The sequence below is a fragment of the Pogonomyrmex barbatus genome, unplaced genomic scaffold (genome assembly GCF_055798465.1).
Source record: "Pogonomyrmex barbatus isolate J1 unplaced genomic scaffold, ASM5579846v1 scaffold3, whole genome shotgun sequence".
Lineage (NCBI taxonomy): Eukaryota > Metazoa > Arthropoda > Insecta > Hymenoptera > Formicidae > Pogonomyrmex > Pogonomyrmex barbatus.
Genome location: NW_028297127.1, coordinates 6,441,636 through 6,585,814, shown reverse-complemented (window position 1 = coordinate 6,585,814; position 144,179 = coordinate 6,441,636). Strand labels below are relative to the sequence as shown.

General features: G+C 36.3%; 5 protein-coding genes, 3 long non-coding RNA genes and 1 pseudogene across 19 annotated transcripts in view; 4 read left to right on the top strand and 5 right to left on the bottom strand.

Annotated features, from left to right (window-relative positions):
* Positions 1 to 21,514: 21,514 nt before the first annotated feature.
* Positions 21,515 to 36,995, bottom strand: LOC105429208 (uncharacterized). Its single transcript, XM_089079761.1, has 2 exons — positions 31,577 to 36,995; positions 21,515 to 24,031 (listed from the first exon to the last, which is right to left on the bottom strand). Exons 1-2 carry the CDS (start codon positions 34,616 to 34,618, stop codon positions 23,999 to 24,001), a joined length of 3,075 nt encoding a protein of 1,024 aa, XP_088935887.1. The 5' UTR covers positions 34,619 to 36,995; the 3' UTR covers positions 21,515 to 23,998.
* Positions 36,996 to 56,989: 19,994 nt separating this feature from the next.
* On the bottom strand, positions 56,990 to 63,580 carry LOC148935970 (uncharacterized). 2 transcript variants are annotated; one of them, XR_016139882.1, is made up of 3 exons: positions 62,157 to 63,580; positions 61,675 to 61,741; positions 56,990 to 61,585 (listed from the first exon to the last, which is right to left on the bottom strand). It is a non-coding gene; the product is annotated as an uncharacterized LOC148935970 (long non-coding RNA). The 2 variants fall into 2 exon arrangements; XR_016139883.1 differs by having other exon boundaries at positions 62,163 to 63,580.
* A 22,089-nt stretch (positions 63,581 to 85,669) lies between these two features.
* LOC148935969 (uncharacterized) lies at positions 85,670 to 86,587 on the bottom strand. 2 transcript variants are annotated; one of them, XR_016139886.1, is made up of 3 exons: positions 86,517 to 86,587; positions 86,233 to 86,422; positions 85,670 to 85,853 (listed from the first exon to the last, which is right to left on the bottom strand). It is a non-coding gene; the product is annotated as an uncharacterized LOC148935969 (long non-coding RNA). The 2 variants fall into 2 exon arrangements; XR_016139885.1 differs by lacking the exon at positions 86,517 to 86,587 and having other exon boundaries at positions 86,233 to 86,468.
* A 4,889-nt stretch (positions 86,588 to 91,476) lies between these two features.
* On the top strand, positions 91,477 to 95,293 carry LOC105429210 (cytochrome P450 6k1-like). Of its 2 annotated transcripts, none has more exons than XM_011642035.3 (6): positions 91,477 to 92,063; positions 92,146 to 92,708; positions 93,529 to 93,900; positions 94,120 to 94,304; positions 94,521 to 94,809; positions 94,991 to 95,293. In XM_011642035.3, the coding sequence occupies exons 2-6, from the start codon at positions 92,189 to 92,191 to the stop codon at positions 95,164 to 95,166; spliced, it is 1,542 nt and encodes a 513-aa protein (XP_011640337.2). In that variant the 5' UTR covers positions 91,477 to 92,063; positions 92,146 to 92,188; the 3' UTR covers positions 95,167 to 95,293. The 2 variants fall into 2 exon arrangements, with proteins under 2 accessions (XP_011640337.2, XP_011640336.2); XM_011642034.3 differs by having other exon boundaries at positions 91,479 to 92,063; positions 92,176 to 92,708.
* A 1,491-nt stretch (positions 95,294 to 96,784) lies between these two features.
* LOC105429277 (cytochrome P450 6k1-like) lies at positions 96,785 to 100,776 on the top strand. 2 transcript variants are annotated; one of them, XM_089079765.1, is made up of 6 exons: positions 96,785 to 96,927; positions 97,330 to 97,862; positions 98,701 to 99,072; positions 99,293 to 99,477; positions 99,696 to 99,984; positions 100,172 to 100,776. In XM_089079765.1, the coding sequence occupies exons 2-6, from the start codon at positions 97,343 to 97,345 to the stop codon at positions 100,342 to 100,344; spliced, it is 1,539 nt and encodes a 512-aa protein (XP_088935891.1). In that variant the 5' UTR covers positions 96,785 to 96,927; positions 97,330 to 97,342; the 3' UTR covers positions 100,345 to 100,776. The 2 variants fall into 2 exon arrangements, with proteins under 2 accessions (XP_088935891.1, XP_025074567.2); XM_025218782.2 differs by having other exon boundaries at positions 96,808 to 97,217.
* A 1,514-nt stretch (positions 100,777 to 102,290) lies between these two features.
* On the top strand, positions 102,291 to 107,829 carry LOC112552780 (cytochrome P450 6k1-like). 3 transcript variants are annotated; one of them, XM_089079764.1, is made up of 7 exons: positions 102,291 to 102,726; positions 102,815 to 102,935; positions 103,599 to 104,129; positions 104,527 to 104,895; positions 105,080 to 105,264; positions 105,557 to 105,845; positions 106,164 to 107,829. In XM_089079764.1, the coding sequence occupies exons 3-7, from the start codon at positions 103,610 to 103,612 to the stop codon at positions 106,343 to 106,345; spliced, it is 1,545 nt and encodes a 514-aa protein (XP_088935890.1). In that variant the 5' UTR covers positions 102,291 to 102,726; positions 102,815 to 102,935; positions 103,599 to 103,609; the 3' UTR covers positions 106,346 to 107,829. The 3 variants fall into 3 exon arrangements, with proteins under 3 accessions (XP_088935890.1, XP_088935889.1, XP_088935888.1); XM_089079763.1 differs by lacking the exon at positions 102,815 to 102,935 and having other exon boundaries at positions 102,292 to 102,726; XM_089079762.1 differs by lacking the exon at positions 102,815 to 102,935 and having other exon boundaries at positions 102,293 to 102,755.
* Positions 107,830 to 108,041: 212 nt separating this feature from the next.
* LOC105426904 (cytochrome P450 6k1-like) lies at positions 108,042 to 111,253 on the top strand (annotated as a pseudogene). Its single transcript, XR_016139884.1, has 5 exons — positions 108,042 to 108,561; positions 108,806 to 109,167; positions 109,812 to 109,996; positions 110,173 to 110,461; positions 110,928 to 111,253. The product of XR_016139884.1 is annotated as a cytochrome P450 6k1-like (transcript).
* Positions 111,254 to 114,285: 3,032 nt separating this feature from the next.
* Positions 114,286 to 144,179, bottom strand: part of Pde9 (phosphodiesterase 9) — a 127,681-nt gene continuing 97,787 nt past the window's right edge. For 3 of the 5 annotated variants that reach the window (XM_011642036.3, XM_011642037.3, XM_089079758.1), the window contains 6 exons: positions 134,269 to 134,476; positions 131,952 to 132,066; positions 119,514 to 119,751; positions 118,754 to 119,140; positions 118,411 to 118,662; positions 114,286 to 118,296 (listed from right to left, as the gene is read on the bottom strand). In XM_011642036.3, coding sequence (XP_011640338.2) covers positions 116,515 to 118,296; positions 118,411 to 118,662; positions 118,754 to 119,140; positions 119,514 to 119,751; positions 131,952 to 132,066; positions 134,269 to 134,476 — 2,982 coding nt within the window. In that variant the 3' untranslated portion in view covers positions 114,286 to 116,514. Of the gene's footprint in view, positions 118,297 to 118,410; positions 118,663 to 118,753; positions 119,141 to 119,513; positions 119,752 to 131,951; positions 132,067 to 134,268; positions 134,477 to 135,421; positions 135,547 to 135,625; positions 136,165 to 144,179 lie in introns of those variants that run through there. The other 2 variants (XM_089079760.1, XM_089079759.1) reach the window with 2 other exon arrangements.
* Positions 138,292 to 144,179, bottom strand: part of LOC148935968 (uncharacterized) — an 11,781-nt gene continuing 5,893 nt past the window's right edge. The window contains exons 1-2 of the long non-coding RNA XR_016139887.1: positions 141,344 to 144,179; positions 138,292 to 139,377 (exon numbers count right to left, since the gene is read on the bottom strand). The exon at positions 141,344 to 144,179 is cut by the window's right edge and continues 5,893 nt beyond it. This is a non-coding gene — a long non-coding RNA (uncharacterized LOC148935968). The remainder of the gene's footprint in view (positions 139,378 to 141,343) is intronic.

Here is a 144,179-nt window from a genome sequence, read left to right as displayed (position 1 = left end):
ATGTAAAATAATAATCATAAGAATCAGGAGGATACTTTATTATTTCAACAAAAATGTTCAAATACTTTTATATTTTATATAAATCTTTTTACAAATTCCTCTGTCTTTTATATAAAAAATATTGCGTGTAATTCGCTAATGAATGCAAATCCAGTGAAGGTAAAAACATAAAAAGCACGGCGTGTTGGTGCAATTAATATAAACGCACAAAATTTCAAAGCTTGAAAGGTGAAACGACGTGAAGAACTAAACTATGCAGTTTGCTGGAAAAAGACTATCCATTTTTTGAAATCTTATGTGAGAAAGGAATAATCTAAGTCTTATGAAAAGATTCCACGCGTAACTAAAACGTACGATACGAAAATTCGTATTTACGTGAAGTCAAGATGAATATAAAACGCGAAAAGAACGCATCGCTAACTGAATGCAGTCGTGCATTTGGATAGATTTCGGCTGAGACCGCGATTTCCTTGTGATTGTCACTGCGAACGGTTGGACAAGTCGATCCATTGTCCAACATGAAAAAAAAACGCAGCGGGTGGCGAAAATTCGCTTAGGGGCAACGGAAAACGAAAAGGGAAAAGAGAGAGAAAATGAGCGAGGAAGAAGGATCGAATTCAGAAAAGGACGGCAAGAGGCTTGGCCGAAGTATTTTTTCCAAGAAACCAAGAATAACGACTATAACGCATGACATTCATATATATTAACGTTCTGTCTCTTTTCTTCTTTTTGAATTTTCGAATATTTTTCGCTCTTTATTTGATGGTTTTCTTAGCAATTTGTATCTTATGTTTATGTTTTCTTTTAAGTGAAACGATGAATAATTGACGATGAGATAACTATCCTGTACATACAATTTGAAAATTTAACATAAAAGAGAAGCTGTAAATATATTAAATTACTCTACAAATTGAAAATATTATTTCAAAATGTTAATTAATATATAAAAGTTTAAATTAAAGTTTCTAACAATATATCGAGTTGAACCGATTGAATTTTGTCTTCTATGTAAAATAAATGAATAAAAGGAGTACATTAATCACACACAATTATCTCTTTCTCTCTCTCTCTCTCTCTCTCTCTCTCTCTCTCTCTCTCTCTCTCTCTCTCTCTCTCTCTCTCTCCTTTATATTTCCCGCATTCCTCAATTCTTCAGAGAGATAACCGAGAGATAAAAGATGACGAGTACATTGAAAAAAATCGTTAGAAAAAAATATCGAAAGAGAATAAGACGATCCGAAAGATTGGTTTTGTCACCGATGTCTTCCAATCTTTCCCACGTCACCAGTGGAGAGGATTAATGTTAATTGAGACACACGCGAAAAAGTAATGTCACATCAAGCGGACTCGCGTGTCTACTTTACATACGGCGCGCCGCATCGAGCACACGGAGGAAGCATGCATCATAAAGCCTAACGACATCGTCGCGTAGACGATAGCGTGTCATCCTCCCTATCCTTCTCGTTTCTTCATTTCTGTCTCTCTCCGTATCCCCCCCTCCCCTCCCCCTCCCCTCTCCTAAGCCTTCCACCCTCTCATCAAGCCACACGCTGGTGTGGCACTCGGCTTTGTATTAGTTTCGGTGCGCGCGAGCGCGTGTCAATGGCCCCGCGCCAAAATTACAGAAACACGCCGGCCGTGGCCGCTGTGATGGCTTTTCGGTTCTTCTTGCTTGATTTTTGGTAATTACGCCGCGCGGCGCGGAGATGGCTAGCAATCTCGTAGCCGGCACTCCGAGCACTGCCTCCGCGAAACTTCGCCCGATGATCGCTCGGCAAATAACAGAGACCGGCGAAGCAATGCGGCCGAGTGCTCGCAGGAGACGCTTCTTCGCTCCTTCGCCGCGGCTCTGTCTGTCCTCCACTCTCTCGGTCTCCTCCCTACGCTCGCCCCCCCCCCCCCCTCTTCGTACGATTGTTTCGCAGGCGTTTCGCGATGATCGCGCAATTAGACTCACGCGAGGAAATCGCGCCGATTTCGGGAATGAAATGTTGACGTAACGTATATTTCTTAACACTACTCGAGACCGTAAGTAATATTTGTTCCATTAATTTGGAACAACACTTTTCAACTTTTTTAATTATCCAAGGCAATTGAAAACTGCCATTACACCTTCCATTACTTCCATTACTGCCATTGTTGCTAATCATGCTAATACAATTATTATTGAAATTGTAAGTGTGTGCAATCTTTTTTATTGAATAGTATATTAATAATTTATCTGTAATTCCTCTTTCTTCGTCTTTCAAATAATAAGAGAACAATATGATTAAATCTATATATATATATGTATCATTCATCTTGCTTTGTAAATTCTCCAAAAATGTCTTGTAATACTATAAATCTCGTTTAATTCTCAGTGATATTTGACGATTTATTTGAATGATTTATTTGAATTTAACAAAGAAAAGTTCTCGATACTCAATAAAGATATCAATATTATTCATCACTAATTAATATACAAAGCCATATCCATATCATGCCATAAATGCTTGAATCATTAATAAAATTAATTTTATCAATCAAAAAAATAATTGTATTTACAAGTTGAATCACTTTTTCCAAAAAAAATTTATTTTTTTTAATTCAATAATACATATATATGTAACATTGACGAATGTGTTATAATAAATTTATAAAACTAAGAGATATGAATTATAATCATTAAAATAAACGTTGTAATCCATATTTATTATTATTAATATTTATTTATCTAATCATAATAGAGATAGAAGTAATTTAATCAGACAGTAAAAATTAAGTTATTAGTAGAAATTAGTAGAAATTTTACAAAATTATTTTTAGAAATTACATAGAAAGAACGGTTTTGTTAAAATATTTAAAAATTTGGTTAAACACAGATCTGAAAATAATTTTATCGTGCCATTAAAATAATTATATAGAACGTTTAAGCAATAATAGTAATACTACTAAAAAATTTGAATGTTCTACATGACAAACTTAAGAAACTGATATACATTACATTTATTTTTCGTTAAACTTATTTGCGTAGTGAATATAAATTTAAATCAGTGGCTCAATGTTACAATACAGAAAATATTATAAATTTGCGTCGCGACATTGGCGCACGCCTCTTTAGAATTTGTCGCGCAAGTCGCGGGAGGTTTCTAACTTACGCGAGAACATTTAGGGATAGTTTTCATCCCGCCGCGGTAAAATTTCCCGGGAGAGTGTCCTGTCGCGCACACACAGGATCACGCAATCCTCGAGTCGTCGCCGCCGTCGACTCTCTGGAAGGTGCCGCGCGTGAGAGTATCCATCAACGTTATCTCGAGATCTCCACATGGCCTCGGAATGGATTCATTAAGGGTGAGCTTTATTAGCATCCCGAGGGAGATTGCTACTCATTGAGATTTCGCTCGCCATGCCTCCGCGTTTCTTCCGTATACCTTTTCGTGGCCGTCCCGCCCAGTTTTTCTTCCGTCATCGTCATGTAGCTTGCTGAAACGTGCGAGATGCGAAATAACCGCAGATGATCTCGCCGCGTTACTATCAGTTGTCTCTTCTTTTATTTTTTTTCCTTTCTCTCTCTCTTTCTCTCTCTCTCTCTCTCTCTCTCTCTCTCTCTCTCTCTCTCTCTCTCTCTTTGTCTCTTTTGTGAAAGGTCGTAAAATATTTTAAAAGCTGGACACTTTTTTTATTCCGTTCCGCCAAGGTTTTTGTCGTCGCAGGAGCTCTACTTTAAACCTTCAATTTTTTTCAATTTAATCCTTTTCTCGTCTTTGTTAAAATACTATTTATACGTGTGGTCCTTGAGAATAAAGAGCAAACGTTCAAAATCAATTAATTTTTTTTTTAGATTTTGACTTTTACGTCGTGTGACGAATCTTGAAACATTTTTGAATATAAAAATTTCAGAATTCTGAACTTTTTACTGCTAAAAATTTAATTCTACACTTTGATATATAAGGTGACTAGACTTTTTTGAAGAATACTCCTTTTAAGTTAGAAAAGAGAGCACGTATTGCCCTTTTTTACTTTTTCCATGAAAACATACTTTTTGTACACTTTTTCTGTCTTTGTAATTCAAGCAAATTTGAATGCAATAGAATCATGTGTCAAAAGGATTGTCTATTTTTCTCTCTACAGAAACAGCACCAATTACATTGATTTATGAAAGACTCAAAAGACTTGTCCTATGTATGTGTTTGACATTAAATTAGTTACATTGAATATGTAAATGTAATTTCATTTTATATTTTATAAAATGTTTTGATGCAAAAATAAATATCGTCAAGTTTTGCAGGATTATCCGTATGTTAATGACAGAAACGTATAAAACTTTGATCTTCGAATTTCCTTTCCCCCCCCCCCTTCCCCGTCGCTTGACTGATCTCTTCTGTACTCTTTTTCTGATCAAGCGACTTATTCATGTAGCCATATATCTTAAAATAACTGAATATTTTAAAATATATTCCGCATCATCGAATAGTTGATATGTTTTTTTTTCCAATTTTATTGCATTCTTCAAAAAATCAAACGTTAAGATTTTTCGGAAAAATCTTTCTTTCTTGCACGATTCGCGATGTATTCGTGGCGGCCCTCGTGGCCTCCAGATGGGCCGCGCTTAATCCTTTGGATGACACAATGTCCGCGTAACCAACAGAAGGACAGACCTGCAGGGAGGAGGAAGCGCACGGAGAGAAAAAGACCTGGAGGACTGCCGCCTCGTCATTCCGGCTTCCCATAATCCTCCGGGAGCATTCGCGATCAGACAGGACACACACACACACACGCGCGTCTGCTTGCTCGCACGAGCTCGCAAGAGAAGCCCGAGGAAGGAGAAAACGAGTCACGCGACCTGAATAACTCCGTCCGGATGTTTCTAATGCGTGGCTTAGCGGGCTCACGAGTTCGTGAAGAGGACCGATGAACTTCGGATAATCATGAAACCTTTTTTCCCTTCCCTCAAGTTCGTAGAATATCCGCGGCGAAGACACATTCTCAATTTATCATGGGTTCATCAGGTGCAACCGAGTAAATGTTATTGCTGGAAATGGACACATCTATGACATACGATTAGTCGAGGAATATCGAATAAGCAATTTGTCAATTTGTAATTTGTTCGCTTACAAAAAAATTTTATTTTCAAAGTCAAGTAAAATTCAAAATCCTTGCACGTTAACTTTATGCGAATTGCAAATTAATTATAAAACATGTTAATTAATATTATGTAAGGAATTAAAGACGGTATTAATTGATATGCGCCACTTAATAACAAATTGTTTTAAATTCTTTTATTTATCTATTGGTATCTATTGGTAAATAAATAGACACGCGCCCATTGTTTTAGTTCTTTTATCATATTAACTTTTATCATATTAACATATTAACTATTTTTTAAATGAAAATGTTTGAAATGTTCAATATGAATATCTCTTAAGTACAAAATATTGCTCGCTTAGATTTGTCATCAATCTATCGATATATATATATATATATATATATATATATATATATATATATATAGTATATGTTTGGAAACATCAATGTTTCGTATTAGAAACTTAGCGATCGATCTTTCAATTATAATTACAATTAAAATTCCATATTGACATAAAATTTGCAAATATCGTTTATGTTTATTAAATTGATACATTTGTATGCCTTTCTAGAAGATTTTTTTATTACTCTGATTATTTTAAGCTTAATTTCCTATCTCTATGAACAAATTTCAAAACAAAACATGACAGACTTTATTAACATGACAGAATATAAGTAACGCATGCCTTTGGTAATTTATTTCTGTTCATCTGTCCAAACTGTTCGATATCGTTAGGTAATTTTTCTTGTGGGGGAATGAAAAAGCTCGTTATCGCAGCACGTACTACGGAGGCTTGTAAATCGATCAAATTCCATCCGTTGGAATGTTCGACGAGGGCGCGACCGCCATACGTGAAATCTAAAGGGTTCAAGACAAAGAGGGAGAAAGTAAGAAGGAAGGAAAGTGAAGGAGGGAAGACCAATTCTGTCTAACCGCGTCGTTTTACTTCGATAAATATGATGCGGAACCCCTTTTCGATGGGGGAGATGCAAAACACCCCATCGCTCGGTAGGCGGGGTGCAACGGAACCTGCGTAATCCGCCATACGTTTCCCATGAATATGCATCTGCGAGGCTAATGCGATTTGATTCACGATTGGCCTAAGCGACGCGGGAAGGGCAGACCTCTCGAAAGCCCGCAATAATTCGATATATCGACCGTGAGGCGCAAATTAATGTTTGTTAGCGTAACGTTTCCCAGCAAAGACGGGGAGATCGTCTGAGCGTCTGAGATGAAAATAAATTACTGCACGTTGCACGATCTAATTCGACGAGGATTGATTAACATGTTCGGCAATCTCATAGAAATGAGATATTATGAAATATTTCAATTATCATAATTTGTTTTAACTTAAGGATGTATATTGTATTTTATTTAAAAAATTATGAAAAAATTATGAAAAAAATTATAAATTATTTTAAATCGCATTTAAAAGTAATACAAAACATTATGCGATTTAGAATCTGGATCAAAATTTATTTAAATTTATTTAAATAAATAAATAGAAGTGTACTCTAATGGAAATTTAAGAAATAATGAAAAGAATTACGACTTTTGTATAAAATGATTTTTTTATTAAAGCACTTCTATTTATTTATTTATTTAAATAATTTTCAAGTCAGGTTTTAAACCGCTGCAAAACATTTTTATATTATTTTTAAGTGCAATTTAAAATAATTTGTCAATTTTTTATAATTTTTTTTATTTTAAATAAATTAAAAATAATAAAAATTGATATAATACATCCTTAATATAATCTGTGCTGTTATCAGTTTAAATATGTATACACAATTTTATCAATAATTATATTTTTTATTTAGTCAAATAATTCTTTTTATCTCCAATTGATTTTATCTTATCTTTTTTTTTTCTAAATACATAAAGATTTTTCAAACATATTTTATAGACAATTATCCCAGCAGGATATCAAAATATTACATTATTACTATGGAAACATCTACTTGTGTAACTAGTTTTTATTAGTTAAGGCACGATATTACAAAAAACATAGGTCGGTTTACGATCCTTTACCGTTTCCCATTTAAGACTCGAAATTGCAGTCGCCGCGAGGACACAAAGCCGCAAAAGTACGGGGATGTAACTCGAATTTAATTGCTTTACTGCCCGGCACTTCCGGCAAATGCAGCGCGAAGCCAATAAAGGCCGATTTTATTCCAACCCCTTGTAAACTTTATGTCGGGAGCAACAACGTGGTAGCAGACACCGTGCGACGGATGAAAACGGAAAGCAAGAGTAACGCTTTTTGCACGAAAATAAAAGATTTTTACGACACACGGAAAAACGTTTACTACGAAAAAATATTGTTGGATGGCATTTAGCAATAATTTCCATCAACTTTTCGGAACCTGTTTGTACATCGCGTACGAATATAACATAAATTCACAATTCCGGTTTTCTCCTCGTGCTTCGCAAAAAAAAACGATACATGGTCTCGAGTAATAATTACCGAAGAAATGCTTAATGAGACATGTTCATGGCCGAGCGATCGTTGTCTCGTACGTTATATTGGCAATTTAGATACCAGCGATAAATATTGTACGATAAGAGAGAATCATTCGACACCCTCTTTTCGAAATTTATCTTTTAAATAAATTTGATTTGATGCAAAATTTTATCCAATTTAATTAAATAAGAATATTGCACCATGTCGCGTTTATCTCTTGACATTTTTAAAAAAAATTCGAATGCTAGATTTGAAAGTAAATATAAAAGACGAGAATTAGGAATAATGCGTTTATTTATTGATGGCAATAAAAAAATAACAATTGTTCACTAAAACTATGTTTTAAAGTTGAAAGAACAAAAAGATAGAAAGATATTCTAAAAATATATTATTTTTGTATATATTTTGCCATATTAAATAAAAGAAAGATTGTATTTTAGAAGGAGAGAGAGATGCAAAATATGTATCTCATATCTTCCATATATTCGGCAATATAAAAAAATTGGATGTGAATTTCAACAGAAATATTGGAAAATACGGGCGTATTTCGTTCCGAAATATTTTATGCCGCGAGGTGTTGCAACGGATAAATAGAAAATCACGATCGCGAAATCTTACTCATATCTCTTCATAGTCATAGAAATAGAATATCATATTTGAATTCCGACGAAATCGGCAACATTGAAACTAATCAAAAATTCATGAACGTGAAGGTAAACGAAATTTACTTGAAATTGGAATTTTAATTAAAATTTATTTAATGCTAAATTCTTTACTACTACTCTTTTGTTGTACATTAAATATATCCTCTTTTAATAATGTGAAATTTTTTTTTCAACGCCGACAGATCTGTCGTAAATAGTAAACCGAAGAGATAAATGGCACGTATGCGTTCCGATTTCATCCGTAAAGGATGCGCCCGCACGCTCATCAAATTACGTGTGTCATAAAAAATGAGCCATCGCGGGCCGATTCATTCAACGACACGTGGTGTCCCTATTTCATGGAAAACCAGAGGGCACCTGCGATTGCCGGACACTTCCTGTATCAGCCCCGGGGTAACCAGGTTAATTCTCGATTGACCCTCATACGTACAGGTTGGGTTTCTCCTCCCGAAGAAAGAGAAAGAGAGAAAAGTATGAAGAGGGGAGGGCACGAGGGAGAAAAAGGAAGAGAGAAAGAGAGAGAGAGAGAGGGATTCCGGTCCGGCACGCGACCAGACCGCAGAGAGCAGTGACAAAAAGGTCGCTCATCACACATACAGAGGCGTGCGCACGTAGTGCGCGTGTGAGCGAGTTGGACGGCTTCTTAACATAACTTCCTTCGAAGAGTAGGAGATGCCTTCCGCAAGGGCCTGTTCGTGAGAGATGGGCGAGTCTTCCTTGGCCCTTTAACTGAGGCCAAGTCCTGAGGCCCCTGGAACGACAGGTTGTCGATAGCCCGTTACGAGCTGTCGACCTCCCCGCGTCGATTCACGCGGCTGTCGGATCGCTCGATATGATAACGACGTTATCGAAATTATATCTAATCCAGAACGCAAACCTGTAATAAAGAAGCGCTTGCCGTACAGGAATACCTACGCAATCAAACCAGAATCCAGGAGCGGAAGTGGTTACCTGGTTATCCAGATAGAACTTACCTATCTCGTTTAAATAGATGAACGTTTGGCGGCATGGCAAAGGAAACGTGTGATAAACGCAGTTTATAAATTATTTTAGATTCACACAATGATACATGTTGATTCTCGCGCGCTTGACATATACATGATTTCATACTTTCTACCTTCATACGTGGTGTGATTCATTATTTGAGAAACTTAAATCACGCAGCTTACGATATATACGTAATCCGTACGTAAACCGATTCTATTGAGTTACAAACCCGCAGTTATCAATCACGTCCGCGAGTGTCCACTCTTTTACCATCAATAATCGTGATTTTTCTAGTACTCAAAAACGTTTTCACGTAGGTATACCACAATTTCCCAACTGCATACTACCGGCAGTGAGTTAGTATACAACTTTATATCGTAATTGAGGCTTTGATACGATACTAATTTTATACGGATACACACTTGCGGACATGTAACGCGATAGTTTGCCTCACGTAAACTACAGGGAGAAAAGGGCGGCTACTGCCCTTCGGCATAGCCCTCAGGTTGGAACGACAGGTTGTCGATAAACATAGGTACCCATACATCGTACTGAGCCACATCAACGGCTACTTCCGGCTTCTCGTCGGGTCAAAGTGTTTCGTCCACTTTTGGAAATACATTAGCGATGTATAGTCCAGCTTCATCGAGCGGTACGATCTGATGTTCGATCAATTTTACGAGTCGCCACTTCAGCGAGAACGACGGGTGAAGGCTATACGATTTTCTGAAACTTACTACAATGCATTATAAAACGTTGTATTTACATTGCATTTAATCTAGAACTGCAGAAAATAAAAATAAAATTTCTATTTTTATGTGGATACCTTGATACTACTTATTCTAATTATTAATATTAATAAATTTACTTATTAAGCATAAACATTATATATTAACTTTCTCTTAGTAATCAATTTATATTTTACGTATTTATAACATAACTTATTAAACAATATGATCTAAGTGTTAAAAAATTTTTTTCTTGGATAATTTATTTCATATAAGAAATTTAGCAAGCAAAATCCTGCTTGCCGATAAAATGGCCATGTTTCTCGTTGTTGTTTATTAATATGTATTCTTATATTAATGTACTGTTTCTTAAGTTAAGTAAGTTAAGTAAGTTTTTTATATTTAAGATTAAGAATTTATATATATATATATATATATATAAGATTTACACATTATTTTAATATACTAGAACAGTACAAAACGCGCGCTTCGCGCGCGCCATTTATTTTTTAATATTACATATTTTTATATAAAATATTTACATCACATATTATATAATCTTGCTATTTCTAAAATTTTACATATTACTAATATTAACTAACGTTACTCCGAATTTTTATTTCCAAAATTTAATATTTATTCCTGTTCCTGATATTTTCTCCGTGTGTAAAGCCCAACGGAAAGATGTATACCTTATATACAAAATTTTGTTATAAACATTGAAATCTTTATGTTTGAGATGGCGATACAATAGCGCGCGGCCTTGGTACTTTGTTTACAATCGATGGGTATTGTTTACGCGCGCGCAACGCGTTATCATTCAACCACCGACCACGCTCGTGGTCGGGCAAGTGGTATTACGTATCGCTCCGCATTTTCATATTTTCTTTTCGAATCGAAGTCGCGACGAATTCTAAATGATGTTCAAAACATCTTACGATGCACGTTATGATAAACGTTGATAGCTCACGCTTATGAGTTTGTCGGATTTATACGTACGTTTATCAAAAGACGACTTGTTTTATTTGAATATTTCGGGCGGCGGGAACTGACTCGTATTCACTGATCAACGCTTAATAATTTATTTTTTTAAACAATATTGTATATACGACAGATATTGCTTTAACATGATGGAAGGGTTGCGTATTCTGAGGGGCTTTCTTTAATGATCTAATATACTTCGAGCATCTTCAATACAAATTCTTCTAACAGTATCCGTTGCACCATTATTAGTAACATTAATATTAACATTAGATAATATTATTGTTATTAATAATGTACTAACACGGCATAGCCACGAGTCCTTCAATGGCTCTTATGTGGCAAGTTAATCGATCGGTTTTTTGAATCGACCGATCATTTTTCCGTCGCCGATTTTCAAGTGAATGAACGAACTGCAACCAGTTCGTTGCGCCGCACGTCTGCTTCGGGAGTGCCGTACAAGCGAACTAAAAAAGACATTTAAAATTGGCCCGCGCGCGATTATAATAATTCGCGAGTGTTTTACGCGAGTGTCCTGTGCTACGAGGACATCCGACGACCCGACATCTTGAGAGGAGGAGGAGGCCTAGGAGAGGCATCGAGCACCGGCGGAGCAACCTTGCGGTAAATATACATTTTCTTTCTCAACATAAAATTAATCAATTTCACATTTATTTGGATTAATAAATTTTGATAATTTAAAATTTATAGTTTTTTTCGGGAAAGAAAAATATTTTAAAAGTATTATTTCTCTAAAGATTTTTATTGAAAATTATTTTATTATTTTGAACCCGCCATTATTTAATGAATGAATATTTAATTGAAAAACAAATATGTAGATTCAATATACGTAAAAGCTATTTTGTAAAATATTTATTATTTAGAGTGCTGTTATAATTTGAATGTTCTGTTTCTGTGTTACAGAATCATCGTAGCTACGTGGCAGATTCACTCCGCTGTTGCGCATCGGATCGGTAAGTGACATAATTTTTTTTAATTATTACAAATCTGTGAAACTTGTCTTAGATTATTTTTATATATTTATATTTATAAAAAAAGTATTGCGGTTGAATCTTCATAGATTCGTTGCCCTAAAATGGATAGGCATAAACAGTTTGGAATATATATATTTAATGAGTGCAGCGAGAGAACTAATCGGCATAACGGAAAACCGACAACAATAATTTCGATATATTCGAGTATCGGCTTAACATGTCTTTTTTAGAAATGGATCGTTATGCCCGCACGAGTCTTTTGCGGTCGAGTGGAATCGAATCGCCGTTTGAAGTAAAAGCGAAGCTTGCCCTCTCCGGGGCAACGGTGGCGTTGTTTATGAAAAAGTTCGGCGCGGTGACTCGTGGCGTACGTAGACGTATGTTGATGACCGCGAAATTGTTGTTGATTAGTTTGAATAAAGCCTACGTATTTTACTAAACAGCGTTGTTTATTGCCGAGCGCGGCTCCCTCGCGCGTTTAATGAGAGCGTCAGCAGAGTGATCGCCGCAGACGTAACAATATCTTTTCGTTTTAAAAAATAAATAATTTGACCAGTTTGTATTTGATATATAAAAATATTCCATTAAATAAACGATTTCGTAGTTTAAAGGATGAGTTAACGTAAAATCTTGCGCTGCAAGCAAGTGCTCGCATTCCCATGAAACCAATCATAGAAGGAAAGGGAGGAGATGCATTCTCGCGGAATGTAGGTCGACGATTCAGAGAGATTTCTGAGGATATCCTGTCTATAGATTGACGAGAAGAAGAGGAAGGAGCGCAAAGTGTATGAATGAGGAACCCCGAGAACCTTATCTAGAATTCCGTGCACTTGCGCCCCGCCACCAGCCCCCCCGGAGACACCCCTTCCGGTTGGGCGATTTTATGGGGTTGCCGACTACCGGATACCCCGACGAGTGTCGTCTTAAATTTTCGGGCAGGGCGAGATTTTCTCTCTTCCTTTGTTCGCAGTACCAATAATTACGAGCAGAAAGAATAATACGCGAATGTAATAATTCAGAGATAAAACAGTAGCCACATATAATGTCTTTATTTCAAAATTATTATCATTAAATTTGAAATTTGTTAATAAAACCGAAAAAAACGTAATATTAAAATTAATATAAAAGGAGACACAATTTCTTTTGAAGTCTTTTGAAAAACACAAAGTTTCGAAAAATTATTTACATTCATGAAGTTTGAGAGACAGGCCAATCATGTACACATTAATGTCATTAATGCTATAAATTTCACTCGTGTTTCATTATATAAAAAAGTTTTCTAAATTTTTGTAAAGGAAAAAAAGTCAATATTAAATCAATAAAAGACGATCGTATTCATAAATTAATTTAACGTCAGAAAACATGGACACTAAATAAATTTTACCATAAAGAAAAGGTTTTTGTTCTTTCGTGTGCGAACGTTTCACTTTCAGACATCCGTGTCTCTCGCAAGAAATTTCACCACCCAGCTAGCAAGTTTCGTTTCCACGTCCATCAAGATTTACCCGTAAAACGGATTTCCTCGTAACAATACGCGCGAGTCTTTTTTTCTGCGACACGCGGATTCCTTTAACCAGGCATAAGCAACCCTCGTGTAACACATATGTGTTACTCGAAGGAAAGAGAGAAACAACCATACGAAGGAGAGAAAAGGAAAGCGAGTGACGAGCGAACATATTTTCGGGAAAAAGGATTTCGTGGGAACGAGGGGAGAGTCGGCAAGAGTTGGATTTCGTGAAGAGGAGACCGTCCGTGCGTGTTTGAGGATGATCATCGATGCGGTGGGAGGGAAGAGGATGGAAATAACATCAAGGGGGAAGGTGGATGAAACGGTCGTCGCAGATTTTTACGGTTTCAGGACAAAACGGGGTCTCGCAGAGCTCGTTAAGGCGTCTCGAAAGATGAATTACATCAGTGAAACGTAACGACGGGCTTTGATAGCCGCCATAAGCCATACGTGGAGAAAGGGTTAAGAACGGAAATACTGAAAAGGGTTTAAAAATGGTACATTCAGTGAATGATGAACGAGAAAATTCTTAAAAATGTCCTTTGTAAAAAAAATTACTTTCACAAGCAAAGCAAAACGCGAAGCTTTTCTTGTTATTTCTCAAAAGGATTGAAACTGTCGTAAAGTGGATCATAAACCAATTATTTCTTTAGCCTTCGCACATAAATTTTTTCCAATATTTTCTTTCTAATAGATTGGAAATATAAAGCTAAAAGAAAGTTGTATTTTTTTTACGATACTTAGAAAGTTTTTTATTACCAAATAAATTTCTTTTTTAAATGTTATTATTCTCTCAGGACAATATGAATTTCCGGTTTGTGCTGCAATTCATTCATTTTTTTTCACTACGTTATAAATCCAAGATTTCAGTTTCACTAATTCAAAGTAAGTTTTTGAAGAATTGAAAATAATAATAAAATAAATTGCTTTTAAATTTTTTTTACACAAGAATCGAATACACAATAATAAATTCACACAAATTTTGCGAAAAAAATCCGTATTTTTTGTGTAAATCGAACATTGTAAGGACATATTCCGACGTGACATGAAATTCTAGCAAGGCTCTCGAATTTCCAGTCTCACATGCATGCCAGAGAACGCTTCTGAAAAATATGTACGCATGTGCAGTCGAACACGCGCGAGTGTAGCGCGGATGAGAAGAGCACAATTCTATTGTCAGAGCAAATCCCTTGTTTGCTCGAATATCTGGCGAGCAGCTGATTGGGATTTTCGAGCTCTCAGCTCGACTGTGGATTACACACGGCGAGTCGTCCCTGTCGTAATGATGCTCTCGTATTTGCGAGCTCGAGGACGGACAAAAGCGCAGAGATTCAAAAACGGTTTCTCTTTAAAACGTTGAAAAAATGTTTTTATAATTTTGAGATTTTATATTTATACAATTAAAATAATGAATAAAAAGAACGTTCAATCTGAGTATATCGATACTATTTTTCGATAATATTTTTTGAATCAGTAATAATTTTATGTAAATTAACACCGTTAACACAAAGTCAAATTTTGTTTTTCTTTATTATGATTTTTAATCTTTATTATGAAATAAAGTAACGTTTATTATTCAATATTTTCATTTGTTACTCACCTTCTTGATAAATCTTTTATCGCAATAATCAACTGCTGTAATTAAAACTTATTGGCTTTGGGGAATAACTCAAATTAAAGACGTATCCATCTTCTTGATCTCGAACCATTGCGAGAAAAACGCTCACGGAATGCCAAGTCCCATTTCTATCGGGGAGATCGGCAGAAAAACACTGAATTAGATACTGAATAATGTCACTAATGGGCTATACGTGGATGACTCTCCCCGTCCGACAAGTCCGACAAAAGGGAGAGAGATCACCCCATCGTCAGGTTTATTTAATACAAAGCTGGCGGCGCGTGCGGGGTGGCACTCGGTTGCCGCCAGCTGCGGGTGCGGGGGTGGCGACAACCTGTTGAGTCAGACAATATCGCGTTTTTACTAATGCCACATCGTCGTCCCGACACGAGGATCGAGGGGGTGGCCGCATTTTTGCCGCGGTCCCAGCCCCAACTCGGGATCATTATTATCGAGTCTCGGATTATTAACCTCACCGAAATACCTGCAAATCCGCGGGAATGAGAAACGGTTCCTCGTCGCGAAACGAGGCAATATCTTCGCATTCGAAAGCGGCGAAAGGCAGGCGAAGATGTAAATAATACTATTTGTTTTAATTTCATATCCGAATTACACTCGCAAAGAGACGATTATATTGAGCTATGATTGTGATTTTAGTTTGTTGCTGTTCAATACGATAATATAATAATATTAAAAATATTTTATAATAACATTGTGACGTTTGATAATGACGTTGTGATCAAGAAACACTAATAGAATTCTTTATATATAAAAAAGCTTATTTAAATCATTAAAGTTGTTATCGTTTTATTGCATGAAAATATTTTATATTAATAATAACGAATTACTACAAATAACTATTAAAATAATTACAAAATACTAATAATTATTAAGTTAATCGCGATAATCAATTTAGACTTCAGCGCACATGAAATATTGTGCAATTGCTAAAAAGACTTATGGCTAAGAATTGTTTTTCTTATAGTTATATTATAGTTATATTATTCCTCTTTCTACATTTTGTTTTATTATTGCAACGATTTCATGTCAATTTTTTGCGATAGTTATTTTCATATGTAACAAAAAACGATCATTAAATGCGGAGTTCATGGAACTCATTGTGAACTCACGTTTGAACTTCACACGTGTCAAGCAGCCGCGCGTGTATTTGAAACGCAGAGCTTTCTAATTTTATATAAATAAATGTTTTAATTTATGAATGTATATATATATATATATATATATATATATATATATATACATATATACATACATATACGGAATATCTCATTTTAAATGATAACATCAAGTATCTTTTGAACAATGCATTTTAAACACAAATGTTCCATATGAAAGTTGTAGGCTTTCGAGGGAGCCACATGACAAAGATATCGATTCATTCGCAAATGGTGCCACTGTTGAGATTTTTTATAGTCACCATTTTTTTTTAAATGGAGTCATATATTTTCTGTTACGCAGCATGATTCCTCTAGTTATTCAGGATAAAAAAAGTCAATAGCTTATGAGATACTTTTTACATTTTATTCTCGCATATTCTGACATAAAGTATAAAATATTTCAGTAAACTGCTCATTTTTTTATTACGTATGCAAACGAAAGCCATTCTACGAATACGTTCTATTCTATTTTATTTTATTCTATTTTATTTTGCGCACCGTCGTGCAATTTATTTTATTCCCTTTAACTTTATTGCCCGACGCGTGATCAATATTATCGGGGGCGATGCGTCTATCGATATCCTGCGACGGTCCAAACACGGTTTATAGATCACGCAGCGTATCTTTCATGAGCGCGTCTTTCTGACGATCGCAGCGACGACTCTTGTGTGTACGGGTCTCGGATCGCAGATAAATCTTCGGAACGGCAAGCGAGGCACCTACGGCGGGCTATTGAGCCGATCTCCAGGGCCGTATCCATCGATCTATTCAAGTTCACGGGAGCATGTCCGTGTGGCGCGGATTCGTGGAGCGAGCACCGAAAAAGGGAGAAGGCGAGAAAGAGAAGACGAATGCACTGGCACCAAGAAGGAGGAGGAGCACCAGGTGCATCCACAGGAGCCTGGGAAGCGCAAACTACGGCGAATGAAACGCCGGCAGATGCTACCAAGCCTCATCCAGAGAGAGAGAGAGAGAGAGAGAGAGAGAGAGAGAGAGAGAGGGGGGGGGAGGGGGAAGAGAACGGGCCCTCCGCGTCGCCGACTATATATGCACAAGGCGCATCCCGTCTAACGTCGCCGACTTTGTTTGCTCACGAGTGCATCGCGTCGGTGCATTCGAGCGCCGGATTCGCTTCCTCTCCTCCCGAAAACGCCGACCGATCGCGGAAAATCTCGATTGTCCCGACCGTAGGTTCCTGCATGAAAAAACGTTATTCAGATTATCTGAATTTATTTCATACGAAATATAATATATTCTCTATTATTTTCATAAATTGAATTTAATCGAATTTAAAACTTGTGTGGAAAAGACGTTCAAAATAAAATTTGAATTAAATCCTTATCAAATTTGAATTAAATTCTTATCTTCTGAATTTTCTCGCTTAGTGAAATTGAATATTTATATGTCTTTATTGATTGTATTTTTTTTTTTAAATAGTTAACTTTGGATATTACCAAAAGTTACTCACATCACTGGGCGTTAACGGGTCTGCAAGATTCTTTTTTTTCCTTCTCCTTATTTTCTCCCCTCTCTCTCTCTCGTCGAAAGTGTTGCTCGAAAATAAATGTGCCGTTTCGCATTACGTCCGGCCGCGCGCGCGGTTTCGTCACGTATTACGGACTTTCTCCATAACTTTCACCATGGCTATTACGAACAATCGCGAGCGGACGATCGTCTTTATTACTTGCACTGTATACTCGCGCGATTACGTAATCATTTGAATTATTTTCGCGACACAACGTGAATTACTTTCGTGATACAACTGCTATTTAAGCGATGAAGAACTTGAAAAACCAGAAGCATGTTTTAATGCATCTCATTACTTAATCGACAAAGAATTAAGCGAGACTGTATTCCTACGCAATAAATTCGTGATTGAAACGCATTTTTTTGGATATGATTATTAATGAAAATTGTTTTAATTTAAATTGTTAATACACCATGTACATAAATGTCAAATTTATTGCAATTTGTATAAAATTGTAATTATTTTTTTGTAATGTCTCGTAAAATTAAAAGCAGCATATGTGAGACATCGACAGAAACTTTGAAGCCAGTATCACGATGACGAATCAGACGGCGTGACTTAAAAACAATCCATCTTGCTTTGCCATATGTTCGACATAAGATATTTTTTTTCAAATTTGACACTAATTTGATTTCTTTCCTCTTCAAACTAACTTCGTATAACATTTATTCTTTGTATTATTTAGATAAAGAGAATTACTTTATTATTAAACTTTATTAACTTTTTTTAATGACTAAACTATTTAATATGATTACTTGATTTATTGAACATAACATTATTATTATTTGATTAGAAAGAAAATGAATATAAAAAATATACAAAATTAAATCTAGAAACTTGTAAGTAAATTTTAGCAATGTTTATAGAGATAAAATAACTATTCTTAGAAAGCAAAGATTTTAAAATCATACGGCGAAAGCGATAATTGAAGCCTTGACATAAAATATAAGTGTCAAAAATGAAATTTCATAGAGACAGTGGAAAGCAATCACTGCTGTGAGAATAGAAAAATATCAAAGAAATACTTTTGACATTATTTGCAGTTGTATTTCATTTTTAAATAAAACTTATATGATATAATTAATGTAATATTAATAATTTATAATTTTTAATTAATAATTTTTAATTTAGAATTTATGATAATATTAATGATAATATTAATGATAATATTTAACTTTTATTTTTGCTACATTTGCCGATTACGAAGAAACGAATACGTAAACGAATAAGTAGACGATGTCACGCGTCGAGACGGAAACGGATACACGTGAGTCTATTCCTGTACTTTCGAAAATCTTCCAAGGTGAAACGCTGTAAGGAGATCGAAACGAAAGTGAGCGTGCGGCAATAACACGGGCCACACTAATTCAGTCTCACCGTGCCAGAAGTCTCCGAGGTATCTCCGAGAACTTCCCGGGGAACCTTGATGCAGTAACTTTCATCCTGCGCGACCTACCTCACGCATTTCCCCATAACTTCTTTGTTGCCTCCGTTCGGTCCGTGACCCACGTAATCCGAATACTCTTCGATATCCCGAAGAATCCACTTAGAAAGATGTTACGCAACCCGCTGGAATTTTCATTCAGAGTTCCAAATTGCCGGTTACAATTTCTTTGAAATTGCAGCAATTTTCCTTTCGAATTAAATTCGCAGATTAAGATATTCTAATCCCCCGAACGATCAATTTGCTTTTCGCGCACTTTGCACGTTTCTCGCGCGAGTTGCACGAAGTTTGGGAGCGATCGCGATTAATTTGTATTTGTATTCGTCGAAGGAGCCGAGAAGGTACGCGGATATCTAAAGGAAAGATATCGAAGAGAAAGAATCAGAATCGCGAATCCTATAAAAGGTCGTGCTCATCTTTATCCACGGCTTATCGGCCACGATTTATGCCCGTCGAAGGGCTCGTTTCTCAAATTTCGAGCCCTCCTTTTCACGCGGTCCCATTCCTGCGGGATTGCAGCGGCCGATAAAGGAAACCTGCATTGTCACGTAGGGCATATATCGTCTTAACGAAAAAGTCAGTTAGATAGAGAGACGAGGTAAGATAAAGTCTCTCCGGGAGAGACAGGGGGGAGGGAGAGAACCAGAAGCGGGCAGGAAGACGTGAGGATGCAACTCATTACGACAGCTGTCTTCGCTGTGGGAAAAATCCTTCGGATATAAATCGGAAGCTGAGATATCCCAATCTTCGAGCCGCGTTCATTAATTGAGAAAATTGCTTCATAAAATATAAATTTTTAATCAGATCGCTATATCGCGCAGAAGTCATCGATATATAATTCATTAATCGAACATGTTCTCTCGTAACTCTCATGACAATAAATCGATTTAATTTATTAAGAAAAACAATTCATACAAATATTTATAAGGTAAAATATAGAGAAAATATTTTCTTTTTATTTTCTAAAGCTTTACATTCCTTAAAAAAAATACTCTTTTCATTTTTATTTCGATATTTTTTTGCGCATTTTTTTATATCAGGTTATATATCTTTTAATTAGAGGTTCAATTCATCTAAAATGCTGAAGCAAATAAGTAATTTTAATTAATTGATGCTTTAAAATATGCAGTCTTGCGATTCGTACGTCTTCATATTTTTATAATCGTATCGCTTCCCAATGATGCGATTCGCTTGAAACGTTGTACATTAACGCGATCCAAGCCCTGGCGAGGGTCCCACAGCCTTGGAAGAACATATGGTCCACGGGCTGAGGGCATCGTTCATTGGCCGACACGCAGACTCGTAATCTTGCTATTTATCACGGGATGCGAGAACGCGGCGGTAATCTTCGTGCGTTAAGCCGGTCGCGGTAATCGGTTAAAAAATGCCGATGGTAGAGAGAGTTGACCGAGAGGAGAGAGAGAATAATTTTTTCGCCGGTCACGCACGTCAGGAAAATCGCTCTAAATATATCAATACCTGAGACGTACCTTCTCTCAAACTGGATGCGTGACACCTTTCGTGCACGATGAGTAATAATGAGGGTAGCAATTATCCCAGGAAGTGATTCCAGACGACAATGTTCCGTTAATTTACACTCAACCGATCATTATTTAACTTCGACACAGACAAAGTTATTTCTGCAAAATCCGTGCTTTATAGAAATAAATAATTGTTTAATAATCTCGGAATAAATCTTATTAACTTAGAATATGTGTATGCGCGTATATGTGTATTTACATTTCACTTCTTTTCAAATATTTTTTTATTTAATTATCGATTTAATTTTAAATTATCGATATTATTTTCACCATCATAAATTAAGTTCTCTATTTAAAGAAAAAAAAAAAAAATTTACGACATTATTCTGCTAACACTTTCTTAAGCATTCTATGTAGATTTATCTCACCCCATCGTCACGCCATGAGAAATGCTTATTATGGGGCGACTTGCGTGTTTCAAACACCGATAATTATTTCACGGCCTTGCAGCGCCGCTTAAATGTCGTAAACAGCGACACAAGTCATTAAATAAATTACTCTGTTATGCGCGTTATAATGCAGGCATATTGTGATACTACAGCTTCTATTACAGTGTACGCGTGTGTGTATTATTATATGCTATAATTTTCCCTCTTCACGAATACTTACCTTCGCATCCGATCGTCTCGCTCGTGCATAACGATTGTCCTCGTGGTAAATCACTATCTTTCGGACGTTTGGTATAACAGGGAAAATATATAATAATAATGAGACACATACTTACGACGAGAAAAGGATATCGAAAGACCGGAATACCGGGAAGGAGAGAGTGCGATTGAAGAGGGGGGGGGGCAACAGAATTGCTCGTCGATCTTGGATATTTATTATTTATTAATTAGCTAATATTATTCTGAAAACGTATGAACATTTGTACATGTGTTTTGTATCATGAGGTACTTGTGTATGGCGTTCGTCATATATCGTAATCGGCGCAACGAATACGGACGCACCTTCATATGGATCTACCGCGGCCTGCATGATCGAGATCCGCTCGAGCTCCCTTACTTTATGGCTTTCCTCGCCTCGTAATTCCCTTGAATTTGTCTCGTGGCGGCAGTGTGCTCCTCTCGAAAGGGCGTAGTTACGGAGTTAATTGTAAAATTCTTTTTTTTTTTTATGCCTAAACCGCGCGACTCGCGGCTGGATGGCTTTTTCCCAAACGCTGCCGATCGGCAACGAGCTTAACGAGTATTGTGATCCGGCAATCTCGGACTATTGCCGACTATGTTTTCCTTCCTTTTCAGAGTGATTTCACCTCTGCGAGATACGTAAAGTTCATAATTATGTGTGACGCACAGTTATCGCTGGCTTACGGCCGTATCCGAGGTTTGCTGTCTTGCATTTTTATGACGTAAAGTTTTCTATTGGACAAGTATACAATTCGGTCGCATTCGGCGTTAAATGTGCGTCCAGGATATGGATTCAAGCAAACATCCCGCGTTTCGAAGACCTCGATTGTCACACTCAAAAACGATATATCGTCGGTCGCTTCTGAATCTTTCGCAGCGAGATATAATAGCAGCCGCCACGCAGCTCGTTGATTGATTTCTCACTTAGAATTCGTAATCTAGAATTTAAATATATAATATATATATAGATTCATTTATTTATATATATATATATTTATATATTTATACCAAAAAACATTCGTTCACAACGAATTAGAAAACATAAAAATTTAGCTAGAAGACGCATAATACAGTATAGTGGATTACACCTAACATCGCTTTTCTTCGACTTATTCTCTTTTCTCTTATCTTATACATCCTACTCATTCATACACTATTTTTATCATTCTTCTTTCACTCATTCTCTCTCTCTCTCTCTCTCCCTCTCTTACTATTTATCTATCTTTCACTTCCTACTTTTCATTCCATTCTTATTCTTTCGTCTTATAAATCGCATCAATATATTGCTTCATCATCAGGTAGATGTTGCCTAAGTCTAACAACGATGTGGACTCGCTGATAAGCGGAGCAGGAGCGCCCAACGAGCCAATCGGCCATTAATTATTATTGCTGCGAAACAAGGAAAGGGCGATCGGTAATCATTGCCGCGTAATTCGCAATTAAATCGACGTGACTATCGATCTTCGTCGTGGTCGTCTGGCCGCTCGTTTTTTTCACTTTTGCGCTCCCCCGCCGTACCGTATTGCAAGTCTCTCTCGATTCGCGCTCGCCTCGCCAAGTTTTTTTTTTTAGTCAACGCTGATTAGCTTTCTATCAACGAGCGTGTGTAATCAGCCGATTACGGATCTTTAAGTAGCGACGCGGTAAATTGACGGTATATATAATTTCCTTGGCAATAAACCAACACGAAAATACTGTTCTACAACCTAGCATTACAAATGAAAAAAAGTATTCATAATTCAATTTTTACTAAGAGCAAAAAGGTTGTTAAAGTCAAACCGACATACAATGCAATTTATATTTAAAATAGAATTATTCTGATACACAGATAAGAGTATAAAATGAGAGTTTAAAAGTGATTATCAGGTTTTTAACGTTTTCTAAAATTTTTTTTTATCACTTCGATTCATTTTTTTTCATGTATAATAATTATTGAGAATTCAGATCTGATCTTGATTACTTTTTAATTATCCGAGAAAATTATCCGAGACTTACCATCGCTCGAAACGATCAAGTCGCGAGCGATTTCGTGACATGAGCGTTTCGCCTTGTCCAAAGGAAAATTCGCGGGACATCCTTGTCTCGCCTCGATTCTCCGATTATTATTTATCCTTTTTCGCTCGAGTCGTCCGAGCACGGCGAGCGATACCATCATCGCTATTGGCGAAGCACTCGCGAATCGAGCGATTCCTTTCGTCGAGTCCGCAACAATTTGCTAAATTACAGAATGCCCAAGGTTACGAGTACGCGACGAGAAGTCGGCGTGGGAGAGGAGTAGTAATAGGGGGCAAGAGGGGGTGGAGAGGAAAGGATCACAGAAAAGAGAGATGGTGAGTGTAATGGTACAGATCGGGAGGATGGGCGATTCGCCACGATCAGGATATTTTATGGAATCTCGCGGGCGCGTACATGCCCACGTGTTCGTACTCTGATATTAACTAAATTGGCCAATAAAAGCGCGAGAAAAAAATGTCCGTGCAAACAGTATACCAAACGGAAGGAATTCACGGATTTCAAAGTGGCTGAAACGTTCTGTGCTCGCCGGGATTAATGAAGCTCGATCACGAATACGCGAAATAAATACATAACGTGCATTAATCCGCTCAGTATCCATGTAACATACGCCATATCTCAAATTTTGTTGAATGTGGTATACCGCATGGCGAGATTAGGTCCATCGCTCCATCGCAATACGTAGCTTCTATATTGTAAGAAAAATTATTTTGAAGCATTTTAAAGAGGAAATTTATAAATTTTTTAATGTTTCTTCGTATTCGTATATATATATATATATATATACATATATATATATATATATATATGTATATATGTGTGTGTGTGTGTGTGTGTGTGTGTGTGTGTGTGTGTGTGTGTGTATATATATATATAAAACGTTTTCCGTTACATATATATATATATTCTTAAGTGTCTCGGATAACAATGTTAGTGCGAATTTACTCGTCTTACAGTAATACAATTTGTAGTTGGATTTTGTTCTAATACGATACACCCATACATCAAATAATACATGCAATATATACACTATGTAATCTATAAAATATAGAATGTATGTTTATTGACGAAAAAGAAAGGTAAGGAAAGAAGGAAACGAAAACACAAATAAAACAAAAACAACGTTTTAAAATTTAAGGTGCTTTATTTTAAGAAATAAAATATATTGATGTAAAAACAAAAACCTAACTAATCCTGGATTTCCACATGTGGCAATAAAATGCACGTGTAGACGCACATGAGTCTTCCGCGCGACGACACGCATGGAAATCAGAAAGACGCTTATTACTAAACTTATAACTTAACAAAGGGAAATATTATTAATTTTTATCTTACATACAATTTTTTTTCTCGGTCTATTTCCTCAGGACAATGTTGTATGGTACAAACAAGATACAGATGTTACGTGTTTACTTGAAGAGCGATATTAAATGAGCTTTAAATCTTATACACTGAAGACAAATGCGCATCTCGTTAGTTCAGTTATAAAATATTTAAAATGACTAGTTGCAATATGGGAAAAGCCCATGCTAATTGAATCCTAAGGTGCATAAACATCTTTGATTGATAAGAATCTTTTAGTATTTTCGATTGTAGTGACAGTTTTGATTCGAATTAATGTATTTCCTTACTTTGTTCGTTTTTCTTTTTTCTAACGCTCATATCCTATGTCTTCGCATTAGATGCAGAAAACGCTATTTCCGAGTCTTTTTGTTTCTATCTTTAATGATAAAAATAATCTATTACATTTCTGTAATATCTTTTATACTGGATTTTCGAAAATTATTTTTCCTGTTATTACATTTCTTTGCAATTCTTTGTCGTGAGATTATGCATCTTAGGTTGTGCGTCCTTAAAAGGACAAAAAAACAGATGTAAGTATGCAAAGTCCCGAAAGATTATTTGTTCAAAATTTCAAAAATGGATTATATTGGTTCAAAAAAATCAGCATAAACAAATAATGTATCATGTATTATTTATCTATTACATGATGTTTAAAGACATGCAAAGTCTCGAAAAGCTTCATGATCTCTATATCTCGGTAATGTTAATATATTTAGTGACTTTTAGACTTCGAGCAATCCATTTATTGAATTTCGTGTTATTTTTTTCAAGGACTTTGCATGCCCGTTATCAAGAGGAATAGAGACTGTATGCCATTGTCATTTTATATTTGGAAAGTTATCGTCGGTATATGGTCATTAAATACTTGAAATATCATCATACATTGCGCCTGCATTCGGAGAGCGTGCTATCAGTACTATTGTGTCATCCTTATTTTACATTTAATAAGGATAGAACGGCCCAATAACGTTGATAAAACAAGCTCACCGAATACAACCTATATGTGACTATCGTCGCGCACACTCTCTCTCCTTCTCTCTCTGAACTTCATAATTTATATCTCGATATATCTGGTTATGGCACAGAGATATACAAACAAGATGTGCATGCGGAATTACATCTTTGTGAAACGATATTAGCTCTCTCGAGTCACTTTTCTCGCACTGTACAAATCAATTTGCCTTTCAATATATTCTTCAGAAAAATGCCCATGAAATCAGAATCACATTTTTAAGGGGATATCTCAATATTATCGATATTTTACTGTCCACATTTTAAGACCGCGATTATATGTACATATGTCTTATAATTAGTCTTATAATATATGTAGAGGCAATGTCCCGGAATGAAATTCTCCAATTTCCCTAAAATTCTTACAATAAAAACAGAGAAAGAAGCAATTTTACAGCTTGCTATTTATTTCTCTCTTTTTTCTTTTTTCCGAAGACAATAATCTATCTGGGAAAGTTATGATTCACGCACGAGATATTTCCGAATCTTTTTTTTTTTTTCAAAATATTATTTCGCTATCTTATCCCGGAATTATAATTTCCCTGGATTTTGCGCGTTCAAATATCTCGGGACATTGTTTCTCTTATGTTGATTCTTACATATGTAGCATACACTGAATGAAAAATTTAAGGGATTATTTCTTTTTTTTTTGCATTTCTAATTTTTTTTTTTTTTTTAAGGGAGATCATGTGTAAATGAATTCAAAAATTATTGTCTAAAGAGAATTAAAAAATTATCGTCTAAAGAATTCTGTCTTTACTTAAGTATAATATTTAAAACTTAAGATATGTCATATTGAGCTAATACGAGTATGTCATGGCTGCGATCATCGTTCCGATATTCACTGCCAGTACTGAAAATATATAGTTCATGTAACATATATTATAAATTTTCAGTATTAACAGTAAATATCGGAACGCAGCTCATGTATATACATGTGTCAGGAAATAATCCCCCAGTGTATATACATATCTAAGCGAAAGATACACATATCATCATAACTGGCGGTGGTGATGATAATTACTTTTCATAATAGGCATTCTCTAAGAAAATTGTACAAAGTTACGTATATCATAATATAATAATATTTATCAATAATAATAATAATAATAGGCAATTATATAAAATGATATATATATAATCGCCAATAATAAAAAAAAGAGGAAAAAAAGAACAGAAGAGATTGACATTTCAAATGACTGTACACGAAAATCTCCGCGAAAGGACTGTACTAAAAGACTATACTAAAAATACCGTCGCTAGAATACTCTCGTTACATGCGATTTTCTCCCATCTTTCTTTCATCGCCCCTATGACGACGGATGAAATCGCGAACATTGTATCCTGCATTATTCTCCTTTCGCATAACGTTTGATCGTTTTATAAAGCAGTGATATGATAGATATCACTCAATCGCAGTAGAAAGGTTTATTATTTTCTAATACGAATTGAGTATACAGTAACACTGTTTCTGATATGTTTTCTTTAAGAAAATGTACATCAAACGTACGTACTCTTCTCTCGAGTTTTTGTGTCAAGCAGCAAATTCGGTCACGCATTAATTTAAATAAGCATGAGTGAAAAATAAAATTTAGATGTTATAATTAACGAAATAAGCCAAATATATAAGCCAAATAAGTCAAATATATTCTACTAAATAATACTAAATAACATGCTAATTTACATTAAACACAAATGTAACACATATATGGCATAAGTACACATATATGTCTTAAAAGTGTACGACATATAAGACTTTGTCCATTTGTGTACAATTTCTATGTTTTTAATGTATTGGCGCATTCAACCGAATTGCTAGATCATATTTTTTTCTTTCTATCCTCCCTCTCTCTTACTCTCTCTTACCTCTCTCTCTCTCTCTCTCTCTCTCTCTCTCTCTCTCTCTCTCTCTCTCTTGTCTTTTGCATTTTGCATCGTTCGTACATTTTTAAATTCTAAATATATACCATTATTTTAAATTAATTTTTTAAGTTTGAAGAAAATAAAAAGATAAATTTCTTTTAAACAATGAATTTTTTCTAAACTTCATATCTAGATGAAGTAATGAGCATCAATGTACAAAAATGTTTAAACATTTATCAATACATGAAACGCAAACATGTGTGGAAATACACTGTTTCACCCGCACGGATATTTCACTATTTTTACAGTTATTATTATTATTATTATTATTATTATTAATTATTATTAATTATATTATTATTATTATTATTATTGCATTGGCTTTTTCATCTTTTCTCTTTTCTTCATTCATTCTTCGTTAAATTCCTGAACTCTGAGGTAGTCTGTTCCGGGTGTGACATTACGTAGTACAAATGGCAAGAGTTCTATATATCAATTACTGTGTTTTACCGTGTTACCGTTATATATTATTATACACATCGATATTATTACGCATTGTTGATATCATTCTTCTCCCTAATACAGCAAATAAAATGGGGTTTGAAAGTATATCGTGTTTGTATAAATACGCAAGCTGTGAACGCACGTCCTCCGCGAGATGATTCCATCTCTACATATATCCCTGCGTTATCTCATACGGGATATTTCTAAGAGGATTCGATATAAAGTAACACAGTATCTTGGAATGCGATTATTTAAAAAATGAGGAATAAATAAATCATGTTTATTAGGTACCTTTTTACTTTCAGTAGTATGTGCGAAATCCCATAACGTTCATAAATTATAGGATGTTATCTTGTTAGAAATATCCTGTATACGGTGTTCATCGTAACAGTCCGTACTTGATCGTATCTTTGAGACACTTACTTTATTATTAATAATCGTACTATATTAAATTATCAATTATTTTTTTAATAAATTAATATTAAATATTATTCTCTCTACCAAAAATTTGCTGTTCGGAAACGGCACTGTATAGATATACACAGGTATAGGTCCCATATACCTGTATATAATCTTTGTGCATACTATAGGTATATGACAGAGAGAGATCACCACGCAATAGATCTATCGGAAACATTTTAACAAACAACTTGGACCATAAATTATGAAATTTTCATTGCTATTATTAAAAAAATCAAGTAAATGCCTGAAAAATACAATACCATTACGATAAACATATGAACTAAATATACATAAAATATATACAACTATTCTATATAAACAGACCTTATTCTAAATAAAACAATTAGAAACTAAATATTTTTATACGTTAATATAGGATCAAGTATGATGAAACAAACTTGATCAACACAGTCAATATTAGAAATAACTTTTTTTAAAACAACAATAGTTGCACGATGAAGATTTATATAATTAATATAAAATAGCCTAAGAAATTAATGCTATATTTCAAATCAGTTAATTGGATAACAACCGGAAATAATTATTTGTATTTCATTATAACGACGTAAACATTTACGCACAATTGCATGCTTGCATGCGTGAACGACGCGTGGCTCGAAAAGAAATTTGCTTCAAGCGTCAGATCGCAGCCTCAGTGATTGGCTCATTTTGCCAGTAATTAATCAGATATCGATTAATTAGTGCCGTCAATATGCGGATTGAGCTGTGAAAATATCTAATCAGCAAACCTCAGTATCGCAAATATGTAAGTAATATCAACAAAAATCAAATAATAATTAATATCATATATGCATATTAAAAAAAAAATAATATTAATACAAATAAGAAAGACAATAAAATGAAAATATCAAGAATATTAAATTTCACTTTAAATTAATAGTATAAATATATTTATACTATTGATTTAAAGTGTTATTAGTATGTTATTTTCAAAGTAAATAATTAATTTTAATGAAAGTAATGCAAAAATCCATGTGATAATTAAACATGCAAAAATTCAGGACAGTGAGGAAATACAAAAATAACATACATATAATTTATAGTTCAATAATATATTATTTTATAACTTATATATAATTTAGTAAAAAAGTTAATATTTTTTTAAATGTGTATGTTATGTGTCTGTGTGCATGTGTGAAGAGATGAGAATTTATTATTAAATTTTTTCATGTATCTAATATAGAAGTTACATGAAAAAATAAAATAAATTAGTAAAAGCAAATTTCACTTCGAAACACACTTAAATCGTAACTTAGGTTATTTTAGATTTATTTTAGGCTTTTAAATAAACAAGCGAGGCACTATTGGGAAAATGTGCCTAATTATTAACAATGAGGATAGCTATCAAAAAGAATAAAATACATTATTTAAATAGACATTATTTGAACATATTCTTATCACGTCGAGATTAACTGAAAAACAAATAAATTTTAATTTAATATAAATTCCAAATTCTTTGGGTCGTTTAATATAAGAATTTATAAAAGAATTTTGATAAAATTTGTTTTCTTTCATGAATATGTAAAAAAAGGTCATAATATTAAAAATATTTATTATAATGTAAATACAGCTTGAATTAAATGAAATAAAGAAAGAATAGCTTTTACTTCTTCAGCATATTTCTATCTTAATTTAAAAAAAAAATCTTTTTGATTTTCTCTAACTAAAGGAGTAATAGAAGCTCTTTTCTGCTATTGTGATTATGTATCAAAAAAAATTATTCGTTTACGCTTTATATTAATAATATAAATAATGATACATATTACCAATTATAATATTAATGATTATAAATCACATTGTAATCGTTAATATTATTTAAAAAATTATTTTTATTCATAATAGCATGCATTCTAATTTAGATGTGTATATCATGTTTTTATATGGAGAAAACAAGAAAAATATGCATAACAGTAAGTAAAATAAGAGTGTAATGAGTGTAATACGTAATTAATAAAATAAAATTTTAATAAATATATGCTTGAAATATATGCTGAAGAAGTACGAAATAAAACATGGTCATAAATACATAATTATTAATAGTAACTTTAACACCAAAAGCATAAAAAAGTATAAAAATGCCAAGCAAATATGCTTATTGGCTTTTCTCTTATAGTTGTAATTTTATATTAAAAACTTTTTTCATATATCCATATTATTATTTATAATCATATAATAATGTACACTTGCATATCTTGAAACTTACATTACTTTGTACAAATTATATATATATATATATATAGAGAGATAGTCATCAATATCTACTTGATCACTTATTGCTAATGTAAATTGATGACATCCATAATTTTCTCAAGATCGTCATCGAAAACATCGACACGTCACTGAATAAAATTTTTAATTTGTTGCAATTATGCAATTGATGTCATAAAATTGATAGAAAAAGCTCTCACGTCATTTCATCGAGATCGCCTACAAATATTATAATAATAATTTTGATCATAATCGTGAAAATGTTGCAGATATAATTTTGTTTTTTATATTATATGTATAAGAAATACTATTGATTTACTAAAAATTTCATTATGTGTCAATCTTTTCATCAAATTATTTTCAAATAAAATCTGTTAGAATGTTGAGCTATTTCAATTCAAATTATTTAAGTATCTCAGCACTTATCAGCTCAGAATTGTTCCGAGAGAGAAAGGAAGGTGTTATTCTCGTAGAAATAAAATATGTACATAAGAAAATCATTTCCGAGTAATCATCATACATAAAATTTTATATATCTTAATAAAATTATCATCATGTTTTCCAATTATGAAAACTATAAATGCAAAATTAATTAATTTTGTTAATCATTAATTAAATTAACGATTATTATACAAGCTGAGTTTTAAATTTTAGATTAAAAAATAACGGAAAAAAACAGAAATTTTGTGAAATCATTGCGAATAGAGACGATTTCCGATGATCGGTAGAGAATCTTATTTCGCGTTCTATCATCAATAATTTCGAAATCGTATTGAGTAACCTAATTGATTATAAACATTCCAAGAGCATGTCTTCATACCTTTATTAAAGGGAAATTGCGTCTTAAACAATCAATTTCTTCTTCTATAGTAGTAGTGGGTTGTTGAGTGGTGGCTTGTATAGTAGTGTTGATTCGTGAGCCGGCAGGCTGACGTTGAGAGTTTCCTCGCATTTTTTTGTTGTGCGTATCCTGATGTTTTTTCATGTGATCCTGCCTGATGAATCCCTTGTTACATACGTCACATTTGAACGGTCTTTTACCGGTGTGGATGCAAATATGCCGCTTGAGATCAGTTTTATGAGCAAATACCTTCGGACATACATGGCACTTGTGCTTTCTCGCCATTGCATGCATTTCCACATGTCTTCCGTGCATTTCCGTATCTGGAAATCGTTTTCCGCATTGGGAGCATTTATATGGCTTATCACCCGAATGGAAACTCTTGACGTGCTGTGTTAAGTAGCAGGCCTTATTGAAAAACTTATCGCAATCAAGGCATTTATGGAAACCATCCTTCGAGATAATATTAGCACTGGTGGTAGTGATCTGACGTTGCTTGGTTGCTTTAGTCTTACGCGTTTTCTTTGGCTGTACAATGATGTTTGGATCCAAATCTTCCTTCGCCTGTTCCTGATGCAGATGATTATTATTTACGACATCAATCGCTTGTCCCAATTCCAAAGCGCAGAATGTAATTTGTATATTCGGATCTTGCATCACGTTGCTCTCATTTGTGGTTGACAATTTATAACGTGATGGTGAAAATGGATCATAGTTTGATGTTGGAGATTCAAAAGAATTTTGAGGAGTAACTTCCTCCGCACTTAGCCCCCCCACGTCCATGGGCTCTATAACTATTTGGTGACCCTCGTCAAACCCATTCATACCAAGTTCCGAATAACTCGGTTGGGTTTTTTGCTCAAAAGTTGAAAAAGCGGGCAAAGTTTGCTGTTGCTCACTTTGTTCATTACCAGTAGTAACTAGCTGCATGGTGGTAATTACTTGGGTAGACTCCAGTGGGGCCACCGGGGTGCTGGTAATAATTGTAACGTGGGGGGGCATGGCGTTTGGGTACGGCTGATGAGGCATCGTAGTACCCCCCATCGCTGTGGGCGAAGTCATTGCCGGATGGACCGAGCCGGGCGGCGAATTCATATGATGAACTGGGTGGGATGACGAACCCATTGGCGAATGGCAATTCATGGCCGCCGGTGGGGCCATGGGTGAAGTCGTGGAATGGTGCACCGGCTGGCCCGGTGAAACCGTTGGCAGGTGAGGCTGCTGTTGCTGTTGGAGGCCCAGTTGGTGAGGCGCAGTACCCATTTGTTGCTGATGATGTCCCAGCGGCGATGATACCGGCGGGGAATTGAGCGGCATTATTCCCGACAGGTGGACCAGCTGCTGCTGCTGCTGCTGCTGCTGCTGCTGCTGCTGCTGCTGTTGCCGCTGTACCAGGGCCATTGTTAAAGAGTCGTTGTTGCTGGAATTGTTGCAGAGCGTGGTGGGCGTGGGAAGCAGGCCCCTCGTCGCCTCGCCCAAGGGACCTGCCATCGAGTTTGGGGGACTCCGTGAAGATGATAAGTCTGTTGGAGATCGCGCTGGAGCGCCGCCGCCACCTCTGCCGCTTGGACCAGCATTATTTTCTCTAGCGGGATGATGATGAGCAGTAATTGGCAAAGTTGCCGGATCAGGTTCTTTTCCATTCTTGACAGCGTTTTTGTGCAGCGTCGTATTATAGTGCCTCTTTAGATGTCCTGAACTTGTAAACCACTTGTTGCACGCGGTGCAATTGTAAGTCTTTGGACGACGCGGCTCGTTGCTTTTCCAGGATTGATTCGCCAATGGCGTTTTTGACGGTTGCTGTACGTACCCAGTTGTCATTTGATGACTAGACATTGGTTGCGCACTCGTGATTATCGATGAGCCCTGATGTGCATGCTCGGCTATGTGTTGACCACGCATGTACTGTTCCTGATCAGCGATCGTTGAAACATTGGGACCCATTGGTGGGAGTCCAGAGGGATAATCTGTTGTTGAAATGATTGGCCAATTTAGAGTACTCACCGATCCTATTCTCGGTGGTGGCTGCTGCTGCAGCATCTGTTGATGATGCATCTGTATATGAAGTCCTTGTTGCTGATGTCTCATGATCTCCTCCTCGTATCTATGTGTTTGCACCTTATGAGAATCCAAGTCCAGGATCTCAGCTTGTTCCTCTGGCTGTTCTTTAATCTCAGATTTAATCATTTGTACACCGTTATAATCGTAGCTAGATTGTTGTTGAGGTTGATTTGAAAGAGGTGGCGATGAATGCAATTGTTGACTCTGTTGCTGAGGACTATTGCCCAGTTGCTGATACTGAGGCGCGGATGGATATGCAGGCGAATCTAAGTGGATTCTTCTCATGTGGTCAGCGAATTGATTCCCATCATCGTAAACAGCGCCGCATTTTTCACATACAAAAGGTGGGCTTTGCGGGCTGGTAGAATTCGAAGTTGTACGATCCGCGGAAAAAATCTGATGCTGATATGGATGGTAACGCGTATAATTACTATCGCGAGTATCGTTGCTTTGACCGTCTTCTTGTGATGGCGAAAAATGATGGGCTATCATAAAAGTTTGATTGTTTTGAGGCATGAAGTAGTCGTTTTGACCATACATTGGTTGAAACTGATCATATGGCTGACATACAAGTGTATGTGAGGCAGATTGTTCCTGAGATTGCTGTTGTGGTTGTTGCTGCTGTTGTTGTTGTTGTTGCGAGGATGTTAGATCCTGAGAGGGCGACATCGATGATGGTTCACTCGAGTCTGCTGGTATTGTCACGTTTTCCCGGTTGACGTTTACGTGGCTATTATGGTTACCAGTCTTACTATGATTATTATTGCTCTCCTCTTGCGGTGCCTTATTACCCCATCGATTCAATAAATTCTCGTGATGATAGTGCAAATGAACTTCAAGGCTCTTCTCACTTTCAAAATTAAGACCGCAGTCCTTGCAGTGATGCTCCGCGTTCGAACTACTGCCAACGTATTGTTGCTGTTGCTTCTGCGACTCGGCGCCACTCGTCATCTCACTCATATTGTCCTCTCTCTCTTTCTCCGTCTCAGCTGTCTAGTCACGCGCTTTAACCGTCATTTAATCGTACGTGAGATTCACGCAATCGAACAGTAGCTTATACACAACACGAATCGAACGACCGGACGACACGGGCGCCCGCCATGCGCCCGTGAGCGCGCGCGCACTACAGCGAAGTGATTTTCTCCTTGTTTCTCTTTTCTTCTTACTTTCTGTACTTCCAGCTGTTTCACTTCGCCGCCTCTTGTCCCGTGACGCGTTAAAATCACACGAGATATCATGTGGGCATCAGTAGTAGCGCGAAATGGCACCGTAGAATCGATCACGTGTGTGTGCGGGTTCAGTCTCGGTGGGGGACGAAACAATGCGCCTTGTGACTTAGCTGACAGCTGAGCCGGTAGCGGTAGGCGGGGGAGGGTGAGGAAGGGATCAAACAAAAAAAGAGAGAAGGAGAAAATAAAAAGAAACCGGGGATACAGCGTGTTCTACATTTATCATATGACCGCACCGATTTCAGACACGAACATCCAACTGAATGTCACTCGAAAAATCGCGATCACCGTGTGCAGCATCGTCGGCTTGACGACGTATCGACAACGACGGCAACGACGGCAGCGGGATAGTTCCACTTGCTGGCTACTGTCGCCGTTATGTTAAGTATACGCAGTTTCTAATAAGAGAGATTTCAAACAATGTCGGTTAACTCACAACAAAACAAAACCGTCGCGGGCACATGTACCGCTCATGATTTACATGTTAAATAGCAACACCGACGATTTTCGTATCTGCATTCCTTTAACGCAATGTCACCCACGACGAAGCGATCTCACGCAGTCTCCGAAGAATTTCGGATGGAAACGCGCTTTGAAGTTTTTATTTTGAAAATTCCAACGGCTGTCACGAACGGCGTGTCCACTTTGCACTTTGTTTATTACATTTAATACAACAGTCTATTTCTTCGTATATCAGTCAGTCAGTTTAGTACTCCGAGTATCTGCTCGCGCAGGCAATTAAGCGTAGGCGTCTCTCAGAAGTGATCACTTAACGTCACGTATCCCGATACTGCGAGAACGACAGAATTGAAGCCGCGAATACAGTGAGACGCAACCACCTCAACTTTATGCCACCCCCTCCGTTGATTCTTCCCCTCTTTCTCTTTCTCTCTCTCTCTCTCTCTCTGTTGTTGTTTCCTTTCTCTCACTTTTCTTGGATTTACATTCGTTCACTGTATTACTGTAGAACCGTGTCGTACGAACGCCGGCACTAGTCTGCTTGAAATTCTGTAGTTTCGGGCTCGCGCGCCAAGGTACCGTTTCTCCTCCCCCTCACCCCTCCTTTGCCGTGTTCCGCCCCACACTGTGCTCCCTTCGCCAATACTCGCCACCCCCTCTTCGTCGTCACTTGCCGACTCTTCGGATTCTGCCTTTCTCTCTTGGACTTGTGTGCGTTTCCCCCTCGAACCCTATAATCGTCTCTCTTCCTCTCACTCCGTCCTTGTCTCGAACGTCTTTCTCCCTTCTCGTCCAACACACCGACGAAACGTGGCTCTCTTCCTCTAACGTTAAAACTTTCTCTTTCTCTCCTGAAGACTCCATCGTTCCGTCACGCTTCCTTCGGAAGAACTCTCTCGTCTTGCTTCCACCATTATACTTATATCTCTTTCCCTCTTTCCTTCTCTTTCTTCCTCTCGCGTTTAAACTTCTCCCTCCTGTCTCGCATCCAAACACTTGGCCGAAACACGAGCCTGTCCCTCTATCTTTTTCTCCTTTCCTTGCTTACTCCTGTCCCTCCGCGGCGCACCAACCACCCTCCCCACCACCTTCGACTACAGTCGATCTTCTCCGATTCTCGCCTGAAGAGGGATAGGCACGCACGACAGAACGGTGGAAAGCGACAGCCAACCAAATTTGAGAACACCTTACCTCCCCTAGCTTTCGTCCTCCCTCTTCGTTCCTTCCAACGAGTGTTTGGCCATTCTCTTCCTCCGCTTTACTCGTTCTCCTCGCTCACTCTTGGTGAGCGACGAATCCTATAGGAGATGCTGCGCGTTTTACCTCTCTCTTTCTCTCTCTCTCTCTCTCTCTCTCTCTCTCTCTCTCCGTTTAGTTCCATCTTCTTCAAGCTTGGATGTGTCCTCTTTCAATTACGACGCCCGCCACCACGTCTTTCCTCCCTCTTCTTGACGACGCGTCTTTGGAGAGAGAACACGACGGATAGACGTGCGCATGGCACGAGAATCCTTGTTCGTTTGCACGCTCGCGTACCGGCCGGCTATCTCGTTCTCGTTTTCTTCTATTCACCAACTTTATAGAGATTCTTTCGAGATTCCCGATTAGGATCTTCCAAATTTGACGCGTGCCAAGTTTTTGAAGCAATATATTTTGTTTAAATTTCATAAACATTTAACACTTTTTGCGAAATATTTATTTATGTGTAAATTAAATTTTTTCATATAACAATTAAAATAATGGCATCATTATTTACTGTCTAAATCCTTGAAAATTAATTGTCATGAATTTTTGCTAATTTCAAGTTATCGAGAAATTATTTGTTTTAATCGGTTTTTATTATTTTGCTTCGAGAATACTTTTATATATAAAAGGACTCAAATAAAGTAATGAATGTAATCTTGCTAGTGTGTTAGAGATCATTGCGCGAACCGGTCCACGGCTCCACGCTTGTCCGCCAAAAAATCCTTTTGGACAGAGCTCGAAGAAGATCACCTAATTCCACCAAGCAGTAAACGTAACTCTCGACGGTTTGCCTAATTTTTTATTAGTCCAAGCCACGAGCCCTGTAGATGTCTATGTAAAAAGTGCGAGGGTATTATCCGATGATAACTAAACTCTTTTTCTCGTTCTCCGCCCCCGTGCCTCCCCCTTTCGTCCTCTGTCTTCCTTCTTCCACTCCGCGCTCCTCTCATCTGACTCCCCTCGTAGAGCAGTTCGGCCAAATAAAAAAAAAAAAAAGATGTGGGTAACCTTGCATTTTTTTATGATACCTTTTTTTCCACGCGCGAACGCGGCCCGCTGCACTTTGCATACGGAATGCGACAAGTTCTTCTATCCCCGCCTCTCACCCTCTGTCTCTGCCCGACCCGTATCCACCATCGCACGCACCTAACCCTTTACTTCAACTATGAATATGTTTATTACATTGCACAGCAGTCATCTGATGCAGGGGAGAAGATTTTGTTCCGTGTGTGGGTGATGCATGGCACGTGGTGTCAAGATGAAAGAGTGTGACCGGACTGAATCTTTAAACGGTTCGGTATTAAGATCAGGTAGCGGGATTAACCCTTTCATTTTAAATGTACATCATATACCTACAATCAGCTGAGGTCGCAAGAATTTCGCAATAAACAACTAACTAAAGTTCTTCTCACTATTATTTTAGTTGTTATATATTTTGTTAACTTTTTTTTTAATAAAATTAATAATGACTTAATAGTAAATTTTTGTATTGTAAAACTTTCTTCAATATTTTAATATTATTTCTTTAAGCGTCTTTATCAAGTGAATTAAAAATCTCGAAATTAAAACAAAATTAAAACGTAATTAAAATAGAATTAAATAATTCTGTAATACTTTAAAATTCTTTTCTTAATAACTCTTTACAGAAAGAGTGAAAGATTCTTATATTTTTCAATCTTAGGCCAGTATTCATAGTCCGTTTTCTTATATTTAAGATCGTCTTAAGTAAGCTTATACGGTTATCTTATTGGTTGAAGATTATATATCTTAAGACGATCTTAAATATAAGAACTGATTATGAATATCGCCCTTAATCAAATCATCTAAGATTTTTTCTTTTTTTTTTTTGTTTGATGATTTCCATTCACATCAACGCGTCGAAATAGGCGAAAAGGTTATCAGCTAGCGAGAGGGTGACGGTAGATTGAATCAGCCTAAGCAGCAGCTACCCTTTTGCGGATTCCGCTCTGGCAGCTCCCCCCGCTTGCGCCACTCCTTAGTCTCCTACTCGGCATTTTCGAAGTGGACACCGAGCTGACCGAACCACTATCAGCTAGATATTCGCTGGCGTGGCGTTTGCGCCCCATTTTATTAAGGAAATCCCATCCCAACCTCCAAACCCCCGCGATCCTTCGTGTCACAAAGTCCTATGGCGTGGGACTCATCGTAACACGTGCGACGACGTGCATTTTTATCCTTTACCTTCGTTCTTCCGCATATGGTGTCTTTCTTTCTTTTCCGTTCATTTCGTCACGTAGAATTGTTTTTTCTGAACATTTCTCTTGTGTATGCGAAAAACAGCAGCTGCTGTTTTTCGCTCGCAAATTTACGAATGTGTGGCATACATCGAACAGCATAAGTTGTATAACAAAAGTTTTTTTCATTTTCTAAATAAAAAATTGAAAATTTGAATTCTTTCAACGATTGTAAATTCGTTTAAATTTATCGGCTGATTTATCACTTTTCAAAATGTAAGATTGTAGGATTGTTTAACAAACTATTCTATATCGATATTCTATATCGAAAAGTCATAAGTTACAGCTGGCATCTAACATTAAATTTTTTAAGAAAAGTTGCAGAGAGAATGAGAGAGAATAAGGAGAATCTCTAAAATAATAATTTGTAAATAATTAGGATGTTATGATATATATTTATAATAATAATACTCATTTATACCAATTTTGTCTTTCACATTTTTGCAAAAAAAAATAATTATAATTGCAAACAGATTATTAATAACAGATTGCATTTACAACAATGTTATAATGCGATCTTTGATATTAATTAAGATATCGCGAGCAGAAATAAAATATCTAGAGAAAAAAATTTTCTTTGTAATTTTTTACGCGTGACAGAAGGCTTCGTAAGCCCCAATCTCGCGAAAGGACACGGAGGCCCGTCTGGTCGCGAACCGCCAGAAATCGTGGAGAGTAATAAAAATATTCCGCGAGCTCTTCTCAGCAAAGGGGGATGAGGGTCGACCACCGGGGGCATCATTAAAGGAAATTATAACAAAGTGGTTCTCCTCCGCGACGTCGGAGTTGTCATTTGGCGGCGCGGCCGAAAGTCCGCGGAATGAGAAGAACACGGACGGCGTTGAAGAAGGACGAATAGAAAGGCTGAGTCAGTTCGCATGGAAAACGAATTGAAATTTTAATCGTCCACCCTACTCCATCGCGTTAAATGCGCCACCTTGCCGACTCTAACCCAGCTTCCCTTTCTCGCAACGCGACCCTCGCTAACCTCTGTCCTCCTTTTCCCGCCTCTCCCTTTTTTTCTCGCACTTCTCTCGGAGCGCGAGCTAAATGCTTTTACGCGCGTCGCTATTATGCTCCTTCTCTCGCTTTTTAAGCTCGTATTTATTCCTCACCCGACGCTGGACATTTTTCTCGTCAACGAATGCGTTCTTCGAGAAGACTGACGGGGTAATCAAGCACAGTTTCTCTGCATATTCAATTCGTAATTTAGCCAAAGCCAAAAGTACATAAAATATCTGGAATCCATGAAAATATTAAGATTAAAACATAATAATTTGTTCGCGTTAAAAAATAATAAAAAATAAATATATGCGAATGAACATCGTGCTTATAATTATCACTGAGTATCTAACTAGAGAACTATAAATAAAAAACTTTTTGCGATTATCAGTATCGTCAGTAGGTAACCCATCATATGGACCTACTTTTCAATTCATCATCTATTGTATCTTATGTTAACGAATTAAAGCTGCCTGCCTCAAAAAGATTAGCATAGAGTGTAACGCTATTGTCAGAAGTGTCCGCGAGTACGCGATTACGATGAACGGACATTTCTCGCTGAAAGGTGCCGTTTCATTTTCCTAAAGGTACACGGCAGAAGATGCGAATAGGGTACACGCATGATCCCGCGCACCTAATGAAAAGCTGATCGCCGTTACGCCGGGGGTAACCTCCACGGGCTCATCTTCCCGCGCGTCCGTATCAAATTTTTGTTATACAGGAGACACGGAGCGAACGGACGGAGGGAAAGGCCTCGTCCCTTCGAAGCCATTGAGAAACTTATTGAGAAATCGTGAAAGTCGATCGAGGCTCTCGAGCGACCTTTCTCGACCACGTGCAACCCGTCCGATCGCGACCAGCCGTGGCCCGCCCTGGGGAGAAAAAAGGGAGCATTGTGTGAAATTAGAGCCCTTCTTATGGTAATTGGACCACCGTATGATTGCTGGTTTACCCGTGGCCCGTCGCACTGTTCTTCGCGCGCTGCTCTTCGACAGGCCAACGACTCGGGCCCCGATGTTGCTCGGGCACGTGTCGCATCCCTCGTTTTTTCTTTTTCTTTTTCTTTTTTTTTTTTTTTTTGCAAATCTATTATAACCGAAGAGATTCCTCGTCTCTCGGGTCTTTTCGCGAGTACGTCACGCCGACGAATCAATAATAATTGAGGAGTCTTGGAAGTCTTGAAACGTGGCAGCCACGCTGAGCGCCGATTGTATCAACGTCAATCAGCGTTAATTCAATTTTGCTCTCTTTGCCCTATATAGAATACTTCATCGATAACGATTAAATCCCTGACTATACCTCTACATTTTTTGCGTATCTTTAAACGCTCTAATTATATATGCCAACAAATTACTAAACGGCTTTAATTAAAACGGAGCCACGTTTACAACATTGTGTAATTATGTTTGTAAAATTAATCAAAAACGTATTAATATTTCATTACACAAATTAATTCCGCACACATTGCAGAAATTCATTGTAACAATTAGCTTTGTGTGAAATACATATTTGTAGGGGAAAGAGCATTAAACTTACGTATCAAAATATCGAAGGTACCTATATATGTATGTAATAACAATTTTAGCATATCGCTACATCAGGATACACGAAATGAATATTAATTTCTCCTTTCAACGAGCGTTCATAATAATTTTTACGATGACACGGTGATGAGAGATTTTACATTTGCTATTTTATATCTCGACCAAGGATTTAGCGAGGTCCTCGTACCAAAGTACAAAATGTCGGAACGCACATTCTCTTTCTTTCTCTCTCCGAGTAGACATTAATATTTATATATATCGCAAGCAGAGTCGCTCGGGCGATAGTAATTTCAGCAAACGGGCATTTTACGATGGCGGCGTCTAGTTAGCAACAAAGAACCAGTTAATCAAGCGTTCTCCGGACGCTGACGTCTCAAGGTTACCGCGGCCTTTTTCTTTTCCTCTCTCGTCGTTATCGTTGTCGAGACGATCGGACAAACCGAAATTCGATTAAGAGGAAGCGCAACGAGCGCAGAGCTCGCCGGAAAAGATCTCGCGTTTCCACTGCGTGCATTTCCCCTTCCTCTTCCTCTCTCTCTCTCTCTCTCTCTCTCTCTCTCTCTCTCTTTCTTTCCCTCCCTCCCTTCCTCTTTCCACTACGCTGTGGTTCCCACAGCGTCTTCTTTGTCCGGGCCTGATTCCGGAGCGGCTGGACCAAAACTAAAACTAGTTTAACTGCATCCTGACGTCATCCGCGGCGCGATTTGCCTTAACCTTGAACGTTCTCTCCCCCTCCTCACCCTTTTCCCTCCCCGGTCGATTCGAGAGTGTGCGAGATGCGAAGGGTTCAAGAAGGTACGCGCGGGATAAGGGGGAACCACCTCCGAGGAGCGAGGTACTTTCGCTCCTTTTGTTTGTCGCTGCGCGGCACAATTAAAGTTCATTCACACGTTTTCCACGAATCTCAATCGCGATTCGCCGCGTAGGTGACCACCCGTCGTCTTCTCCCTGCACAGATAATAACGGACTGGTAAATATCGCAGTGACACTGCTCGTTGATTTAATGACTTCAGTTGGAAACGAAATAAAGGGGACTGAATAACACTTTAGCAATTTATCAATTTCAATTGATCAATCTTCGAGTTTCTAATGAAGAAATCACGAATCGCTTGGATTAAATTTAGAAATACTAATTTTATGATCTTTAATTTGCGAAAATAAATTGCAACAAATATATTTCTTTATTTATATTTTTGTTTTAACGTATACGTTAAAAATTGTTCTCAGCAGTCTGTTAATGTGCGATACGAGAACGAAATCAAAACGATTAATTCGCGGCGACCAACACCTACACCATCTCACACTCACAATCTTCACGCTCGTGAGGCAGGGAGGTGGACATAATGAGTCTCAATCAGTCTCGTTTCTATCGTGACTGCGTTCTTTACCGAGGTTTCACTTGCGAGACGAAGCAGGAAATAATTCAAACTGCGAAAACCTATAATTTCCGGGGGTCGCGTCTCCCACGAGGGAGATCTTATCGACGGACGCACGAGAGAGTGAGAGAGAGAGAGAGAGAGAGAGAGAGAGAGAAAAAAAGGGCGGAGAAGGAAGAATTATTATCGATACTATTGGTAAATACAGAAATACCGTTCCCGCGGGCGAATACCGCGGGGACCAGTTTCGTGGTATTCACATTAATTTTCGATGCGTCGTCGATCCGCCATGCGAGACCGCGGTTCGATTTCTTCTTCTTCTCCGTTTCGCATCTCACTTCGATTCCTACCCGCGCCGTAATGCCCTTCTTCGTCCCTCGTCCTGGCGCGTAGGAACGCGAAACGCCGCCGAGAACGGGCGCAAAAATCCTTTGTCCACGTCCGCTCGGTTTCTCGCGAAAATTTGCCAATGAGATTCGGGGCAATTTCAATTGAGCAGCGTTTCGGAGAAGGTAAAAATATGAGGCAATCTGTAACAATCTGAAAAAAATATGCGCATACAATTTAAAACATTAACATAAATATTTATTGTAGCTATGTAAATCATGTAAATTTAATTGCTGATATTTAATTAAAAAATCCATTTTTTAATATAATTATCTTGAATTATATAATGATATTGGGAGATATTGCTGTTATGATAATATCATAATTGAATGATTAGTGGCGTTTTAAACGTCGAGTTTTAATTTTGTTTAATTAATCGTGTTTGCTAGAAAGAATATTAAGTTTATAACAGTTTTATGTTAGACGTGCTATAAAACATAGCAACAGAGAAGAACATAAAAGTAAACGATATAGTTTTACATATTTAATTAGGTTTATATGTGTGTATACGTATTTGGATATTCTCAGGTAATATAACAATAATAAGGTAATATAATTATATGCCGACGCATATAATTGCGCCTTGACTGACACTTGTTAACATTTATAAGCGTGCATAATTGGAAAGTTTAATGTACATAATCTGTTTAACTAGATCTGTTTAACTAGATAACAAGATCATAAAAATAAAATTGATATATTAGTAATAATAAAAATTGTAGAAAGATAGAAAAAATGAGCAAAAGCATTAAAAAATAAGCATTAAAAATAATATTAATATAAATGGAAAAAGTGAAGGTATTTACTTTTTGATGTCAAAATCACGAACGACTAAAGATCAAATCGACGATGTCATTTTCTTAATTTCCTGTGGATAAAGTTTTTTTTAATTTTATTAACAGAAAAGATTTTCACGAATCGTAATGAATGATTCATTATTTTGTCGAAAAATATATTGAAGATATCGTACCGATTAAAATATAATCTGTGTGCTTGGATACAAAGAACACAAAGCACATTTTTCCTTGTTCAATATTATTAATATCTTAAAAGAGATCACGATAATAAGATCAATAAATAAACATTATATTATAAGGTAATTCCATTCTTGATGCATTATTCTCAAATTAAATATTAAATTTAACTGATTACATTATCACAACAGACACAATGCATTTACGATTTTATCATGAATAACTATTTCATGAAGTTGTGTTAGAGTAACATTTAAGACATTACTAGATACTTAAAAATACAAAAAAATAAACATATTTCTCAATCAGAAATAAAATCTTGCGCAATGTTTTATTAATCTTACTCTAAATTTTTGAAAAAGGTTATTTATATTTTTATAGAAATTTAACATAATTTTATTAATTTAAAGAATATTCTATTTGTAATTAAAATATTTTTTATTTATAATTTAACAGTTTAATTAATTTAGTTAGTTTAATTGTTAATTTAATTTGTTTCAAATTACTCTTTTTATGTATTTATTATAAATTGCCTAGAAAATTATTATTGGTCTGATTTATCTGAAATATATCAGCTAATCTATCTTGGCATAAAGATATTCTCTGCTATTTTTTCACAGATTTACTGGTTGCAAGTTTCTTCGAAGATAATATAACTTTGTTCGGAACGTTTAACTCCATTCTGAACGTCTTGGCAAAATATTACGTCACCGGGGGTTTAAATGAATTTATGACGCCTAAGTATTACACTTCGAAAGTTTTGTACACCCCGCTACGCGAATATTAGCATGGAACTTTCTTTATCCAATATTCTCTCTGATCTAATATTCATAGCCAATCGTTCGTCTTTAGCAACGCGTTCATTATTATTCATGTTTCACTCGTCGCTATTCATTGTGAGCTATTTAACGTTCGATCAATGATGAGCAATATTAGCTACACTGACTGGACACCTCAATAATCTCACTCTTGTTCTAATATTTTTTTTATTCTAATTTTTCGGGCAGTTATATGATAATTAAAAAACAGAAGATTAAATATATAAAAGTAACAAATATTTTATAGATGAATAATATATATATATATATATATATATATATATATATATATATATATCTTAAACTATGAAATAATTAAAAAACGTATTTAATATAACATATACATATACAGCTTGACATCAAATTTTAACGTAACAAATGAAACGAATTTGGCGAGATCTGCTGCAGTCAGCTTTTACAGCAGCAAACGTAACATAGCATTAACTTCTGTTCCGACATCAATTTCCATCCGTTCCGTCAGCTGAGAGATTCTTTTGAGAATTATCTTGTCCTTCGTGCTGGCAAGTCACGATGTCACGGGAAAGAACGGATAGTCGTGAGTCAAAGGAAATTAGGGCAATCATAATTTGCTGCGGCGCATCGGCCGGGCGATAAGAAAGCCCAAGTGCACTTGTTCGGAGGACGAGGGGGGGAGGGGCGGATAGCCGAGCACGAAGTCGCAGTCGGGGATTTCAGCGTGGCGGAATGAAGGGGCGCCACGACGCGCGCAAACTCCATTGTTTCGTGAACAATGTTGTATACCGGGTGTTTCTAGTACCTGTATAGGGGGAGCCCGAGCAATATGCATCAACGTTGCATTATGCGAAATCTCAGGTGGGAAACGGGGGGGGGGGTCTTTACGTCTTACCCATGACGTGCCATGACGGTGCACGTTCGATCGCTTTATTATCGCAAATTCGGAATTCATTTAGAAATTTCGATGATAAAGCAGTTGAGCCGGTATTCATAGGCGCTTCCCAGAAATTCATCCTTTTATCGTCTTTGCCCTTTGGACGAATCTGAGGTAATTGCACGGCGTGTCGAGGATTTAATTAGTTTGCAGAAACAAAAAAATGATCACAGATTTTAAAAAGATTAATGAAGTTTCTTTCAATTGTTTATCATTATTATTATTTATGTATTTATATATTATTATATTATATATTTTCTGCAAAAAGCTTTTCCGCGAAGGGAGGGATAATCGATGTCATATGCGATTGTCGATTTATTAAAGGGAAAAATTTAATTCTAGCTTTGAGCTGTCACGTTGCAAATTCGTTAAATTTAATGGCACGTGATTGGCTACATAAGGAATTATATTCAATTTATTTATGTAAAAGTTCTAAAAGTTAAAATAAGATTGCTAGGCGTTTAATATCTTGCCTCGAATATCTATCACTTATTATATTTCATTTATTATTAATTAAACAATAAATATTAATAATTAAAAAGCAATATAATAAATAGAAGTTATGGAAAAAATAAAAATTATTTTTTTTTCGTCGTAAGATTCGTTATAAAAAAGATACGAGATATTTAAAGAGAAATCTTTTATGAAATAATAAATGTGTGCAGCAATAATATCTAGGCATAACACAAAAAATATTTAAAAAACGTCCGAACAATGATGATTAGAAAAAAATTTATCTTTCAAATATCTACTGCAAATATCAGTTTTTTTAAGGCTATTGTTAGAGAGAATGTTGAAGTTTTCGAAATTAAAGCAGGAAGTTCGGAAAGAAATTTTGGCAAAGAAATTTTATTGTTTTCGGTAGCCCACAGGAAGTGAACTCCGTTCATGTGGTGCCCATGTGCTGCGGATATGCGACGCATCAGATGACCGTTTCGAAAATTGCCGAGACCGGCATGGAGTTTCGCGAACGCGTCATCGGCGGGAAAACGTAGCCAGCGAGGAGGAGAGCGTCATTGCGATAAATCATCCCGCTCGACAGGCATTGAACTCCGCGGCGAGAGATTTTCTCACCCTGGTCTCGGGCCAATCGGCACGTCGTATTTCGGCCGCAACCCCGTCCGCTCGGCCAATCACGGTGGGACGCAGCGATGATCGATGACCGAAGAAATTACCGATTGTCGCCGCCGCGACGATCGTTCCTTTTTCTCCCTTCGCGCGCTTCTGTTCCCCGTGCACGCGTACCTTCTTTCGCCGGCGCGGAGCTATTTCCTCGTCGATAATTATTCGCACTGACGGCGGGATCATCTTCCCCGGAGACTTCAATAAAGGCTTCAATAAATTTTTTGAAAAGATTCAAAGTTGCCCGAGGACCGATATCTTCTTTTTAAGATAAAGCGCGTGACTAATTCGTGAAACAAGCCTTAAAATGGTACATTATCGTCTGATTATAATATCTAAATTCTTGAAATTAAATTTGTAAAATTCGATCACAGAATATGTATTGATATGTATTGATATGTATTCTTCTATCTAATCTATTGTAACAACTATTTTCTTAATATAAATATAATCGTGTAGTATAATTTACTAATTCTTTATTCTCTTAATTATGGCTCAAGAAACATAGGTCAATTTCAATAGCCTTTACGATTAGCCGAAGCCAATTTAGGTCGCCGAGAGTTAATTTAAAGTGGCAACCCCTCCGAATTCTGAAATAATGCAAACGTTCTGACACTATCTGTCCACAGAGAACGCGGAATATGCAATATCTTTACGAGGGTGCATGTCAATGTCTTTGACTTTTTAGAGGGTTAGGGATAGCTAGTTTGTCATCGGAGCATGTTTCGGCATTTTTTTCGCTGACCTGAATCAATTTTTTTTTGTAGTTTTAGAGCTAGTCACGACGAATATTTGAATTTTCACAATCGGTTATTAAACAATTACAACAAAAACAAACGATTGAAATGATATGTTTTATTTTAGAAAATTAAAACAATATTAAATATTTGACATATTTTTGATAATGAACATTTAATTTATTATTGAGTTATTATTTATTATTTAGCATATAAAGTTTATATAAAGTTTTGTGATAATTTTTCGTTGTAGATTCTCTTTAATATGATTAAATATAATTTTAGATTAAATATAATTTTGTATTTTACTGTTAAATTATATTGCTTAAATCAATTTTGTTTTGCATATTGTAAAAATCATATCGTTATAATATTGTTACTGAGAGAGCACAATAAAGTTACAGATATTTCTCTAAATAATTTAGTTTTTAAATAAATAGAAAATACATGCCATAGTCATATCACTGTTTATTTAGAAATTAAAAGAAAAAGACAGTGTGTGTGTGTGTGTGTGTGTGTGTGTGTGTGTGTGTGTGTGTGTGTGTGTGTGTGTGTGTGTGTGTGTGTGTGTGTGTGTGTGTGTGTGTGTGTGTGTGTGTGTGTGTGTGTGTGTGTGTGTGTGTGTGTGTGTGTGTGTGTGTGTGTGTGTGTGTGTGTGTGTGTGTGTGTGTGTGTGTGTGTGTGTGTGTGTGTGTGTGTGTGTATACACTGTCTTTTTCTAACCTTCTCTCTAATCTTCTATTTAACCAGAAAGTCAAAGTGAGTGAGTTGTAAAATGTCACTTGGAAGCCTTTTAGACATCGTTCACAACGAGATTAGATATTGCAAATGGACTCGGCTTATCTCATATAAAACGACCGGCTGGACTTCAATCCTGCTTGACGATAAGGCCAGCGTGGGTGAATTTCGTACCCTTTTTTATGATTCGATAACTGCTATTTGCATTTGCATTTTTCTCAAATTTTCCGTCCCTATCCAATTTCGATAATACGATTTCGGTCGGTCGTTTTCGCACTTTCAAAATATTGGATTTAGATAATAACACTGGCTATTTTTTTCACTCGTATATAACACTCATTTAATAGAATAACATTTAGAAGAGTGAATACAAGTGAGATTGAAACTTTTAATTATTGTTAAAGGTGTCTAGTCAAATTCTATTAATCAGATACTTTTTAGTACGAAAGAGTTTAATGAAATAAGATATCTAGATTATAATTAATGATAATAATTTATTTTGAGGCAATCACTGACATTTAAGACGCTGACGATTCTTCAAACACTCATGAATATACAAGAAAATTATGTACCAACTGTCCAATCGTTTGTTAAGATTGCATTTTTTTTCTCGTATTTCTTTAAATTTCATTAAACTTTTTTAATATCGGCAGGCACGAAAGAACTTACATAACGAACTTTAACGTTCTCATTATCGCGGGACAAGTGCAGCTCAAAGAGTTTAAAAAGCGCAGCGAAAAGTGGGTCATCTTGACAAAATTATATGGGAAAGGTTATCGTCGACATGCATATACATGCAGCCGTGGGTGTGCGTGCGCGCGCGCGCGCGCGCGCGTGTGTGTGTGTGTGTGTGTGTGTGTGAAACTAAAGCGCGCGACGAGGTAATGAGGCCTCATCCTCTGACGACCGAATGGTTAACATTCTTATTCGTATTCCATTCCGGTATGTAACATCTCGTGCCGCGTTTTACGCTGCAATTATCTAACGCGGTCGGGATTCGCTGTGCGACGCGTTTGCACGTCATCTCGAAATGAACGCGCGAATTTAGCTCCGTTAAAATCTAACGGCGACCACTCGTGTAAGCTTCATTTAGGAATTAAACAAGTTACCTTGCATAATGCAGTGTAGATTTGTCCGAGATACGAGTCTCTTATAAAAAATAAAAAAGGAAAATATGCTGATTTACTGATTTTGATTTACATTTACATATAAAATAATTAAACAATTCTTTATGCCGATCGCGACGATAAACATTCTGTACATAGGATTTCTTTACAGAATCGAGAGATATAACGTCTTAAGAATGAACGTGAATTTTCCAGATGTTTTCCGCATGTATTTTCTGATTTTTCTCTCTCTTTTCAAAGTCTTTGTGTGCATTTTAACATTAATATATTAATTCTAATATTTTACAGTTGCGTATTAATACGTTTATTAATACGTTAGTGGTTCTATCACCATAAGATTAACATCGATGATTTGTAGAAAAGAATACATTGATTGTCAACGGTAATGGAAATAAATCACCATCGAATTATCGGAGAGGTGTGAGCATTCGTGGTATTTTTCTCATGATAAAGTTACCTGCGACAGTTCCATTTCTCGAGCGGAACGAGATAAAGAGTCTTTAACGAGCACTATACTCTTCTTTGCCAATAAAAGAGAACTTTGTCTCCAATGCGCCCGTCGGCACAGAATGCACGACTCAACTTCTATTACGAAAATTCGTGAAAGCACCGCGAAAGAACACTTCTCGGACTGTATTAAGCGTTCGTTTTATTTTATTATCAAGAAATGTAATTTTATTGGAGATAAACTATCTTCTCGTATTTTCTTTAAAAAAAGAAGCAGTTTTATAGCGACATTAATAATGCTCTTATTATTACCGCAGACATATAAATTATTTATGATTCTTTAATCTAAGATCAATATTTGTCAATCTTTTAATATAACATGTTTATTTGAAAAGATATGTTTAAATTTTTAAAGGATATTTAAACACTGATAAAATACAGTATCTAATCAATATGTGTTGTAGCAACTATAATAAAGTTAGTTATCTTTATTTATATATTCATATTAATGTATAATCGCGAGCATAACATGAGCGAATATGTAGAATGGATTTCTAGCCTCCCGGAAATACGGAAGAATATTTATTTATAACGCTTGCTCGCCACTAACGTTGCCCACGCAGCAAAAACATCCTGCGTTTGGCGTTGACTGGTCCAGATGATGTCTAAGAACATAATGTACATGTACGCACATATACATACATATAGTCAAGGAACATCGTAAATCCACAGACCGAGGTCGAGCTAATAGCGCTCGGCCCATGCAATGTTATTAATCACGCGAACGGCCTGGCAAGGGTCTCGCGAACTTAATTAATTAAATAATATAATAGCCGGAGAAACTAGGGAGGTATAACCTCCTCCCTCCCTCTCTCTCTCTCTCTCTCTCTCTCTCTCTCTCTCTCTCTCTCTCTCTCTCTCTCTCTCTCTCTCTCTCTCTCTCTCTCTCTCTCTCTCTCTCTCTCTCTCTCTCTCTCTTGCCTTCCCTTTTCGCCATCTCTCCCTTGCGTTATCTCGCTTCTTCAACCCCCGTCCGTTCGCCCTCTTTCTCGCGTATCGGAAGCGTCCATCAGCCCCAGCATCCCCGAGGCATTGTTTCTCCTCGCTGTCCAAACCTCGTGGCGAACGCATAAGATATCGCTACGACGCGATTGTTACAGCCAAAGCACCTTCTCTCTCTCTCTCTCTCTCTCTCTCTCTCTCTCTCTCTCTCTCTCTCTCTCTCTCTCTCTCTCTCTCTCTCTCTCTCTCTCTCTCTCTCTCTCTCTCTCTCTCTCACTCCCTCCCCCCCCCCTCTCTCTCTCTCTCTCTCTCTCTTTCTCCCCTACTCTCTATTTATCTAACTATCTATTTATATCTCATCCTCAACACTCTTGGGAAAGTCGCACGATAATGGAAAATTGCAACGCTGACAAAATATTTATAGAATGGCAAATTAGCTGATATTAATGATAGTCTTAATATACATAATTTTAATATAATACATGTTTATTCTTATATATATATATATATAATAAATCTTTGCTTTCAAATTATAAATAACATTGTATTGCATCTCTGGAGAATCAGCGAGAAGATCGCGAGATCGATATATATCTTGTTCGATAACTGCCGAGTCGACGTACGCAAAGAGATTCGTCGGTCGGCCCCTCTTCACCCCCCCGCATCCCTTCCTGGTCATCGCTTTATCAGTGGATGCTCGTTTGGCGCCGGCGGCATGCATCATTAAGCTTCCAGCGTGCCGTAACGCCGACGAGGCTTACTCGCACGAAGCACGGGGAGCCCACATACACGCTCTACCGCCCGACATTCCCTCGTAGCCTCCCTCGAAACCGTCTCCACCCCCGCCGTCCGTTTTCTCCGGCCACTCTCTCCGGCCGTCCTTCTACTTGTCTCTTACTCCCTCCTTCGCACGCACACTCGTACGACACGTACTCGAGCTTTCGCGTGGACCCTCTCGCGTCTACGCGAGCATGTATGCGTGTATGTGTTACTGGTGTAATAAGGGCATGTACATGTGCACGCGTGCACACGCGTCCGTATATAAGGACACACAGACGCGTACGGTCGCCGCCACCCTTTCGCGTTCCTCCACCCTCGCGCTCCACAGCCCAATTCCCCTTAACGCTAATTTATCTTAATTACATTCTACGCGCGTCGGCATGCATCCGTGTGTGTCGCATATGAATGTGGACGTACCGTCGGGTGACACGTCGACGATGTGGTCGAAACGTAGATGCTTCCCTTCGCCGACGTGTGGAATTTTCGGAGAATATACTTACGGGAATACGAGCGGAAAAGTTTACTCATAATAGTCAAATAGCGAAAATATATTTAATCAAAGGAGGGATTTCGTATTAAAAGTTTTCGCGTTCACGAAAATTTAAATCAAGAGTTTAAAGACGGTATAATTTTAGCAAAATTAAATTTTCATGCTGTAGGAGCACCGTGATAAGTAATATATTTATTCATAATCATAATAACACTGAAATATTATTAACAAATAAATTATATAATAAAATTAGATTATTACTCCCACAAAATTTTAACATCTTTCGTAACGAATTCATTCTTTGGTAGAAAGTTATTTTATTCAAATTAGATCTGTTTAATGTTATCATATATGTCACTTTCTATGATTAATTTATTAACAGCTTTATTATAAAATATTAATATTATTAATCAGAAAAATACAAAAAAATCGAGTTTTTTCAAGAACAAAGTTTTTCAAGGATAAGACTTGTACCAAACTATCGATCGATAGTGTGCATGTACGTTAATGTAAATGCATGTCCAACTCATTCGTATGACGCTGTAAATGTAAGTGTAGTTTGTCGCGCGTGACATAGTCAACTCACACACTCGCTCACACACAAATACACACACACACACACACACACAAACACACACACACACACACACACACACACACACACACAAACACACACACACAAACACACACACACACACACACAAATACACACACACACACACACAAATACACACACACACACACACACACACACACACGTATACACACATATATGTACACTTGTAACATGCGAGCTTTAATCTTCGCGTCACGGAATATCCGCCCTGGTGTCCGTCCCAGGGTCGGTTTCGACGGTGTGATCTCTCTCCTCCTCCTTCTTTTATCACTCTCTCTCCTTGTCTCTCGTGCATCGATCGACAATTCACCGAAATTTCTTGGTGACGCCATATACCAGGTTCCCCTTCTTCTCCTCCCATGCTGCCGTAAATTTGCTCGTCCAATTTTGTGTAGTTTGCAGAATTGTGTGATTTTCCGGATTAACGCAGGGTACTGCATGGCCCCCTTCGTTTTAACTTGGTAGAGATTTGTTGTGTTTATGTGATACTAGAATTCTGCAATGACGATGCCTGGCAAGGCAGCGATATCGACTGCCCTGGAAATTTAACGAATGAATAAAGAAATTTAACGAATGATAAATATAATTGCATTCAGAAATAATATAAAGAAGATTAAGAATTTCATTTTTTCCTCTTCAAATTCGGAAAAGTATTTAAAATAGAAAACTTAGAATTTTTTTTATAAAAACTGTTATACATATGCCGCACAAAAGTACAAATCAGAAATTAATTGTTGTTGTCAAATATAATAATAGACTTGGAACGTACTGCTCCTCATACATTTATTTTGTGAATCACTCACGTTCTTTCGGCATTTATTATCTCTTCGATTGTTAGCCCTTACCGAGATCAAATAAGGAGGTCAGATACGTGAAACAGCATATAGAGTCTCGCTCGATTGGGGAGGCAGTGGTGGCGCGGATGAGGGGGGGTTGGCTCGCGCCCGTTTATCTTGAGATTGAGCATTAGGATTCAGTATATAGCGCCAGCCTTGCCGCGGGAAGATAAGGGGGTAATTTCTGCCCGCCGAGGGGGTCAAAACTGCTCGTAGCTCATCTCTGCAACGTATATACGTGCCACCCCCGTGGCCACTTGGCCACGACGAGCCCGCGTGGCCGAAAGTCGTTTCCACGATCTTAGGGAGCGAGGGCTCGGCTTAAGCCCCATGCAAATTAGATACGGGATCTTATGGATGCAGATATGCCGCGGCATGACAGCGGAGTAACAGGGAGGGACGGCGGGAGGGACGGCGGTCAAAGCGCCGTTAATAATTAGTATCGTAGGTACAGCGTGGTTTACCTAAATGATTCATCGGCCGAGGTTTATAGAATTTTGTTGGTGTTAATAGCATCCATTATATTCAGGATCACAATGACAAGAAGAAAATTTTCAAAATGACAAGGAGAAAATTTTCTAGCATATACCTCACATAGGATCTCATGATATTTATCCAATCCAATGATAATAGAGAGAAATCTTTATAATAGAGAGATATCTTTGTAATAATTTATAATAGAGAGAAATCTTAAATCTTATTAGATATAATTATTTACACTATAGTCATATTATATTATATTAAGGAAGAAGAAGGATATGAAACATATGAATGATGCGAAAGTAAAGGTTGATCCACACACTAAGAATTGGAACAAATTTGAAAATTTTACGCTAATCTAGAATAATTTCGTGGCAGATGACACGTATATGTGCGCCTGTGTACGTGTGGTCCTTTTAACGACAACGGCTCCGACGACACGCAGCGTTCCGGGAACTAAATGCGGTGCGTGCACCGAGAAAATGTATCGCGTAGCGTTGCGTGACATTCCAAATATCTGAGCTAAAAAGCGGCTTTCGCGATAATGACGACGCAACACAGATCAGAATGATTCCGACTGTCAGGCATGGCCTGTCACATCTGTTTTCTACACGCCGCGCCGGGCAAATTACCCCGCGACGCATAACGTAACGTCGTTGCGATTCTAATTGAAGTTGCGTGTCATTCGCAAAACTTAACGATGCATGATCGAGAAGAAGAATGAAAGCCAAGGACGCGAATGAGTTTTGACATTCTGCGATCTGCGAAAATGGATCCAATCGTTGGACCATTTTTCTCTTGCTTCTCTCCTTCTTGTTTGCCTCCTTTTATTTATTTTCGAATGCCGTGGTAAAGAAATAAGTAGATGTCGAACGAATAAGCCATAAAGATAATAATAAAATAAGCGGTATTAAATATTCAGCGATATTAATTATTTATTCATATAGAAATGTGCTCATATATTTTTCATTTTTCACATACTTTTGTATGAAAAAAAATATTACATAATACAAAGTGATCAAGTTATAATTAAGTAAAAATGAAAACAAATATGTTAGAAAAATGTTGTACATATGTTAATTTTATACATTATTTTAATAAAAATGAAATTAGTTTTCAAACTGTCTATCTGAAGATCAACTTTTTATAAAACTTGTCTTTTAAATTATTTTTCAAGAATTATTTTAATGATATATAACGACTACAAAGATTGATTTTCAAGATAGCAAGATTTTTTGCTATAAATTTTTTGCTATAAAATAGTTTTCTTAATTATTTACAAAGTACTCCCAATGTGAGTCCATTCGACATTTTTTTCGGTGAAAGACTATACTGTAAAATTTTCGTATGAGTGAAGCTCTAAAACTTCTTTTGCTTCCATATCTAATCAGCACTCTGAATCCATTTCTTGGATCAATAGCGCGGGATAAAAATAAACATTCTATGCGTTATACGCATGATTAACTTTATTCATCTGCTTATTTTTAAATATAATTATTTAGCAAATATGTGTAAAATACTTTATATTTTACACATATTTTTAAATAATTAAACATTATGTTTATAAAATTTATTTAAAGTTAGTGAGAGATAAATTATTTAAATTAAGTTTTTTATGCATTATAGACTTATATATATAAATAATTTAATTTATAATATAATAGAAATAAAATTCATTTTTGTATTTTATATTTTATACATTCTATAAATCAAAAAATTCCGAAACAAAAGATTTTATTGCTTGTATGCCAAGATAAAATCTATCTTCTGTTCAAAATTGATTTAGGAATGTTTGAAGTTTGTAAACATTGAAAATAAAATGTAGGAAAACTTGTGCGTATTTGTATAATACATATTTTTATGTAAAATAATAAAATGTTTTATGTTAAAGGAACAATTTATTTAGTGATTTTGATGACTTAGACAATTTTCTTATGTTCCGACAGTATAATGCAATTGATCCCAGTTTTTGAATCTTCAATATTAGAAAATACTGATAAGAGACATAAGTTATATTTGCATTAGTATATAAAGATTTGTTGTAAAATCATAGGTCAATATCCTTAAAGTGTGTTTCATAAATTTAAAATTTTAATCTTTGGTTTACTACACCAAGTTTATCGATGCTTATATGTATGTAAGCAATTCTTGTTGATATTATTGATTGGTATTGTAATGGATAATAGTGAAATTATTCTATACATCCTGTATAGTATACACATCAGCACGTGTCCACGTGGCTTGCGTTTACGCTTAGAAGTTCAGAGTAGCCCTTCCAACGAGAAGAGTCTAGGGGTGGATCGTGCTAAGAGGAACAGAGAAAGGCAAGAATCGAGAGAGAAAGACGGAGAAAGAAGAGAGAGAGAGAGAGAGAGAGAGAGAGAGAGAGAGAGAGAGAGAGAGGGGGGAGGGAGGGAGCGAGGAAGCAGTAACGTTGTAGACTTGAACAGGGAGGCACGTAAGGAGGGAACCAAGGCGCGGGTGGGAAGAGGTTTACGGGGGAGAGGGGGAGTAGAAGCGAGGTGGAAAGGAGGGTAGCCCTATCTCTCGTGCTCTCCTAACTAACATGTATTTTGCATAAAGCTTACATTACTTGAATTACAATGCTCCAGTGCCGTCTCGGGCTACCCCGGCGCCTCCGCCTCCAGCCCGTTTGCTCTCTCCGGCCTCGACCAACCCCTTCCCACAGTTCTGAGGAGAGAACGCCGGGATGTAAATTGCTTCCAGAGCCGTGCCAAGTTGGCGCGCAAGTGCTCGACACGCGCGACATCCGCGCGTGTGTGTACCAGGTCTGCACGCGTGTATGCGGCGGGGGGGGGGGGGGTTGGATAGGTGGGCGAGCGTGCGAGGATGTTCCTGGACAGCATAGCTCCACGCTATTACGTACGGAGGCCAGAGGGAACGGCGGGGACGGCGAGGGAAAATTCATTATCTCAGTCATTCCGGAGCGAGAGCGTTATCGGGCGCGATATAATTGATCGTTAAGCGGCCGCTCCGGGAGCGTCGGCGTTTTAGATCACGTCGACCGATAACGGTGCGAATTACCGCGGCGATTATGGAATTTAGTGGCGCTTAGGAGATGCGTTTAAATCGAAAGTTCGCACGTTTCCATTGAAAGTTAACACTCAAACGTATTATTTAAACACACATGACATAGCTCCTGCACTAACGTTAATTTATTACTTGAAAGAAGAATAACGCTTGATATCGACAATACTTTACATAAATTAATTTTTGAAATTCGACTGATGCCAGCTTTGTATCTCTACAATTAATAAAACTTATATTTAATTGATTATATCTCTTAATGGTGACATGAAAAAGAGAGATTTGATATAAGAATACGTTCGCTTTAGTTTTTCATTAGAAACCGCAGAACCAACTCGATAATCTATCTGAGTAGGCAATTTAATGGGCTTATTATGCGTTTTATCCACCGGAAAAATCCGTCGAGCGACGTGAATGTCGGCGAAAGAAAAGCGAGAGGACTTTCCGTAAGGAATAACTCCGACACCCGGGGGAGTATCTGCGCGTAGGGTTTTCCCGCGCCGGACACAGCCCTTATTGGCTTTTTCTACGCGTCCCTTTTTTTCTCTCCTCTTCACCCCCCTGTCTCTGTTCCTTATATTATTCACGCTTACGTGCCAGCATGAGCGTAACGAGGAGCATCGGCGCCCCGGGAACCGCGGAGGCGGAGGACGCGAGTACGCGTGAGCAGGGGGATAATTACGGTTCCGCGTCCTTGATGTGCGTGCCTCCATCCTCTTTTCCTGTCGGGGAGCTTCCACGCACACGCACATACACACACGCACGTATGTGCGTATGGATGCACACACGCGCGATGCGTTCCCGAGAGCAGATCGAGCGGGGCTCTCCGTTACACAATGGTAGAGGATACCGGGTAACCCGATGACAAGGTGTAAATCATCAGCCGGATTTCGTATCGCGTTCGAAACGCGCGGGGCAACGATAAGTCGAACATTACCGACGTGTACGCCACGTGACAAACGGACCTCGCTTGAGTAACGGATGATGCATCGGCTTCTACGATCTCGAAAATGATGCATTGGATTCGCCGCGTGATTTGGAGGGAAGATCCTTGATTTATCGCAAAACGCTGCTCGGATCGTGAAACAGAACCCTTTGAAACTTGCCAAAAACGCGGTCTTTTAACCGGGAGAATCTCGAGTGAACCATTATCATCGGGAAAGTATAATTCAACACACTATTTACGTATATCTAAAAATTATATATGTATAAAAACAATTCGCTTGTTTAATAAAAAAATTGTAATTCTAAAAATTTTACAGATAATAATTTTTTCAATAGATATTATTTCTAAGTTTATTGAAATATTTTAGTGTTGATTCGACAAAGTTAACATTTTTAATTTATTTAATCATTACAGTTATACAGGTTAATATTTCATTCATTGTATATAAATTTCTATAATAACAAAAATGATCAAAACAAGACGCATTACGCATTTAGTAAAGCTCTCTCGAAAAAAAATACGAGCCGAACCCAATCAATAGCACGCACACACCGCGCGATCTAATCCACGTAAAGGGAAGCTCCGATGGTGAGACCCACGGGCCTCGTATCATCCAAAAACTATGACGCAGGTACATCCGAGGATGCCGCGCCTCGCAGGATAACTTATTTAACGCGGACAATGTACAAGACTTCTCTCTGCGTACACGGTCGGTAGGACGAGCTTGGTGGGCTACTTTGTATGTACGCACGCTGACATCTTACCCATCCTATCCGCCCTCCTTTTACCGTGGTCGAGGGGAGACTCCTGGGGGCGGGGGTGGACCAGGAGATCAATACCGGCGCCCCATGGACCAGAGCCGCCACCAGCCATCCTCCCTTCTGCCGCCCCCTAAAGCGGACTCACGTGTGTGAGCGCCGGACCTCTTAGAATCACCAACCCCCAAAACCCACCCGCACCCAGCCTCGCAGCCACTACCGACGTGGCAACCACCCTCGAGGCCATCTACTCTCACCCTTCGCAGCTTTAAAGCGATGTGTCCGTATTAGGACGCGGAACGAAACGACCACCGCGAGCTTTCGAGCCGGACGACCCGAGAATGTTAACGCGAGGCTGGCCAGTTGATATGAGATACGCGGTAATTCTGCCGAGAATAATTCCTTGGAGATTAACTTCTTAAATTTTTAAGCGTAAAATGGCAGCTTTATACGAGCCATTTTAACCATCAAATCCTCAGCGTTAGAAAAAGAAAAGGCTTGAAATAAGAGCCGAGAATATCCTTTCATGAGTGCTATTAAGAATGGAGATACACGTAGATGTATACTCCTCATGCTGAAGATAAAGCTTGTCGCGTCTTCAAATCCGCCACCTGCAACGGTCGGGTTGACCGTTGCCCGAGAGCTGCAGGACGCATCAGGGCAATCCCTTGTTTAATCACGCTGATAACTTATGCCGCACACACACACACACACACACACACACACACACACACACACACACACACACACACATACATTCTCTCTCTCTCTCTCTCTCTCTCTCTCTCTCTCTCTCTCTCTCTCTCTCTCTCTCTCTCTCTCTCTCTTCCTCCGACGAAACAAAAAGACCGGGCCGGACCCGGAACGCGGTCCGTTGAAGACGGACACTCCTATCACTCCGTTAGCCACCGTGATGTTTTTGCATCACAATTAATCCACGAACGTAATGGCCCCCCGATCCCGGCCACCTGGTGCCCGGACGTCCTGCAGGACAACGGCTCCTCCTCCGATCCTCCTCGCCGTCCTCCTTCGGCGTCCGTGCCGCTTCTCTCTTTTGGCTTTCATTACAAGGGGCGACGGGGGAACGACGTGAGAGATGATGACCTGCATCTCACGCGCCGCAGCATCCCGCTGGCGACCATAATCCTTCGTCGTGTCTTGCCGGGAGCTTTTTCTGTGCCGTGGGTAATGCGCGCGACGCGTTCTTGCGCGCCACGTATACGTTACGGCCGTGTCCGACTGCATCGCGTCGCTATAATGGATATCAGTAATACGTTTCGTCTAACTCGCGACCGGATGAGACGTTACCGTCAGTCAGCCAAACCGTCCCGAAACTACTGTCAGACTCGGACAAGTCGCATCCCGGTCGCTGGTTGTTGTTTCCTTGCGGCCCGATGATCTTGCTTACGGAATCTTGACGTAAATTAAGCGTTCAAATCGCTGATATTGGATAATATTATATACAATTTTTTAAAGACTGTTTCTTAAGTAATTTTTTTGTATGCGGCTTGACGAAATATATAGGTTTCTTTTTTTTTTTTTTTTTTTTTTTCATTCATTGAATTCGCATTGACGTGGATTAAAGTACAATACTATTGCATTAGGTGGTATTCCTGCAGTCGAATATGTACCGCTTGCTTTTGAAAATCTCTCTCTCTAAAGTTGATTGCGACCAATACTTTCTACAGAAATTCCTCTCTCAATGCAGTTACAGACTACAGATCGACTAGCTTGGAATTCAATTCCGGCGTGATCGTCGTTGCCGGATACGAATTCGCATTCTTCCGTTTGCTATTCTTCGATGACGTATATATATCTTCAATGAAAGACTTTTCCATTTGATCTTCTCGATTATGCGAGTGAATATATAAATACTTGTACATTTGCGATATATATTTTTATGACAATTTATTCCTTTATTAATACAGCACTTCGTCGATACAATTTATAGAATAAAGTTTGAGATTTGAAAATAAAATTAAGAATTTCACATCACTTTCGCATCTGAGAGAGTACTTTTAGAGTATAAAGAAAGGTAAGATATTTTTAATACTAAAAGAATTATAGAAATAAAGTTAAATTATTAAGTGAACTTTATATCACGATAAAAATAAGTTTAACAGTTAAACTGACGCAATTAATTATTTAAATATTTGTATTTTTATCATCTTACACGTGATGTAATTTCGAAATGTGCTCTGGTAAAGATTAGCATGCCGACGTAATGTCACCCTCTTTCATGATTTCGTGGATTTGTTCCTTTTCCATCGCGTTCATCCAAGGGAACGATACTCCATGATCTGTCCCGACACATTCCCAAACGTCCGAATCGCGACATGACATGGGGAGGGAGAGGGGGCGACCACGAGCCCGCAACCGCCGTCGACATTTCTCGAATGCAACCTCCACCTCGGCATCCCTCCGTTTCGTACTTGAAGGAAAGAAGACACGAGGACCCGCGATTAATCAGGATTAGCCCAAGATCTGACCCTTAACCCTGTACTGTCCACTGGTCGTGCGATGACCATCAGTCATCGAGAATCCTCCTGCGACCCTCCTGCTCCCTCTCTCCCTCTGTCCTTTTCAGACTATGGTCGCGGGCGCCTATAAACCGGACGATCATTACGATGTCATTAACTTTGACGAGCGTATAATTCGTAGCGGGCAAGAGGTCAAAGGGGCAAGCAACGTACCTCTGCCGTCGAGTCGAAGGTCACATCGGTGAGGTCGCGGCACCACGTGGATTGACCGATCGAAATCCTACGAAATTAATTGACCTCACCGAACGAGATCGAGAAAAAAATTTTCCGCAAAGGAAAATTGCACTAATTTAAAAAAAAATTTCCGCAAAGGAATTGCACTAATTTAATCAGATACTGATGATGACACGACGTGGTTGCCCACAATTAACGGAGATTGAGATTTTTTTTTTTATGATCTATAGATCACCAATCATCAAGAAAATTTTTCTTTAAAGAAAGAATGTAACTTAACAGGTGAGATTAAATAGCTTAATTCAATTATGTATTTCTTATGTGTAATATAATTACACATTGATATGAGTGAATATATGGAATAAATTATCACAATAAAATTTAAAGGAAAGTATTTTTATGATATTTTGTGATAAATTAACTTTTTATCGATTGTTCACAAAGATTCATAAAATTTTTACTTTTACTGATTTCGGTGCGAGATCGCAAAATGACAGTTGTTGACCAACGGTAATTCTCATGACGATGCTGGACGCGCAGGAGGAATTCGCGTCCGACGCCGACATCGTCCAGGGTGGAATTGAATTTCCAACTACCCCTTCCACGGCCACGTCCAGGAAGGTGTTGCAGGCAGGACCAGCGCAGGTCACGATCCGGGGCGTTGGCCAATCCTATCCGATTTCAGTCGACTGCAGGTCGACGGCGACTAGTCGGGATTTCTCATTGTTTGTCGGATGGACGGTAACGCGCGCGTTACGTGTACGGTCCGATCACGCATACGTGCGTGCATGCGTGCGTGCGTGCGTGCGTGCGTGCGTGCGTGCGTACGTGCATGCGTGCGTTCAGACTCTCTCGCGGTCAAATCGGGAGGGATTCGGTTGGCAGTCGTCTTTTGACGAGCATGTAGCGAATCGCGGCCGGTCAACGTACCGAGCCGATGGCCTGATGACCATAAAAAGAATGAGGAGAGGGCTGCGGATCCTCCGGAAGGATCGCACCGCGAAGAAACAGGCGGGCAACTGCCCGCCGTAACGGATAATATGCTAATTCGCGGGTATGTCTCCGCCGCGGTCGGTGACCAACGAACTCTTTCTCGCCGCCATTGAAACATTCGTGTCTGAATAACTTTTCCTTGTCGAGAAAAAATACTTTAGCTACTTTTAAGAATTATCAAACTATTTTTCTTTAACTATAGATTTTACTTAGTCGAATTGTACTTTAATGATAACGATTTTCTGATTTTATTTGTCAGAAATAATTGACAAATAACTTTTTTAATATACTATTTATAGTATTAAAGAAGTTAAGCTTCAGTTTAAAAGAACTCTCTGAACCTTTCCACTTTCTTTAAATCAAGCGCCACTTATAATAGCGCCTTATTCACAATCGTCCCTCTTAAATCGAACCCTGGACCGCGTTGCCGTTCGTCTCCTAGCAGGTGGCAACCGGTTCTCTTTCCTTTTTGCGCTCCCTCCTGCGACAATGACCAATGGTCACTCGAGTTGTGCCGCAGAAGCAGCATTGAGAAGATCTAGCACGTGCCACGTCAGCTCGTCTTAATCCAAAGATCCACGACGGCAACTGTGCCCGTCCCAAGACCGTCCAAAGTCCTCTTTTTGCTCTTGTTCCTTGCGCGCGGTCAGTGCGACGCTCCCGATCGTAGATTCTGGCACGGGACAATATTTGGCAAAGGATAATTTCTGCTCCATCCTGCTCGTAGTTACTCTCTCGAACTGCTGAGAGGACCGGCATATTTGCAAGGAAAACACTGCAAATCGCTTACGTGGTAGCGTTTAATAATGAATAATAGTGCATTTAAATAAATATCGCAATAATATCTATTAACGTAAGATAGAAAGAACATTTTTAATAACATTTCTCTGATAAAAATGCACATCTTCTTTAAAAAAAAAAAACTATGTTTTTTTTTTCACAAAATACGTTGCATTATATTTAATAATTTGTTCATAATTACACACACACACACACACACACACACACACACACACACACACACACACACACACACACACACACACACACATACATATATATATAAAATATATATTTAAAATTCTTTTCGTGTCTGTACTTTAAACAGAGATCCAATATCCAGCAAAACACGGTAAACAGGCGGCATTACTTGGAGGTAATAGAGTGACAGTTTATCATCGGCCGCTTCGGAACGCGCAATTGCATCGTAAATGCAAATCGCTCGTCAACAAACGACCCTCGACGCAACCGCGCTGACCGATGTGTTGTTTCTCTTCTTGTCAGTATTCCATCAAGCTTCCCCGAGAGTGCTCCCCGGCTACTCGTTACTTTGATGGGCGGTCAAGAGTTGCACTTCTACACCTTGTAAAATAAATCGCTCGCCGGACCGCAGCGTCGTACGTCATCCCTATTTCTGCGTTTGTTGGCTCCGACCAACGCGCCCGACTGATGCCGAGCGGTCCGTCATGTAAATCATTAATCACAGAACTTTCTTCGAACGACACGTTAACCTTTCACGCCGCGTTTTTTTTTTTTTTTTTTTTTTTAAGGAATGGGGGGAGAAAGGAATACACAGAAAAATAAGGCTATTGTCATTTATTTTACTGAAGTAGCGGGAGATTTTTGAAACTTATTAATTATTCAAACTTCTATCGATGTTATATATTTTTTTCCATTTGATTGACGCAAGAAAATTGGAAATTTGGACATGTGTCACGATGAATTTATTATCTTTTTAAAACATGTATAAAGTTATTTAAAATAAGTTTTAAGAAATAGATAAAGAGATTTATTTTTGAGAATTTATTTTAAGCAAGAATAAATTTAATAATAAAAATTTCTAAGTGAATTACTAACTTAATGTTAAAAATTTTTAAATATTCTGACAGCAGCTTCAGATTAAATTTTCTCAATGGCAAGTGTGTTCCCAAATTTTAAATGTTTAGTTTGGATGAAAGTTTTGAAAAAGAGCTCTCCAAGTTCTTTTATAGCGTCTTAACACTTCGCTTCACGATTTCGATTGCAGTTTCGAAGGAGAGAGAAGCTTAACGTTTACGTAGAGTACTGTAATCGGATAACACTTTCAACCGTCGGATACGCGACATTTCATCGATACGAGAATCCTTTCTTGAAGCAGAAGAACTTCGGTTGCGCGTTGCATTCGAATAGAGATGTATTGTATCGCGGGACAATTGCGAGGTATTTCGCCGCAAGGACGCGCGTATGCAAACTCCCCGCGAATAATTCCGGCACTTTAATCCAGTTTCCGTCGTGGCGGTTAATGTATGCCAGCCGAACACACACACGTACGCGCGACACGATCTGCATCTTTTACTCTTTCTCCGAGCCCTTTTTTCTCGGTATGATCGATAGATTCTCGGGTATACGGATAATCCGAGCCGGCAAAACGATTCTGAATTTCTAACGGTTTCGTTATTGATTCCGCGCCGAGGGGATGCATATGCTTAGAAATTGTCACGCTGAATCCAGCAAGACGATCGGCACCAGCGTGAGAGAAAAACGCCGTACATACGATCAGCCTAGGTCCAATAAAATTTTTATATCCGTGAAAATACTTTTATATCAGATAAAAATAGTTCCAAACTCGATGAGATTCCTAAGTATTAGAATAAAAATAAAATATTTTAAGACATTGGAAAATTGGAACTTAAAACTTGATGAAATTTAAATTTATTAAAATTTAAAAATCAAAACTTACAAAGTCGATGAATATATTTCGAAGACAAAAAGTGGTATTTAAACTTTCTTTTGTTACGTATAATATGTGGAATGACGGAATTGTAACTCATAAATTTTAATACCTTCCAGCTAAAACTACTTTCTCATTTGCGACTATAGAGACATAGTTTGAAAAGAGAAAGTCTATTCGTGTTCGGAAACTCGACAACATGCATGAAACTGCACTTCGGCGACGCGTTCGACCGCCTCCAACGGTTTTTACATTGATTCCAGGTCGGTGGCATAACATTTCCTTAGAATTCGCCTGCTAACCCATAAATCGGTACGTTACACCGCCACCGAAGGGGCAGAAAAAAAAATCGAGAGACATAGAGACGGTACAGAGAGATAGGTAGGGGAGGAGAAAGAGAGCAAGGGAGGAGAGGGGAGGCGACAAGGAGGTATCAGCGAACGCAGAGAGGGAACATTATAATGTTAAAGGGATGCTACCTAGCTCTGGAAGGGCGAGAACGAAACGGAAGACGCTTCGGAAAGCCGGCGTAAAAGGGGAGAAATTAAAATGTAAAAGGGATGATGTGCGTGGAAAATGGAGAGGAGGCTGCTCCTCTTCACGTCGCTTCCCCATCTTTCCCCTCCTTCGTCCATACTCCTCTCTTTCTGTCACTTTCTCCAAAGCAGATCTGTCTTCCTCCTCTCGCCCGCGTCGGCCCCGTTTCTCTCCGGTAATCGACTAGCCCGCTCGCTCTACTTACAAAAGAAGGGATTTTGCTAGGAAATTAAAATTAAAAGGGGTGGCCCGTCGTTGGCCGAAGGGTTGCGCGTGTTTCTTGGTGCGCGAGAAAAGATACGAAGCCTCGATTCGCTAGATATATTCTCGCTTTGCAACACGAAGTTACCAGCGCAAAATTTTCGACTCGCCTGGCAATTAATTCTATTTTCGCAAATGAACAAATATTTGAGAGAGCAGATTATGAGTATTGTCGATCGCGTTTCGCCGAAAGAAGAAAAAGACTTGAAAACTTTGTTTGCTCAAACAGCAAAAATTCGAGAAGCAAATGTACGATGTAAAACAAAGTAGAAACTTCAATTTTTCTCTTTAATTTTCATTTTACGATAAACCCTCTGTTCTTGTCATGAATTCGGCATTATTGCTAAAATAATCTTAAAATCGGAAATGTAATAGCATTTATAAAATTAAATAATAATTCGAATTGATCAAAGATAAAATAACAAATGAATATCTCGTACATTTTTACTCACGTTACTTTTCTAAGATCGCGTTTTCTTCTGATTTTCCGCAATCTTACCGAAACTCACTGTATGAGTGTCGAGTGTCCTGGAGGAAATTCTTTACTCGGAAAAATACGAGTATCGTGCTTTTAGAACTCGAATGAGAGCTTCTTCCCGATCGCCCGATTATCATGACTACAGACGACACCGATCGCTGGGGGTAAGTGTATTCCTCCACCGAAAGGGATGTCGTTCACAATGGTTACAGGTGATCTTTTCCGCCTGTGAGAACATTCCCACAGCATCCCTGCGACTTGTTACCCCTTCCTCTCCATCTCTGTCCCGGACAGTAAACTCCGTTCTTTTTGTCAATGACTCTTCCCCATTCCTCTTCTCCTCCCTCTCGTTCTCCCTGTGAAACATCTCGGGACGGAAGGTGCTACGGTGCACGGTTGCACCCCTTCCCCCGGGGGGATCGACGCCGCGGCCAAATAAGTTCGCCCCTCGATCGGCGCGGGGATTGTATAATGGGAGACGGTTAGGGGCACATATATTCTCTTCCGGGTTACGGCTGATACCGCTCGAGTGCGTGCACATGTGTACGCGAACTGGAAGCGGGGAAACATTGGGCGGCATAATGCGCGCTCGCGGCAGGACGCCATTGTGCCGCAGACAGAACAACCGGCAACAGGAGCCATCCTCGACGCTCATCTTTACCTGAAGGATCGGAAGCGAGAACTCCACGAATTCACGTCGTCCTAATAAGAGAATTAGCGATCTTTTTGCATCCTCTCTACGAATGCAATTAACGGAATAAATTGGCGGTCTGTTAATCGAGGCGGAGAGAATAATTATTGAAATTAGCGAAACTTGTTTACATCCATTTAGCGAGTGAAAAAAAAAAAGATATGCATAGATTAAGAATAAATCATGTTAATCGTGTTAGCCAATGATTTTGTTACTCTGTATTCTCTTGGGAAATACATATTTACAAATATTCTTTGACGGATGTATATTTTATATCTTAAATTTGAGATATATGATCCGATATTAATAATCATATTAATAATAGTTTATATTTCAAACATACATCACCATTTTTTAATTTTTTTTTATTAATAATCTAAAAGATTATAATATAATTTGTTAAAATAACGTTTATTAATTGTAACAAAAAGTGCATTTTTTTATTTTTTATTTTTTTATTTTTATATAAAATTAAATCTGTCAGAAAGATAGATGTCAGATTTTTATAACAAAATAAATAAGGATTATAGAAAATACAATTTTTCAACACTTTCCACTCCTCATCGCATTTATTCAAGGACCTGTTTTCGTATAAATAAATGCGCGGTCGTTTGTGGAAGGTACAGGTGGTGCCAGATTTTCCCTTTCATCGGTCAGGATGAATTGATCCCTTCTACAAGGCACAAAGGTCGATCGCCACGAAGAATTGACTCGTTTCGGAACCAGAACTCAAATTGACGACTACTAACTTACGTTCTGACCCCAGACGTTCGACTTCCGGTTTCTCATCTGAATCTCTGACCATCGAACAGGTCCTTGTCAAAGTCCCATTAGGGTATCGTTTCATAGATGACAACCATATGAAGAGGTAAAGAAAGTTAAAGTGAACATACCCCGTTCACAAAAAGCAAAACGTGATTTTTCCACGTTCAAATGGTTCTCTAATTGCTCTAAAGATAAACCGCATATATTAAAATGCATATAAAGTTCTACAAATTATTTTCTAACAACTCTAAGTCTCGCAAAAATTTATGGAAAAAGGAGAGAATGAGTAATTAATTAATTCAAAACGTATTTTTATTATTTATTTTTATTAATAAATATACTAATTCTGAATATTTTTTGAAGTTAAAAACAATTTGTAGCTTTTATCACTTTATAAAATTTAAATTAAAATTTAATTTCAATTTTAATTTTAATTTGATAATTTATTCAAATAATTATAAACATGTAATATAATATATTTGTGTAAAAATTACGATAAATATAAATTACTATCCAAATTGATATCATCAACGCAGAAATAATTTTTTCCAAAAAGATAACAATTTTGCATAAATTAAATGGATGCATATTTACGTAAAGCAAATTTCCATGTAATTTTTTTTGAATATAAAAAAAGATTTTTGTGCGTAAAAATTAAAATCCTCGATTCTTTTCACATTAAACTCAAATTGATTTATTCATTTATTTAGAGAAATTGAGAAGAAAAGTGATATAAAATGGAACTAGTCACAATAAAGTTAAGGGACAAAACATTCGCATATGCATGGATGCAAAATGCGAGGGATTCTGTCAGAGGATTTTGTCCATGTGTCACAGTTCTCTTAATTCAAACTGTGCCTATACTATGAGTCGGGTTCGCTATGACATCTTGCCTAAGCTTACTAAAATCGCTGCTTGTCAAAATCGCCTGGCGCGATTTATTTTTCGGCATATGAATATATGCCAGGACCTATGCAAATAGTAGCAAGCGTACCTCTATGGGAAAATTTAAATAATCCTGGATAATAGTAGCCATGAACTTAACATCAACTGAGGAAAAGATACATTTAAAATTAAATGCACAAAGAGAGATTAAATTTAGTTAAATCCAAGTAGAATTTGTTATTTTTAAGATAAAAATAAAATTGTTGTACTCAAGCTTTTTTTAGGAATTAAGAATACTTTTGACATAAGAATTTATTCAAATCCTAAAAATTAAATAAGACGAAGATAACAATGCGAATAAAAGCGAATAAAGAAACGGATGTCAAAACGGCTCTCTGTAACAACATTTTCGATTTCAATCTTATCATCGTTACTTATCGCTCGGTACACCTATCTCTAACAAAATTGCAATCGCCGCGAAGCAACTCGCGAAGCAATTCGCAGCACCGCCACGAAGGAACCGGCAGAGTCGTGCTCGAAGTACTCATAAATACCACGACAAAGGGCCCTTCGCAATAACCGGACTAATTACTCGCCGAATCCGATCCCTCGATCGTGAGCCCCGATTCGCGTTACGATATGAGATACGCTCCGCGATAGTGGCGGTTACCGTGAGTTAAAAGCGCGGTCGGTGATAATCAGGAGAGGTCATTCCGTGGGACTTACGAGGGTCATCGTAGTCGAGGGAAGACTAATCGGTGGGGCCCACGAGAGAAGCCTAGTCTCTCTCTCTCTCCCGGCTAGTCCTCCGGGCCGGAAACAAGTTATCGCTCCATTTCGCGAGCGATCGGTGTTCAGCACGCGCACCGCAGGTTGCCTGGTCGTGCGAGTCGCTTCACCGAGAGGACGCCGTCTCGTCAAGGTGGAGGCATTGTCAACGGTCACTTTTTCCGGGATCGGCGTCGGTCGGGGGTCAGCGGCGAGCGCGTGGACGGTTCGGCGAAAGGTTTTTCAAAATCTGGTCCGGGTGGATAAACAGGATCGGCACGCACCGGTGACCTCTTCATTTCGAGCTAGTTATCCACGGACAGACTCCTTCGTCGCCTTGGGTCATGTGTCAACGAACTGCCAGTTGAAAAGTGTCGCTAATAATCGGGAGAGCAGACGGTAGCAGATCGTAGATAGTGAGATTTAACAAAGCAGAAACTTGTAATGTAAATTATTCCTATTGTTAACACTACACTGTTCGCTATCTTATAACACTACACTTTTTACAATAACATTTTCATAATGTAATTCATGTCTCCCATGTGAGAAAAAATATTTCTCTTTCCCATCAATAATTGTACGTCTCTCCTACATTTTTTCTCGAATAAGTTGACAGACATTTTCGAATAATTGTTCGTCAGAAACATAATAATAGTAAAGTAAAAATGATAAAATAATATATTTTAAAATAACAAAATAAAATAAAGTAATAAAATATTAGAGTAGCATATATAAGTATTTTTATAAATCTTTTTGTTTCTTAATTGTAATTGCGATATTTTATAACTGCTAGAGCTTTTTATGACATCAAGATTGCGCGACAAAATAAGACATCAAAGTTGTATATCACTCAGGTCCTAGGCACAAGACGAGATCGTTGCAAGACAGGATTGGCACGTTCCTCGTTTGATGTCCGGCGATCTGGTCTTCCGGCTGCAGACGGGCGATCCTTCCGGGTGTCTTTCCGGTCAGCCAGGGTCATGTGTCGACGGATTATGAGGTGGCCAGCGCTGCTAATGGCCGTACGATGATCTTGACCCGTGAGACACGAGCGTGTAATCCGCCACGCCAGTCGAGGTTGTAGGTCACCACGACAGGGTCTCTCGTTCTCCAAACAAGTAATAAAAGCGAATATGTGACTGCAAATACAACGTAAATTAACAACAGCTCGGTGATGGGCCATTCAAAATTTATGGACACGCCATATTTTATAAGTAGAAAATTTATTTAAAAAATCATGCGGTTTTCTTCTTTTTAGTATTTTCGTTATGCTAAGAACACCACAAAAGGTTTTCCGTTCCTGCGCTGAACTGTACTAAAATTTCTTTTCTCGCTTTTACTAAACTTCAAACATATATTTATTTTATAGTACTATTTTATAATATATATTTTAAGTACAAGTATATACTAGTTCAACTACAAAAAAACAGACCTAAATAAATATAAAAGAAATAAGGTTATATAAGAAATATAAGATTATAATTTTTGTGTTAAATAAAGGAATAATATCCACAAAATGAAGATTATAAATATAAAATAAATTTTTAACTTGGAAATATTGAAAAGGTCAAGAGTACTGCGGTCTTTGCGGATGCGGAAGAAGATGAGTCTCAACTCTAGTAAACGAAGTTATTATCTCGTCGACGATACGGACGATTAAAAGTAAGCAGCTGTTTCAGATAGGCGGACAGGGTAATGCCGTCAGCTGACGAAGGGTGGGAAAATAGAAACGCGCGGCAGAGTCGCCCTTAGTCGTTTACTCCGAATAGGATGCTGCAAGGGAGTGATCTTTCGCGTTCAGTGACGTCATCGACTCCGACATGGCAGCTGTTGCCTTCTGACCGTGCCTACCCCAAGATTGATTGCGAGATTAGTCCGAGTATCTTCGCTAACGAAGGGGTTCGGGTTTGGTATCCGCATACTAGCGAACTAATACTTGTCCCGCGATCAAAAGATCACTTCCGCAAGCGTAAAATGTGATCCTATTATTCATTCGAAGTGCAGTCATAGCTTTCACTTTGCCATAATATTTTGAATCGCGCATCAAATAATCCAGCATTGAAAATCATCGAAGATTAGAAAATTGAAAAACTGTGGAAAAATAATTGAATTATTATTAATTAAATTGCAAATTTAAGTAGAATACAAAAATGATTGAAAATTTGAATTTCAATTTTATTTTTCAACCGGAATTTGAATGTAAAGATTGAAATTATTATGTTCAAAGAATCTTTGTAAGTCGGATATGAATTAAAATTGTAAGTGGAAAAAATAACGAAATGAAAATTGGCCTCGTATCTCGACAAGTGCGCCGTCTTCTAAAACCGCCGCCATCGGAGACAACGTTGTTGCTCGTTAACAAAACGGCCCCGAAGCCGCATACAACGCACGGTTTCGTAAGATTTTTCAGGTGTCCGAGTGATAAACGGCCGCCGTACGTGCGAACGCATCTCCACGTGGATTTTCGCGAGCGCCGAGCCTTTCGGAGAAATGAACCTGTTGCGGAGCTTTATGAGCGGCATTAACATACTTCGTCGTGTTTCGCGCGAGCCGCGGCTGTCTCGGGCTTAAGTGCATCACGGACGGTGAAAATATTTCATTACATTAGCGCAAAGAATGAGAGAAAAAAAAGAGATAGAAAGAAGCGTTTACCGCTGTCTCTCGGAATTGCTCCTCTCTAAAGATATGATATGCAAGCAACCTACACGCGCGCGAATATAAATTCCAATGATCCAATTTTTTTTTAAATTGTCTAAAAATAATTCAACAGCAAATTTTGCACTTACAATAAAGAAATATAGATACGTATCATAAAATGATATCATAAAAAACATACATGTAATTATATTTGCGAGAAAAATCCATCTTTTTCCCTCATTAGGCTAAATTATATATCATTAATTAAACTTGTTATGCGAATGCGTAAGATTTAAATGTCCGCGATTAAGCGATTGCGATAACGAGATAACGCGCCGTTCATTTCCTCTCCCTGCTAAAATCGACGAGCGCGAATTACGCAGAAAGAATCTGGCGAACGTGCGAGTATCTGTATGTTTCATTTTTTATATATACAGCGAGAAATATAGAACGAAACTTTGATGATTGTGATTCCCTTACAGATTCCCTTACATCACCAATAAATATTACAAAACTATAAATACTCGTGACGTAAAAAAATAACTAACGACGTAATCTTTAATTTTTCCTAAGTGTCGGTTTATCTTTTGTGCTGCATCAATCTTTCGGTGTATTTTTCATCAAGAGCAATATTGTTAACTTCGTTTCGGAGCTTCAGCTGAGCGAAGCCCAGTCATCCGCTGCTTCGTCCTACGAACATCCTACGGACTTTCCCGCGTTAAGCCTCACGATAACGCCGACGTCACGTTTCTCGACGGCTGCGAATGATGGCAAATTTCGAGGAGGTTTCGGCTTCCGGTGCATCGGTCGCGCGCACGCACCGGAGAGCGAGTATTGTTTGTGCGCGGATTCCAAGCTGTGAAAATAATTGTGAGCCGGGCGAAAGACAGAGACGCGACGGAGAACGGAGCGGGACGACGAAGGAGAGAAAGGCAAAGGAGGAGAAAGGGAAAAAAAACGGTTCCCAGGATTCGAATGGCTTCGTATGTCTCCTATAAAGAGAAGATTGTTCTGGCACCATTCCGCTCGCGGGGGGATAGATGAGGAGAAGAAGGGTCTTCTCTTCGTGGCTTCGCGAAGGGTGACCGAGAGGGATGCTGCTACTGCTACTGCTACTGTCGGTGTTATTGCTGCTGCATCTGCCGTTGTGGTGTAATGATGTCTGAAAAAAAGGACTACCGCATTCAGTAAGACTCCGGACCATCAATTTGCCTCGTAAATAAGATTCGACGGAACATGTCTTCTCTCTCTCTCTCTCTCTCTCTCTCTCTCTCTCTCTCTCTCTCTCTCTCTCTCTCTCTCTCTCTCTCTCTCTCTCTCTCTCTCTCTCTTCTCCGATCGATATTGATCTTCGACTTCCGAGATTCATTAAAAGAATATTTAACAGAACAGAAAAGAATATTTAAATCTGTCGTGTTTTTGCGATACCACCTCCTCATGTTTTATCAGCATTATTTCGGTTTATCGCCGTAATTCCCATCTTGAGTAACAATATTGCACGAGATACATGATGCTACGTACTATTCGTACATGCACTGTAATTAAACATCAACGTTGTCACAAGGAAAACGATATTTCTTTAATGTAAATTCAACTCTCGGAGAATATCTTGATGTGAATATGTGAATAGCTTCATTATTTAAATATTTTTTGAAATATAATAATAATTTACAAGAACTTTTTCGTTTCATCTTTTTTTCTAAAATTTCAAAGTTATGAAACACATACATTTGATCGGCTAATAAGTCTTTTAGATAAAAGATTCCTGATCTTCTTCTCTTCGTGGGAGTCCGTTTTCGGACTTTCATAATAAGATCGACTAAAGAAAGCTTCAACAAGAGACAAGAACAAACAATGTTCGAGAACCATTGCCGGTTGAAAGAGGACCGACACTATATCTCGTAGAAAGAATTTTCTGGCTCTAGACTTACCAAGAATGGTTACGGGAAGAAAGGAAAACTGTTTTTCGAAGATGCTCAATCGTATACCTAATATTGATACATTTAAAAATGAAATTTAAACATGTAAACGCAATACATATACTATCGCGTAAAGCTTTAAATACATAAAATTGGAAAATATATTCCTATAAAGATATAGAAAAATATTAATTTATTAGAAAGATATAAAGTAATAAATAAAATATTCGAGATTTCTATGTCGCACTTGTCTTTAGATATAAATAAAATAAAATTTAGACTGTAAAAATATTATATATATAAAACTTTACAAATACACTAAAAAAGAAAAGTGACATTTGAGACATTTTTAGAATTAGTTATTAGGACCAGCAATCATAAATTTTAGGAGCTTTAAATATACATATTTCAATTGAGAACCAATATTCTAAAAGATATTTCCATAAAATTTCGTCATGGTTGAATATATCCAGATATATATAGAATTCATCTTCACAATTTATATTATTTTTCTTCACTTTTATCAAAATTTCTAACAAAACCTGACTAATAATTTAAAACTAAATACATACTTTATGTTTTATTACATTTAAAAATAATAGTAATATTATTTTTAAAGAAATGTATGTGTGAAATGCTTGTAACATTCAATGTTTATCAACAAAACATTTATAAACGGAATTTTATCGGAATGTCAATAAAATATTGTTGTTGCAAAATTTTATAATAATAAGATCTAATGAGAGACGATTTCGATCAGTCAATCACGAACAATTTCATTTTTCATTTTTCATTTTTCATTTTTCATCACGTTACAATGCAGTGACTTTTTCAAAAGAACAAGACAAAATGGTCAGTTCAAGGACATTCCGTATTATTTGTGTGAAAAGAGCAAAAATATACGTCACGTTGAGACGCAAGAGTAGATCGAGAGAGAGAGAGAGAGAGAGAGAGAGAGAGAGAGAGAGAGAGAGAGAGAAGAGGGCGCGGTGCAGCCCGACACCCTATATTTTGGTCTCATTTTACTAAAAGCCGATCGTATTTCACGATTCCACTCGTCGCGACGACAATGCGCCTGCGTGCCGTTTTCCATTTCTCTCCCCTTCTACTTTTCTCATTTCCTCTCTCCTTCGCTCCCTCGCTTCTTCCAAATTCGTTTACACGAGACGCGCGGCTAACCCGACTTAGGGAACGACAATCTCTCTTTCTGCGCTCCTGTTTTTTTCCATTTTCTTTCTTTCTTTTTTTCTATTTTTTTTTTCACCCCCGAAAAACTGCACATTGAGACGCGGTCATTTGTCCGCAATTTGACCATAAATGGAGCCCTCAACGAGGGATGTTTACTCGCTACGCCGAATTCCTCTCTCGGATCTTGTTCTATCCCATTCGACTCTCTCTCTCTCTCTCTTTTTTTTTTTTTTTTTTTTTTTTTACGTTTCGATGCTCCTTTCGGTGACACTCGTTTTGCGAATGCACGATATATGCTGCGGGTTCAAACGACACGCACCATGGAAAATGTAGGAAAGTAAGAAGATTCGCTACAGATCACGACCTCGCGAAAAAAACGTCGCTTATAGCAAAATAAAAAAGCATGAGAAGTACAAATATATGTTGGATTTCGTGGTACGGTTTTCTCATCACATCAGAGACGAAAAATAAAAACGAAATAAAAATATTATAAAAATAAAATAAATAAAATAAATTTTCTTTTGAATATAACAAGGCAAATAGATGCAACTAATTATTGTGTTAAAAAATAATCAAAAACAATTAATTTTGCTTTGTCTATAAATTCAGTTAAGATTAGAACTTGAAAATCAATAAAAATTGCTCGCTTTCTCTCTTTCTCTCTCTCTCTCTCTCTCTCTCTCTCTATCTATCTCTCTCTCTATTACATATTTATAAATTAATTTTCTTAGAATAATATTTAGTTTTACAAATTTTTTATTCAATATGTTCTGATTAGTAAAATGATATTAAAGATTATGGGTCAAAATCAAAATTATCAAATTAAATTATTTATTCTACAATTTTTTTTTAAGATTAATTGAAAATACTTGTCCCATCAAGTGATTTTACAATTTTTCGCATATCATTTAATTTTTCTTTCAACTTCCATTTGCATTAAAATATACTTCTATAAAGATTCGTAATAGTTCATAAGTTTCACTCTGAATGGCCAAACGACGCACCACGCGTTTCTTCGAAGTGAGTCGTCACAAAACTTTCTCATAGGATCTAGAATTACATCGATCGACGAGATAATCGTACGGCCGCGAACGTAATAATTGGATCGCTTGTCAACGTCGACTAGTGGACGTCGACCAATGAGAAACGATGCTTTGTTAAAAAAAAAAAAAAAAAAGAAGAAGAAAAAGGAAAAAAAGAAACAAGGAAAGAGCTCTCTACAATAATCCTGCGAAAGGACCTCGGCCAGCGAATCGTAAGGGAGAAGGTCGCGAATGGGGGGAATCGAATCAGACGAATCCTAGAACGAGGCTGGACGATCAACGAGGACACTTGAGGACGACACGAGGATACGACAATGGTGTCCGTCCGTTCGTCCGTTGGAAGGATCCTCGCAAGGCGGCGCGTGGAACCGTTCGTGTACAGATTTGAATATTAATTTAGGGTCGTCGACGGGGCGACGTAGGATATTGCCCTGGGGTCAGTGGCAGGTCCGATGGAAGAAGGATCCCCGTGTTCTCGTTATCCGTTGCTGCAGCCTGTTAATAAAGCGCCACCACCCCTGTCTCGCTGGCCGGAATAGTGATACCATGTAACGGACCGTGCATCGTCGATTCGCTCGACCATATTGTCCTTATGCCCGTAGGTACGTGGAAGAAATTGCGTAACGGACGAGGCGCTTCCTCGCGGGACCGAGCCGTCAGGTAAAATTATGTAACGGGCGGTAAACGCGGTCGTTACTTTGTCAGGGACGTCTTGGCGCTAGGTAAGGTGGCCGAGTTGCTAAAAGGGTTAGAGTCAAAAGAGAGAATTTAGAAACAAAACTCAATTTAAAGTCCAGTATCTTAAGGTGCCTTGGGCTGTGGAAATATCACGAATGACGAAAAGCATTTCGTTCCTCAACATAGAAATTAAGTAGCAGTTATAGATATTTCGATGTCTTTTCTCCTTTCGTAAATTTTTAATCAACAATTACTTTTCTTGCGGGAATAAAATGTTAAAAAGTTACTTTCTAAAAATTTGTTGCAATTTAAAAAATTTTTTTTAGATTTTCTCTGTGTTTTAAATTTTTATCAATTGTGTCTAAATATTACATTTCCTCTCATAATATTAAATTACTAGGTTTAATGATTAATGAATACGTAAAAGATATATGTTCGACAGTAACGTAGATTGAAAATTTTTAATAGGATTATCTTCTTAATATTTTCTACATCTGGAGGTTAATGATTAGCTACAGGACAGGATAAATTAATACTCTGTGAATTTAATTCCGTCATACATATTTTATGTGTGATATACGCCTTTTTATGAAAATAATCGACAAAAAAAGATGGTGTAATGTACTTGAGAAGTTGGGTCTACTGGTTCCAAAGGTTGCGATGTAACGGACTTATTTTATGACCTGGATATTATCTGGTCATCATTCCTACAAGATTTATACGAGTGAAATCGACTAGAAATCATAGTTCCTTCGGGATAAACAGGATAATACGTATGATTAGTATCTACTTTCTAGTAAAAGCTTCCCTCAGCCTATTATAGCGTTCTGGTGAGAATATACATTACAGCCCTTTTACGATATTAATAATTCATACTTCGGCGTTCCGTGTACACTCCTTCGAACTTGGCAAGTCCGGATATCACAACAGGATAACGATCACTTAATCTTAAAAATTAATAAAAATGAAATAACATTTTAAGTCTGTTAAAAAATAGATCGAAATACGGATAATACGTCTTCTAATTTTTAAGTATAGATTGACAATACTATACATTTGCTCTATCGTATTTGTAACAATATGTTAAGCGTCTTTATTTTTTTCTCGATCGCTTAAAAATAAAACTTCTGTGATGTAATCACGTTGCGACTCACCTTGTAAGAAATGTCGTTGAATCCTGAAAGATCTGATTTCATATTTCTCTTTTTACGAGTGCTCAGAAGAGCACTTCGCAGATCTTCCGCGGCCCGATCAATAATTTCTCGATAATTCGCCGAAGGTGCATTGTGACATTTAGCGCCGTTTCCCCAAGCAAGCGAACAGAATTTGCAAATCGAGAAGGCCGTGATAACCGCGCGGTGGAGGGGGGTTTGAGAAGCGGTTTCTGCAGAATACGATCGTAGTCGCGCGTTACGTGCAGCCATTAATTACTCCCAGACTTTTGACCACCGTGATCGGTACATTGCGTCGGCGAATCTGATATACTAATGATCAATGATCCATCGCGCGCCTATAAATAGTAACGTGGTATTAACGTGGTCGGCGAGCCTTTCGTCGATCTCAAGGCGACTGAATACGGCAGATCTGATTGCTCGGTTCTCGGAAAGGCGAATTAAGGATTCCGCTTTCGAGCGGCATACCGCCATCGGTATCGGCGATCGGCGATCGGCGATCGGCGGTGGTATCGCAGTGTCGTAATAACAATGTCCGACTCCTAAGCGCGACAGCGGGGAAATTAACGTTCACGAAATTGATTGAGTCTCTTGAGGGGGAGGGGGGGGGAAGTTATGTCTCCAGTTTCCCCCCATCCCCGTTTCTGCCCCGTGTGTCGCCGCTTTTACAAAAGAACCGCCACGAGCGTGGTAAATTCATGGACCGCCGCGGTCGCCGCACGGCTAAATCGAATAAATCGAATTATCATATTAATACCGGACGCGTCATCGTGTCATTACTCATTTATGCCGGGCTAATATCTCATAAACGTCCAGCGTGATCGTAAATTCTGCGATTTCGCGGCGAGACGAGCGCTCGCGCGATTTCTAGAAACAGGGGCGGTTCTCCGTCAGAACCGTGACACACAGTGTTTATGGAAATCGATGACATTTAAACTTTACATTCACCGATTGTATCGAATGGGAGGACAATTCTCCGTGTATTCTATAACTTTCTGCGTAGAAATGTATCCTCTTTTAATACCTCGGTTACGCTTCTCTCGAGGCGCTTCTCTCTAAGCACGGTTAGTGCGATAAATCCATCAAAATACGTCATCGTCAACTCGCCTTGGTATCTTGAACACACAAATTAGATCCTCAGGCTTTTGTACGCCGTGTCTATTTGTTTCTCTAGCAATGCAAGCTGCACGTGTTACACTAGCGCGATTCTCTCGGGAATGTATGAGCGGCGAAGAAAGTTTACATAAGCACGCGGTCGGAATACTCGAATCGCTCGTAGAAGAGCGATCGAAGGGCCCTGGAAGGATAACCCCAATTTAGAGGTGATTCGATCCTCGCATTCGAGCTCACCTCCGGCGCGAGATCAAGAGTTCGAGTCTCACGCACTCGAAATTATTTCCCGGAAATTCGCGCCGGCGAGAGATCATTCCCGCGAGCGAGGGCTGAACAAAGGAGGACATGAAGAGAGAGAGAGAGAGAGAGAGAGAGAGAGAGAGAGAGAGAGAGAGAGGGCGCAAAAGGAGGAGGAACCTCATTTTTTCTTTCTCTTTTTTTTTCCTTTCCTTTTTCGTAAGGCAAACGCCGCGCCGTGATTCGAGCAATAATTCAATTAGCCTGGAGAATTTAGTGGCGTTGCCGCCATAATTCAGGGCGCGCCGCGCGAAGAGTGGTAGAAATAGAAAGAGAAAAGGCGGAAGGGCAGAGGGTGGGAAAAGGGAACAGCGGAGCTGGTGCGCGGGCTGGAGAACCCACCTTGGCATAAATTAGAAGAACAATGCGCGGGACCAAGGTGGACGAGCGTAATGGCGTCGGACAGGGGCACCGCGGAGGACACTAATATCATAAGCCGTAGGTGACTATGGCCGGAAGAAACGGACATATCTGAAATTCATGCGCGTTACATATCACGTGTCCAGCGCGGCGAACGTCATAATTGATGACGTTGCTTTCTTTCTACCAAGGAAGAGCGCTTTGACTTTTTGCTATCTACATCTGTAGTATTCGGAAAAAAAAATGATAAATGGTCACGATAAATGGTCACGATTTGCTGTTTATTTTGATGTAAATTCGGGAGTTCACACAAATTTCGCCATAGATTATTTATTTTATATATATATATATATAAAATATTCTTGCACGTATCATTAAATCGTCTGCATGTCTGCGGTGGGTGAGAACCAACCAGGGGAGGAAAGGGCTAACGATATAATCTTGGACTACGCTGACCTACGCTCAAGAATGGACTTCGAGATTCATGCGTAATGCATGTGGTCTGCGTGTAAGTATGCGATGCGCCAGGACGTTGGTACCGGCGCCGCCGTTGCCCTCCCGGACAATTAGGAAAGGATCCCCGGTCGCCGTAATCGTGAGCGAGAAAGGGCCGACGGCGTGCCGGCGAACGCCAGAACGCTCAGAATAACCCAGGGGTTGCGATTCCATTTCGCTGAGAACCGTTATATTGCAACGTCTTCCGAAATTAAAACGCTTGGGCTGTTTCCAACGTGCGCGAATGGACGGTCGACGGTCGCCCTGTCATTCCGTTTCTCATGCGGCGCCGGCTGATGGTCGACGATTGTACCATATGGTCACGCTTCTGAAACACCATTCCTAACACGGACGTTTCACTTTTCAACACTGTTTTTCTCCAAATAAAAGATTTTGTCAGATATCTCTCTGTCTGTTATGTAAAAATAAAAAGAAAATAAAAAATAAGATGTATAAAAATTACATAAAAATAAAAATATAAAACGCGAAATGACAAATAGGTAGTATTCGTAAGACAGTCTTACATAATTCTCGGATATATTTCCAGAATTTCTATATTATTTTGGATAACTATAATTCTAAATAATATTTTACAATGCTAACATTTCGTATCGAATTTCTGTATACTGACTGTATACTACTTTCCCATTAGTAATCATTAATTGTTAAAATCTCAAACCATATTGTGAACATGTGAAAGACTGCGCTCCTAAAAATTGCACGAAAAAACCGGGCGCAGTGATTTGGAACGCAAAGTTCCACCCCGCGGGCGATTCTGGAAGCGGGACCCTTCGTGACCAGGCGCAGGGATGGTGGGTCGACAGACCCGCGCGGTAAAACCGGTAGGGCCCGTGCCCTAGATTTCAGTCGATCGACTCGGCAGTTTCCGAGTGAAGTGTCCGAGCTTCCGGGAAGAAAAGGAAGAAGAAACGATTACAAGTCCAAGGTGAACGACGATCCCGGAATGGCCCCGGGGTCAGCCGGACGGGTCAGTGATGTCCGACCGATGACCCGGGGCCCGCCCTTACACTCCCGTGTACAATTATAAATGCATTAAATCCATCCCCCTTACAAGATAATATTTAAATCGCGCCGACGGGTTAAAGGACGTCCCGCGCGCGCACGCCGCTCTTTCAAAGGGTGTTTCTTCGTGTCCTGCGAACGCGCTGTCCGGCCGATTTTATTGCGTGCGTATTTGTGTCACGGTGCGACGGCCAATTTTATTGCGTGTATTTTCTGTTATAAATTCACCCTGCCGTCCGCGACAGTCCTCGTCCGAGCCAGGACGCTCCGGAAAAACGGACTCAACTGGCCGCTGGCTCGTACGGTGACGCTCCGTGTATTTATTTATGCGCTCTGTCAATTATTTATGCGCGCAAAGTGCGTGTGAGAACGCGTGAGATCGCTCACCGGGGATTTTACATTGTAGTGTCGGAATCACATTGGGCTTTGTGTCTAAAGGCAACAATGGCATTCGGAAGTAAATCGCGACTGTAATTCATAATGCATATACAATCTTTGGTAATATCGTGATAATTTAAACCGAATTGAGTCACATGCAAGATCAATCTGTAAAAAAAGTACTCTTTTGCATAAATATATTTTCAGAAATAAAAATATTATATGTGACATGTGTATATTAAATAATAAAAAATATATAACTTTTATATTTATAGAACATTGAAAAAAATGCTTTTTATTATTTTATTGACTACTAATATATTGCATTTTATTTAAATTATCTTATTTACTTTTTTAATTAATTTTGCAGTTAATCTTACAGTATTAATCTCCTTCGCTCTTAAAAGTCAGTATTATTAAAAAAGTAATGAAGCAATTTCTAAAATATTTATTATAATAATAAATATAATTATATTTTGCAATTAACTCATATTTGTACATTATAATCTCATCGCACGAGAATTAAGCAAAGAATTTTATCACAAGTCAAGTTTATAACCTTAGTTGATATTACGAGTCACGTTGTTTACTGGTGCTTCGCATTAATCTGCATTAATAATCACGTAATTGTTGAAAATGCTAATCTTAGTTTTTAATAGCTTACATACATATATCATTGTATTATATCTTAACGTAAGATAATTTTGCGTAAAAATAACATAATATAGAAATTTCTATACGAAATTTCTATTTTTCACTTCGATAAGCAAAATACTTTATGCGAAATGTTTACCAATTGAAGATCAATGTAATGTAAAGATCAAAGTTGTAATGATTGACGTCACATGATAAGAACAAGTTTATTATGAAATATGAAATAAGAGATAACAAATTTAACTCTAATTCTTATTTTTGTCTTTCTATTTTTATGCTGCATTAGAATAAATAATTTTATTTTTTCTACTTACATATATTTTTTTTTCTTTTATCAATATACAACTTCTTATATTATTGCTGTGATTTATTATACATTGTGAAAGATATAAGATCGCGTGATACTTCAATGAACTCGACGCTTTTATATATGCCTGGCGAATAGTCAGTTGGAACAGTAACAATAAGAACTTGTCAGGAGCGAAACTAAAAAAAATCGTTAACGGCGTTTACCGTATGATTGCGTGTGTTTTCCCTTATAAATCCTCCGGACACGAACCCTTTCACAAAACCCTCCCGCGGAAGGGCTACCCCGAGCGAGTTCGAAGGCCCAGGAGGATCTCACATTACAATAAGGCCCGAGAAAAGAGATATGTAGCGTCGGTCGAAATTTCTTTACGCATATCGGCACGCACGAAACGAGAAAGTAAAAATGCTCAGGTCGGTAATATACTTCCAGCGCGTATTTAACATACCCCAGGATTCACTGAAAAACTATTACGGCCGACATTATTATTTGCATTTGCCGATAAATCTGTTTTTCAGCAACAGGATTCTCGCCTCGTTTGTAGCGTGATTACTCGTGAAAGAACGCGAACGGCGAAATTGCTATGCTACTTCTTATTACTGCGTTTTATTGTTCCGCTGATAGTTTCATTCATTATTTTTTTTACATAGAAAAAAAGTTGGTCTCAAATCATGATTATATATTCTTATATATAAGCAAAAATATAATCTTCTCAGAGAAATTTTAGTATTGCTGCAAGTATAAATATTTTCATATGTACCAAGAATATTATAATCTCCATATAGAAGATTTTTAATCTTGAGCATCTTAAGCAAAAGTAATATTTCATCATCGATACAAATTCAATCAAATCAAGACTAAAATTTTTAAGAAGATTATAATATTCTTGCTTATATAAGGAAATATTTATTTAAGACTTATGTTTTCTATTGTGTACTATTGTTTAATATTTTTAGCGAATACAATACGTAGAATTTCATGATTAAAAAAAAAAATAGAAATTTAAGCCAAGTGAAAATATAGTGGTAATTAAGCGATATAAATGTTTTTCGTTTATTATTAAAGATACTCGCTCGAATCTGTATCCAGTTCCTCTGGCGCCGAGGAGGACTCGAATGACGATGAATTTACCATTAAATGTGAAAGGAATACGGTTTTGTCTGGCCACGTATTTTGCAGAGGTGCCTCGGGAACGTAGTCTTCGAGGGGCGATCGAGCGCGACCGATTAAACGAATCGGTCGTTTCTATTCGAGGCAACCGGCGTCGCTCTCGGGGTCCGGGTAGCAGATAAAGCGGACATCTTCGAGTTGCCGTCGCGTATCGATCCGAATCCCGATTCAATTTTCTACCCCCCCCTTCCCCCCCCCCCTTCCCTCCCCGACGTAGCGCAATGGCGAAACGGCATGCATTAAACATCCGTGCATCACGCATGCCGGCGCACTGATCCATCGTCGCGACGTCGGGTATAAATGCGTCAGTCAGGACATGACATTAGGGGTATCTGCGACACTTCGATGGTTATCGGGGTGCATCTATCGATGCTTATCTTCCGCTTATCACCTGACTCCGACATCGGTATTCTATCTTTAATGTCATCACAGAATCGACATTTGAAAAATAATATTAAGTAAAAAATAAATTGTTCGGAATGTTACTCTCAGATAAAAATTTTGCTGAATAGTCACTTCAGTCACTTTTATAAAATAATATCAGCAGTTCGTATTGATTTCTGATTATTATCAGGCATCAGAAATGACAAAAAATGAAATAAAAATATTTAATGCTTGACTGCACTTACATAATGAAATTTTATTTAAATTTTCAGGAAGTTTTAAGTTTTAATTAAAATTTAATAAACGTCTCTGATTTTCCTGATGAACTCTTTTAGTTACTCTCTTTTTTATTAAACTACTTTTTTATTAAAATGGAGCTGGAAAAAAATAGCAAAAAGGTCAAACTCTTCCGACTAAATAAAGCTTCCCGCATAGAATTTATAATTAAATTGTCTCACAACTTTATGGCTTATGGCTACAATGATTATGCTATTCTTACATATATTTAGAGGTCAGTGATAGCAACGAGCCGCTTCTTGATCAATCCTGGCCGCAGCCAGATTGCGTTATTCCGGACGCAACTTAGTAAGCGCGTATTCACTCATACATGTGCGTCATTTTCTATCCGAGAGACGCGGCGATCTGCTCTATTATTACACGAAATTGCCTGGGAAAACTTTCATTAACTTGTCCGATGCCTAATTCATGAGAGACGGACCGACGGCGATACCGTATAATCCGCGCCCGAGGCTCCGCGGGCGGCGGCGAAAAGGTGGCCGAGGAAGAGGACGGACGAGAGGGATGGGACAATCGGCGAAATGATTTCGGAGGTACGAAATGAAATAAAGATGATCTCGCGTTCGGCTGCGGATGCGAAAGCACGGGCGGAATTGAAAATTGACCGATGCGTGAAATCACTCGTTTTCATCCCGACGTATTCCGTGAATCATCATTTTGACATACCTACCCCTTTCACATATCACTGTAAAAATCATCGCTCTAATATTTTTTCAACATTTTACGGATCGGCGTACATCAAATATTTCCTTGGAATTAAATGCTTATAAATTGCATCTTGAAAGTTTATTTAAAATTATACATTTTTCAGGCGATTATGAAAGGGAGTAATTATGAAATTATTGCATATACAAGTTTTAAAGAATTTGTAGTATCAGTGTTATTTTTTTCATTCTTATGGTAAGACTATTATTATTATCTCCTTAAAATTATTACTTTAACACCACTAATTTCCCTAAAAGCAAATTTTTTGACTCATTAACTTTGGAGTACTTTATAGACGTTAATTTTATTTATATTATCTTCAAGCAATATAATTTATTACCTAAAAATTAATAATAAAAACAATTAATGTACCTTTATTTTAGTTAGTTTATTATATTTTACTTATTGTTACATTTTTGTTATCGTTTTATACCACTGATTTACACCACTGAATGATTTTAATTGCAAACAGTAAAAAAAACTTAATCAGCTGATTAGATTAAAATTAAATCATTTATTTAAATAAAAAAAAAAAAAAAACGATTTTACCAGGAACGGTTTGAAATCATCTCTTTCCTGCCACCTATTCAACATGACTTCAACTAACAGCTCTTGCTTGTCCTGCCTACCTTAATCGAAATTCCAATACCTGCAATTCCTGCAATTCTTTACCGACATCTTGCCATATACCGATATGTCTTGTTCATGCCGAGATGTTAAATAACCATCGGATTTTGATGATATCGCACAAAAATCGCAGTCCGCAATCTGTGCGACGGCAGAGCGTGATCTTATCGGCATCTTATACATCAGGGTGGTCTTCGGTCGCGGGCAGAAACAAGGGTGTCGATTTGCAATCATTACCACGAAATAACGGTCGTTAGCGAATTACTTAGGCTGCCATTTCACCCACCATTTTCCGTCTTTCGTCTCTTCGTGCAACTGTCTTTTTTCCGCATCCCTCGCCTGTCAGAAACGTATCGGCGTCTCGCAATTTCGTCTCTCGCCACGAGATGTCTGCGTGTATACCATCGAAATACAATGTACGATGCCTCATTACAACGAGGGTGAGAAGGAGGGGATAAAGGCTCGCGGAGGGCCGCGGGCATGTACGGCCGCTCGCGTGCGCGAATTTGCACGAGAGGATCTCTCTCTCTCTCTCTCTCCCCCCCTCCCCCCACCTTCTCGCTTTTTCTCTTTCTTTCCTCCTTTCAAAGGCTTATAATATGCGGAGGCCTTGTCGGAGGCAAAGGCGAAGAGAGCGTATATTTAGCACACTTTGTTGCTGGTCGCGCGATGGTCGCGCCGGGAGCCCGTTCGCGGAAGAGCCGCGTCCGCGAGGGGGCGGCGGGGACCGCAGCATCGGAACGCGGAGAGAATTCCATACGCGGAAAATCAGGACCCTGCGTGCCGCACACGGTGATCGCGTGCGCGGAAACAGTGGCCGGGGTCCTCTTCAGATGACCTCACGTGACTCCAAACCGAGTTGCTTCACGGTGGCGAATTGTAATTGCCGCCTCCTCCTGAAGAGTAGTAACCTCATTCGCAAATCTCTCCTCAATTTCGTAGTATTTTACGCGGTCTATGATATCTAAATGATCCGTCATGATTAGACTAGAGGTTGGAAAAGTATCTTTTATCTTTAATTACTTCGTTCTCATTTGATGATGTGTCATTTTTAACGAGAGACACGTTGCAGCTTCGTCTTATTAACCTTGAGACCTTGACAACTATATAATTTGCTGGAAATTGTAATAACATGCTCGACGACCAATGACAATTACAATATATCAATATATTTTAACTAATATTAGAATGATTAAAAATACTATCGTTGTTTTATACTACATTAAATACTACGAACAGTTTTATTTTTAAAAAATTAAATAAAAACAATGTTATTTCGCGTTGTTACACAAACTAATGATATCTTTAGGATGTCAAAAAAATGAATTTTTAGAACATCCTAAAGAAATTGTTTTTTTAGACTTGGCACACATTTTCGCTGCCCGATTTTAAAATTTTCAATCGCGTTGCATCAAAATGTCTCGGTGATGCTCCCATGTATAAAACTATTTATAGTATTAAAGTTATATTGAATGTGGACATGATTTCCTTCCTCCCTACATCCTAATAATCTCTACCACCATCAGATTTCTTCTGCGCGTCGCGTTTTACTATCAATCAGCTTGTAAATCCGCAAAGCACAGTACTGTTCGTCGACGGTGGCACTTTCCGTCAATCATCGTGCGTCGTGTATCTACGTATCGATTACTTATCGTTTACTATGTTCCAGTCGGCATCACTTCCCACGTCATTAATTCACCTCCTGCCCTGAAATTAACGAGATGCGTGTCCGTAACCTTTTTTTGCGTACAGCACGGCACGTTACGTGCCGTACGATAAGTATACTTCGCCCGGTAACAGAAATTACAAATGCCTGCTAGTATGTTACATCCCTAATGCGTGTATCCGAGTTTGTCCTCCCGCGGCTATACATACGCATGCAGAGGGTGTCCTGAAATTATCAAGCTTGTTTTCATTCTATCGCAAGTCGAGAGAGAGAGAGAGAGAGAGAGAGAGAGAGAGAGAGAGAGGGAAGGAGAGAGAAAAACAGAAAAAGAAAGAGAGAGAAAGAAAGAGAGATTAATAAATTTGATTTTTCGATTTTGTTTTACAAATGTAATTGCAGATTGAACGAAAGAAATTTCTTTATTTTTTTATTTCTTACATAATTAAAAATAATCTGCTCTACTTATCGTTGACTTCAAAATTACAAAATTTATTATATATCAGAATTACATAAAGAAATTATTATTTATTTTCATATTATAAAGACTTTAGCAACCAAGATCCTGCCTGCCGAGTAAATGCCATGTCTCGCGTTGTAGTTTGTTAACATGTACTTGGCTTATACCTATGTATTGTTTATATAATAAATGATTGTGTAATTCTGTAATTGTGTAATTCTGATATAATAAATATTTTCTTAAAATTTAAGTTAAGTACTTTAAATATTTAAAACTTAAATCTTTTAATTGAATCAATTGAGAAAAAAAAATTCATATGTATTCTTTGATGCGATTGTTTCGATCTTCTTAGCACGGATTTCTAATATCTAATTGAAAGATATGATAATTTCAAGACACCCTGTATATACTGATTCGTGTGCGCCAAGTTTACTTGCATGTAGGTCTGGAAAATGCGAGCTCTCACGAATGGCAATTTAACCAATCACGTCAACATTTAAGTCGATATGCTTCGAAGTTGCTGTAAATTGAAACTTAGCTATCGGGATAGGAAAAATACGCGGAAAAACAGCATAAACGCATCCTAAGCAATACAAAGTTCAAAATCGAAATATACAAACAACGTCTTAGAAGAAAGACATTTTTGCAAAGGAATTAAATTGAACTTATCCGTCAAACGCATTAATCAATAAGTTATCGCATTTTTTGTCACGAGGATCAAAAGTTAATCCAATTATATCCATTGAGAAACAAAATTATGCGTTGCAAAGCATGTAATCTTAAACATGATTAAGAGAAAAAAAAGCACTACATATTACGAAATGATACGCATTGATTTACTGCAAGTCTATATATTAATGAGACTTTACACGTGTCTGTTTACAATTACGCGGAATCGATCAAAATTCATCTTTATTTATAGTCATATGATGAATTATATAGCAATACGTTGCAGTTTTCCTTCGTTAATAATACAATAATAAAAAATGGTTTTCCAGTGGCAACTTTGTGCGTCGCAACGATGCACAGAAAAAAACTGCATGTTTAACGCAAGATTATTGCAGCGTAAAAAATGGATATAACACGCTCTATTCATATGATTGCATAATGGTTACGCCGAGGATGAATTGTAATGTTCGTGCCTTATGAAACTGCGGCCAAACTCATTCCTGTTATGTGATATGTTGTTGAATGTATGTAGAATATATTAACTGCATGATTCGACAACATTGGCATAGCCTTGGTATATCAGCAAAATAAATGATCATTAAGATAGCACATTTTCAAACATATCCTGTTTTTTCTAAAAGATTTATTAAAATACGACTGTTATTGCGTATCATATGTAAGTGCGCCATTGCGAATTGCATTAAAAATAAAACTATAAAGTTGAACTGTATTAATACTAAATATCAGCGCAGTATTATTCCGCCTAGTGATTAGTCACGAGCAATGATTTATGCGAAAAAACTTGTTTTTGATCTCTGCCTTTTATGATCGATCATTTGTGGCTCAAGATAATAATTGTTTGTTAATGACATTTTAGCGAATCATATTCGTAGAAAATCACAAGTCATTATGATGTAATAAATTTTTTTCTGTAATTTAAATCAATAATGACCTTTTTTAAGACAATATTATCTATGTAAATATCCGTTATAAAATATAATAGATGAGGACAAATAAAATAAAAAGTTGAACATTCCTAATACTGCTTGATTTTTATCTTGTAAGATTGAAGATGAGTAAAGTCAAGCTTGGAAATAAGCAATCGCATTTAACAAAGAAGATACAAAATAACATCTTATAAATGTTCATACCATTGCATAAAATAATTAAGATAATAATAATTAAGATAGACTATTTAATATCATAATAATTAATAAGATAATAAGGTAGAAGGAAAGAAATTGAAATTAAATTTTCATAAAATAAGCTTCAATAAAATTACAACATTAAAATAATAATGACATGACAATGAAAGATATATTCTTGTAAAGTAATTTTGGCCAAAAAATGAAAGTTTAACAAAATAATATGATGGTAAGTTCAACAATGAACTTATATTGAATCGAATTTATTGTCAAAACGAAATGCATATGAATGCATAATTTTTTCTAAGCTGTCTTACATATTTCTCAACAAGTAAAACGTGATGTATAAAGATAATTTTATAAATGCAAATATTTTACTATTTTTTATGTTTTTGCACATAATCATGCTTAAATTAATTTAATCGATGTAATTATTAAGATAAAACATCAATTATTTATTAATAATAAATATATATAATATAACAAAATATTATTTTATAATTTTTTAAATCAATCACAACATTATTAAGAAATGCCATTTGTATAAATATTAACATATTAAATATACAAAATGAAATATTACAGTATAGATTAACATTTCTGAATCATATCTTTAAAACGCGCAATTATTTTTTCTTCCCTTCATTATATGTAAAAAATCAAAATGATGCAATTATTTATTACAATGATAATGCAAAAATTAAATCTTATCAATATATACTTTTATCACACTTTTATCATTTAAAAAAAATAAAATAAAGATAAATTAATAATCTTGATTAAACATTCAATCAAACAGATAAGCAAAGCTTGTGGTAAATTGCTGTTGTTATTGTAGTTGTTACATAATGATAAAAGAATAATTGCAATTTAAGATATATGTATAATAAAATGCAAACATTTATTTATTCAAATTTTTCAGTAATATTCTCAAGTTATTTTCAATAATCCCAAGATAGGGGGCAATGATTATAAGAACCAATAATCGTAGGAATTCAACGATTTTAAATATAAAAAGAGAAATTTCTCTCAAGTTTTCAAAAGAAACAGAAAAAAGGAGAGAAGTATAGTTCGATAAAATAATTATACTTAGCAAGATAAATAATTCAAAGGAAAACTTATTTCTTTTATTAATTAGCATAAATAATAATTATAAATTAAGGTAAAAAATGGTACTGTTAAATGACGATGCAAATTTCCAGATGATTTATTAATGATATGATTAGTTGCAACATTAAGATATTAATCATGTTATTTACAACAGTGGTACAGAAGAAAAATCAGATAAACTGATAATAATTTTAGATTAGAGAGATCCATCCATTAGTTAAGAACACATATTGGATGTAATTTTCAGAGACGTGTTATTAAACTGAATGGCTAGATAATGATACAATGCTAAAAATAAGCTAAGAAGATAAGAAGAATGATGACAGTACAGAGGGGGATTGAAACGAAAAAATGAATAAATATAGCCATATTTTGTAGATGTAGAAATGTGTATTCCGCGTTTGCCATTTGATAGAAGTAAATCACATTTGCGATCACATTAGGGCGATGATTTTGTCAGTGTCTGTGTTTAACCTGAAAGTGTAAAGTGAACCTGAAAATGAAATTTCATTATTAAGGTTTTTGCCGTCGTTGATTGAACAACAGCTTATTAAATATTAAATATTAAGAAGTAGATTTGAATATACAAAAAGGATTCAATTATTTGCGTATATTTTTCACTACCTCATTGGTTTACGATTTAATGGACTATGCATAGTTTATAAATTATTTATATTTGTTTTCTAATTAGTGTTTTCTAATTAAATCAGTGGTTTATAAATTAATATCCATCATAGTGCGCACTAAATATACGGAACTTCTATTCAGTCTAAATTTTTCCCGAAGGTATACCATTTGTTAATTTAATTAATTAATATAGTGAAAAGTGAAACCACAGATTACTCAACTTTTAATCTTTATTTTCAAGTAATAAAAATAAAAAAGGATATTTTTATAGGCAAATTTACACAATGGCACTCATAACGGCATACTGGGGCTTGGATGGCCTAATAGTTCTGACAGCTCTTATTGCAGCTGCTTATTTTTATATGACACGCAAATTTAACTATTGGAAAAAACGAGGTGTCTTGGAAATGCCACCAATACCATTCTTTGGCAACTTTTCAGACTGCGTGTTTTTGAAAAAATCTCCTGGATATTTTATGAAGGAGTTTTATGATCAAGCGAAAGGAATGCCTTACATCGGATTTTACATATTAGACAGACCTTGCTTATTGATTCGCGATCGTGAGCTTGTTAAAAATGTGTTAATAAAGGACTTCAATTACTTTGCCGATCGATACGGCTCGCCGGATACGAAAGATCGTCTCGGTTATGCGAATCTCTTCTTTCTCAAAAATCCAGCTTGGAAGGTTTTAAGGGCGAAGTTGACGCCATTTTTCACATCCGGCAAGCTGAAAAAAATGTTCGAACTAATGCTAGAGTGCGGCAACAATCTAGAAATCTATCTCGATTCATTAAAATTAGAAGGTAAGTACTTCATTTACAAACTTATAAAATTATGGAGAAATATGAAAATCGCAAAATAATTGAAGCGGAAAAATATATCTCTCTTATCATTATATCTATATCTATATGTTATATCTATATGATTTGTTTATGTTTAATAATACCTAATATTATTAACAAAATTATTTTTTTATAATCAGACTTTACGATATTCAAACGATATTTTTTTAAATAAATGCGAAAAATATGCTGTATACAATTTTGTACAAATTGATCGTTTTTATAATTTTTATATACAAATGACACATACAAATATTAAGTTAAAAAATGTACTGTATATGATTTTCCGTCAGTTAATCCTTCTCATAATTTTTATAATGCATATAGATATTAAGTTTTAGTGCTATAATTATTTATAAAGATACAGTGAAAAATTATCAAAGGACAAAAATTTACTTTTCTCATTTAATATCACAAAAGATTAAACATGATCGTGCTGTTTTTATTTACACCATTCTTTTATTTATATTATATTATGACAATTTTATATCACAAATTTCAATTTAATCAATCCACTTCGAAATTAACGGTGTTATTATAAAATATTATAATATGCACTATCAATAATAACGCATTATAATTGATTTCTACCAACACAGGTTAAATATAATTTTAATTTAATTTACATTTTATTTTTTTAATCTTAAGAATTAGAAAAAAATGAAGATATAAATTAAATCAAGATTCAAATAGACATTGATAAAAATGGACATTGGGTAATAAAAACAACGCGATAGCGTCGCATGGTAATCAAACAATTCAATTGACATATTAATGGCAGGTAAAGAAAAAGAGTTAGACGCAAAGGAGATAGCTGCCAAATTTACGACCGACATAATCGGCAGTATTGCCTATGGACTTCAAGTGAACTCGTTAAATAATCCAAATGCCGAATTCAGAGAATACGGCAAAAAGGTCTTTTATTTTAACTTTATACGCGCTTTCGAGGTTGTTGCAACGTTCTTTTTTCCAAGTATAGTTCGTTTAGCCAAAATGAAGGCATTCGGCAAAGAAGCGACCGTCTTCTTACGCAAAGCCTTTTGGGACACGATCCTTCAACGTATGGCATCTGGCGAAAAGAGAAATGATCTCATAGATATTCTCGTTGAACTCAAAAAATCTTACGGTGATAAGGATGTTGGAGGAGGATTCAGTAAGCAAATGATTTCTTAGGCTTTTGCACAAATACTTCGTTTTTCATTTAATAGCAGAAAAAGAAAAAGGAAAAAAAAGAGTAATAACGCTATGATTTCTGATATAAAAGTCAAAATATTTACTCAATTTAGGATCAAAATTAAATAACAATTTCAATGGTTAGAACTAAGCGCATTATTATAATTTTTCAAAATGTAAAGAAATAATTAAATTTTAGAATTCGATGGAGATGATTTAGTAGCACAAGCAGCTGTTTTTTTCAGTGCTGGTTATGAAACCTCTTCATCAGTAATGTCTTTTACTTTATATGAAATCGCTCTACATCGTGAAGTTCAAGATAGGCTTAGAAAAGAAATTCTGGATGCGCTTGACGAATCTGGTGGCAAGATCACATATGACATGGTACGCAAACATCGTAAATTATTTTTTAATCAAGATATTTGTTATAGCAATTTGAAATACTAAACAATTTGATATGCTAACAAAAGAGAAGTATTATAATCAATCTATCATTTAAAGTATTCATCTTGAAGTATTCATCTGCAAAATCTCCAATGACGATTATTCGGTCATCATGACTATTATACAAAATGATATTTCTTTTTTTCATTTCGCCAGGTCACATCGCTGCCGTATCTCGACATGGTGGTTTCCGAAACTTTGAGAATGTATCCGACATTGCCATTCCTAGATCGGATAGTAATGGACACGTACAAATTGCCTAACACTGATTTAGTTCTCGAGAAGGGTACGCCGATTTACATTTCGATGAGTGGCATGCACCATGACCCCGAATACTTCCCCGACCCAAATAAATTCGATCCAGAGCGATTCTCCGAGGAGAACAAACGTAACATACCACCATGCGTCTATTTTCCATTTGGAGACGGTCCGCGCGCATGCATAGGTGAGAGTATCGTTTTTGATATTTAACATTAAGACAATTGTAATTAATATTGTAATTAATATAGTTATAAAATGAACACTAATTTAAATAAAATGTAAATTCTTACATTTTGACATTATAAGACAAATTACAATTCTATACATTATCTTGAAGCTATTACCTTAAATATATTATTATGCAGGTGCTCGTTTGGGACTTTTACAAACAAAATTGGGACTTATCAAAATATTATGCAAATATGAAGTAGAACCATCCGCACAAACTTTAATACCTATGATTATGAATCCAAAAGCTCTTTTGACCTCATCATTGACTGGTCAGATACATCTTAACTTCCGAAGAGTTAATGCTAATTAGATAGCAATATCAAGAATGTGATACTGTCAAATATTATTTTCTAGCCACAAGACATATAAAACTCGATTTTATGTATATAATTGTATATAATCATTATTCCAATAAAAATATCTGATAAATATATTAACTGGACAGATCATATTTTTTATCTGCATTATATTGTTAATGATTCTTATGACAATATTATATTTCTTATTATATTATTTAAGACATTTTTTTATATATATTGATATATGTAGATTAATTTGTTTTTATTTGTAAATACTAGTTAAATAAAAAAATGTAATTACAATTAACAAATTTTAACTTTCTATACAATTTATTTAATTTTCTATATAAATATGAAGATTTAAAGACTGATTTTATTAGTCTACTAAAAAGAAATTCAATTTAATATGTATTAAAATCATACATTATATATTTTCAGTTACATTATAAAATAAAAAATATTAGAAATAAATAAATGTATATGATATTTTTAAATTTATATATCCTGAAAAAAGTAATTGTAAAATATTTAAAAAATAAATAAACTCAGTTGTAACATTTCTCATATCTGTCATTTAATTATATTCTAATTTATCTATTTTTTAACATAAAAAATAAAAGAAATGTAATTGTATCTAATAAAGTAACTTTTATATACTTTCTAGTATATAAACATTCTTAGTATCATTATTTTTATAGCATAGTTTAATAATATATGCTTTAATAGCAACAAAAATTAATCTAATTATTTTTTCTTTGTAAATTTTTTAATTTATGATACAGTACAAGTAGAAACTATTATAACAAAAATTAATTATAATAGTTTTACATTTTTTATGGATCTTTTTCTTAAATACAATATTAAGAAATAAACAAGTCTATTCAAGAATTTTAAATAAAAAATATCTTCATTATCTTACCACAAAATTTAAATATAAGTCGTCACACAAAGTTCATAAATTATAATTCAAGGTAACGAATGCGAATAACGAATGCGAATGTTAATAACTACCATTAGATTATACTCTTCATATCCAGAAAATAATAATAATAATTTTACTAAAAGATTTGAATACAATTCAATGTACGTTCGTTATATTTAGAAGAAAAAATATAACTTAAAATTTAAATAAAAAAAATATATAAAATCTAATAAAATAAGTATAATGAAGAAAGATTTTTCTTATGTTTTCAAAAGAAATGAAGAAAAGAAGAAAAGTATTCAGATAGAATAATTATACTTGTGAGAGTAAGTAGTTCAAAGAAAAATTTATTTTGATTTTTATTAATTAACATAAGTAATAATTATAAGTAAAGTTGAAAACAAGTATGACAGCTGTTAAGTGACAGTGCAATTTTCAAACGTTTCATTCATAGATAATTATATATCCTGGTATGAATATATCGCGGTTTTAATTATGTTCACAATATCAACAGAAGTGAAATCAAATAACTGATAATTTTAAATTAGAGAGTTTCGACCGCTCAAGTAAATAAATACATATTGGATATAATTGGATATAATTCTTATCTATCTTGTGTGCTAAAGTGCTTAAAGTGTTATTAAAGTATCTTGAATAGATGATGAAAATGAAATAATAAAAAACAACACGATAAAGTATAAAGGGGGAGATAAAAAGAATACATAAGTACATCTATATATGAGATGCAAAAATGTATACTACGCCTTTGCCATCGGAGCCTTTGATCGAAGAGAATCGCCTTCGCGATATTCAGTTGTGTCAGTTTTTACGTTCGATCTACAAGTACAAAGTGAATCTGAAAATGGAATTTTATTATTAGGTTTTATGCTCTCGTTTATAATTGAACGCGCAAACTTATTAAATAATAAGAAATATAAAAAATTAAAAATTAAGTATAAAAAAAGATTTAATTATCCGAATACGCGTATTTTTACCACACTGATTTACGGTTCAACGTACCATGTATTGTCATGAAACATTTATATTTGATTTTATAATTAAAATCAGCGGTTTATAAATTAATATCTTAGTGCTTAGTAAATGTGTGAAACTCTTATTTACTCTAAATTTTTCCCGAAGGTATACCATTTGTTAATTTAATTAATTAATATAGTGAAAAGTGAAACCACAGATTACTCAACTTTTAATCTTTATTTTCAAGTAATAAAAATAAAAAAGGATATTTTTATAGGCAAATTTACACAATGGCACTCATAACGGCATACTGGGGCTTGGATGGCCTAATAGTTCTGACAGCTCTTATTGCAGCTGCTTATTTTTATATGACACGCAAATTTAACTATTGGAAAAAACGAGGTGTCTTGGAAATGCCACCAATACCATTCTTTGGCAACTTTTCAGACTGCGTGTTTTTGAAAAAATCTCCTGGACATTTTATGAAGGAGTTTTATGATCAAGCGAAAGGAATGCCTTACATCGGATTTTACATATTAGACACACCTTGCTTATTGATTCGCGATCGTGAGCTTGTTAAAAATGTGTTAATAAAGGACTTCAATTACTTTGCCGATCGATACGGCTCGCCGGATACGAAAGATCGTCTCGGTTATGCGAATCTCTTCTTTCTCAAAAATCCAGCTTGGAAGGTTTTAAGGACGAAGTTGACGCCGTTTTTCACATCCGGCAAGCTGAAAAAAATGTTCGAACTAATGCTAGAGTGCGGCAACAATCTAGAAATCTATCTCGATTCATTAAAATTAGAAGGTAAGTACTTAACTTACGAACCATTAAAATTAAAAAATTATTATGAGAAATGTGAAGATCACAAAACAATTAAAACGGAAAAATATATCTCTCTTATTATCTCTCTTATCAATATCTTTATAACACAGTTATGTTTAATAATATCTTATATGTTTAATAATGTTAATGTTAAACAAATGTCATTTTTTTCATAATCAGATTTAAGATATTCAAATAATATTTCTTTAATATTTTTTAAATAAACATGAAAAATGTGGCAATACAATTGTGTAAAATCAAATTGGTCGTTTTCATAATTTTTAAATACAAATAACACATACAGATATTAAGTTGAGTGCTACAATTATTTATAAAAATATAGTAAAAAATTATCAAAAAACGAAAATTTATTTTTCTCATTTAATATCACAAAAGATCAAACAACGTGATCATGCTGTTTTTATTTACACAATTTTTTTTATTACACAATTTTTTATTTACACAATTTATATTTTATATCAATTTTATACCACAGATTTCAATTTAATAAATCCAGTTTGAATCTAAGATGAACGATGCATTATGATAAAATCCGAATACACGGTGTATCAACGCAATGATTCATTATATTTTGCTCGTACCAACACAGATTAATATTTTAATAATAATTTAACACATTTTTTATCTTCTTAATGTTAAGAATTAAAAAAAAATAAAAATTAAATCAAAATCTAAATAAATAATAAATTAAATCAAGATCTAAATAGATATTAGTAAAAATTATTGGACATTGAGTAATAAAAACAACGCGATTGCGTCGGATAGTATTCAAACAATTTAATCGACATATTAATGACAGGTAAAGGAAAAGAGCTAGACGCAAAGGACATAGCTGCCAAATTTACGACCGACGTAATCGGCAGTATTGCCTATGGACTTCAAGTGAACTCGTTAAATAATCCAAATGCTGAATTCAGAGAATATGGCAAAACGATCTTTCATTTTAACTTTATACGCGGTTTCGAGTTTGTTGCAATGTTCTTTTTTCCAAGTATAGTTCGTTTAGCCAAGATGAAGACATTCGGCAAAGAAGCGACCGTCTTCTTACGCAAAGTCTTTTGGGACACGATCCTTCAACGTATGGCTTCTGGCGAGAAGAGACACGATCTCATAGATATTCTCGTTGAACTCAAAAAATCTTACGGTGATAAGGATGTTGGAGGAGGATTCAGTAAGCAAATGATTTCTTAGGCTTTTGCACAAATACTTCGTTTTTCATTTAATAGCAGAAAAAGGAAAAGGAAAAGAAAGAGTAATAACGCTATGATTTCTGATATAAAAGTCAAAATATTTATTCAATTTAGGAATCAGAATTAAATAACAATTTCAATGGTTAGAACTAAGCGCATTATTATAATTTTTCAAAATGTAAAGAAATAATTAAATTTTAGAATTCGATGGAGATGATTTAGTAGCACAAGCAGCTGTTTTTTTCACTGCTGGTTATGAAGCCTCTTCATCAGTAATGTCTTTTACTTTATATGAAATCGCTCTACATCGTGAAGTTCAAGATAGGCTTAGAAAAGAAATTCTGGACGCGCTTGACGAATCTGGTGGCAAGATCACATATGACATGGTACGCAAACATCGTAAATTACTTTTTAATCAAGATATTTTGTTATAGCAATTTGAAATACTAAACAATTTGATATGCTAACAAAAGAGAAGTATTATAATCAATCTATCATTTAAAGTATTCATCTTGAAGTATTCATCTGCAAAATCTCCAATGACGATTATTCGGTCATCATGGCTATTATACAAAAATGATATTTCTTTTTTTCATTTCGCCAGGTCACATCGCTGCCGTATTTCGACATGGTGGTTTCCGAAACTTTGAGAATGTATCCGACATTGCCATTCCTAGATCGGATAGTAATGGACACGTACAAAGTGCCTAACACTGATTTAGTTCTCGAGAAGGGTACGCCGATTTACATTTCGATGAGTGGCATGCACTATGACCCCGAATACTTCCCCAACCCAAATAAATTCGATCCAGAGCGATTCTCCGAGGAGAACAAACGTAACATACCACCATGCGTCTATTTTCCATTTGGAGATGGTCCTCGCGCATGCATAGGTGAGGATATCATTTTTGATATTGACATTAAGACAATTATAATCAGTAATATAATTATGAAATAAAAAATAATTTAAATAAAATAGTAATTCTCACATTTTGATATTATAAGATTTTGATATTAAATTACAATTCTATACATTATCTTGAAGCTATTATCTTAAGTATATTATTATGCATTCCGCAGGTGCCCGTTTGGGACTTTTACAAACAAAACTGGGACTTATCAAAATTTTAAGCAAATACGAAGTGGAATCATCCGCACAAACTTTAATACCTATGATTATCAATCCAAAAGCTCTTTTGACTTCATCAGTGACTGGTCACATACATCTTAACTTCCGAAAAGTTGCTAATTAAAGTTATAGTTACGGTACCGAATGCAATATTAGTAACTTCTGTTAGAGTATATTCTTCATATGCAGAAAATAATAATATTAATTTTACTAATAAATTTACATGTTAGTCCTCGTACAAAATGCATAAACAGAATAATTCAAGGTGATAAATGTGATATTAATGACTTCCGATAAATTACATTTGTCATATGCAAAAAATAAATATATTTCCTATCATATACTATTGTAGTGCAGTCAATTTAATTTTTATAAAATAAACAAATTTTATTTGACTCATTAATAATTAGCATTGAGTGATAAATAGCTGTTTTAAGACCTTTAAAATAATTTTCAGATTGCTGATTGTAACTATATCTTCCTCAATTCTTATAATTGCAAAATTTGAATGTTTATTTGTAGAAAATGTGTAGAAAATAAATTATGTAATGGAAAACTATACGTAATTCATAAATTTCTAATATGCCACAATTATTATAAAAATTTAAAAATATTGTTTTTACTTTATATCAATTTGCGCAATTACAAGTAATATTACTTATAACTACAAAATGATAACACAGTATATTCAAACATATATGTAAAAAAATGTTTAATAGATAAGATAATTTAATGTTACTTATGTCATATGACATACGCAATACTTTTTTATAAAAATTCAATTCATAACTAAATATGATATCATACGAAACATCAAACTGCTAAAGTATATCTAATACATAAGAGGATCTTCCATTTTTATTTATTGTTAATTATAGTTTATGTCCCAATATATTCAATATATTATTTATACTTTCTGTGACAAATTTTTCTCTTTTTTTAGACATATTTTATTATATAATGTAACAAAATTGAATTTTATTTTGCCCATTTTGAAATATGGAATCCATTTATCCAAGCTCGATTTGTGCAATTTATATTTGTTTTTTTATCTAAATTGGTCGCAATAATAGTAAATTTCAAATCTCTTTGATCATAAATATTTTATAGTTGATGTTCAAAAGAAAAAATTTACTGGTGACTTTGCCTAGACTCAAATAATTATATATGCAGTATAATCAAAATTGTAAACAATAATTAAGTAATTATTCGAAAGGATATAGTCATGTTATTTAATATGATATTTCCTTATAATCTTTTGAAATTAATAGCAATTCATGAACAAAGTAATATTTATACAATCATTAAATGCCCTGAGAGAGAGGGGGGAGAGAGAGGGAGGGGGGATAGAGAGAGGAAGGGTAGAGAGGGGGGAGAGAGGGGGAGAGGGGGTAGAGAGGGGGAAGATAGAGAAGGGGAGGGGGAGGGGGAGAGAGAGGGGAGGGAGGGAGGGAGGGGGAGAGAGAGAGAGAGAGAGAGAGAGAGAGAGAGAGAGAGAGAGAGAGAGAGATTTTCTCTTACTTTACTTTGAAATTAAATAAATTAAATAAAGAAAAATATAAAGACAAATTATTATAAGAAATATCACATTATATCAAAAATAATTTGTATAAATTTAATTAATAAGATAAAGTTAATTAATAAGATGAGAATTAAGAATTAAGTCTAATTAAGAAGATGAATTTGAATTTCGAGATTTATTCCACGAAATATCATCTAGAGATAAAAAATTAAAAAAAAGATAAAAATAACGATACTGTCAATAACAATACTTTTAAGATGCAATATTTTTATCTTATCATGTAGTAAACAATTATATAATATTTTTCAAATAAAGTCAATGAAAAAATTTACATATATACTAAAGTGACTATAAAATATTTTTACAAAATAATTTATACTTTATTCTAACATACTGATATACTGACATTAAATATAAAATATCTCATATAAACCATTAATTTTTTTTGATAATTTTACTTTAATACTTTTACATCTAGAATATTTGTATTATAAAAAATATATAATTTTATTTAAAAAATGGCGAGTGAAAAAAATATTAATTGTAAGTAACTTTATCTGGCGAAGGAAATATTATAATTGCATAGTGTTCTCGAAATCTCCTAATTTTTGTCTGAAATTAAAATTAATTACTCGGTGATAATAGAAGAATACTTAATAGAATAGTTAATAATAGTAACTAATAGTAACTAATAATTAAATAAAGAGATGACTTTTTTTAATAGATATATCAACACAGATATTTCGTAAACACTGATTAAAATTTGCAAAATAATGTATTTACAACTCGTAACATCCATAAAATGATGATCTGTCTATATTGTAGTGAGTGGAAGTAGGAAAGTTACAAAGCATAAAGTAGTCGCGTGCGTGATACAAAAGTTTATTTCATCACTTTAAGTGGCGTAGTCGACGTGTTTGCATTAAACAAATTCAAATCGTTCTTTCTAGACATCGTTCTTTCTGTGTCCCTGTGACATTCAGCGTGAGAGCTAATTTAATTTATAAATAAAAGTAAATTTTATTATTATCTTTTAAACTTCCGACATTAAGTAATATTACATTTTTTTTAGTGTTTACCATATGTTAATCACATATTATCTACATTGAGTGATAGAGTGTCTGTGATCAGTGTACATTTTCAAACATAATAAACATCTTTAAATATTGCACAATACGATAAGGATAAATAAGGTCAGAAAACGAGCAATTTCGATGACTAAATTATTTTACTTAGATGGAACTAAATGAATTCATTTCTTTGTGTGACATATAAAAAAACGAAAAATGAGCCAAATGAATTCACTTTCTTGTATAATTAAAACGTTTCGACTTCTACTAAGTCTTCTTCAGTTAATAATAAGTTAATACCTATGACATAGTGTAATTATCAGTAAAATTAGTACGGAATTAATTTAATTTTAAAGATCTAATTAAAATCGCAATAGAAACGTCGGTATATTCGTGAAAGCCATATCCATAGATTCGACACTCACTTGCTAAAAATATACAAATAATCTTGACAATCGTGGAAGTATAACGTATGAAAAACTATGTTAAGCAAAGATGTAATGTATGAAATAAAAATGTAAACTGATCTTGTCAAAAAAGTATAATGTTAATAATTTCACATATAAAGTTACCATTCGCCTTCCAACGGAGATCCAGTTCACTTCATAAAATAATCTTTCCTGACGACTTAGTTACCTACTCTCAACTTTACATGAGACAAACCAAAGAAATTTCTTCGTTTTTTGACCTTGTTTATCGTATTAAAGTATTTTTTTTTTTTAATTTACTAATCATTAAGACATAATGTTTTCTATAAATAAATACAAAAAAAATGTATTTTTATAGGAAAGTTCAAAATGGCACTTATTACGTCTTACTGGGGCCTGGATGGCTTAATAATTTTTATGGCTTTTATGATAACCGCTTATCTTTACATGACGCGCAAATTCAAGTATTGGAAGAAACGAGGTGTTTTAGAATTAACACCGACGCCTTTCTTTGGTAACTTTATGGAGTGTCTATTTCTAAAGAAGGCCCCGGCATATTTTTTAAAGGAAATATATGAAGAAACAAAGGGATTGCCTTATGTGGGTTTCTACGTGTTGGACAAACCATTCTTGCTGATTCGCGATAGAGAGCTCGTCAAAAACATTTTAGTAAAAGACTTTAATTACTTCTCTGATCGATATAATACTGCTGATCCAAACGATCGTATAGGATATGCAAATCTTTTCTTCATAAGAAATCCAACATGGAAAGCAATAAGAACAAAATTAACACCGTTCTTTACATCTGGCAAAATGAAGAAAATGTTTGATTTGATGCTAATATGCGTGAAAAATTTAGATGAATATCTCGAATCACTAAATTTGGATGGTAAGTGTTGAACAATTTAAGAAATAAAAAGTTAAGTATTAAAAAATATAAAATATTTAAAATTATGCTATCATAAAATTGTAATTAGATATAAACAATAAAATTTGATAATTATAAATATTTTAACCAACTATAAAAATATTAATAGCATTTTTGTTTTCTTTTCAATTTTTTTTTTAATTAAAGCATAAGCATAAAAACATGTAAGCTTTAAATTATAACTATAAAATTATCATAAATCAAAAAATATGTAATATTCAAAAATTTGAACAATTTGAACAATTGAAAAGAAAAAAATAAAATCATTTTATTAAATCAGTTAATGAAAGTTCTATCAGTCAATGAAAGTTAATAAGAAATGTTCATAAATAAAATCAAGTCAAATCATTGATGACAGGTAAGGGAAAGACTTTAGAAGTGAGAGATATAACCGCCAGATTTACCACGGATATAATCGGCAGCACCGCTTATGGACTCGATGTGAATTCGTTTAAAGATCCGGACGCAGAGTTTCGCAGATATGGCAAAATGATATTTCAATACGACACTATTCGCGGTTTCGAGATGCTCGCGATATTTTTCCTTCCAACCATAGTCCGTTTGGCAAAGATAAAGATGTTCGGCAAGGAGCCTACTGAGTTTTTGCGTAAGGTCTTTTGGGAGACGCTTTCCCAGCGCATGAAATCTGGCGTAAAGAGGAATGATCTTATCGATATTCTCATCGAACTCAAAAATAATAACAATGATAAAGAGTTTAAAGATTTCAGTAAGCAACATATTTTTAAATCTTTTATATTTAACAGAAGAGATTTAGAACATAATAATTAATAATACAACAAAATTAAATTTAATGATAAGTCTAATCAATAATTCTGATAAAAGAAATTAATCATGGCAAATCTTAAAAAATTATGGAAACTTTAAAAATTTACATATAAACTAAATTTTAGCATTCGATGGCGATGATCTTCTAGCACAAGCAGCTAGTTTCTTCTCAGCTGGTTTTGAAACCTCTTCAATGACTACGTCTTTCGCATTGTACGAACTGGCGATACAACCTGAACTTCAGAATACCCTGAGAAAAGAAATTCTCGAGGCGCTTGAAAAATCCAATGGAAAAATTACATACGATATGGTATATATCATCATATAATATATAATTATTATGCGTTATTTCTTTTCAATCTTTTTACTTTAAATAAATTATTCTTCGTAATATGTATATATTCTTATTAAATATTTATATAATTTGTAATGCAAGAAAAGTTAGTTAAAGAGGCATAAAATGCTTAAAATTAAAATAAAATCAAAAATTTCAGATTTATTTTGATTTTAAGCATATTTTATATATTTTAGAATTAATTTTTCTTATAACTATAATTCAAATATCTATATAGAAATATGTATATTCATATTAATATGATTAGGCATGGTCATTACCATATCTCGACATGGTAATATCCGAAACTTTGAGAATGTATCCACCATTAGGATACGTAAACCGCGTAGCAATGGAGACTTACAAGGTGCCCGAATACAATCTCGTAATCGAGAAAGGCACACCGTGTTATATTCCAATGCTTGGTTTACACTATGATCCAGAATACTTTCCCAATCCCAATAAATTCGATCCGGAGCGATTCAACGAGGAAAACAAACGTAACAGACCATCGTGCGTTTATTTTCCATTTGGAGAAGGCCCACATGCATGTATAGGTAAGAATCTCGAATTTTAAATAGAATAATTTAATATGCTCATTATAAATATATAAATATTATATATGTTATATCTAATATTATATATAATAGTATATTATTATTAATATGTAATTATGTATTAATATATATTATAATATATATATTATATATATTATTATAATAATAATAAATAATATATATTATATATATTATTATATAAATAATAATATAAATAATAATATATATTATATATATTATTATATATATTACATATATTTTATATATATTTTCCTCTATTTCCTTGTAATATAATATATGCTGTTATATATTTTGCAGGCAATCGCTTCGGACTTTTGCAAGCGAAACTAACATTACTTATTATTTTAAGTAAGTATGAGGTGACACCGAGCGAAAAAACTTCAATACCAGTGGAAATTGATCCAAGAGGAGCTATGACAGCGCCGTTAAATGGTGTAATATATCTCAACTTCCGAAAAGTTAATGTTACTACTAATTAAAATATAATAGAATATTTTAAGTTATATAAGTTATATCTACATATAGATATATGCAGATTATCTTATATTTTAAATATAAACATAAGAAATTAAATTTAAAATTAAATATATAAATTACTAAAATATAAATATATATATATATATATATATATATATATATATATCAAATATTCTGTTTCTTCCACTAAATTAATTTTGAAAATAAACCGACGTCAAATATTTCAATAACAAATAATAATAAAAATTCAAATCATATTTTAAAAAATATGTCATTTAAGATTTTTATTTAGCAATAATTATAAATGTGACATTATGAATATCAAATAAAACACAAATAGATATATATATATATATATATATATATATATGTATATATATATATAATAATAATAATAATCAGTTATAATAAATTGTACATTAACAAATATTTCAATAATTGTACTTATTTCAGATCCATTTTTGAACAATTAATTTCTCACTTAGTATCACTTAACAATTTCTTATTTTTTAAATTTTTATTGTGATATGAAAATGTGAATATTCTTTTAAGTGATAAAATAGAAATGCGTAGTAAAATAGAATAATTCATAGTAAACATTATCTTCTAAAACTTTTATAAAATAGTCATATTTTTTAAATAATTCATATGTATCGTAAAGTAGGATAAGCGATTATTTAAGCCAAGGAGAATGAGAAATAACAACGCATTTTATCGCATTATAACTGCATAGTACAATTTCGAACATCAAAAAAAGTAGATGTGTTTCTTATATGAAAAGTGCATAAATCATATTTTTAGCGAATTAATCTACAAGCGTTACATCATTTTTTGTCCATTTACATCTTTGGTAAGATGATTATATTATTTGACATTTTCTAATAAAAATAGTGATTAATTATAAAAATATGATTATTGTTGGATTGAAATATGGCAAAAATACAAGATTAATTTTATTATCATATATATTATATTTTAACAAAGCTAATTCTTAGCGTTATTAAATAATAGAAACAATAAGACAAGTAAAAATCGGCACTGTTAACAGTGCACAATTAACACTTTTTATTACAAAACTTCAATCTATATTACAAACTCCAAACGTTTCGACTCAAGTTTTCGAGTTATCTTCAATAGGTATAAAAAGTAAAGATATGATCCCGTAAAGATATGATTCACCAGATGAACCCGACGATGATAAAATCGTTGATTAATAATTATTATGACCGTGCATATCTATATCATCTTTAAAAGAAACGAAAAAATGGTCACTAAAAGGCTGTCACTCATCAGATGAACATAGTTCACATTAAAACGGAGAAAACGCATGCAGGAGTATGGTTCAATTTGCGCTGAATAGTATCTCGTAATTAATCAGTTCGATCAGTTTTTCTCGTCCAATATATCGATGTTTGATTATTTATTGTCAGAATCGAAAATTTTTTTTTCGCATAATCGTTCTGCGAAATAAATCATTTGAAATATATTTCATTGAGTTTAAGAATGCAATCAGGTGCAGGTGAATTATGAAACGTAGACGAAAGCGATTAAAACGTGCATATATATATATATATATATATATATATATATCGTACATACATATGTATGTATATGTATATTTTGTGTGTGTGGGGGGAGGGTGTAATTAAAGTACAACATTCGTTGTTTTTTAAAAAATATTTTTGCAGAAAACGCAAAATGGCGCTTATAACGAACCACTGGAGTCTGGATGGCATAATAACTTTAATAATCCTCATAATAACTGTCTACTTTTATATGACTCGCAATTTTAAATATTGGCAAAAGCGAGGCGTTTTAGAAATAACCCCGATACCTTTTATGGGCAACTTCACGGAATGTTTAATTTTAAAGAAATCTCCGGGATATTTTCTGAAGGACATTTATGACCAAGCGAAGGGACATCCTTATATAGGTTTTTACATTTTCGACAAACCTTTCTTGCTACTTCGCGATCATGAACTCATCAAAAATATCTTGATGAAAGATTTTAATACTTTCTTTGATCGATATGCCTCAGCCGATCCGAGTGATCGTATCGGTTACGCCACTCTCTTCTCCATAAAAAATCCAGCTTGGAAAATTATAAGAACGAAATTGACGCCATTCTTTACATCCGGAAAATTGAAGAAAATGTTTAACTTAATGCTAGAATGCACGAAGAATTTGGAAGATTATCTCGACTCACTGAAATTGAAAGGTAAGTTGGAGAATATCAGACGAGTCATGAAAATACGAAACGTTGAAATATAAAGAAAAATGTTTTGAAATAAAAAAACGATGATTACAGCTACAATTATTAGCATTATATTTTAACATTACGGCATAAAGGCAATCACTATGCTTTACAACATAAAAATGTGAAAAATCAGTATGATATATGCGATAAAAATTAATATATCTATACCTAAGCATATCTAATCGAGTGATAATATTATCGACAGGTGAAGGTAAGGTAATAGACGTGAAGGATTTAAGTGCCAAATTAACCATGAATGTGATCAATAGCACTGCTTATGGGCTTGACACTAACCCGTTCAAGGATCCGAATTTCTATAAATACGGCAGAATGATTTTTAATAATAGTTATATCCGTAGCTGGGAAATACTCGCGCTATTCTTCCTTCCAAATGTAGTTCGTAGGACTCGTTTTAAATTGTTCGGTAAAGAAACCACAATCTTTCTGCGCAAAATCTTTTGGGAGACGATCACTAAGCGCATGGAATCTGACACAAAAAGAAACGATCTCATCGATATTCTGGTAGAACTCAAGAAAATAGTAGTAATGAAGATATTGAAGGCTTCAGTAAGCAAAATAGCTATAAATGACCATTCGACACACATAAACACATACGTAAGATTGATTCACTGCAACCATCTTCATTTGACATATTTGAGATAGAAGTGAGAAAACACATGATAAATATTTTTACGAAACATATTAAGATAGAAATATTTTTCAATAAAATAGTTTCCAGTAAAAAAAAAAACAAATTCGTAAAATATATCGAAAACTCCCCTTTTGCTACAATAATCCATAAATCAAGAATTAAATTCTAGCTTTGTTTTTAAGGCAATTCACTTCTAGATCTTTATTTATTTATTGATTACTAAAGGAAATTATTGATATATTTTACAAATCTGTTCTATTGATTACAAATGTTATTTTATGGAAAAATATTTTCATTATAATTATGCAAAAATTTTTATCGCGTATTTCTGCACTTTGACATAATCAATCTAGATGACCACAATGAATTAGTATTAATTAGATATAACTTATACATAAAATTAAATAAAGATGTGAGACAACAATTTATAATAATGGAACTCAAATAACTGATAGATTTGAGCAATAACGATTACGAGCAATTACGATAATTGAATTTAATTATAGGAAATAATATATAAGTCTTTATAAAAAAAAACTACAAATAAATTATGTTTTAGAATTCGACGGAGATGACCTTATGGCGCAAGCGGCCAGTTTCTTTTCAGCTGGTTTCGAAACTTCCGCAGTGCCGATCGCTTTCACCTTGTACGAACTCGCACTGCACCCTGAAATACAAAACACGGTAAGAAACGAAATGCTCCAAGTGCTCGACGATTCCAATGGAAAAATCACATATGACATGGTACGCAAACATCATATGTTATCCTCCTTTTCCGTCAAGTAACCTTTGTGACTGATGTTACTCAAATACTTTTGCTAAATCAAATACGTTTTTGTCTCTCGATGTTATTTCTGCAAATTTTTAAACTTGGCAGATCCGTAAGAATATGTAAGAGTAATGCGTCTTTATTTTATTAGATCATGTCGCTACCGTATCTGGATACGGTGGTGTTCGAAATTTTGAGAATGTACCCACCGTTGTCATTCTTGAATCGCATGACAATGCAAACTTACAAAGTACCAAACTCTGATCTTGTACTTGAGAAAGGTATGCCGATTTACATCCCGATGCTTGGCCTGCACTATGATCCGGAATATTTCCTCGATCCTTATAAATTCGATCCGGAGCGATTCAATGAGCAGAACAAACATAACAGACCGTCCTGCGTCTATTTACCGTTTGGAGAAGGCCCACATGCATGTATAGGTGAATAAATTAATTTTAATTATATCGAAAAAAGATATCACAGATTAAATTAGGACGAATATCAGAAATTAAGATTATGCATCTTATAATTATGCCAAATGTAAATATCTAGATAAATCACGAATAACTTGTATTTAACTTATAAAATTCAAATTTTTAAAAAAATATGAATTAGGCAGAATATCTTTTAAAATATTTTTTATGTGCATAAATGACGTAACAAAAGTCGGAAATAAAGAAATTAATAGGAAAGTACTACGATATCGAATTACTGAACACTAATGCAATTATATATAGGCCATATTGATATTGACAATTGTGTAAATATCATTCGAGACTTTCGTTCTAATTAGACTTTGCAAGTATAGAGTTAACAGCTCAAATTACAAAGTTACAAATTAAAATTAGAAATTACTTTTTCTTTATTAAAATAATATATTATATTGTATTATTACGCACTTTGCAGGCACTCGTTTCGGACTTATACTGATAAAGCTGACACTTATTAAAATCTTAAGCAAATATGAAGTAATTCCTTGTGAAAAAACTTTAATACCAATGGTTATTGAACAGGGAAGTACTATGACATCATCCTTAAACGGCGTAATCTATCTTAATATGCGGAAAATAAATACTATAAATTAAAATTTAATAAAATATAATGAAAATATTTTTTATATATTAACAAAATATTAAATAATATTTTTAGTATACTATTGGTATACTAAAACCATTTTACCGTTTGTAAGTCAATCTATAAAAATACACTCAAAAATAAATTTTTTAACGTACAGTTTTGATTCTTATTTCAACGTACTTGGATTTTCGCAAAAAATAATAAGAAATTAATTTTATTCTTAAACTTGCATAACTGTAGCATTAAAATATATTTCTAAAATATATTTTACTTATTTATTTGTAAGAGATAATAAGAGATAATAATATAAGGAGGGATTTTGGTCAAATATAATTTTTCGTCACCGGAAGAGTGATGGTTTTTCCTTTATTCGTCGACATTGTAAATATATATAGGAGGCAACCACGAGGGCAGCCGGTCACATGCTGATGCGATGATATATATATATATATATATATATATATATATATATATATATACATATATAACTATGTATATATTCATTTTCATTCACTTATTCTGATTTACAAAAAGACTAACGATCGATCGCGCGAGCGAATTACTCGTCGGACGACCGACCATGTGTGTTTACTTACAATTATACTTCTGTAATATATAACTACGATATCTTGAAATCGAATGGAATGATTGATACCATATATCCGATAGTATCTTATATTTATATATACTTTTCCTCGCGCGCGTTTTTTGTTCAGCGACGGTGGGCTCTATAATATGATTCGCGACGATTTCAACTCGTAATATAAATAATAGACGCTGACATATATATATATATATATATATATATATATATATATATATATCGCAATGATCGTATACATAATCAGTTCTAATAATTCCCTTTTTCATATAATTTAATCCTCCCGATCCCGTTCCATAGGAATGCCTATTATTTATAATTTAACGAGATCGACAAGATTACATTTGAAAGTATACGTTCTAACTGTACAGACTACAGGGCTGAAAGAACTGGTTTGTATTTTTCTTCCCTATCTCAATACGGCTGCGATCAGAATAATATACACTAGATACTAGTGCATCAATTATCATATTTCATCTTCATCTCATATCTTTTCTGAAACATCTCAAAGCGATAAGAGCCAAAAAATGAAATGAAAACAACAAGCCGATGAGAAACAAAAAACTTTCAAGTTTCATTAGAAGTTAAACATTTTTATTTTAAACGCAATTTCATGTAAATGTATCGTTAGAAATGATTGTAATGGTACGATAACTTCTAATTATTAAGAAAATGTAAAAAAATGTCATATAATTTTGTTTAGATATTGACTATTTCACAGAACAAGAAATGGCATTATTAGTCTAATAGCGATAAATATTTTTGACTAAGTAATTGAGATTGAATCTGTGTCAAGATATATTTCTATATTATCAATGCAAAATATCTTCAATCCTACACATAATTGGGAAGAAAAAAATAAATACACCGCCATCACTGAACAGCAAGAAATCAGCATATATCTCCTCCGCAATGCGCAATGTGGGATTTCCATCGATACTTTTACATAATTATACATCGTCCACACAATACCGTCTAATATCGTAATATAATATCGATGATAACTTTAATATCGCGCTAGTAACTCGCCCGCGAGTATTAACCATATTTTTGTTCTTCTCCTCTTAATTCCTCGTATATTAGATAAATATATATATATATATACACACATATATATATATATATATATATGTATATATGTATATATATGTATATATGTATATATATGTATATATATATATATAGTCCATTTATTAATTTATTTATATAATTACTTTTGTTCATTGTGTTGTATATATGCATATACGTGTACCATATATCATACATACATATACACACAGACGTATATAGGATATTCCATTTTTATCGCATTTTTTATCTTATATTTATATAAACACAGATATATGTATCAAGTATATCTGTATGTATATACGAGAGGTTCTCGCGTGCATTCAAATTACATCGTACGCATAAATTTCATGTAATTAATATTCACCTAACGATAAGACTGATGAGACAATCACGATTGATTTCTTTTTTTTCCTCTCTTGGCAATGGATGACTTAACTTAACGCATCGTGGGAAATGGGACGGCGAGAGACGGAAAACGGATCTTAACACGAAATCGTTTATGTAACGCGATTTATTCGAGTCCACGAAGAACGCACATCGAGAGGTATCATATTGGAATTCAAGATCGCTATGATACACAAAGCCGTTGCTTTAACAAATAATATTAGTCATAGTTTGAAAATGTTGTCAACGGAGCTGCACTACTTAACATCTTTATAGCCGCATTTTACTCAAATGTGTGCACTGTGCATTAAAATTTAGCCTACATCGCTGTTAAACATTTGATATGTCGCTATAAAAATAATATTTTATAAGAAGGCGTTAATTAATTTAATAATTGTTGAACACGCAAAAGAAATCCGAATAAGGAATGACGCTATTTTATAGTGGATTACTTTTGCATACTATTGATATCACTATTTAGCATACAGCAATTGTTCAATTGAAATAATTTAACTTCAATAATTATTAAGTGTAAAAATATATTTGACGGTTAATTGTAAGTGAATAAAATGAATTTATTTTCTATCAACATCAAGCTCTTGTTTGAAGAAATGTATGTGTGATAAGAAATGTATGGAAGAAATAATTCTTCAGAAGTGAAACTTCTGAATGTTCTCTTTCATGTTATTTCCTCGTGAATGCTAATATTAACTCTAAAATGAAACTTTTTAAAAAATTGGTAACTTTGGTTAAACATTATCGTATACAAGTGAATCGATTAATTTTGGTATAAAGATATATTAGTAAATAAAGCGCGATAAAACACTGATTTTATTTCTTCAACGTTATCGTGAATACGAAGACCAGAATAGATTATGCGAACGAGTTTGAATGTATTTTATCTCGATAATTGACGACGATAATTGAAGAGAAATTCTAGTGAGACTAAAGATTCAATTGACGAGTAAAACAATGCCGTACAATACGGCTCGTTTGGCCCATTACACTTTTTATTTTATTCATTTTTATTTTTTTTCATTTTTATTATTTATAATTATTAAACACCGGAGAAGCAAGGATCAACATTTTGATATTCTTGTAAGTCTTTTTGTTTATATATATATATATATATATATATATATATATATATTAATTTTATTTTTAAATTTGCCGAATAAAAAATTCACAGTATTAACACGATTTTTATTTTTTCTTAGAGTTTAAAAAATTAAGATCGATTATATTTTATGACTTTATTCATGTATTATTTCCTGCCTGTGTCGTTATGCATTTAGTTCCATTTGGTTTAATCGATGAGTCCTGATTCTATGGCACGGTAAAAGAGAGAGAGAGGAAGATAGAAATAATCGTTTATCAAGTAATTGATCAATAATTGGCAGAATCGTTCGTTCGTTCTTTCGTTCGCTCGCTCGTTCGTTCGCTCGCTCGCTCGCTCGCTCATTTGCGCGCACATCAAGTTATTCTTTACGAAAACCATCACGCAAGATAAAATGCGCCCGGAAAGCAACTTTGCTTTGAAGACAATAACATAAGACTAGATTTCAACAATACATACGATGTTTAATCGCCATATAAACGTAGTTGATAAAGTATAAAAGTATAAACGACTAAACACGAAGAACAGGACTTCATATAAAAGTAATTACGTGCATTTATGGATATGTGTATGTGTATGTCAAGAATCCAAAATTATACATCTGAATTTTTATAATACAAATTAATCATACAGGAGGACTGTCGTCGAGAAAAAGTACCATTGAATTGCATGCTTTTCTTTCTCAAAATTGTTCCTCCTCGCCGTTTGATGTTCGAAGAAATGCTGAGAACGTTTCGCAAAAGTTCCGCCATTATCTTTCGAGAAATTTCAAACAGATCTTAACTCTCTAATTAATATGTCAGGGAGGAATTTAATCATTTTCCAAGTTGAATTGCACTTTAGTAACATAGCTGGATAAAAGATAGTCCGCGACGTGATTCTCCTAACGTTCTCCGAACTACCGATGAATCACAGAGATTTTCTACCGCGTGAATCGTCTCGATGAACGGAGCAATAATGAAGCATAATTATTCCGACAAATGACAAATCTACCCCATTTTCTCTTTTTGCCGTGGCAATTGTTTTTTATGAAACAAGAATAGTCTTTGTGACAGTGAAAATAGTCTGAGAATATCCTAGGGTTCGAGAATATATATATACACACACATTTCTCTCTCCCTCTCTCTCAGAATAATCTTGGAATAATCATGTATTTTCAGAAAACGATATTTTTAAAGAATTTAGAGAATATTCTCTGAAAATTCACAGGATCATTCACAGAATATTCTAAAAATAGTTTAGTAGAAAGTATTCTCTTACCTCACATTCTTGGTTACACAGTTCTTGAAACTTAATCGTACATTAATACGACAGAATCACGCTTACATATCTATTTGTTTGTCTTCTTCTTTTTTCATCTACTTAATAATTATCCACATGCTCGTGTACATTATAGATTTTTTTATATATATTCTTTATGTGCACGATGGATATATTTGTATATCCTTACGTCTTTGTGTACATCTGCACTTTGCATATATATATATATATAGTAACGGACAACATATTAATCATTACTCGTTAGGCTATTTTTTAATTGGACAATAAATAAAATAGTCTATATATATATATATATATATAGTGTACATCTCCTTTTGTATTCCACAGGCCGTAGATGTCCCTCGTAAATAAATGTATCTCGATCTCTGTGACTTCGATCGTCGTGACGTAAAACACTCAGAATCAATAACACGAAATTATGGTCTGAGGATCCCTCCGCAAGAAGAATTTAATTCGATCAAGAATTATATGAGGTATCTAATATTCTCTTGATAAATACTCGAGCAAAATACGTTCATTCAAATTGACCGTTAATATTATACGGAGAAATATTTAATTCGTATATTACATTGCGTGCGTTGCGATATTGATCGTTGCGAATTACTCGCGAGAATTTATGGTACATTTTATTTCGCAAAATAGATTTATTAAATATCATCGACGCGTTTCAATTGGAGCATTATCCATCGCAATTATCAATCCGATAATTAATAACACGTGAGATAATACTTGCGTTAGAAAATTTAAATCTCTTAAAAAATCTTTTAAAAATCATTTTATTAGTTTTTTTCGCGCGTTATAGACATGTTAGCAAGTATGCTCGGATTTTGATTCTAATTTAGCCTCTTTAAACATTGAACTTTCTTGCTCGAGTTTTAGCTGTTGCAGCAGAACAAGTTCTCAGGCCACCAGCCGCGGAGACTAAGCTTCTTATCAGAGGAATCCTCGACCACAAGGACGTATCACTTGATCTCCTCTCTGCTGGGCGACCTCGGTGGATGCGGCGACAGCGGCGTTTCATTCGGATGTCTCTTCGGCCGGAAACTGGCCGTTAATGAGGATATCCAACCACTTTGCGAACCGTGATCGTGCAAGGAATCGCTGTTGCTGTTGCTTCGAGTGCTGTCGATACTCATACCGGATTTAAATCGCGAGAATAGTCCAGGTGACGACTTCTTCGTCGTAGCAGGCGAGCAAAATACAGATTGCTTCTTCCGTGACTTGGACACTTCCTTGCAGAGCATCGAATCTAAGCTACCGTGAGGACGTTCTTCCGTCTTATTAGGATTCAAAGCACCCAATACTGCAGCCTCCGCTGCTTGCTTCGCCATTTTAGAAATATCCTCCATGCTAGCCGAACTTCTTCTGATCTCCACCTTACCGAGATCTTCTTCGATTTCGCAACAAGTATTGTCGGGATTGACTATAATCTCAGGATGTTGCTGTTTCTTTGGACGTACATCAATCTCCTGAAACTCAATGTCCAAAGCTTGTCGAGTCTTTTCCTTCATACTCTGCGATTTGCTCTCGGGATTCGACAAGTTTCTACGATGCTTGGAGAACGAGCGAGAACTGACTGCTGGCAAGGCCTCCAAAGAAGTAGACGATCTTTTTTCCTTGGCAAATACCGTCCGCCAGCTCTTACTCTTACCGTCTGCGGACTTTCGAACCTTTGGTAAAGTCATTGCCCTTTTGTCAACAGAAGAGAATTCCACTACAGTCGCGATAGCCGCCTTGCCGTCCACCGAGGACTTGACAAGATTGCAGCGCTTGCATATAAACAAAGAGTTGTTGTGTCTCGCAAAGGTTGTGGCAGAACTGCTACTAATCGAGTTGCTCTTGTTGAGCATCTTTGACGTGTGTTTCGGTTTCGGACTAGGCGAGTCCTTGGAGTCGAAGCTCATACTGATGCGGTCCGTAAAGTTCTTCAGTCGTGAGAGTAGAGATTTGTTATTCGGCCCAGTCTTGTCGTCGCAGCAACATCGCAGACCGATCGATTCCCGACTACTGTGCGCATCCCTGCGGCTGGATCTGTTCTCCTGATCGTTCTCTATAACATTGCTGGTTTTTCTCACGTTGTTCTTCGGCTGCAAGCGGGCCTCCGCCGCGACGACATTGCCGTTTCCCTCCGGTGTTTTACTCTCAATCTTGGCATCTACCGTTTCCTTCTCCATCTCTTCGAGAATGCGCGTACCCTCAGCAGACCTCGCGCTTACCGGCGAGCTCAGATCACTGCCAAGATTCTCGCCCCTGCTGCGTCTCCTCTCACGCTCATGATCTCGAATAGCCTTGGCCAGATCATGATTATGATAATCCAATGAAGACTTTTCTCGACTACCCTTTCGGCTGCCGGGGTAACTCTTCCGACCGGTGTTCGAACCGGTCAGCGTGCCCTCCGTGGATATCTTAAACTTGAGTGTCTTCTCGCTGATCTCCACTTCCGTGGCTGTCTCCGGATCGGAGCTCTCGACATTTTCCGCATCTTCCATCATCAGGTTCTCTGTGATATCTTCGTCGGTGGAACGTGAACGTGAGTGGATTGTCGTGGCGGACCTTTTGGAGCGCATGCTGTGCGACGACATAGATTTAACGACGGTAGACGAGTAACCACCGGTTGACGCGTTGCACGGAGCCGATTCTCCGACGTCCACAACACTCTTCCGATGATGACGCTCGTCCTTAGCCGCCTCGTTCAGCCTGCGATAATATTCCAGAGCTTCCCTGACTGGTTGAACTATGAGAGTCTGAAAAACAGAATTTCTTTTAGATTGATGTTGCATATGAAAATATTAACATCTTTTCTAATTACATATTTCTAATTACTATCTCAGATACGAATGGATTAGAAGGCAAAATACCTGCAGCTCAGGTAGAAGTTCGCCGAGAGCTTCGAAGAGAGGAAGAAGGACTAGGCCGATGAAGCTAACCTGGGAGGACGGCTTGGTCACTTTATCGCGATCCATGAAAGGCGTGACCGGAAGACCCTCGAGTTTCTCCGCGTCGCTCTGCTTGAAGAACTCTTGAAGCAACCTATCCAGCCACGGTTCCGCAACTTCCATCGGTCGTGCCTCGTTGCTTATGTCAGCCACTTTGATCAGGATCATGGATAACTATGAAGCGTTAATTAAGATGATTAAGATGATTCTCTTATTAACTCTTCCATTAAATACCTCATTAATTAATTAATCGCCGATAGATTACCAGATTTATATGCGCCTTGTTGGTGTAATCGAATTCGGGAGTGATGTCGGTGAATTGGCCGAGGATCTCGTTGTGCCGGGCCATGTCGGTTGCCAGGATACACCTTATGATGCCCTCGCGCACTATTCTGTACGTAGAATTGTCCAAAGACGCGAGGATATTGCACTCAGGCGCCTCCAGAACCCGGAATGCCACGGAGCAATGGTGATTCTCCAGGGGCGAGATATCGTTGTAGCGCAGCGCCAGCTCGGTCCGCGCGTTTATCTGGTAGATATTGTTATAGCCCGGATGGTCGAGATCGTGGCAGATACAGGAGACGATCAATATGAGAACCTCGAGATCGCCGATTTTCGACGGGAGATCCACCGCCCAAGCTATCGCGTACATCTGGATACAATCGGTTAGCAAATCACTGAGCTCGACAGTTCGATTCGATCTACAAGGCTACGAGACGTATTGCCATGTATGTATTTCAATTGATTGGGAAGTAATTTAGTTATATGTGCCGCACTATATCGCACAACAATGTAGTGTGTGTCAATTAATCCTGATAAGTATAATCAACATTAGCATCCCCCCCGTTTAATTAATACATAATTAATGCTCATCATCACTTTTAATATCAACATTTCCTCTCATATTAACACGTGATTATGATCGTGTAATTATAATATACGTTGCCATAACGTTGTATATAACCATTTATTTGCTCTTATGGAGAATCGTGCAAACTGAAGCGTTAGGAAGACGGTATATTCACCATTTGCGCGACGCAGAAGCAGTGCCTGAAATTGTGAAACGGCACTTCGTTGTAGTTATTGTAGACCTCATAGAGAAAATTCCTCAGGATCGGCAAGGGAATGTTGAATTTTTGAGGTAGGTCGAGCTCGACGAACATCGTCTGCAGCATCAGCAGCAGCTCCTCGTCTTCCCACTGTCGCGCGTCGAAGGCTGGCGAGCGTAACCACTCGCGAACGCTCGACGAGATCGATACGTCACTGAGAAACGATACAAAATGATATTTACAATCCCCTCCCTAACAGAGTGGCAATTTTTTATATTCGTAACGTGCGTGTTAACATTCGTGTGTGCGTGTGCGTGTGTGTGTGTGTGTGTGTGCGCGCGCGCGCGCGCAACAATTAACTCTAGCTAGTAATTAATTTAGACACATTTAATTAAGTTGTTCCATCAGATGAGATAATTTTCAGAAAATACCAATTAAGAAAAATTAATAATTGGCCACTATGACTGGTGATTATTAAATTAACACTTATCATTCTTTCATCAGCATCGCAATAATCATTTATGTTATCATTAGAATATTATTGTTAGTCGAGACAGTAATTTCTCCTACCTTATTCTAGTACAAGAGACGCTCGAGATAGATAGATTTAAGGGAAGGTGGGACTAAATTGTTAAACATACATGGAATACTGCGCTAAAATTGATCGATTTACCGTAAGGCCAAGCATCGGAGCGTTAATTACTGCGCGGAACTTCGCACTTCGTGTCGGCAATTGGTCACCCGGACACGTGGGATTAATTAGATTAATACGTCACTTTGGTAGAGAGTACTTTGGCCAGTAGCTCTTCGCTACTTTGATAGATAATGGGTTATCTGGTCGCGCTAAATCAACGTGGGCCTGACCTATGTTGCGGCGATTGAAATTGTATCGAACGAGACTATTTATTCATTAACATCACACGAAAACGCTATTACTTACATTGCTTCTTACAAGAATTAAGAAATATTTAAGAAGTGCGATTGTGCAGTTATAATTTGTAACAACGTAGTCGACTCTTTACATATTGAATTCACTAAAATCAATCGGATCGCAAAAATCGCACCGTGACGATGTAAGCGTATAATTATTTGTCTCTGTGTGACTTTGAAATAATATTTACATAATTACATATTCTCTCAGAGAGTGGCGTTTGGTGGATGTAATATCCATTCAAAAAGAGAACCGACGCATTAAAATTCGAAAGCTATAATTACGCTCATATTTCTTCGCTTTAAATTATTTTTTATCGCACTGACTTCTTGTTTCATTTGCATTTACCGTAGTAAATAAATTGTACAAATTTTTTGCTTCTCCCTATATTTTTTTGTCACTTTCGGCTTTCCTACAGAAATTTTTATGATTTTCCCACCTTGTGGGGAAGGCGATTAGCTCGTCGTAAGCATGAAACCGCACAATTTGCAGAGTCCCCGTAGAATGTAAACGATCGCACGACACGTAACATCATAATCAAAGCCGAAACATTTTCTTCGACAGTATCATCGCACGAACGATAGCTAAAAAAAAAAAAATAATGATCTTTAACAAAAAAAAAAAGAAAAGAAAATAATGATTTCGATAAAATAATGAAAGCGACAGGATAAATCGTGATTTTGAAATAAAATTTTTCACGAAGGATGCATGACGGATACACGGAGGATGTCCCAGAAGCATTTAAAGCCCTTTCGCGAAAAACGGTCGGAGACTGTAAAACGGAGAAGAACACCTTCACCGACGACGTAGAGATTGCCTATTTACTGACGACCGCTAATTGGCAATCCGCATTTAGCCGGCACGTCGAATCACGGCGCGATAATGCGCGCTTTGTGACGCGTACCCTATTATACACGCCCCAAACCGTGACGGGCCTTATTACCTAGATAACGGTAACTTAATAGCATTTCGCGGTAACGCGACAGAGGCCGACTAACCACCGCCGGAGAGGCCGTCACGGCGAACGGAAGCGGGCAGGAACCCGCGAGGTGAATGGAGGTGTTATGTGTGCATAGCGTCTCCGGTGTTTTCTTAAGTCGGGAATAGGCCGCGATCATTTCGCCGCGCTCTTTCATTTAACGCCTTTCAGTACGTCGGTACGTCTCGCATTTCTCCCTCAGACAGTTCCCCCTTTTGTGAGCGACGTATTACCGCAATAAATCTGTTAATTGCCGCCAAAATTATTGTGTATATTTTACCGCGATATTTACCAAGTGTATCACATTACAGTGATATCGTTATATCGTACAGGTACTCTTTGCGGGATTTCTTACATAATGATCTAATTCGATATAAATTTAAATCTTTAACAAATAAGTAATAATTGTAATTTAGGTATCGCGATTTGTCAAAGTAAAAATATGTTAAATTTAGTAAGAAAAATGAGAAAAAAAGACAAATTTCAATATATATTTTCAAGGAGATCAATCTCGATACACTCACGTAATCGGTTTCTCTGAAATATTTCGTAAGAATAGAAACTTGTGATGTTAGAAGGGTTGAACAAGGGGACAAGTTGGAAGAGGGAAAACGATTACGGCACGTGGGGGTTTTACAGCCTCGCCACGATGAGGAAGCCCGGCTCCAACTCCTTCCCGCTAAAGCCATAATCGTTTGCGAGGAATCGCTGGTAAATTACGGATAAACGAGAACCCGGCTTAATGCACCGTGCCGAATCGCCGCGAGTATAACGCTGCGGAGGAACAGAAATGCGTCTCGTCGCGAATGCGCGACCTAAACGGCACAATTTACATTTGTCGATGCGACGTGCGTGACTACCATTGGAGACGATCGAAGAAACAATCCAGAGACCCAGAGAAAACATTTCTAAATACAGTTATGGTTTATGGTTCGCTAAGATATAAGAATAGAAATTCTCAATAATTTTCCGTAATATAAAAAAAAGATTAAATATAATTTCCCAAAAATATCCCCTACAATTTCCCGTAACAAAAAAAAAAACAGATTAAATATAATTTTTGCAAAAATATCCTCAACAATTTCATGTAACAAAAAAATGGATTAAATATAATTTTCATATATAATTCATAAATCAAATATAATTTTCAGAAATAGCTTTATCAATTTTCCATAACAAAAAGAAACTAAATATAATTTTCATTTACATACATAATATTTTCACAGCATGCACTAAGTTGGGTAATTCTTAATAAGATAGTGTACAATTAACGAATAATTGAAATATGATTAAACTCAACTGTAATTAAAAACCGCAACATTCTCAAAACTTTAAAACGATCTTATATAATCTTGTAATCTCTTTTGACGTTATAAGAAAAGACATTGTAAACTTTAATTAAAAAAAAAAGAAATGGAAAGAAGGGAAAACTATCAAAATTGAAAGCAAATAAAAAATATACAAGCATTTTGCATTACTTGCCATTAATTTATGCAAGAAAAATTGTTATTAATATAAAAGCGGAATAATATTAGCAAAAATATAACGCGCTGGTGCAACTTGAAATACTTAGAGAATTAATACGTTCAAATTCTCTTACACGAATGCATCTACATAAGAATGCGAGGCAAAATAGAATCGAGCCTTTTAATCGAACCAAAATAACTTCATAGCGTGAAAGAGATCTTCAGGAGGCTTCCGGAAATCCTCTGTAGGCCCTTCTCTCAGCCTTCCCATTTGTTGATTTTTCTCCAAGAACTTTCTTCTGAACCGAAGATAAATTACAGAAGTTTAATTGGTGGTAAAGTTTAACGCGCTCGCGTCATCTGTAATCATGTTGTTACGCTTTGCGTGGCGTGAAATGTATGAAAGTTCCCGGATGAAAATTTACAACGCGCGGTGCCATTTGCGCGACATGCGGGGACATAATGGCGTTTAAGGGTTTATTGCATTATCCGCCATGCGATTCGCGCTCGTTGTCATTATTACATTCATTTTGATATTGATTCCCCCGGACATCCTAGTCAGCCGATAATCAGATTACGTGCCGCGTATGCAAATGAATCTCGCAATCGTGTAACAGCTCTTCGGGCGCGATGTTTTAAAACCTCCGAGCCAAATGAACCGCAAGTTTATCGCTTCACTTGCGTCACGCTACGCCCTATGAATATAAAGAAGAAAATTACGTTGCAAACACGACAAAAGGCACGCACACATACATATACACACGCGCGCGCACGCATACATATATATATATATGACATGCGATGCAGAAGGCTGTACCCCGCCACGTAATTATTTCGCCTAACATTTTTTTTAAATCACTCGTCTCGTATATTAAATCGGTGATTGGCGTACGTTCAAGTCTCGTTTAAGTCGCGCGCAGAACGACTTCAGAAATTACTGTCACTGCGTTATCGGAAAAAAGAAAATTTTTTTCTGTAATTACTGGAAGCGTGAATAAAAAATATATTATAAATTCATGTTTTACAGTGTCACTCTTACTGAGAAACGTGAAAATTAGCTTTAAAGCAATAAAATCTTCAAAGCTGTCGACATGGACCAAAGAGATAAAGAAAAGCTCGCGATTATAGGAGTCTATTGTGAAATAGATAGATCTTCTTAAATATCGGAGTTTCTTTACGGAGAAAAAGAGCTACACGGAGATGCGTTGAAAGCGTTCTCGTACAAAGGTCTCGTGATTTCTTCAGCCGAGCTCAGCTGCGTGATACGCGTACTCAACGTACGACGTGCTCCATAAAGTACTCCAACGTAGAGCCCTCGAGGGTGGAAGGTTAAAGTTCTTCAGGGTCTCTCTTTATAGCCGGACTTGCCCCGCATTAATGCACATGGCGTCACGCGCGCGTATTAAGGCGCTTTAAAAACACAGTCTTATTTGCTCGCGTTACATGCTGGCGACAGGCACCCCCCGGGAACTGTATAAAGGAGATACGGATTTTACGTAGCTGAATAACTGATTTTAATGGAGTGTCCTTAGAGAGCTCTCTTCAAAGCGGATAACGCGTTGGCTGCTTCATTAGAATGAATTATTCGCTCGTAACTATTTAGGAGAAAATTCGAAAACTGACCTTTTGAATTTACCGCAATTGAATATTAATAAATAATAAAATACACATAACACCCTCTTACTCTTATTTTACATTCTTTTTTTCAACTTTTTTCTTTTTATTTTTATTTTTATTTTTATTTTTGCTGAAAATGTTCGAAAAATGCTTTACCGTAAACACGATTTATTAAATTTCATTAAAAATTAACATTTTTCTGCGCTTAGCTCTTGTTTGCCTTGTTCTTTGTTTGTTGGTTCTTCTCTTTCCTTCATTTTTCTCCCTTATTTTTACGCTTAAATTGATTATCTGAAATGAATTTTCTTTTCGAGAAACGTGAAAAACGTTACTTAATTTCCTTAAAAATAACTCAAGAATTATCGAAGCAAGGTCAACATTTCCACAAGTGAGGCACAATTATACCGCCGCGATATCTCGTCGACGATCGACAAATTTGCGCTATCGGCGCCCAAGTTGACAGAATGACGCTTTTCGTTTTCAAGACGATATCGTAATATCGATTCGCGATCCACGGCGGCGTGTGGAAAGTCGAGTCTGAGTCTGTCCCGCGCGAGACGACAGTTATTCGCCACGCGAGCACGTTCGCGTTTAATTGCGTTTGCAAACGCACCCTCGGGCGAGTCAGCCCGGCGAGACATTTTGATGGACGGACGAGCGAGGTAAAGGACACGTTCTCTCGCATGTACGACGCTACCTTCTGCCTTGGCATGTGCAAGAAAGAAGCCTTGACGTCACGCCGGTAAAGGTCGAAGTGCCATCTTTGATCTTCGCTTTACTGGCCGGGCCTATTTTCTCTCCTCCTTCGTTCGTTCGCTCGCTCGGTCGAAAACGAAATTTTCATTACGGACCGCGCACACGGTGTGTGCCCTCGCACTTAGATATGCATCTTCAAAAGGCGTAAACACCGTAAATTGCCAAATATTTGCAATTCCGCCGTAATTCGCGCCGCGCAGTTTGTTAATTAGACCGCTGCTCTTCCAATTTCACGAATACGATCCGTTAATAGATCATGTAGAACAATTTTGCACGAATATTAGTACAGCAATTGTTATTATAATACCGCGAATGCAACACAATGGCTCGATTACTCACGTAACACGTAGCCAGAATAATATCTGCAATTTAATGCTTCGCAGCAATAAGCTTCATTTCAGAACAAATTTCAAGATATTTACCAGCGAACAATTGGACAATTAGGCAATTAAATTTTATGTCAATAAATTTCTGCCGCGGTAATATCGACCGGAATTCGTTGCGAATTCGAGTGCTGCTGTCAGAAAAAAAAAATGGCAAATACGAAATGCACAAACATTCGCGAACAGCCGGTGAAGTTTGCGTTAAAACGTGCCGATCCTTCTGCGAAGCACGGCATAAACAATTTAGAAACGATATATTCGAGACTTGTAAACACGCGATCCGTGTTGCAATCAAATGAAATCGGTAATTAATTGTCTAGGCGCGCTGGTGGGCTTAGCTCCGTCCGACGGATTGACGTTCGTTTAATTAAACGCCGTGGATTGTCTTCATCTGCAGGTAGATATTTAAGCCCGCGAAGCGAAGGAGTTCGCTCACGATGGAGTGCTAATTTCTGCATCATCGCCGTCGAGAGATAAAGTCGCGTTTGCGAAATACCGCGTTTCGAAATGTAACGTCGCGCTTACGACTCCGGGATCACTCGGGATATACCGGGATCGAAAATCGGTAATCTTGCCACGATACCGCAGTGAACGCACATTTTCCTTCTCGGCAAATAAATATTTGATCGCGAATCGCGATAGATAAAAAAATATCGCATAAAGTCCGAAAGCAAAAATGCGCCGTGCGAGGTAAGTCGTATTTAAAAACTAACAGATGGAACTAACGATGGAGAAAGAAAGATGCAAATAAGCAGATAATAAAATTATTCGGCTGACTGCGTGAAAATTCTCCGACCCGAATCCTCGCCGTCCTAAATTCGACGCGTTATTTCTGCTGCGCGACGGAATTTTCGTATCGTGCGTACAAACCGAAAATCATTGAAATCGAGCATAAAGGCGAGTTAAATGAAGAAAGTTTATATCGATACATTCGCATGGAAACTTGAAAACTCTTTTTTTTTTATTAAAATTCTTTTCCATAATCCCCTTAACATTAACTCTACAAATTATACATTCTGCAATAAGAGCAAGTTTAATAATTCATGATCTTACATGTAACGTTATAAATAAAAGAAAGAAAGAGGAGCGTAATAAATTAACTCCGACATAAAGCTTGTAAATAACAAACTTTATAAAAATAAAATTTTCGGTTACGCAAAAAATTAGTCTTAAATCAAGACTATTCATTTTCATATACAAATAAGAATGTTATGATCTTCATATACAAGATTTTGAGTTGAGTTGGCAAGGTAATACTTGCACCAATTCAATTCAAGATTAAAATTTTTCATCAAGAAGATTGCAATTTCGCTCAAGAACATTTATCTTGATTTAAGACAAATTTTTGTTTTTTTTTTATGCAAAGAAAATAAAAAATCCCAATCTATTCTCCAAGCTTTCGGCTTGGCGTAATCTTGAGAATTTCAGAATAACGGCAGCTCTCGTCGGGCAATTTGCGGGCCGTCGTACTTTACTCGCTTCGTTTTATTCGCCTCGGTGGCGAGACACGAGGCGCGAGGGATCGCGCCTCGTTGCCGGCCTACGAGCGCGATGCGTTTTGATATTCGATACGCGACAGCGGGATTGCATATTTCGCCGGACGCGGAATAAGCCGAACCGCGCGGAATGACCAGACGAGGAGGATGCAAAAGGCGTGGTTGTGGATGCGAGATGCGCGGCTCTGGGTAACAGCCGCGTTCCGAGGCATCCCGACGTGTCGTGGCACGCGGATACACGTGCCGCGTACGTTCCCTATTTTAAGACACCCGGAGGCTTGCCCTGCACCTCGTCACGTTTTACCACGTCACGGTCGCGCATCCCACCCGATGATGGCGATGATGATGATAATTCGCGGAAATTATTCGTCGGGAAAACTTCCCGCTTGCGCAACCGATCGACGCATCGCTATCTTGCGCTTTTCTTTGTTTTTGTTTACGGAAAAATCGAACGTGCGACGATCCTGTTCCCCGCGGCGTTCGGCTTCTCGATGTTATGACGGCCGCGACGAGGCGCAACGGGCGACTCGATAAACTGAAATATATTTCCAGAATTCAGAATGTGACAAAATTATAACCGGAGAGCGATCTAATTTTATATATATATATATATATATATATATATATATATATACGTAGTGGAGTACAAGGAAACGAGATTTTACTGACGAAGAAAACCGAGAAAAGTCTCTCGTTTCACGTTAAGAACGCAAATACGTGATAAGGACGGAATAAAAAATCCATACGATAATGTGACAATCTGTAATCAGGTTTTCATCACAACGCAAAATAAACTGTGCCATTATCGTGTATACTAATTCATCTCTTATCTCTTTCACGTAGAATGTAATTCGAAAGTAATTATGATGGTAATGCCATAAATGCTATTCATTCCTATTTATTTTTGTTCAAAAAAATGTATTTAAAAATGTAAAATTTATCATTGTGCACATATTTAACATTTTTATGTATAAAGCTGCTTAATATTAAATATACATATTACTTGCTATGATTGTAAATATACGAGTATATATTATATTATATATATTATATATATTATATTTTTCTTCAATTTACATTCATATTTGGAGTTATAATTTAAACGGTTTTTAAATTTTTTCTCTCTATAAAAAACTTGAATTCTCCAAATAAAATTTTAAAAAATAATTTGTTTTTTAAATAATTTAAAGAGGAAAAGAAAAGGAGAATAGAGTTTAGATATTTTTTATAAAAATACATACCTTAAATTTAATTTATATAATTAAATATTAGTTTCTGAGAAATATTTAATTGTAAAATACCGTAAGTGGAAATATCGAATAACGTTAAATGGAAAAAAATCGGAGCAAAAGGTGCAAAATGAAATAAATTATAATCAAATTAATAACAGCTGCAGAGATCTCTCGGAAAATGCATTCGAATACAAGTAACTCGTAATTAGAGATGTAAAATACACGTTCGTCGATTATTTGCGAGTCCATAAGCCATAAAGGATTTAATTGTTTCTATTACGATTCTCGCGAAATTAAATATTGGAATTCCCTATGAGACTCATTAACGCTTTATAAGTTGTGTGAATTTTATTGCGTATTTGTTAAATGGCATTCAGACGCATATTCACGCGTCCGTGACTCTTACCTCGCCAAATCCACGTTCAATATCGAAAAGTCGCGTGCAACGTTGTATGATTCGGTCAGTATTAACGTAATACGTTATTTCGTTTCACAGTTATTCTAGCTGAAGAAAATTCTATAACGACAAAATGGCTCGTATTCCGCGTCGTTACTTATGCGCATATTTTATTTTCATCTTACGTTACACCGAATGCATCCTTTTTGTTAAAACTTAAAAAACCAGATGATCATATGAAATGATAATAACGTTGCCAACGTCAATACATGACTTAAATTAGATCAAGTCTAAGCAATCGAAATGATCAATGAAACGGCTTTAATGATTGAATTGATTCGACTTCGGTATCTAGTTAGTGATGGATTTTTTTCTACTATTCAAATCCGATATTCTTTTATTCCTGTCATTGTCCATTGTTATACAATAACTATTCACATTCAAATTCTTTCGAATCTGCTTTGTGCTTCAAAATTATATTAGCGCGAAACATCACTAGCGAACATCTAATATAAATTTCCTTTACAAAGATCATTCCTATCGTAATAAATTCTGAGTACTTTTTTTTTGTAAAACAAAAAATAACATGTTTCATCTAAATTTAAGCTTCAAAGAATTATTCTTTTAATAATATCTACAAAATGTGCAGTATGTGCAAATGTACAAATATAAAAAAAACTATAATTATGCGTTAATATTCATATTTTCATCGTAGGTAATGTAATTTTCCCATACAAGAGAGAAGATAATAAAAAAGATATATGTATTTAAAATACATTTATTGTAAAATTTTTGCAGAAATGTTACTCTCATTTTTCAGCTTTCCAAGGCATATTATATTTTTAGAAAATATTTTTTCATTTCAATAAATCTCTGCCGAATGAATTGAAATTAGAAACGTCAGTCATTATAAGTCGCTCGTTATTGGTTCACTTAATGAAACGTTTGACGGCGCAAGCTCGATACGTCAGCTTTATCTGGGATTTATTAGTCGCGGTATACCGTGATAGCGGTCTGTAAGGGCAGATTTCGCCCTTTTCCGGAGAGATTCATCAGTCCACGCTCGCACCATCGTAGATCAATCAACTTTTATGATCCGCCTTTCGGCTCTTATTTGCGATGCGTCACCCGGTTCTCGATCATACCGATCTCGCAATATCGACGTAATGTACTTTGACGTGTGAGAAAACACCGTTGAACTGTATGGAAGAAGAATGCGGAACACGAAAATTTTAATCATTAATCCGAATCGCGTCACTTCCGTTTAAGCTCGCGGAAAATTAAAGGGAAAAAGCTTTCTCATATCTCTCATATCTCGCGATATAAAATTCACGCTGAAATATTCCACCGCGATTAATAACGCGTGTTCACCGCAATCCATATTTTATTAAACGTATTTCGCATTGTACAGCCCCCTATTTAAGATATTACGACGCGTAAGTCCAAATCCATTTTTAATTAAAAAAATTTTTAATTAAAAAAGATATATCTAAGATATAATATTGAATAAAGCGAATATTCATAAACTAGGAGAATAGAGATAGTCAGCGTCCTGGTAGTTTGCGTGACGGAACGTGAACTTCACGTAGCGTCAGGGAGAGATTGATTGTTTATCTTTGACGTCACTTCAAAGGGAACTAATCGATACTTTATTCTCAGCAATCTGCCCCTGATATTTCGTTGCATGGTTAATCGATATTTTACTCCCAGCGAATTGTTTATCCCTAATTTTCCGATAATTGTCTCTCGTAAATTCTCCATACTTTCTACATCGCTTCATAATTAATTTCCACACCGCATCCTTTGATCTCCGACGTTCAACGTGGCAAATTAAGCCATCAATAGATGCTTTATTGACTGAGAACTTCAATAGAGGATATTTCAATAGCAATTGCGATATGGCTTTATCATTATTATAGCTTGTTTATCCTCTATCTCTCGTTCGCTTTATAATAAATGAATCCCAACGATTGTACCATACGAATGTAAATAAATATTAACGCATTGTATATTATCTAGAAACGCTATAAATGAGAAATTAATAATTAATTATCAATTATTAATTTAATTATTACAATTTCTCTTTGGAAAATTCGTCGGCTAACCGAAAGACTAACGAGTAATCACACAGTAACAATCATCAATATTATATCAGTTTAATTAACACATTGGATATTTTCTTCTTCAACCGACCGGGAAATGTCGGAATTTTATTTATCCTTTCCCGTCATGTTAAGTGTGAAAGGATATTTTTACGTACGATTGTTCGATTGTTGGGAGATCTATCCTAGATCGACCGAAGCTCACGAGTAAAAGGAACAGCGGGAGTGGCGGGACACTTTGTATGCACGCAGCAGCAGCAGCAGCAGCAGCAGCAGCAGCAGCAGCAGCAGCAGCAGCAGCAGCAGCAAACCTGACGTCACGTTGAATAACTTTTCCCCCGGGCTAATCAATCTTCGAGGCCGGATCGCGTTTTTGCTATCTGCACGCGCGATCGACGATCGATACGCGGCGTGCATCGACGCTTAATCACAATGACATGGGGAATGAACGCGGGGGCCCTCGTATATTACTACGGGAGTAGCGAATGCACGGCGGGTCGATCGGATCGCCGATTGGACGACAATGTAACTGGAAACAGCGGCATATTGCTGCTTAATAGATAGGATTATCGCAGCCGCTTAATCATCGGCCGCAGCACTACAATCGCTGATGACCTGTCCAGCACAACGGGCTGTCGGCATTTCGATCGAACATGCTGCGGAAGCACCTCATTGGCGATCCTGCCCACGTAATATCGGCATTAAGGATCCATACCGGCCTGGTCTACTCTGGATAAAAAGTCCTGTGTGCGTCGACCGGGGGAATTTTTCCGCTATCAGCGATAAACGCGAGGAACACGGTGTCCTCGATAATCCGCGGGTCTTGCGCAATTTTGTTCCCCTCTCCCCCTTCCCCAAACCTCCACGGGAGGAGATGGAATTTACTTATCGGAGCTCTTTCTTATCAAAGTGTCACGTTCGACACGTTATTATCATATCTTATACGTATATTGTAACGCTATCGTTCTACCAAGGAAGAAATAACGATGCAGACAGAAAATGGCGTGTCGCGTTTTAGTTTTAGAGATTAGTCGACGCAATCTTAATTAACTCACCAGATATTGAGGAACTTCTCCCGAACTTTCCGCTTCATGCTATCGCTCTTCCGACGATACTGCAATCTGCGGCAGGAATCCATATAGATGGGCTCCGAAAGTTGCTTGTAGAAACCTGGTGAAAGATAGCGATATTCAGATTAAGCTTCCGGAAACTTTCAGATTTTGCGGCGGGAGATTGTTGCGGCGCAACAAAGAGCTGTAGAGGAGCATCGAAGATGGAACGCGGGAACGTTGGCGCAATTTTTCGCAAACTCTGCGTCATTTCACGTCGTAACGAGATTTTGTAAGGAGAGTTTTATACGCTGCGAGTTGCCTGTACACGTGCCGTCCCAGTTTTACCGGCACTCTCTCCTCATGTGTATCGGCAGATTCTTAGAAATTTTCTATCCTCTCCCGGCAAAAATTTTATAGGGGCCAAAATTATATGAGCGCATAAAACTGCAGACTATCGAGTTTTCTAAATTAAGTTTCGGCGATATGTAAACAGATTCGATTCGATTTAAGTCGGAAGGAGGACGAAAGAGAAAGGAGGTTGACTTTAAGATGGCAATTAAACGGCCGACCGTGGAACCTTTGTTCGCCCACGCGCCCATTACGCGAACCACCCTCTATATCGAGCTCGACTAGAAATCGAAGATAGGAATAGCTGAAACGGTTCCTTGCATGGACAAATATTTATTCAGCGGCGGCGATCCAAACATGCCGCTGTTTATCTGCTCGTATATCCGTCGCTAGCCTCAGACCGGACGGCCTCGTAAAATTTCCCGTTGAACTTTTATATCTGACCGGAATGACCGATCTATCCCATTGAGGTCTTAACGGAAAGTTCGATCCAGATTCAATATCAGCATAGAAAATAAAACCTCAAAAGAGAAAATTGTTATCGCGACAATTGCGTTGAACGAGATTGAATTGGGCGGGACATTCCGAGATTAATCTTCAACTCCAATAATAAACTGGAGATACCAAAATGTCGCAAGAAAGTGTTTTAGATTATTGTCTCTCCGATTTTCTTCTATCGTACATTATTTTTTTTCTACTCGCCATTTGTATTTATTTATTATTTGTACGCCATGACAAGAGTCGTTCTTCATTAAAAATTGATCGATACATAATAAAATTGTTTAACCCGATAGAAATTGTTTAACAAGTATAATTATTTTATTTAACTCTACTGCATTCAAGATTAATCGATAGCTGTTTGTGTACCTGAATAGTAATAACTTTTTCAATTCGCTGAGAGAGGATTGCCGTTGCGTGACAATCCAATTTCCAAACAGTCCCGAATTGTCGAGAGCGAAGGATTTGTGAGCAATTTAGACTACACTTGCGTTAAACAAAGATACCAATATATTTCTATCTTTTCCGTAGTGTTAAATTATTAACGAGAATTTTTCGCATCAAACGTCACGAAAAATCTGACTTCAGGGAAAAAAAAACGATTTAAAATCCATAAAATCCATCATTCATTACTACAATTCCTTTAAACTTACATTATTATTCCATTTCCTTTACCTTTAACACGAGATTTTACGCCGGATAAGAGAGCACCGACTTAGATGCACATCCAATAAATTGAACACAAGAAAACTAGCGCGAAACAAACGGATTAAAAAGAAAGGAAAGCGCCCGTGGCGTTTTGCGCCGTATACATCCATATTTATCTTCAATTCCATTTTCTTTTCGTTGTAAATAACAAAAATTTCTTTTATTCCATCCAATACGGAACAACAATTGTATCTCTCTACGGTCCTCGACGTCCTCAAATTTGACGCAAAAGAGTAATGCCACAACAATAAATTAATTTCAACATTTCGCGTACACTTCGATGCATTACGATAATGGACCCGAGGGGTCCATTATCATACGAATAATCATTTGATATAATGACAGCACGGCCACCGGCACGGCCAGAGCGTTTCATTTCGCTAATGTTCGCTATTTATGTCAAAAGTAAGATTGATATTATCCTGAATTTCTCCGTTTTGCTGGATTATCCTATTCACTTTACCACTACGATCGTTGTCGCGAAATCCGATTACAAAGTTTACTTATGAAGTCCGTTCGGAGTTTTGCATATTAGTTATTTAAATAACCAGAGTTGGTCAATGTCGCCCCGAAATTAGAATCGTCGATTACCGAATTACAAATTACCTCCATATTCTAGCAAAGTTATAGAGAAATGTAATTAGTAATCTCGACTCTCCGTTAATTTTTAATGTACAAGATGTCCAAGGTGAAAGAATCCAAGGCAAAAGGACTTTGGATGTAATAGGATAATCTGGATGCAGGAACGACGTACGTGGTTACTTACTAAGCCAGCTCAGCTGATCGTTGTTCTCCAATTTGTTCTTGAAGCTGTCCACTTGGCGTTTGAGTTCTCGCAGGGCGAAAGAGGGTGTGGCGTATAAAGCTTCCTGATGCTCTCGCAGCTGCCGTTCTAAAGTCGCTACGCGCCTCTCCAAAGCCCAAAGTACCTCCGCCTCAATCACTCTCGAAGAAGCGGGGTGAGCGCCAACGATCTTGAAAAAGCACAAGCGACTAAGTAAGTCACTTAAAGCGCACACTACGCATATTCATAGCGATATTTCGCATGAAAGAAAATTTATACATTAGAGATATAATATTTCTAAAATAATATTTCTCATTCTTCGATATATGTAAATTAATTCTTCCAGTTATTTCTTTCAACAATCACTATACATATATTTGAATTATTTAAGACTATTTAAAATAAAACAATAATAAGATATTATATTAAAACTAAACGTCCCATTAGTTATTGAAATTATTAATTGACAAATTATTATATGACAAATTGCGTTTACTATATTTAATGTTTACTATATTTATCTTGAATTTTTATATTTCAACAATATTTAAAATTTTCTATCACGCACATGATTCCATCACAAATTATAATAGGAAAAAAAATATATAAATATTAAGATATAAATCTGAACGTATTTAACATGATCGGAAAATACCTTTTTCATTTCATTAGTTTAACGAGCATAGATCGATATCCCTCGTAAATATGTAAACGAATACAAATGAAGCTATTACTTACAAAAGATAATCAAAGTTTTAAACTTTCCCCCAAAGTCATGATAAATTTGTAATGAATTTTACCACCAATTTTAAATCAGGTCACGTGCAACTAATTATGATAATGCTACAGTGATTATTCATCAATACAGCAGATTGAACATTCGTCATCCGGAAACAAGACATGATTCGCTTAAAATATGTGATTAGTGTCTTAATAACTGTGAAACCTGATTAAAGAACAATTTTTCCACGCATCAGACTTCTTCGAAATGTAACAAAACTCTTTCTGTCTCTCTTGCGGAGCAAAGGAACTCCAAGGAACAAATATTCATCAAAAATTATTCCGATATTTCGGCAAATATAATAATTAAATAGACTGATAAAAATTTAAATAGATAATAGATAATATGTAATACCTGAAGAACATAGGGCGTTTCGGGCGTGTTCGCCGGTAGATGAGTCGAGATATTGAGGAGCTTGTCTCCCTTGCGAAGCTTTACGATGTCCAGAGGACCAGCCTCTGCCGCGCTTCTAAAGAGTTCTGCAAGACAAACGTAGATTCTCTCTCTCGTCGATCTATTCTTTCTTTCTCCCTCAAAGATTTGTTTGCTTAAATTTACCGTCTCGATTACACCAACCGAGATGCATCGCCGTGAATCCTCGTGAATCATCATCTCGAACGGCGACGACGGCGGCGGCGGCGGCGGCGGCGGCGGCGCGACGACGATAAGCGGGAACAACGATGTACAAACGATATTTACGAGATGCCCGGTTCCGATCCCCGCTATTAACTGTCCGTCGTTTACTACCGTTTACTATATTACCCGAGGTGATATTAACTTTATTAAACGCGCCCCGCTGGCGCACGGATCGACGGCCGTCTCCTCAATTACCCCCGGCTTCCCGGGCGGCAACGCGGCGCGTAAAAGTGACGCGTGCATGGAATCTCGCCCGTCGCGACGTACCCCTTTCCGGTCGTGTCGAGCGTGACGCTCGCGGGGGAACGGCAACGGAGGAGCGTTTTGTAAGTGCATGTTTTATTCATAATCGAAGCGCCGAGCCACCCTACGGGTGTAACGGCCGTGTATTACTGTGCCCCGATAATTACGATCGCCGTCACTGCGCCGGAATGACGACCATAATGTACCTCCCTCTCCCTACCCCCCCCCCTGTCCCCTCTATGCGCTCCATCGAACCTCGGAAAAAATTTCGGGATTAAATGGAATAAATAACTCTAAACGCCGCAATCACGATTCGTTTTATTTTCAAATTTGTAGAAAAATTAAAAACAAAAATTCACGAACGCGAAGAGAAAAAATTATATAAAAAGTATAAAAATTATATAAAAATGTAAAGTAAAAAGTTATATAAAAATCCCAGGTGTTATTTTTAACGGGATGCGAAGAACGCTGATAAATATTCAATTTAATATTTAATTATCAAGATTTTAAACGTTGAGGTATTAAGAATTAAAATGATGACAGAATATAAATCTTTATTAAGAATGAAGAAGCTCAGCACAAACTCTTCTCAAAGGATGCAACATCAATCTGCGTGGAATATCAAGGATCTCCCGGAATATCTCATGTGTGCATGTGAAGCGAGAGTACAGGTACTCTCCATTGTGAAGAATAATACCAAAAATTGTATAAAAATTCGCTGAATAAATGATACAATGATACCGTACTGTTTCCGTCTGCCTTATTTTAGCGCAGATACACATGGTAGTTTGAAATATTGAAAAGCTCAACACGTACGTGAGTGTATTCAATTTTAGATTCAACAGCAACATCCGACAAGCAGCTTCCGTAATAGCTAATGAATAAATTCTCGTATTTTGTATGCGTAAAATGTAAACGAATAGTGTAACAGCGGTCCAATTAGCTTGCAAATGTTATGTTATGCCGATATCATATCACATCGAAATAAAATAAATCGCACGATATTCCTACAAAACTGAATAATCTGTTCACTAATACCTGTTCAAATCAAAAGATCGATGATCGATTCTGAAACGACGCGTCTTAATGCACTGACGAAAGAAGGAGAGAGAGAAAAAAAGAGAGAGAGAGAGAGAGAGAGAGAGAGAGAGAGAGAGACGAACATTTCCACGATCTCAATGTAAAATACACATCCTCGCGTCCCATTCTCGCGTGAAAAATGAAAGCGCAGTGAAACCTGGCGCGATCATTTATAAAGAGCCCGGGTCGCCCTTTTCAGTTCACCCCCTGACTGACGTGCACGCTTCGGGATAAAATAAAAATATTCCGGGCGCGCGTTTTCCTCGTTGCGCGCTTGTCTCGGACAAGGAAACGGAAAGAGATGCAGGACTCGGGTAACGAAACACGAGAAATAGTATTTCACATAGTAGCATCCATCTGGATCCCGAGGTTGAAATGAAACACCCAGTGGTACGCGCGTTCGTTCCGTTTTATGCGCGACCTTTACGAGGACGCGCATCCATTTTCGCCGGAATTTCATTGCCGGAAATGGGAGGGAAGGGGGAAGGGAGGAAGGAATATTTACAGCGGCAATCATCGCCATCGAAACTTCGATCTCTGTTTTTAACAACGCAAAGTATAATCGTATCCATCGCATCCTTCGTAAGCTCAACTTGCATACGTTCCATTCGACGTTGCTGCAAAATTTTAATTAATTTCATTTCATTCGAGCGAAATTTATGAAAAATTTGAGGAATTCGCATTCACCATCTGCACTACAAAAGCTCTCATTATCTCTACATTACGAGAATAGAAGTAGGACGAAAACAACAATTATCCACCGGTTTGCTTCGTATCGTCGGTATTGCAATACCAACGAATACGAAGGTATATCGTAAAATTTTATAAAGTAACATTTTCAGCCCGACGTTGATACGGTGCAGATATGGAAAATGCGCGTGATGGTAATAATCGCGACCTCGCCAACCGAGCTATGTTCGATTTATCGCGGAATTATGGCTGACAGTGCGAGGAATGCCAGAACGCATAGCGTAAATACAACGCGTGTCCACCACGCCCACGCCTCTGAATTCGAGACGCTAATTGAGCTTCGTTTGCCGAGATGGCGACGGTATGAGCATGCAATAATTTGCAATGGGAAGTGCAATGAGATTCATTTTAAATATCTCACTCGCAATATCCACGAGAAGAATTCTGCTTGTTTTTCTGCTCCCTTTTTTCTAGTTTAACGTATGGCGCATGTCGATGAAATTTGCGAGCGTGCTTTAATTTAAAAAATTAAAAAAAGGTTAATTGAAGAGACATTTCATTCGACACACGCCGCATTTTCTTTTTTCTTTTTTTTTTTTTTTTTAATGCCAATCGACATGGCGTCGCATCCGGTTTCTCATAGTGTACAGCGAACGTTGAGTTTTCGGCTCGTGCACGCGCGAACAGGTTTCACGTGGAAGCATAATCGAACGAAATAAAATAAAATAGATTTTTTCATCAGATTAAATATTTAAGTTGATATTTGTATATAAAATTTTATGTTTCTCGGAAAACACTTTCGCACGCATTCTCGCAGCGTCACTTGCGCACTAAAATGAAGCTACTTTCTGAAGCTACTTCCGCGCAGCAGGGATGAAACTGCTGTTTTTCTTCGATCGCATCATCGAAATACATATCGATATCAAGATAAAACAATATAAATTTTATGCTTTTTCTCACATAGTATATAATAGCTAAAAAAAAACGATATTTGCATGGTACATGTACATATTTTCACGTAAATATTTTTTCAGCGCCTACCGAATTTAACTATTGCGACAAACAACAGAAATTTCGTTGCACACACGACACAAAGACAAATACATTCTGCATATCATATCCTGCATATTGTTCAATTAAAAAAGAAACGATTGCAAATGAGAGCGGGAGAGAAGAGAAAATTGGTTCGACTCCATTTCGGCATGTAACGTTACAAAAAACCAGTTATAGCTTTTTAATCTTCCGTGGCCTGTTAATTTAATCTCGGTATCATCGTAACATCGTGCGTAACAAAAGGATTGATTAAACTTCACCGATGCAGTCGCTAATGTCGTCCGCTCAATTACCGTTTTGGTTTATAACGCTCGCGTCAGCCGATGATCCGTTCCGTCGTAAAAACGCCCGGCCGCCCCATATAGCAAGTGCGATTACAACATTCGCGTGCACACGCGCCCATTTTTTTTTTATGGTGCTTAAACCTTTACGACCGAACCGTCGAATTTTCGTTCGCGTTTCGTCGGCGTTATGGCGCCGACTCGGTCGGTCCAACCCCTTTCTCCTCCGATTTTGCACCCAATACGCTTACGATTTACATGATAATGTACTTCGCATCCGGAACGGAATGGAATATCTCCCACGCACAAAAAGGGCGGCAAGTCAGCCTGTAAATATTTGAATGCTTATATTACCCGTTAAATAAATTGAAATACACAATAAATTCTTAGTGCAAATTTGAAATTTATGCTCCTTTTCCTTTTTTCTTCTTCTTCTCTCTCTGTACATATTTAATTTAGATAAATAAAATATAATAATTTAATTATTAATAAACATTTCTGTAAATAAAAAAAATTAAAATATCTTACAATTTCTTTCTTCTTTCTCTTACAGTTCTAAAATTATATACTATCTGTTTTACAACACATTTTAAAAAACTTAAGATTTAAAGACATATGGTATATAGTAATATCTAAATTTTCGATACGTCCATTATCGAATTTCATGTAAATTCAGACCTTTTTAAATTTCAAATTCGAAAAGACATTATAATTCGCAACTTTTTGAATATTTAAATTTTAAATATTCAAAATTCAGTTTTATTACTATATAAAGCAAAATTCGTTCTTTGAAATCTAATATCGGGTCATTGATCGTCGAATTGAGTAAAAGATTCAGTATTCAATTTTAATCGTGTTTGATAAAAAAATAGATAAAAAAAAAATATTTCTCGCTGAAAAAGTCCAAGTGCTTTTCCTCTCTTTTTCCTGCCTCTTTGGCAAGAATATATCGCGAATGTATCGCGAGTTCTCTCACGTATAATGTCGAGAGTCGCATGCGAGAGAAACGTGTGACGTTTGGCAATAAATGCCTGACAAAATGGAGAGGGTGGAAAGGAGAGTAAAGCTGAACATATTTTTTACGAAGAAGAAAAAAGATCTGACGAAATCGGACATACGAGGTGAAACCGAATATTTTGGGCAGATGATTTTTTTTCCAACCCTCTTCCCCAGGGAGAATACGCAACGAAACGAAATATCGATCCGTATATACAAGTGTTTATTGGTCACTATTGCTTGTGCCACTTTGATCGGGTTACCGCACCATATTTTTTGTAAATACCGCGATTCTTCTATTGGAGAAAACCCAACGCACAATATAAATAAAAAGCATATTCTTGCTTTGAAAAGGCATGAAAATGTGCCCATTTAATAATATCATAAATATTTATTTGCTAGTTACACTTCGGTCTACTGAATCCAAACACGATAAAACTTTTAATTTTCTCAATCCTAGACTCAATCCTAGACCCTTATAACTCCGAATGAAGTATCTCAAAAAAATTATGTTACCATTAAAAACATTAGTGTATGCAAAATAAACATATTCGGTTAGAAATCAATAATTATTAATATACATCAATGGCACATCTCGCTTTCGTAAAAATTCATATAATTCAATTCTCTCAAAGAGAAAAGATAAAATAATGATCGTTAGCAAAATTGTTTTTTTTTTTTATAACGGTCCTCAAGCAACGGCATATTGCGCAAATCACAAAAAATAAAGAGCCAGGATTAAAGTCAACTCCTTCATCACGATTTCGGAATTCACAGAGTGCTTTACTTCAGCCGAGATATCCCGAATAAGTCCCTTACTCCCGCAAAATATTCACCTCGATGAGGACCCGGAAACGTGTCCGGATTACGTGAATAAGTAAAACGAAAAGTTTCGTTTACCGGTTACAGTAACCTATAGCGTGCTTATTCGCATGCTTTTACTGACTTTATAAAACTCGAGGAAACTGAATTCTCGACCATACGTTCGCGAAACTACACAACTCGAATTCAGAATCCATTAAATACCACGTATAATAATCCTGGCAGTTTCGCATTTCAAAATATAGATGGGTTATTTTTTTCTAATTGAAACGCCGCTTTTATTTTCTCGTGGAAAGGGCACGTCACGGAAAACTATTGCACAGACACAGGTCGCGGTTTTTATAAAATCAAAGATTAAAATAAACACCACGCGAATCTAGAAATTAAGCGTTAGAAAGCGACTTTTTTTTGTTTAAACCTTATTATAAAAAACCTCTCAATGGAAACACGCGCGTTTTCTTGAATAAATCCTCACCGTTACGCATGCTCATACATGAGGACGACAAGTATCGATGTTTCCTAGGCGATAATGGATATTTCTGGAAGTATCCCTACAGCGCGCCTCTATATCGTGTATCGCTCTTCACCATTAGAGAGTTGGAGAAATTCAAGCCACTTAGCAAACCGCAAGGCACCTCGAGCGTCGAAAGGTTGAACGGATGAGTCTTAAATTAGACTCGGCGAGCGCGATGTAAAGGTCGCGGGAGAGATTGCCGGGGGTTGGTTGGCGAGTTATAAGAATTCGCGAGTAAACTTACGCGGCATGCGCGATCATTTCGTATCGAGCTCGGCTGATCAATCTCGAGGAACGATATGGCCGACAGTGGCGCGATGTCGAGCACTTTAAGCACCCTCCATAATTTAGGGCGGCGACGACGATTGGCCGTCTCCGAATCACGTACCACGTCGCAATTAGATCTGATCGTACATATACAGTGCCAATAGATCTGGAGGATTCCCATATTAAACGGAAGTCGAGGATCTCTTACTCTTCAAAGTGAGAAAAAGAAAAAAAAAAAAACAAAATAAAAATCCCGAATTAAATTTGCGTAGAGTTACAAAAGCGACATACAAAAATACAAGATACGTAAAATAAAGTATAAAATGTTCTTTTGTAACATAAAAACATAATACGTTTTGATGATAAATGTCACCACGTAGAATACTTCAACGTGAAAAATACGAGGAATAATTCATACGTCTCTGATGGAATACTTTCGCAAGTTCCATAATTTATTATTAATCGCGCTGACTTAAAATAAAATTCCCATTTGTGTAATATCATGCAGTGTGAGAGGAAATGTGTCATTTGACAATATGAATTAAGCTTTTATTTTAAGCTTAATCTAGATTAGCGGACGTACTTCGTTCTCCTCGCGATCAATTTTCGCGCAATTTTTTTCAATATGTATGAAAAATCCGAGAAACGCTAGGATAATTTAATTTAATTAATATAACTGATAATTAATCTAATTATCAAGCACGCTATGTGCGCTATATGTACGCTATAGATTCTCCGGTAATATTATCATTATTTGCAATGGAAAGCGTCACAAAAATTTTGACGAAAATTTGTTCGTTGAAAATTATATTTAAATATGTCTGTATATTTCTCTGTCAGGCGGAGCGCGGTTTGATTAACAACTAAATTAAATATCCGTTTGTCAAAGCTTGTAGTATAATCGAGTTCTGTCCGTACATCGAAATAAAGCAGCAATTTCAAATAAAAGCCCCACAATTATTATTCCTTTTATTTACGCATGTCGAAAACTCGGTGTGTGCTTTATAGAATTCCTATCGCCGACTAGATACGCGCTACGAGAAATCCGAGAAAATATCGCGAGCCATATGTAGTAAGATCTTTGTTTTTGCTTTAACCAATGTCGTTAAATTAATGAATTCTCCCTTATCGAGAATAATTAAGACCTTTTCTTGCCGCCGATGAGGTGCGCCCGAATTTATGAGACCCCGAACGTGCAGCGAAGCACGAACGCACGAATCTCATTACGGAACGAAATGGTCCAGTCGTTTGGGGCCTTATTACCAGTTTACACGCAACGAAATGCTGTCAGATTCGCACGATGCCGAGCGAAATGAAGCGTATACAACCGCGCGTATGCGTATATAAAGGAAGGGTGACGGCGAGATCAGTGGGGGCAGCCTATCTTCTGCCCGTCCATTGGCAGTAATAGGATAATGAATCGTGAATCATGAACGTACGGCGGACGATTATATTTTTATTGTGACCCACGCTCAATTTATTCATTATTTTGTTGAGGCCAATATCATTGGGACGAGGTGTAGGACGCGCTATCACCGTCGGAAGGCGTTCGTTCGAGACGACGTTAGCGGCGTCGTACGGAATGCATCACTGTAAAATCCACGAAATCCACGAAAAAGCGTTGTAGTTTCGCTGTACTTGCTTCTTACGAAGATCCAGCAAATTTTCTCGAAAATTTTATTTTCATCGATATTTGGATTAAAAACGCAATTATTTGTTTATATTATGCAAGACAGAATTTGTAATGCAAATTTCAAAAGAAAAGTAATTTTTCTTTCACATAAAAACATTGACAAATATAATATAAAAAATTTGATATTGATATTAATTATCGCAGAAATTTATTTTAAAAATTAGAAAATTTCTTTTCCCTTTTCAAGATTATATGTTCTTTTACACATTATAATAGCTATCAAAGTATATATATAAAGAAGAACACTCATTAAAAATATAAGTAAAACATAGAAATCATCTGGAATTTTTCATTTTAAATTCGTGTACGTTTCATTCATACTTTAAACAGATGCTATTAAAACGATCCTCATTATATCTGTAATGAATAATATTGCTCACATTATGAATGTAATTATGAAAATGAAAAGCGCATCGTCAAAAATATTTACGTTAACGCAGATACGTCACGATAACAATCTTTATTAATAATGTCGTCGCAAGTAAATGAGGCGGTAAACGGATAAATTCCGCAGCAGCGATGCAATATTGTTTCCAGCCGTCGACGCGCGACTTTTATTCGCAAGATAAATGTAACTCTCAACGGCAAAAAATTGAGTTTCCGACACGCCTGATTGCGGAGGCGATTCCTGCAAATGAGTGTCGTGCCGTACGGCGAATCCGCGTTCCATCTCGTGCATTCCGGAAGCGAATCCCGGAAGCGGTTCCGCCGCCGATAATTCCGCAGTACTCGATTTCCGGGATTTCGTCCGAACCTCGTTCCGGCGACGAGCCTCGACTGCGACGACGGAAAGTACTCTAGTGAGTTCTCGCAAATAAAACGCGGCGAAACGACGTT

Excerpts from the sequence above, each read along its gene's own strand:
- LOC112552780 (XM_089079764.1), top strand. The coding sequence starts at position 103,610 with ATGGCACTTATTACGTCTTACTGGGGCCTGGATGGCTTAATAATTTTT. Across the intron at positions 104,896-105,079 it reads TAAAGAGTTTAAAGATTTCA|CATTCGATGGCGATGATCTT; the intron begins GTAAGCAACATA and ends ACTAAATTTTAG. Across the intron at positions 105,846-106,163 it reads AGGCCCACATGCATGTATAG|GCAATCGCTTCGGACTTTTG; the intron begins GTAAGAATCTCG and ends TATATTTTGCAG.
- LOC105429208 (XM_089079761.1), bottom strand. The coding sequence starts at position 34,618 with ATGAGTGAGATGACGAGTGGCGCCGAGTCGCAGAAGCAACAGCAACAA. Across the intron at positions 24,032-31,576 it reads GCAATTTCCCTTTAATAAAG|AAGCTACGTATTGCGATGGA; the intron begins GTATGAAGACAT and ends CTTACAATATAG.
- LOC105429210 (XM_011642035.3), top strand. The coding sequence starts at position 92,189 with ATGGCACTCATAACGGCATACTGGGGCTTGGATGGCCTAATAGTTCTG. Across the intron at positions 92,709-93,528 it reads CGATTCATTAAAATTAGAAG|GTAAAGAAAAAGAGTTAGAC; the intron begins GTAAGTACTTCA and ends TATTAATGGCAG. Across the intron at positions 94,305-94,520 it reads GCAAGATCACATATGACATG|GTCACATCGCTGCCGTATCT; the intron begins GTACGCAAACAT and ends TCATTTCGCCAG.
- LOC105429277 (XM_089079765.1), top strand. The coding sequence starts at position 97,343 with ATGGCACTCATAACGGCATACTGGGGCTTGGATGGCCTAATAGTTCTG. Across the intron at positions 99,073-99,292 it reads GGATGTTGGAGGAGGATTCA|AATTCGATGGAGATGATTTA; the intron begins GTAAGCAAATGA and ends ATTAAATTTTAG. Across the intron at positions 99,478-99,695 it reads GCAAGATCACATATGACATG|GTCACATCGCTGCCGTATTT; the intron begins GTACGCAAACAT and ends TCATTTCGCCAG.